This window comes from Phoca vitulina, unplaced genomic scaffold, assembly GCF_004348235.1.
Source record: "Phoca vitulina isolate PV1807 unplaced genomic scaffold, GSC_HSeal_1.0 scaffold14, whole genome shotgun sequence".
Classification (NCBI taxonomy): domain Eukaryota; kingdom Metazoa; phylum Chordata; class Mammalia; order Carnivora; family Phocidae; genus Phoca; species Phoca vitulina.
Window position 1 is genome coordinate 39,698,272 of NW_022589717.1, and position 144,179 is coordinate 39,842,450.

General features: G+C 39.3%; 2 protein-coding genes across 7 annotated transcripts; both read left to right on the forward strand.

The window, feature by feature from the left end:
* Positions 1-1,368: 1,368 nt before the first annotated feature.
* On the forward strand, positions 1,369-102,609 carry KLHL2 (kelch like family member 2). Of its 4 annotated transcripts, none has more exons than XM_032413140.1 (15): positions 1,369-1,438; positions 14,999-15,124; positions 25,039-25,145; positions 33,622-33,743; positions 55,034-55,196; positions 77,899-78,008; positions 82,493-82,609; positions 83,862-84,011; positions 89,078-89,195; positions 93,610-93,807; positions 94,446-94,547; positions 95,824-95,952; positions 96,756-96,896; positions 100,189-100,332; positions 101,483-102,609. In XM_032413140.1, exons 2-15 carry the CDS (start codon positions 15,087-15,089, stop codon positions 101,509-101,511), a joined length of 1,668 nt encoding a protein of 555 aa, XP_032269031.1. In that variant the 5' UTR covers positions 1,369-1,438; positions 14,999-15,086; the 3' UTR covers positions 101,512-102,609. The 4 variants fall into 4 exon arrangements, with proteins under 4 accessions (XP_032269031.1, XP_032269032.1, XP_032269034.1 ...); XM_032413141.1 differs by lacking the exon at positions 1,369-1,438 and adding an exon at positions 2,412-2,615; XM_032413143.1 differs by lacking the exons at positions 1,369-1,438; positions 14,999-15,124; positions 33,622-33,743 and having other exon boundaries at positions 25,056-25,145.
* A 4,106-nt stretch (positions 102,610-106,715) lies between these two features.
* On the forward strand, positions 106,716-120,577 carry MSMO1 (methylsterol monooxygenase 1). 3 transcript variants are annotated; one of them, XM_032413146.1, is made up of 6 exons: positions 106,716-106,867; positions 112,452-112,737; positions 115,559-115,707; positions 116,798-116,924; positions 118,628-118,782; positions 119,489-120,577. In XM_032413146.1, the coding sequence occupies exons 2-6, from the start codon at positions 112,483-112,485 to the stop codon at positions 119,682-119,684; spliced, it is 882 nt and encodes a 293-aa protein (XP_032269037.1). In that variant the 5' UTR covers positions 106,716-106,867; positions 112,452-112,482; the 3' UTR covers positions 119,685-120,577. The 3 variants fall into 3 exon arrangements, with proteins under 3 accessions (XP_032269037.1, XP_032269036.1, XP_032269038.1); XM_032413145.1 differs by having other exon boundaries at positions 106,720-106,843; positions 119,489-120,575; XM_032413147.1 differs by lacking the exon at positions 106,716-106,867 and adding an exon at positions 106,875-107,159.
* Positions 120,578-144,179: the final 23,602 nt, after the last annotated feature.

Below are 144,179 nucleotides of genomic sequence, written 5' to 3' on the forward strand. Positions count from 1 at the left end.
TTATTTGTTTCAGGGGTACAGGTCTGTGATTCATCAGTCTTACACAATTCACAGCGCTCACCATAGCACATACCCTCCCCAATGTCCATCACCCAGCCACCCCATCCCTCCCACCCACCTCCACTCCAGCAACCCTCAGTTTGTTTCCTGAGATTAAGAGTCTCTTATGGTTTGTCTACCTCTCTGGTTTCCAGTTCCGTGACTTTAAATAACATCTGTATGCTGACAAACTCCACAGTTATGTCCACTTCAGATATATTTATCTAGTTGTTTACACCTATCTTCACATGGATGTTTAATAGACACCTCAAACTTAATCATGTCCAGATCAGAGTTTACAAATATTTCCTTCCCCTGACCAAATCTATTTCTTTCTATCTCCCCAATCTCAGTAAATGTCAAGTCCATTCTCCCAAGAGCCCAGATCAAAACCCTGGGGATTATCTTTGACTCTATCTTTTTCTTATACTCATATCTAACCTATCAGTAATTCCCGTGTGCTTTATCTTCTAAATAGAATCAGAATCTGACCACTTCTCTCCATCACTCTGACTTTAGTCTAGGCCATCCTTATTTTTCATTCCAGCTAGGCTAATCTCCTTGTTTGCTCTCTTACTTCCCTACATATACCACTCATATAGCAACCAGTCATCTTTTGAAAAAAATAACTTTTTTTTAATTATGGGCCTTTTTTTTTTTTAAAGATTTTATTTATTTATTTGACAGAGAGAGACACAGCGAGAGAGGAAATACAAGCAGGTGGAATGGGAGAGGGAGAAGCAGGCTTCCCGCGGAGCAGGGAGCCCAATGGGGGGCTCGATCCCAGGACCCTGGGATCATGACCTGAGCCGAAGGCAGACGCTTAACGACTGAGCCACCCAAGCACCCCTATTATGGACCTTTAAAAACATACACATATACATAAATGATGACCATCCTCATGCACCCATCATTCAGCATCAAAAATTAGCATTTTGTCCATCTTTTTTCTACTATTCCCTACCCCCCCCCTTTTTTTTGGTGGAGTATTTTAAAACAAATACCAGCAAAGGTGTCCTTTTAATTATCAGATTAATCTGCTCACAACTTTACAGTTGTGTCTCTTCTTGGTAAAAGCCAAATCTTTAATGATGGCCTACAAGGCCTTTGTGACCTGTCAGTACTCCCCACACAACACCTCCTCGGACTGTCTCCTGTCCTCACTCTGCTTCAGCTACAGCAGAGGTTCTCAAACCTTAGCGCGCATCAGCATCATCTGGAAGCCTTGTTACAGGACAGACTCCTAGGCTCCACCCCCAGAGTTTCTGGTTCAGTAGATGTGAAGTGGGCCTCCTGAATTCGCATTTCTAACCAACTGCCAGATGCTACTGTTGTCCAGCGGGCATATTTGGACGATCACCTGCTACATTGTTCGCCTTCCTGTTCCTCAACAAGCCAGGCAAGATTTTGCATAGGAGTCTCTGCCTTACTCTTCCCTTGCCCTGAGCACTCTTTGCTTTCCTCAAGATTAATTTTATTCCATCTCTGTTTAAATGATATCATTTGAGGGGCCTTCTCTGGTTACTCCTAAAATAGCATCCCATTTCCTCACTCTGATTTTCTTCACAGCACGCATCCTTCGTTTGTTTCTTAGCCCGTCTAGATTGACAGCTCCATGATGGCTTTGCTCTCTTATCGTATCCCGTACCAAAACCTTGTCTAGTAGGTGCTCACTTCACTCGTCCAACGAATGGATCATACACTGGGAAGGGAGGCCCAGGTCCTTGCTTGGGACACTGGACAGGCAAATTCATTTCTTCTTGCCTCAGTTTCACCATTTGTGAAGGAAGTGGTTGGTTAATGCCTACCCTTCCCATCTCCCTGGGCACAGGCTCAAATCAAAAGAGAGCGATGTGAACACGCCCGCGAAGCAGAGCAGTAAGTGAATAGCGAGCGCCGATATGCTGTGTTTTCGGGTGCCCTTTCCCCGCACAGACAACACCCCCTCCCATTTTCTAGCTCCCCCCGCCCGGGTGACCCACAGCCCCAGCTGCGGGCGGCCGCCGCCCCCGTCCCGCCCCGCGGGCCCGCGTCTGGGCACGCCCGCCCCGCTCCCGGCTGGCGCCCGCCCGCCTCCACCACTAGCAGCAGCAACGGCAGCAGCAGTAGCAGCACCCTCCGCAGCGGCAGCACCCTCAGCAGCAGCAACAGCCGGAGCAGGAGGAAGGGGAGGCGCCGAGGGAGGGGTCCTCGGCCGCCGCGGGAGGCCGCATCGCCGTCCCGTCACGGCGTCGGCGCGGCCGGGGCCGAACCCGGAAGTCGCCGAGCCCGCGCGCCCGCCCGTCCCGCCGCCACCGCCACCGCCACCGCCACCGCCCCGCACTCCGGCGAGCGCGGGAGCCGCGCAGGCAGACGGAGCGCGCCCGGCCGAGCGGGCCATGGCCGCGGGGGCCGCCGCCGCAGGTGGTGGCGCGCGGTGAGGCGAGCGCGGCGCCCCCTCTGGGGCGGATGGAACGCGGCTCGGCGGGCGGGCAGTGCCGGCGTCCGCGGCTGGAATGGTGCTGGCGGCGGCGGTCGGTGCCTGCGTTCTGAAGCCCAAGAGGAGCCACAATGGAGACGCCGCCGCTACCTCCCGCGTGAGTGAGCCGGCGAGCGGGCGGGCTGTGCCGCTGCAGATAAGCGCGCCGCTGCGGCGCGTGTCGCCGGCCGCGGGTGCTGCTCGGGGACGGCCGCCGGGTGCCCGCCGGCGGAAGCCGCCGGGAGCCGCCGGGGAGCGGACGCCGGGGGGCCGCGGGAGGTGGGAGCTGCGGGACGTGACGAGGCGCGGTTCCCGCAGTCCTGAGGCGGACGCGGACGGAAACTCAGCCTGGCCAGGCAGTGACTTAAAACCCTGTCCAGGATTTCCAGGGAAGGGTCTCCCCGGTCCCAGGCGAATAGAAGATTCGGGATGGGGCTGGGCTTGGGGACTCTGCCCGTCCTGTGTACGCCTCCCTGGAATGCATGGGTTGCTGGTGCCCAGCTTGCCAACCCCTTTCTGAGGGATGGAGATGTGCTGCACGGGAGTCCGTTGAAAAAAAGGAAACTGGAAAGTACCAGACACCGGTGTCTAAATGAATTGATCTTAGGTTGCTTGCTTCTCTGGATTTCTAGCAAAATTAATATCTGAGGAGCTTTTACATCACTCTAAATGAGCCACGGCTCTTCGGGGCATGTGACCTCTTTTACCTGGCACTGCAGAAAATTGTATCCAGAAACCAGAGCATCTTCTGTTTCCTTGGTACCCTGGGCAAATTAGTAGTGTAGCGACCTGCCAGGCACAGGTGTCTTTTTCCTTGGTACCCAGATACATTCAAGATACCTGCAACGAAACTACTTTCCAGAAATAGTAACAGTTGAACAATTATTGTGGAAGATATCGAAGATTTGCATTATTCAGTACAATATTATTTTTTTGAAAGTATTTAGTAAAAGTGGACTATAAATCCCCAGGAGTTTTGAAAATTTCAGTTTTGGTTTGCCTTCCTTAGGTTAACCTTTGTGAAGGAACAAGAGCCCTTTGAATCTGACTTTTCAAACCAAAGCAGACCTCATTCTGAGAACGGTGTACCTTTTCATGAGATCTTATTCATGGAGTCTTAGCGTTTTTCACTTAGATTTGGCCAGTTTCACTCCATGGCAGTTGTACCGCACCAGCCTCTTGTGGATATGTGGCAGAATTCCAGCCAAAATATGGATATTTGGCTTGGGCTGAATAATTTTTTGATGTTGAGTCCTTTTAGGAGAGCTAATAGGATCCTAGAACTAGAATTTCTAAAAGTGCCTTACAGAATTTTTAGCTTGAGTGGAACAGGTCATGGGGATCTAAGGAGTAAGATTGATGAATTGACCCTCCTGGGCTGGTAGAAGCAGGGGCTCAGTTGCTTCCTGATCACTGTGGTTTTGAGGGCTTTGTTTTCTGGTCATGTTCTTCAGCAGCTTTGGGAAAGCTCCTGAACCCCTAGGAAACATGATGGTGGACTGTTAGCATCAGTAGCGTGAATACAGCACCAGCACATGGGTTCTGTCCAGGCTTAGAGTCAATTAAGGCAGGAAACGTTACCTGTGTATAGACAGCACATAATACATAGAATATACCGTGTCGGCATGTTATCTGTAGTAAATCTGCCCCCTTTATATCCCTTTTCTGCAGTCCCATTTTACTTTTGGAGCAGAGGGAACTACAGGAAAGAACGGGGGCTCTCAGAAATGCAGGTGAAAAAAGGGTGTGGACGATCTGGAGGGAGGGAGTAGAGGCATAGAAAATGATTTAAATAGACATAATTGAAAATGAAAATGAAATACGTGTGCATGCAAATATTGATAAACAAAATCTAGGACAGATCAATTAATCATAATTTTGGTATCTAGCACAATTCTTTGGTATTGAGACTCCATCAGTAATGCTGGAACAATGGCAGGCTGAGAGGTGATGGAAAGCTAGGAATACCAGCAGGGAAGAAAGAACTGTTAAAACTTCTTTTAATCATGGGTGGCTAAAGTTGGTGAGATTTCTTCATTGTTCACGTTCACTTAATAATAAATACAAATAGGGTTTATTTTCATTTGGTCTATGTAGGATTAACCCTCAGTTCAGAGTTTGTTAGAAATAGTTTTCCTTCTGACCCCTTGGCCTGTTTGCCTTCACTCCCATTAGCTTACTTTTCCCTTCCACACTAAATCAGGGGTGCTGTGTTTGAGAATTGCAAGGCAGTATCTTTTTGGGAAGGAGCTTTATTGGGCCTCACTGGGCTAGAGCTTGGTGGATGGAGGCAGTGGAAGTTATTGGGAGGGCTCAGTCTTTCATAAGGTTAGATTTTTAGCCTGAGCTTTAAGGCAAGGCAAGATGTTTGATGTGGGCTTAATATGCCTTGGGTGATGTGGTTGGAAGCAGGGATTCAGATCCTCTTTGGGCAAATGTCTGTTTGTTAATTCATTAATTCTGCAAATATTTGAATGCCTGTCTCTGCCTGGCACTGTGTAGGAGCTTATACTCGTGCTTCTTTTCTAACAGCCAGTTTCACGTTGTTTTCAAATCCCACCTTGCTGCCCTTTAGCCTGTTAGCATATTGTCTTGGAGGGGCAGAGGGTCCCGAATTCCTTTGGGATAGGCTTGTTGAAATTAGGTTTTGATCTCTTGTACTCTTTCCACTCTTTGCCTCCAAGTTCTCCTCATCCTTTTTGATTTTCGTATTGTCATTGGGCGTCATATCTCTGCTTATTGTTTTTGCATCCTATATGTGGCATTTAGATTCTCCTGCATTTTGGAGTCTGGGTGATAGGAAGATGATGGGACATTTGCCTCTGATAGAACCTGAAGGTGTGTGACTAAAAACTAGATGTAGGGTAGTAAAGGAAATTCAGGTGGTAAACTGAGATGTGCAGCCCTGACCTTAGGAACTTTTCACAGATTCTAGCTTTTATACTTATTTTTGCAAAGGATTTTCATTATTATTAAGTTGAGGGAACACCAAGGTATAGGATGGAGTGCATTCCTTTGACCACCCCTCACTGAAGAGTTTCTTAGCCCTCATTTTCTTACTGGCTCCTCTTTCACAAGTTGGCTTTCTCCTTACAAGCCTTACGTTTTTGTTTTTCCTTCACAAAACTAAGCAAACGTGCCTCAGATACAACCATATCTTGGACCAGTGTTTCCACGTCACTACCATATCTTGGCATCGGAGTTGTTCAGGCGTAGGCAGACCAAACCTCTTGTTGACCATGTTCTAGGGATTTAGACAGCAGAAGATGGGTTGAATTAGAACAGAGGTTTTCAGAATTTTGGGTTTCACTGACCTGTGAAGTTAAAAGAAAAAACTGAGGTCCAACACAGAATTGCTAAGTTTTTTGTTTTGCCTAGCAGAAAAAAAAATTGATAAAATAATTATCAACTCTCACCATCTTTTGGTAAGAGAAAGGACATTTTAGTGTCCCTTTCCAAATACAAAGAAGGACATTATCTCAGACTAAAGGATAGTCCTTAAATTGAATAAATTTAGTTTTATGAAAACTTACTACATTTTCCTTATTTTGTCACAGACCAGTAAAAAGTTCACGGAAGCCTGACATTTGTGATCCACTGGACCAGATGACCTTTAATATTTTCTACTTTTTAGATTCAATTACTGTGAATTTGGAACCTTGACAGAGGTTACCCCAATATTCATTGGTTTGTCTTTTATAGCACATTGAAATGTTTTCTTGTTTTTGTTTAACTAGACATGAATGTAAATTGGGCATCTGTCAGATCATAGGTGAATCTCCTCAGTGACAAAGATGTTTAAAATATTTAGGAGCAATAATGGCTGACAAGGTAATGTTGAGAGAAGACATGGATCAATGTGTGTTGAAGGAAGTGTTATATAAGGAAAATTCTGAGGTGTATTTGGGAACTTGAGAAGTGGATTCTGGAAATAGGTAACATTTCTGCAGTGGTCTAATTTTTCTGATGCTGGGAAATCGCTCGTCCCCATCCCATTAAATAGCCCCAAACCTTGTTTCTGATCTATATTTCCTAATGCGCACAGTAGACATTCAATAAATATTAGTAAGTGTGCTTTCATGAACGTTACTGTAAATTTACTCACCTGTGGCTGTTATGGAACTGCATCAGGAATGTTTATGAAAACAACTGAACTTCTTTTTTTTTTTTTTTTTTTTAAGATTTTATTTATTTATTTGAGACAGAGAGAATGAGAGAGAGAGAGAGAGCACATGAGAGGGGGAAGGGTCAGAGGGAGAAGCAGACTCCCCGCTGAGCAGGGAGCCCGATGCGGGACTCGATCCAGGGACTCCAGGATCATGACCTGAGCGGAAGGCAGTCGCTTAACCAACTGAGCCACCCAGGCGCCCAAAACAACTGAACTTCTTAAGATCAGATGGAAAATTCTTTCGAGGTGATACAGAGAATGAAAATTGCTTTTCAGATGCTCTTCCTTAGAATTCTTCCAAATTCCAAATGTATTTACTGTTTATAATAAGGGAGTTCAGGTTTTTCATTCATACTTACTGGGTGCTTACTATGACCAGGCTTTGGGGATATCTCAGAAAACAAAGTCCTTTTCCTCGAGGTTGAAACTGATAGTGAACAAATATATAATACAATTACTGTAGTGCATGGGTCAATATATTTTGTGTGTTAAGTGCTTTACTGTTTTACATTTCAGACTATTGGCCTTTGCTGAAGTATTTTTTTGACGAGTTCTTTTAACTGATCCTGCCTTGAAAAATAAGCTCTTGCTTTCCATGACACTACTTTTTCTTGGTTTCCTCCTGTAGTTTTTAGGTTGCTAAATGTGATTTACTTTATCTCATTTAATCTTGTCAACACCCTTAAGGTCTCTATTGTCTTTTTTCAGATGGTAAATTACTTTTCATAGGTTATCAAGTAGAGGAGAAGGTGGGACTCGATCACTTTTTTCCGGTTTTACAGGGCTTCTCTTCTGTTACTGTTGGCGGTGGCAGTTCCTCACGAATGCAGGTCTTGGCCAGTTCTTTTTAATCAACTATTAATCACTAAGTTGTGGCTCCATCTATATCTTAAGCCTGGGCTCTAGATCGGTGCTTCGGCCTTGAACTTTCAGCTTCTTACAGAACGTCTACTCTTATGTCTCAGATTCAACATGCCTAAAACTGAGTTCTCAAACTGACTTCCCTTTATAACATCTGCACTTATTCAGTGCAGTAATCATTCTTCTGGTCCCAGATACCCAAAGCCTTGGAATGGTCTCTGATTTCTCTCTCTCTCCTCATCTTCCACATCTTACCAGCTTCCAGGAACTGTAGAGTCCTGGTTTCAAGTGTCCATTCTGACCACTACCATTCTGATGAACAGATTTTATCCCTTGATACCTGCATTTTTTTCTCCTACCTTTTCTCCTATTAACCTCCATGTGTTCTTTCCTCACCTTTCAGTCCACCTACTGTTTTGACCCCAACAACATCTTAGAGTCACATCAAATGACTTACCAAACCAGTTATCTCAACCAGATGATCAGAACCCTCTCTCATTTTGGCCTAATCTTATAGTACGTTCAAAATTATTATTTGCTTTTGACCTCCTAAAGTCAGCTCTGCCTTATCACAAGGCAGGAGTCTCCAGCCTTTTCCTATCCCGTCCCCAGTTAAAACAACTTGGAATTCTTCCAAGGCCCATGTGGAACCCTGTCTTCCTTCACACAGTTTCCCTGTTTACCCCAATTCGTTCCAGCTGCTCTTTGCAATCCTACAGTGTCAGTATAACCCATCATCTTGCACTTGTGTCCTGACTTGTGCCATTCCCTAGTGGTTTCAGATGCGCCTCCCCAGTTAGATGCTAAGTGGAGGAGTTTCCTGCATCCAGCGTCCTGTGTATCCCTCACTCTGCTTAATGTTAGGGCATGCAGTCGGCACGTAGGCAGTGCTTACCTACTTGATTTATTAACAGCGGTGGTTGTCTGGACTATTGCTAACAATTTTTGATTGAATGTTGCAATTAAAAATGAGGAAGGCCAGTAAAATCCATAAAAATCTATCTCTATATTCAGGTTAGCTTCTAACCTCAGCATTTTTCTTCTTAACTCTGTATGTACTTTCATACAGTATTTAGTGCTTGTACAGCTCCCTGAGGCAAGTAGGTGAGGTGTTATTATCTTTGACTTTCCTATTGCATTTCATATTAGACATATTTGTGGAATAAGAAAACCTTATTTTATAAGTAAACAGTCTGAAGCCCAGAGAGGCCAAAGTGACTATACCCAAGGTCACTTGGTTAGTATTTGGCGTAGGCAGAACGACAATTCAGGTCTTCCAGCTGATTCTGGTCCTCTTCTAGTGCCTTTTCATTCAAGTGCTGGAAAATGTAGCTAGTCAACTGAATTGTCCAGTCAAATTGCAGCCCTCTCTTACTAGCCAAGTGCTGGTAATCCTAGGAGAAGTGGTGAAAGAAAGTCCAGAAATATGAGTTGATAAAAGACATGGAAGTGTTTGAAATGGATCATCAACCTCCTTCTCCCGATTTTAGCACATCATAGATATCCTGCTCTGACAGTGTTTTGTTAACCGTTTATAATGTATTCTTTAAAATAAGATTGATCTTGCATAAGACATACTTTTACCCTGGTCCCTTTCCTGGTAATAGTCACTGCCAGGGACAAAAAGTGCCTGATTGTGCTCTGTTTGTCATGTAGGTGGGAGGGAAAGAGGGAGAGAGAGCTGAGTTGAACTGAAGCAGAGCTTTTTACAGCTCTATTGTTCTACTATCAGAGAACAATTATATTCCAGCTTCCATCAACCTCTCCACTTCAGACGTCCCAGCCACCTCCTCCTGCCAGTGCTTCCCCACACTCTGAACATAAAGCCACACAACTAAATTCTAGGGGGAGAAGAGGGGACGTATGTGATCTCTCCCTCCGTCCTCCAGTAGGTTCAGTGTTCTGCTTTCTTTGCTAATCCATTTTAGTAAAATTGGGCCTTTCCAGCTTTTCCAGCTCAGAGAAATCTGAAACATAACTTTTGGCAATATATGTACTATACTGATGTATTCAGGGATATTACCTTTTATTCTGTCACCATGCAAAGTTATTACGATATCGTTGACTGTATTCCCTAGGCTGTACTTCTCATCGTCGTGACTTATTTTATAACTGGAAGTTTGTACCTCCTAATCCCCTTCACCTGTTTTGCCCACCCCCCAAACCTTCTCCTCTCTAGCAACCACTAGGTTGTTCTCTATATGTATGAGTCTGTGTCTCTTTTGTTGTTTGTTTGTTTAGATTCCACATGTAAGTGAAATCATGTGGTATTTGTCTTTGACCTTTTTCACTTACCATACTACTCTTTAGGTTCATCCATGTCGTTGCAAATGGCAAGATTTCAGTGGCAATATTATGATGTATGTTCTCTGACTAGATGGCAGGGTTTTTTTTCTTTGTTTTTTTGTGTTTGTCTCACAGATGCTTCCTATTCAGTTCCTAAAGGTCTTCATACTGAAGGTATAATCCAAATTCTTAAATGTCAGTAGGGTAGATGTTAACATTTTTTTTTAAGGTACATTTATTTGGTAATATGGCTGTATGTTTGTAAATTCTAGTTAGTCTGCTGGCTCTGTACCTAATAAATGTTTAAATTCCAAACACTTGAAGGGAATTTGCAGAGAAGGTCTCTTTGTCTTTAGCTAATTGCAAAAACTGAAACCACAACTCTGCCACAAACCAAAACATGTTTCCAGTGGAGAAAGCCCTCTATTTTTACAACCTGTGAGTACTGTAGTGGTTATTTGGGTGAGATGAAGGATGTGAGAGTATTTTGTTGGGAAACTGTAGAGTGACATAACAAATACTAGTTAAAATATTAGTTATGGTTGAATCTCTACTTGTGATATCTTGGCTTTGTGAATGGGAGCAATGTTAGTATGATAATCAGCTTCTGAATGCAAGTTTAGCTAGGAAGACAGCAGAGGAAGTAGGAGAGATGTTATAAGGTAATGGAGAAACTTTAGAGCAGTACAGCATGGATGGTGACTTTGAAAACAACAGCTGCTGACGTGAACTTGGCAGAAGTTTGTGAGTAATGGTGGGTGACTCATTGCAAGCAAGGGAGTCTTGCAGCTTTTGAGGTGAACAGGCAGAGGGGAGAGCAGAGATGGTGGCCACCCAGGGGCTAAGTATTTGTGTCCTGAATGTGAAAATGTCTGGTGCCCTGTTAAATTTTGCAGCTGCATCATTCACATGAATTATAGCATTGCTTCTACCAGAAAACCCTAAAAACATGAACAACCCATATTTTCTAAAGTGTTTGTTCTCAATCTGAGTTGATTGTCCCAGGGTGGGAGGTAAGTGGGTGGGACATATTACATCACCTTTTTTTTTTTTTTTTTAAATTTTAAATTATACAGACCTGCCTTTCACCCCTACTGTGGTGATGCTGTCACTCTGATATACCTAGTCCTATAAAAGGGGCTTGCCTGAATCTTCATGTGAAAAGGGATGGTTGTATGCAGTTTGAAAAAATTGCTTGGGTCATGCTGGTCCTGTCCCCCACCAATGGGAATCACTATTCCAGAGCAAATACTCTATATCTGAAGAAACTATACCTCATTTCTAAGATGGCCTCAGAACCAACCTCCACTTGATTATGGATCTTGAGTCTTTGAGGGAGACAGCCCTATTAGAGTCTTTATTTTCTTCTTCTCTGAGAATTCATTTACTGCCAGTAGTGTGTTTTGGGGCAGAGTTAGAGTTACCTAGTTACCTAGTCTGAGAAGCCTACTTTGCCTGCAGCTGGAAATTTGCAGAAGAGTCAGTCACTGAGAAAGGCTTCAGGATTACCTATTATAAAGTGTAGCCATGTATTGGGATCCAAACCCTTGGAAACCTCAACTACTTTAGAGTATGTTTTGATAACAATAGGCTATTGGACAATTTTAAGACTGGTTACAGAGTATAGAGTTGGGGAAAGATTTAAAAATGAAAGAACCTTGGAAAAGTATCTCCTCCGGATAATTTAAAGAAGACAGTTCTCAGAATAAGAAGCTTCTCTGGAAAAGGCTAACTCCCTGCTTTAGAAGGGAAGTAGGGAGAAGGTATAACTACACTTCACTGGTATAACTTAAGGGTAAACCTTCACCTCCCACTTACCTGCTTCCTAGTATATGTTCATTTTCTACATCTGTAGTTTTAGGCATGATGTGTCATTTTGTTACTCAGTTCTGCTTCTGAATGAGAGACTAACACAAAACCACATAGGAAGTGGAAAATTATGGAAAGGACTTTAGTGTTAAAATGTAGCCCTGTGCAGCAGGGTGCTGTATTTCTAAGTAGCTCTCAGTACAGAGAACACTTAAAAAAAATTCAATGTTATTTCTTACTTATTCCTTTAAGCCTTTGAATAAAGTCTTTTCTTTGTAGAGTTTTTGGAGTACATCAGGAAAAGCAGGAGCTGAAAATAGCTTTAAGAATGCCCCAATATAGATATTGATTATTGTATGGTAGCTGTCTTAAAGTTAATTCTCTAATGCAGGAAGTTTTAATTAATAATTTCTTAAGCAAATATAAACACTCTTGACTCTTATATAATGATATTCTTTCTAGGGCTGATTTGCTTTTGCTTCCATTCTGAGCATTGAAAAGCCTTCTAATAGTTTTGTCAATCCTCAATATTATATTTCCCCTTTGTTGTAAACTCTTAAGTTATTAAACTAGAAGCAGATGTAAATCTTAACTTCCTATACATGTCGACAGTAAGTGTTATATGGTCAGAAAGTTTGCATAGGTTGCATATATCTACATAATTTCATTTTTCCTACTATTTTCTTTATGAAAGGATGGTGGGAAATAGCATTATGAGAATATGTCTTATACTATAAAATGTTTCCCAGTCTCCTCGGCCAGATCTGAATGTTCTTTCATCTTTGGTTCCTAGACTTACTAGCTCTTTTTCTCAGGCCAGGTGTAACTCGTCCCTCTCTCCACATACACACACACACATACACACACACACACAGAGGCCACGGGTAGTAGAGTGCACCATCCTGTTCTCCCACTCCAGCTGTGGGCTCACCCACTAGAGGCAGTATCTTGTACTAATTTATTTGTAAGGCCCCTTTAAAAACTCTCAAGGGATGGGGAAACAGGACTTATATCCACATCTAGTATGCAAACCCTGGAAGAATCAGATGCCTCAACTCGTGTTGATTCCTGGGGCTCCGAGGAATGAGCAAGGATAGCATCTATGGTTGATTATGGAGGTTACATTAATGTTTGAGTGCCTGGGTTTCACTGCTTCATGTACCTTCTATGGAATCAATGATCTCCACATTTCTATCCAGCTAAAATTTTCTCTCCAGCTCTAGACTCTAATATGCCAATTTGATATCTTCACTTGGATGTCTGATGTCTTAAAAGCAACATGTACGAAGACGAAGCTCTTGATCTCCCTACCCCCAAACTGGTTCCACCTGTTTGTTTCCACCTGCAGCCTCCCCCATCTCAATTAATAGCGACTCTGTTCTTCCAGTTGCTCAAACCAAAAAAACTGGAATCGTTCCGATTTTCTTTGATGTGCCACATGCATTCTGTCAACAAATCTTGTTGGCACTACCTTTAAAATATACCCAGAGCCCAGTCGCTTCTCATCACTGCTCCTACCTCCACTGCTGCTGCCATGCTCGGAGCCCCTCTTACCCCCTACTGCATTACTCTCCTAAATAGCTAACCCTCCTTCATCTTTGCCCACGTTGACTGTTCTCAACCAGCAGCCAAAGTGATCCTTTGAAAACGTAAGTTGGATTGTGTCACTCTTCTGCAATGCCTCCCTATTGCCTTCAGGTTAAAAGCCTTCCAGCATCTACAGCCCTTCATGATCTGCCTTCCCCTCTGCCCCTCTGTCCCCCTGCCCCAGCCCTGGTCTCACAGTTCCCGGAATACACGAGGCTCGTACAGGCCTTTGCTCTAGCTCTTCATCCTTCTGGACATTCTCTTACTCCTAGTCCTGCTTCAAATCTCACTTCTCAGTTGGGCTATTGATGATCTGATGACTGTATTGACTAGTGCAAGTTGCATCACTCCATACTCTTGCTTCTTTTTACCCTGCCTTTTTTCTTCCATCCATTGCTCTTATTTTCTAATATGCTTCCTACTTCACTGGTTTGTTCTGTGTATTGTCTCTTCCCTCTCTCCTCTCTCCTCTGCTAGACTCCAAGCTCTGTGAGGATAGGAGTCTTTTTTTGTTCATTGTTCACATGTATTCCAAGGGCCTAGAACAGTGCTTGGTACATAGTTGTCACTCAAATAATATGTGCTGAATGAATTTGTGAGAGAGCATGTTTTAAAAATGAACGATCCTTTCAAAATGGGTCAGAAAAGGAAGAGGTGTGAAGAGAAATGCAGCAATAGATAATGATGTTTCCCTGTTCTTTGTGTGATATATATAAACAAGTATGATTTTTAGGCTTAATTTGGTATCCTGTTTTTTTTATTTAATAGCTTTATTGAGGCATAATTTACATGCCATAAAATTCAACTATTATAATTGTATAATTCAGTGATTTTTAGTACATTTCTGGAGTTGTTCAGCCATCTCCTCAAAAAGTTGCCTTGTGTGCATCAGCAGTTAATCCCCCCTCCCTGCCGTGGTACCTTGATTTTATTTGTTAATTTTTTTTGCCCCCAAGTCTCAAAAGAATAATTTATACGCCAGTACTAATATAGCCCACGCTCTTAAAAATTATGTTTAAATATGAAGTTAAGTATCATTGCTTAATGTAGGAAATGGTATTGAACACGAGTGAAAAGAATGAGCTCGAAGAGTCAGACTGGCTTCAGTCTCACCCAGCTCTGCTGTTTAGTTACCCAAATAATTTTTTTGCCTTCATCTTTTCATCTGTTAAATGGGGATAATAATAGTAATGAGTTCACAGAGTTGTTGTGAAGATTAAGCAAATAATGCAGGTAAATGACTTAGCACTGTGGCTGCTGTATAGCAAATACCCAATAAACTCTAGCTAACATGATTAATCTCTTGTTACAAGAGTAGGTCTGAAATATGTGGGGTAAATAACCTGGCAGGTGGAAAGCAAAATTCAAATCAGATTCTGAGTTTTTGAAGTTTGTATAAAATATGATCCTGTTCCTGTCTCGTAATATGTTTGTAAATAATATATGACTACAACAGATTGTTAAAAGCAGGTTAATTTCCAACACAGAGGATCATTTCTCATCATTTTTATTTTGAGTTGTCTGCCGAACCACTTTTACTGAATTTTCTTTGCTCATCTTTGACAGAGCTTTAACACCGTGGAGGTGATTACCCACTTTTTTTGTTAAAATCATAGTGACCATCAGAAAATGTTCTGAATTGTGTCTTAATCTTACATTGGGATATACTGTGAGACTTCCTCTAAACGAGTTTGGGAGATTCATTGTATCTCTTGTAGCCTGATAAACCTGAACTAAATTATCTGTAATAAGGTTTTTTCTGTTTTTTTGTTCTTTTCTTTTATGCACAGATGCACAAAGCAGGGTCATCAGAAGCCTCTCGATTCAAAAGATGATAATACTGAAAAACACTGCCCAGTGACAGTGAATCCTTGGCATATGAAGAAAGCTTTTAAAGTCATGAATGAATTAAGAAGGTATTGTTACATTAATATATGTGTAACCATGGGTCTCTTCCCTTTATTTTTCAGTTGTCTATACTGAATACAGACACTTATTGTCTTCATGCCTCATTGTTGCTTTGTGTGATACAGAGAACATTAAAAGCTTTTTCTGCAGGTTTTTTATCAGAAGCATGAATAGTATAAGACTGCTTTGTCTGATATGGTAGCCACTGGCCACATGTGGCTAGTCTGAATCGAGATGTTCTGTAAGTGGAAAATATATAATGGATTTCTAAGATTTAATACAAAAAAGAATGTAAAATGTTTTATTAATAAGTTTTTGGGTCACCTGGGTAGCTCAGATGGTTAAGTGTCTGCCTTCGGCTCAGGTCATAATCCCAGGGTCCTGGGATCGGGCCCCACGTCTGGTTCCTGGCTCGGCGGGGAGCCTGCTTCTCCCTCTCCCTCTGCCTCTGTGTGCGCTCTGTCTCACAAATAAATCAATAAAATCTTAAAAAAAAAAAAAAAGACAAAAAAAGAAAACTGTCAGAGAAAAATGTGACTCTGGTGGTGGTGGTGGTGGTGGTAGTGGTAGGAATTTTGAGGATTAGTGACATGTCCGTCGCTAAGGTAATTCTAGAGTATTTTGAGAGTCACTGATATGAAAGGAGTGACTTTAAAATTGATCAAGAGGCGCCTGGAGTGGCCCAGTCGGTTAAGTGTCTGACCCTTAATTTCGGCTCAGGTTATGATCTCAGGGCTGTGGGATCGAGCTCCGTTCCATGCTGGGTATGGAGCCTGCTTAAGATTCTCTCCCTCTTTCTCTGCCCCCTACCCCCAAATTGATTGAGCCACAAGTAATTTTTTTCTTAATTAAAAGACTAATGTATGTAGTAACAGTCTTGGTTTTCTTAGCTGTTTGTGAAAGACATATATATATATTTTTTACCCCATTGTTCTTTTTGTGAAAGTATATATATTTAAAAGCTTGGACTACAAAGAAGGGAATAACTTATACTTTCCTTCGATCTGTCTGTGCTATGTCTTCCTAAAAGCCCACGCTTTAAGTCCATCATTTGTTTCTTCTTAAAGATTCAGTAAATATTTATCTGTTGGGTGCTAGAGATACAGTGGTGAGCAAAAGCAGACATGTAGCTTATGGTTGAATGCAGGAAGCAGGCCTGAATCAGAGAATTACACACATAATTTACTGTAAATTTTAATGGCAGTAAGTGCTACAAAGGAGGGCTGCCTGGTGCTATGAAGGTGGATTACAGTGGTCAGGAAAGGCTTCCTTGGGAAGATAGAAATAATTGTGCTGAGATCTAAAGCAAAATAGAGGTAAAAGAAATGAAGCCAGGATGAGGGTGGGAGAGATTAGAGAACAGGATTCCAGACACAGGAAGTGGCAGTGCCCAAGTCTGGTGGTGGGAGGGAGCTGGCCTCATTGGAGGAACTGAGGCGCAGCTGGGGTGCAGATGGCCAGGGGGGTCATGACAAGGAAGAAGCCTGAGTGGTCAGGTGAGGCCCAGTATACTTATGGTCTTTATACATTTTGGTCTTTATCAGGAGTCGTCATGGGAGGAAGCCATTGGAGAGTTTTAAGCAGGCAGGGTTGTGACATGATCAGATTTTCATCTTGAAAAGAACGTATTTGCTGCCAGGTGGAAAGTGGATTGGAGAGAGACAAAAAAGTTAAATTGACTTTTACATATTTGACTTGCTTCCTGGTCCTGCTCTGATAGCATTTTTGTTTTTGTTTATTTTTTTGTTTATTTTTTTTATTTTTTTTTAAAGATTTTATTTATTTATTTGAGAGGGAGAGTGAGAGAGAGAAAGAGCACAAGAGGGGGGAGCGGGAGAGGGAGAAGCAGACTCCCTGCTGAGCAGGTAGCCCGATGCGGGACTCGATCCCGGGACTCCAGGATCATGACCTGAGCCGAAGGCAGTCGCTTAACCAACTGAGCCACCCAGGCGCCCTGTTTATTTATATTTAAAGATTTTGTTTATTTGAGAGAGAAAGTGTGCATGCACGCACATGCGCAAGTGGGAGTGGGGAGCAGTAGAGTGGGAGGAAGAGGGACAAGCAGACTCCCCGCTGAGCGCAGAGACAGACACAGGCCCGTCCCAGGACCCTGAGATCACGACCTGAGCCAAAATCAAGAGTCTGATGCTTAACTGACTATGCCACCCAGGCGTCCCTATTTTTTATTTTTATTTTTACTAATTATTTTTTCCCAAATTTTTATTTAAATTCTAGTTAACACATAGTGTAATGACAGCATTTTTAATAAGTGTGTTTTCATTTTAGTCTTTGGGCAGATATATAGGTGGGATAATCTAGCAGGTCTGGCTGTGCTGTTTTAGTTTTTTAATTCCATTTTAACAGTCGTTATGAGAAGGTAAACTGCAGTGGTTACTAAATAGACCTGCAAGAAAAGTAAGAAAAACAGGCTGGTCATCTTAAGACTAAGATTTTTAATGGCTTTTCTTTTTCTTTGAAAAGTCTAGAAAGACCGACTTTTTCTAGGTCTGTTCATATCTCCCCCCCCCCCACCCCACCTGTGGGGTGCAGTAGCTGTGGCCCTTCCACTGGTGTGAGTAGCTCCCTGGTGACCCAGGCATAACTCACTGCACGTCAGGGCAGGTGACACCTGCCCCTGAAGTGGATGACCCAGGTTTGGGGACAAACTCTTTGGCCTTGGGGCAGCTGTTTTACGGCTTTGAGGCTTAGCTATGAAATGAGGGGACTGGACAGGATGGAATGTAAGGTTTGTTGTTGCTTGGACATTCTCTGAGCCTGTGAGATTTTTTTTCCTGCTTGCCTGCACCTCGTCCTGGGATTATTTAGCGCTAGCCTTCATGTACCTATTTGTCCCATTTTGGGTGTGAGCTGTATGGCTGTGAAATAGTACCTCGTTCTTTGTGTCACACCATTTCAGGAGCTAATGTGTCACCAGGCTGGTAGTTGATGCTGATTTTCAGGACAAAGAATGACCTTTGAATAGCGGGAGGGTTTTGGCTGCCAGCTCTATGACCGTGTGATTGTTTTAATAAAGTCACTAGCAGGTAGTGTTTTAAAAAATAAACTCTCTTTGGGGTTCATCAGAACCCTTTTTTTGGTTTGTTTTTAATGTCATTCACTCTCTCTTACTCCTTATGGCCCACTGAGTAATTAAAAAAAAAAAAAATCTCTGAAGAGGCCTACTCCTTACAGCTGGAAATCTTATTTCCTGCCATTGCATCAGCTTCCTGCTGCCAGGAAGGGGTAGCTGAGAGTGGGTTTCCTGACTTCTGGGAAGGGAGATCTTCCTTGTTCTTACCACTCTGCTCTTGTGCCCTCACCTCTACCTGGTACAGTAACAACCGGACGGTAGGGACTGTGTTTATGAACCTTTGGCTGATGGAAGTGATTGATTTTTGGTTTTGTTTTCTTTTTTAGACAGGAGGCCCAGGTATAGCTCCATGTCCCAGCCCAATATGAGCTTGAATAACTTAAAATTACTTGGTTTAAAAACCCTGCAGTCACTTCTAAACAGTGTATTCAACAAGTATTTGTAAGCAGCTGGTTCTCCTTTGAAATCAGCTCGCCTGCCCAAGAGGCCGTGTGGGAGCCAGAAACAGTATCAGACTTGGCCCATTCCCAGCGAGCGTCTGGATTGCTGCAGGAGATGTCCAGAGAAGAGGATGAGGTGGTGGAAGATCGTGGGCCGAAGAGGATTTTCACAGGAGAAATCTACAGCGGCCCACAGAAGTGGTTTCTGCTGGGCCTGATGGCGAGCAGTAGGATTCATACAAAGGACAGGAGAGGAAAGGCAGTTCCTGGCCTGGATAATTGCATGAGCGAGGGAGCGGATAAACAGAACTTGTTGGATAAAGCGAATCAAGAGTTCATGCTGGGGAGTCAGTGCAGACAAGGCTAGGAAGCGGGAGAAGGACAGAATTGTGCAGGCTTAAAGGAAAGGGATGAATTTGGACTTAATCCTGTGGGCAGTGGGAATCAGGGAAAGTTTTTGAAAGGGGAGCAGCATTGTAAGATTAATGATGTTGGAGGAACAACCTGGCAGTGTGGTGTAAGGACAGGTCTTTTTAGCAACACATCTCTGGCAGGAAATGCAGCTCTTTCAATTTCCCTAGCATGAATTGGTGGGGGTAGGAGTTTTTCAGAACACTAACATTTTCAAAATCAAATCAATAGATCTTTACAGAGGGCTTATTATGTGCAACACACTGTATTGGGTCTGTGGAGGAGACAAGCAGACTAAATCTCAGACATGTTTTATTGAGAACATTATGTTGTGGGCTTTTTGAGATGACCAAAAAAAGGAATTGTCAAGAGGTAGCATTTTGCCTTCACAATAAATTTTAAACAGAAAAGCTTCAGTTTTGTAGGTCATGGGATAAGACTGTATTTGAGCTTTAAAAATTTCAATGACTATTAGTTGGGGCCAACCTGTTACTTCTTTAGAAGGAAGATTATTTTGATACTTAAGTTGTATTTAGGAGTTGAAAGTTTTAAGTAAGGATAAATCATATGAAGCAATTCAAATGCTCCCCTATACATCACATATAAGTCATAAATATTTATTGGTTCAGTTATAATAGCAGTTCTTATGTTTCGAAAGATAATTTAAACAAAAAAGCCTGAAGCTCTCTCTTAAAGGAGTGCTTATTGTATTTTTCCTCCAGGACTTTTAGACATTGTGGATCCAGGTCACTAGTAGGGTTAAATTATCTGTTGTGCATCTTTGAAAACTATGAGTTGTGGCTCTTTAGTTATTTGTATTCTGTTGCTTAAATGGCAAGTGAATTAAAGAAAAAAATTAAGTGAGTCTGTCTTTCTCTTCATAGCTGTTTTAAAAGAGATTTTAGGAAATTACATATGTGAATTTTTTGTATTGCTCTAATACCTGTATTTTTTTCTATGGTAAGACATTGTGAAGTTCTTTTGTTTTCATGTTGTACTAGAGTAGAATATAAAACATTCCTTGAAAGATAGAGCAGTTGGGAAGAGCCCCCAAATCAAATAGACTTGTTTATTTAGAAAGTTTAAGATATAGTTTGAAACTTCTAGTCTCAACTAACTGGTAATCTGCAGAGTTTCTTAAGCACATGTGATTGATCTCTTTTTAAGTGGTATTTATTGAGCATGGATAGAATCATTTAACATTTCAAAGAATATGAATAATGGATAGTAGTGAAGTAGTTTACTGACCCAGTTTGTTTCTTTTCCCTTTCTCCATGTTGTTGAATACCTACCACATGTGAGAGAGTGTTCTGTTTCAAAGCTCGCTTTCACTAGGCCGTCTTAAATCAGAAAATCAGAAGATCTTACTCTGGCTTTTTTCTTTAAATTATTATAGCTAAGAGTACTCATGATTTATTTCACCAATTTTAAAAAAAACCTTTTAATGAGGAAGTTTCCTTTGTATACATCCTACATTTTCTACCACATAGGCTTTTCATCTGCATGTTCAGAAACTCATCACTGTATTACTTTTCCCCTGAAATCCCTCACCTTCCTCATTTCTCTGTTCTCCCTCTCCCCACCAGCTTTCCTCCGTCCCTAATATCTTCTTTCACTTTATTTCTAATTATTCTTTCCATCTTCTCCTCTCAACTGTGGCCAAGTGTTCTTGCAGTCGTCAGATCTGAAGATCTTACCTTCCCTTCTCTGAGGTATTCGATGACATGCTTTCCCCCATGTCTTCCTGTGGCTCTGTTTTGTCATTTTTCACGTCATTGTGCTGTCTCGATTCTATTTGAAAAGAATAATATTCTCTATTCTGGGACCCTTTAGTAGTTTCAGGCAGTTTCTAAGTCACTGACTATAGTAGTTTTCCCTAACTTTCCAAATTGAATGTCATCACCACTTCCTGCTTCCTATTTGAAAATCTCCGCAGGTACAAATCTGTTGAGGGGGCTGTGCTATTTTTCAGGACTTTTACTATGATGGTGAATCTTACTAAACCCAACATCTAGGTTTTTCCCTGTGCTTACCTGCCAACAGAAATTCAAATTCATATCAAAATCAAACCATCATGGTTTTAAGAAGAAGAAGAAGGAAGACAGTGGTGACACTTGTCATGGAGTTCTGTTGCTCTTCGAGATTATTGACATTACAGCCAGATTGTATCTCCCTTGTCTGTTGAATGAAGTTGTCAGTTACAGGAGGTTTGGTTAAATATGACTTAAGTCAGCAGTCGGGAAGCCTTTCACCTTTAAACCAGCTCATCTCCCCACCCCACCTCCCTTCGTGCCGAGGACAGTACTCCATGATGCAGCCATGTCCGGAACAGCATCTCTGTGTCTGGCTCACCCTCTGGTTCCTGGCCAGTTTTTAATTTCCTTGGTTCCTTTCCTTCTTGCCTCGATTTCTGACCCCTTGTCTGATTTCGTTTTATGTCTTGCTATTGTTTCTTTTATTCTAACACCTGATGCTGTTCCAGAGATGACTTTGGGCACATTCCTGGGCTATAGTTTGTGGTTCGCCCATGGACTCTGGCTGACAGCTCATCTCACCAGCCTGGTGCTTCGGCTGTTCCTCTGATTCCACTCCATGTGGCAGGAGTGCCTCCAGGTTTTCCTGGCACCCGAGGGAGACAGATGGACAGATGCCATGTGATCGCCTCACCACCCCCACTTCCAGTAGAAAGTAAATTCTTGTTTTAGGTGACTGCCAATTATTTTTGACCTCAGAGCCAGATGGCCTATTTTACTTTGAGAAGATAGATACACAGCAGTGATAGGTTTTTCCAGTCTTGGGAATTGGTCACTTTATATCAGAAAACTAAAGGATGTCTTGGTATGTTCGGGCATGTTTCATTAATTTTCAAAACAGTATCTTTCCTGAGAAGGATCAGTTTGCATGATGTTGTTTCATTTAGGAGATGGAGTGCCTTTCATTTTTCTGGGCAATTTCAGTTTTACATAAGGCCTGTATAATTGCTCTTCTCCACATTTGAGCTTAGAGTCAGCTTCCTTTGCAAACCTCCTTAAGGTTGGGCTTGGCCTCACTTGTGTGTTCCTAAACACCTCATACCTGCCCCATCTTAAAAGTTATAGGTTTGATTTTTATAATTACCTGTTAGCTTGTCTGTTTCTCCCATTAGACTGTAAACTCCTTGCCGTTCATGGACATTATCTTGCTATTGTAAATGAGCATAGTGCATGCTTGCTTCGGCAGCACACACAGTAAATGAACATAGTGCTTGGCGCACAAGAACTCAGCTTAAGGTCAGTAGCTGAAGAAGACTCTTCTGACCGCTCGTCTGATTTAGTTCCTCCCATAGCACCTTTACAATGATGTTTTCCACTTTATCCTATAATCTTGGCATCGTCAGTCCTTTCTGCTAGACAACTTAAGGGCAGACATGACCTTGCAATGCTTTGTTGAATTTGATTTTTCTAAATATTCTTGGAGAGGTAGTGCTAAAAACCCACTAAAATTAGGCCTTTTATAAATTATATATAGAACTTTAAAAATTGTTTCTAGTATATAGTATGTCAACTAATAAATTGGTATTATTTGATTTATACATTTTATTTCCCGTTTTATTCAAGCTTTACCAAGTTTGAAACCACATGGCTTTAGGTGGTTTTGTGTAGTGGTTAAAAGGCTTTGGAGCCAGACTCCATGGGTTTGAATCCTGGCATTGCCCCTAGTGGGGACTTACGGCTGGTTGTTCATCTTTAACCTTGACTTCCCCAGCTGTACATTTTGGGAGTAAAAATCATAATAATACCTACCTCCTAAGGATTGTGGTGAGGTCAGAATGAGATAATACATGCAGGTATAGCTCTTGCATAGTATTCTCCTGAAAACACCACTGACTTTTCCCACCCTGGTTACTTGTGAACCCATGGAAGTCACAGACTTGCAGAGTCGTTTTATATTCTCCGAGCAGACAGTAGACTTTGTCAGTTTTCCACAGTGGAGGACTCGCAAATGGGTGACCTGAGGCCACCTTTGATGACTCTAATGTGCGACCTGCCTGATGTCTCATACAGCATCGTGAGCCATTATAGTGACGCCCATGAGCCATACTTCAGTCTAAAGGGCATAGCAGGCTCATCAGCAGTGAGGCCTGGAACACACTTATCACCAGTGCCGTGGGACTCCTTTTTCTTAGTTTCTCTTGGACCGGAGGGAAAGTAGATGCCAGTAGGGTCTCCAAAAACTTTTGGTATGATCTCCACAGAAACAAGTTTGTAAGCAGTGCGGAAAAGTGGAAAACGTCAAGGACTTGGTGAAGCTCATGTGAAAATGTTGCTTGTGAGCTCCTAGAAAATTACAGAAGCAGACAGGCCATCCTTGTAGGAAATACAATAGTGGAGGAGGGGGCCAAGTGTGACCTATGTGTGCTATACATGTAAATTCAGTGCTTGGGTATTTGAGGTGTGGAAAGGACTTTTGGGTTCACCACACCTGTTTCAGTTATTAATGACATGACGACCGGTAAGGTGGGTTTTAGAGTTGGAGCCCTCTTGCTTGTTCTGGAAGAAGCGTCAGCACCACTTTTTGCCAAAAAGATATTCTGTGACATTCTTACTTAGCTGGAGAGTCTCATCTAGCAGCTTGTGTAGAATGTAAGAAGTGTTCACCACATGGTTTTGAATGACTTAAAATGGATATTTCAGAATTGGAGGTATAATTATGTTTGCTGAATAATGGTTTGTTTTAAGGTAACAAAATGCTTTTTAATTTTGTATATGGTAATGTTTTTTAGCCTTGAGGAATGAGATAGTTTTCACTGGTAAAATGTTCTGATTAAGTTAAGCTTCAAGTGTCTTATATGCCTTTTAAATAGCAGGTGTAATTGAATATAATTTTACCTTTGCTTGATGACCAGCATCATTTTAAGTATCTTTTTTTTTTTGGTACTTTGACCCAATTTGGTTTTCTACATATGTTTTATTTTGTCTTCATCTTAATGTCAAACTGCCATCTGCCACTTCTGCTGATGTTGTTCTTAATTCAAACAACCTCCCCTTTTACAATCCACTGATGGTTTGCTTCTAGTAATTTACTTTAGGTTGAGAAATCAGTAATCAAATTGGGAAAGATTTGTCTGTTAAACAAAGGCAAGATTCTGAGTGAGGGCCCAATGCATGTCGGGCTTTTGTCATGACTGTTTTCTGTGTGCTTCATGTTTAGGAATTCTGTTTTAAAGGATCGCAGTTTTATTTATTTTTTAAAAAGCTTTATTTATTTATTTTAGAGAGAGAGCGCGCACGCATGAGCGGGAGGGGCAGAGGGAGAGGGAGAGAGAATCTGAAGCAGACTCTGTGTGAGCCAGAGCCCAAAGGTGGGGGATCGATCCCAGGACCCTGAGATCAGGACCTGAGTTGAAACCAAGAGTCAGCTGCTTAACTCACTGTGCTACCCAGGTGCCCCAAAGGATCGCAGTTTTATTTTATTTTTTTAAAGATTTTATTTATTTATTTGGCAGAGAGAGATACAGCAAGAGAGGGAACACAAGCAGGGGAGTGGGAGAGGGAGAAGTAGGCTTCCCACCGAGCAGGGAGCCCAATGCGGGGCTTGATCCCAGGACCCTGGGATCATGACCTGAGCCGAAGGCAGACGCTTAACGACTGAGCCACCCAGGCGCCCCAGGATTGCAGTGTTTTTTTTTTCTTAAATGTTTTATTTATTTATTCATGAAAGTCAGAGAGAGAGAGAGGCAGAGGCAGAGGGAGAAGCAGGCTCCCCGCCTAGCAGGGAGCCCGATGTGGGACTCGATCCCAGGACCCTGGGATCATGACCTGAGCCGAAGGCAGACGCTTAACAATCTGAGCCACCCAGGCGCCTCCCAGGATTGCAGTTTTAAAAGTTAGCCTCAACTTCAGAAGAGTGCGCTTTTACTATAATATATTTGCACAGGATGTTCAATACATTTATTATTGGTATCATTAAAATTTTGTTTCTCTCTCTGCTTTGTAAACAGTCAAAATTTGCTGTGTGATGTCACAATCGTGGCTGAAGACATGGAAATCTCTGCTCATAGAGTGGTGCTGGCTGCCTGTAGTCCTTACTTTCATGCCATGTTTACAGGTATGAAATGTCTTAGTTATGGGTGTTTTTTAAATGTATACAGATCTGGGCTTTTCTCTCCATACTTTCTTTTCTTACTAACATTTTACTGTTACAAAATTCAGTATCGTAATGGAAGTAAATGCTCTTGCTTTGTTTCAAATTCCTCTTCCTCATTGTTTTTCATTTTTGTAATCATGTTGTGTGTATGTGTACATTCACATACTCACAATTTTATGCTCAATTTTCCCCCTTTATATTTATGTTTACATATATTGGCTCAGTTTACTTTCCTGCTATTTATAACAACTTTTGGCACTTCATTATTTTGGCAAAAGAAAAGTGCTTTTACTGTTTCCATTTTTTCAAATGATTTTCACATATGCTTCACTTATTCTTTACCATGAATAAAGAGATGTTTATTTAGTGTCCTTTGACTTGGTTACATAAAAAAAATAGGGTGGACACTTAGGTAACTGTAAAAAAATATATAGAATGATTTCAGTACTTCCGGAAAAAAGTAATTTGCCTGCAACACTTGAAGTCCTTAACCTCATTCTTTTTTTTTTTTAAATTTTATTTGTTTGAGAGCGAGAGAGAGAGAGCATGAGCAGGGGGAGGGGCAGAGAGAGAGGGAGGGAGAAGTAGACTCCCTGCTGAGTGGGAGCCTGATGCAGGGTTCAATCCCAGGACCCAGAGATCATGACCTGAGCTGAAGTCAGAAACGTAACTGACTGAGCCACCCAGGTGCCCTCTTAACCTCATTCTTAAAAAAAATAAAATAAAATAAATTTAAACGTATTACTGTACAAAGAAATGAAGTTACTATCTGTTCCAACAGTGAGCTTATAATCTTAAGAGTATTGGTAGGGCAAACAAAATACTTATAAAAACAAATGTGGTTATACTAAAAAGCACAAATACAAAGCTATCCATGCTTTAGAAATCATGAAGTATTTCTTGTGCTTAACATTTTGCTTAGATACTTCAAGGAATACAGACCAATGTAAGTGTGCTTCCCACCCCGTAATGATATGCACACTTTAAATAATGCAGTAGTGTGTGGAAGATCTGGGTGCCCAGAGCAGTGATGCTGATGGTAAGGGCTGTGATGGGCAGCACTGAGAGAAGGGGATCTGACATTTCCTGAAACCTGATAGGTTTAAAGGACTCACACAGATGAAGATGAGTGCAGAAGGCCATGTGAAGAGGATGGGCTTAGTGTTTTAGGAGTAGAGAGGAGTCTAGAGCCCCTCACTATTTAGTCTGTTGCAGCCTTGCTGTTCCTGAACAGAGTTAAATAATCAAGAATGTAGGAAGGATAGCAGAGGGGCAGTGAGCCAAGTTGGGAGGGTGCCTTTCTTTAGCTGAGGCTGGTTTGAAAAGTCAATTCTGATGAAGTGAGACTAGTCAAATTTTTATGTCCTAGGGTTCATTTCAGTCTCGTGGTTCACATCTTACTTATTTCTCCTGGACAGTTTTCTCAACAGAGTCTCTAGGCTTGTGAGAGGAGGGTTCTAGCTGGAATGTGTTGGCCTAGTTTAGGAATTCCCTGTAGAGTGCTGTCCCCTGTAAGTGGCATTCTCTCCCATGACACTGCTGTTGCTACTTCCTTATTGGAAACTATGGGAAACTCATGTCATCAATTTATGCTTCTGTTTCCCCATCTGGAGAAAGGGGATGATCATATTACCCACTTCCTAGGATTTTTGTAAAAATTAAATGAGATCATATATGTGAATTTCTTAGCAGTTTTCTTACTTGGCACAGAGAAAATACGTAATTAATTTTGGCCGTAATTATGGTTATGACTATTTTAATTGAAGAATAGCAGACATACAATGTTAGTTTCAGGTGTACAACAGAGTGATTCAGCATCCCTGTATGTTATGCTGTGCTCACCACAACACTAGCTGCCAGCCACCACCATACAACAGTATTACAATACCACTGATTATTTTCCCTGTGCTGTACCTTTCATCCCCAGAACTTACTCATTCACTAACTAGAAGCCTGTGTCCCCAACTCCCATTCACCTGTTTTGCCTGTCCTGCTACCCTTTCCCCTCTGGTAACCACAAGTTTGTTCTCTATATTTATGGGTCTGTTTCTGCTTGTTTGTTTGTTTTGTGTTTTTGATTCCATATATAAGTAAAATCATGTGGTATATATTTTTCTCTGTCTGACTTATTTCATTAGCATGATACCTTCTAGGTCCATCCATGGTGGCTCAAATGCTAAGATCTCATTCTTTTTTTTACAGCTGAGTAGTATTCTATCACATATATATGTACCAAATCTTCTTTTTTCCATTCATCTATTGATGGCCATTTGGGTTGCTTTCATGTCTTGGCTATTGTAAATAATGCTGCAATAAACAGGAGTTGTATGTATTTTTTCAAATTAATTTTTTTGGTTTTGTTTTTGGTAAATCCAAAATATATAAAGAATTTATAGAACTCAACACCAAAAAACCAAATAATTCAATTAAAAAATGGACATGCTTACTAGGCTTGACTTATGGTGAAGTGATAGTGACAGCAATAGATGCTGTTCACCTTTCTGGCGATCTTTGTACATTTTCTACTTTTGAATCCACTGAATAGTACATCATTTGTCAGAGATTAGGTAAGGAACATAAGGAGATTTGGTCTAGGTGGTTTAGTGTACATACATTTATTTACTTTTTGCTAGAATATGACTCCATTATTTCTTTTCCTGTTTTTTTTTTGATCTGAAGCCCTGTTAAATTTTATTATAAAAAATATGGTGAGGCCAACCAGTAGACCTTTGCATGCTTCCATTGCATCATACATTATGTATATTTATTTTCCCCTGCTTCGTGGGTAATCAGAAGTGTTTGCAATGGCACAGGGCATTACCTACTCTTCTTTTGTTTTCCTGTGACTCCCCTATTAGGAAATATGCAGATGTCCTTTTTTGGCCCTTGTTTTTAATCTCCCATAAATTGTAGGGAAATTTTCATTCAAATTATATCACCTAAAAAAGAATTCTGTTACTCATTGTAATTCCAAGTATTTGGGTAGAGAAGGGAAGTGAAAAGTAATTCTGTGATGTATTCACAGGTTTTTACTCTGTGAAGTATGGGCCTATTTAGAGCAAGGCCAGGTGGTTTAACTGTTACTTGAGAAAGCATATATCAGATTGGGCTCTTGTGTTTTTAAATTACTTGTTACAAATGTGGCATTTAAAATGCTATTTCTCTTACAGATACATTTGAGGCTTATTTAGTGCCACAGTCTAAAGCATATGACATCTAGTGGGAAATATTGAATTTTTACTTTTACTCCTTTGTATTGTGCTTTTTGATGATTTCTTTTGTCATATTGAACGTGATTCAGTAAGTTAGAATATGAAAAGGTGGATTATCATGTGTACGATTAAGAAGTGGTATTTTTAAAAAGTTGTTTGCATGGTTATATTTGTCTAAGATTCATGCTTTCTTTCATCAAGGAATATTTATTGAGCATCTTCTGTGTGCTAGGCATTATCCTAGGTTTGAGAACTTTAGAGATGAACAAGACAGATAAGTCCCTGCTCTCATGATTCTCCTTGGAAGAGGGGGAAAGGTGAGAGAGTAAATGCAAAGAAAAGATAATTTCTGATATCATTGACTGCTGTGAAGAAAATTAAATAGAGTGTTGTGCATAAAGAGCCTAAGTTAGGATGCCTTAGTCTGCACATGACAGAAACTCCACTTAAACTGGTTTATTAAATAGTAAGGAAGTGTGTTCTCTCATAACTGGGAGGTAGGCTGGACACCAGGCATGGTCAGATCTGCAGCCTGAGAATTTCATCAGGGATCCGCTTCCTTCTCTGCCCTGCTGTTTGCAGTAAAAATGTTATCCCAAGGTTGCTTCCCCTTGTGAATGGAAGATGCCTATCAGAGTGGACTCAACATCTCAAGGAAGGAGAGGGAGGGCGTGCTTTTTCTTTTTTTCTCCCTTTTAGGGTCTAGTAGACCTTTTCCAGAAGTTACTCAAACTAGACCAAAACTGGCAGGGGAATGTGGCTACAACGTTTGCCTCAGATTAGTGGTAGGATTGGGGAATTATGTGCCATGACCATCATAGAGAATGGCTGGCAGGGGCATCCGGGTCAGCTTGCCAGAATGAAAATACCTGTGTATCAGTAGCTTCTTTGTAACCCAGGACTAATGACAAACAAAGGGGCAATAATGATTAGATTACAAATGAACCTGAAGAGTAATGGAATAAAATTTATTTACTACATGTAGTTATAAATTTGCCATTCACTTTTTAGCATTTCAGCATAGTAAAAGATTCTGTATTATACTTTTATGTTTTTCTTAGATATTTTTATATGCTAAACAATAATTGAAATTAGAATCATAGGATTTTTGCATTGAAATGGATCTTAGGGTTTGCTCTCTTAACCTGTTCACTTTTTAGAACTTTAGAGTGCATAAATAAAGTCATCAGTTTGTGCTAGGTTTCAGGAGCCTTGATTAAAGGTCTTTTAGATGGAAATGTTTCTATCCACAAATATGTCTGTAAACTTTTACAATTTGGAGATGGTGCAGTGTTCACTAGTGAGGTACTTAGCTTGGCCTGGAATGTATAGTGGATGTTCAGTGAATGTTGACTGAAATCCTTCATAGCTAGAAACCCATATTCAAGACTAATTCAAGTGTTAATTATGTTGAGTAAAGAGGCTACATTTTAGATTGGCATGTGTATCACTTTTTATTCTTCTAGTCATTCATTTATCCAACCAGAATTTATTGGGTATCTATAATAGGTCAGGCGTTGTGGGATACGGAGATAAGATGAGAAAGACATCTTGCCCTCAGGGAGCTCAAGGATCCAGGTAGGGGGAACTAAGTATTATTAGGACAGAGTGGATTTGCAGGAGGTACCCAAGTGTACCCAGGGTGAGAGCCTAACCTGGCTTTGGGCCACCAATAGGTAAGCCTACCTGGAGAGGGTCCAGCTGACTCTTGAAGAATGGGGATTAGCCTGGGGAATGAGAGCATGGGGAGACAAAGAGGACAAAGCTCAACAAAGGCATCAAAGCAAGAAGTTATTCGCTGCATGTGGAAAACTACAGGAAGTTTCTTCTGGATATATATATTTTTTATTAACATATAATGTATTATTTGTTTCAGGGGTACAGGTCTGTGATTCATCAGTCTTACACAGTTCACAGCGTTCACCATTGCACACACCCTCCCCAGCTTCCATCACCCAGCTACCCCATCCCTCCCACCCACCTGCACTCCAGCAACCCTCAGTTTGTTTCCTGAGATTAAGAGTCTCTTATGGTTTGTCTCCCTCTCTGGTTTCATCTTGTTTCATTTTTCCCTCCCTTCCCCTATGATCCTCTGTCTTGTTTCTCAGATTTCTCATATCAGCGATATCATATGATACTTATTTTGCTTAGGATAATACCCTCTCGTTCCATCCACATTGTTGCAAATGGCAAGATTTCTTTTTTTTTTTTTTTTTTGATGGCTGCGTAATATTCTTCTGGATATATTTTAAGGCTAGAAGTAGGAGAGAGAGGAGGCTGGATAGTGAAGCAGGGACTGAATATGGAAGGAGCTCACATGCCTGAACTAGGAGCAGCTGGAGGCTTTTGACTACCATGGTCAGATCTGTGGAGTCGTCCCGGGGGCAAGGAAAGAATTAGGAGGTTGCTGTGCTGGTGTTGGCAAGATGTAGTAGGACCCTGGTGACATAGTGGTGGAAGGGATGGAGAGGAGAGGGGGCATCGATTTGAGATCTCTCTGAGGTTCATTCTGAAGGTTTTAGTGAATGATGGGATGGGTGGGTAAGGAAGAGGGGAGAGTCAAAAGTGCTTCTCAGGATTTTAGTGGTGATATCTGTGCGGATATCCTCATAGAGCTTCACAGGTCTACATGATCAAGATACAGAAGCAAAACACCCTAATCTGGAGAGAGACTTTGTGAAGTTAAAAATGATATGAATAAACTCTGTACAGTATCATTGAATATTTTTTAAAAAGGCATTATCAAAAATAAATCTCACAAAACCATAGTGCCTAAAGATTTCCTCTATAAACAACAAAGGGCAGTAACTCAGGTAATGTGTAACAACTAGAATTAGATCTAAATAGCTTTTACAACTCTCTTTATTTTTATTTTTTTTAATATTTTTTTTAAAAAGATTTTATTTATTTATTTGTGTGTGAGAGAGAGAGAGAGAGCACAAGCAGGGGGAACTGCAGGCAGAGGGAGAGGCAGGCTTCCTGCCGAGCAAGGAGCCCAATGTGGGGGACCCTGGGATCATGATCTGAGCTGAAGGCAGATGCTTAACCGACTGAGCCACCGAGGCATCCCTACAACTCTCTTTGGTATATGTTTTAATTCTTAGTATTTACTGGAATTTGTAAACTATTAATGCAATCTGTGGCAAGCTGTTTGTTACTGTTTTTGTAGATTAACATGAAACATAAGGATTAAAAACATTTTTAAAGCAACACATGATAGAGATTGAATTTGTTGAAAGCAGATACAGTTTTCTGGGGAAAGAAAATTCATATTAAAAAAGACGCATATGGAATATAAGAATTAGCAAAGTATGTCTTATAGCAATACCTTAAAAACTAGAATATTAAAAACTGCTTGGCAAAGGACTAATTTTTCACACAAATATGTAAATTAAAGTCAGACTTGTTTTTGTCTAAGCTAGGTCATGCCTAAGTCCTGAGAGCTGAATTCACTCCTTGAGAACTAAGTACATGGCTTTATACTTGTGTGGCCTCAGGCCCTGCAGGGCTTTACACATCACCGGAGCCCTATAGGTGAATTAGATGTGGCCTTTGTCCAAAGTCCAAGTCTACATTCCAAAGTGTCTTCACTTCAGACACAAAAGAACTTTGAGATGATACAAATCCTATCTGTCTACAAGATCCGAGAGAGTAGGATAGAGGAATGTGCCTTTATATAATATTTCTGTATTTCTCAACCTTTCCTTTTTCCTCCCTTTTTTTAGAGGGGAAAAAACATGCTGAGGCAACAGACACATAACCCAGTCCCTTGTCCCCTTGTCTTCCTGCTGTATAGGCATACATACCTCTTTCTCATTAACTATCTCCCTTCTCTTGTAACACCGGTGGATGCCCCCCGTCCCCCCCGCACCCCTCCCTGGGAGGTGGCAGGATACTTTTGAGATATTTTAGCTCTTAGGAGAACAGCTTCTTTCTGAGATCTTGTCAGAAATAATCTCCAGGGAAGCATGCAGTTAAATGTACATCACTATTATTATTTCTCTTCTCCCAGGGTTTGTGTTTACAAAGGAATTTTGTGTAATTATGGATTCCCATAGGCTTTTCTGATAGCTTATGGTCGCTGACAGTGTACCATGGCTAAAAAAGAAATGAACTTTCAAGAAATCCTGAGGCTGTTATGTTGTTTTTCTAACAGATACTGGATTAAGGTGAAGGATTAATGGTTTTGATGCTGCTTCTTTTGTCTTTGAAACCCAATGGATCCAAACCCTTGTGCTAGGTGTCTCATAGTACTCAACATAATTTTTAGACTGCCTTCATCATTTTAAATTGAAGTTTTCTTTCTCTACCATTAGATAATTTATGTTTCCCTATGTCTTGGGTCATTTTATGTTGTCCACACATATGAGCTCAAACCTGCTGCTTTCTCTCCCTAAGTTCCCTTCTCTTTTCTGCTTTCCTGTTTCTTTCCACAAGAGAGGACCTTATTTATGATCCTTGAATGTTTCACTAGTTCAGTGAGTAAAAGAGAGGTCTTATAGCACTTTTTAGCAGGCAGTGAGATAGAAGAATATCTGGCTTTAGTAAGAAAGGCTGGTATGGAAGTGACTTAGGTTTGTGGATGAAGTTACCACAGATGACAAAGAGGAGTAGAACTTGGACTAGAAGATCTCTGTAACAAACCCATGTCATTGACTAGCCCTTTTGTGATCTTTCTTTTGTCTTGCATTCCCTCAGCAGCTTCTGTAGTTTGTGTCCTAATTGTTTCCTGCATGAGGGTCGTGCTGTCCCCGAGAACAAAGCCTCTGTGTCCGGTGCAGGCCACTCATGCCCATGGCAGCCACTGCTGTGCTTATTGAATGAATGCTGCTAACCAAGTGGGTCCTTTTTAGCAAGTGCTCATTGCTATTAGTCAAAAGGGGTAACATTGTGACTCTTCTAGTCATGAGTAGAAATCCAAAAGGAAAACAAGCTGCCCACAAGCATGGACCAAAAAAAGCATGGACAGCATCAGATACTGAACCTAATAATGCCACGGGTATTATAGCTGGGCACGTGGCATGTTCACTGTTTTGATGTGGTAACGGAAGTACATTTTATGATTTGCTTAGGTAAGCTGCTAGGGGAGGTAATGGAATGTTTTAGGCCTGCAAAAAGTGGCTGGTTGTGTTGCCTACAAAATATAGTGAATGGCAAGAAAATGGTATTGGTATTTCCACAGCAGTGGCTTGCAGTAGTGTCACTTTTCCTCCTTTGTGTTTTAGGTGAGATGAGTGAGAGCCGAGCAAAGAGAGTTCGAATAAAAGAGGTAGACGGCTGGACTCTGAGGATGCTGATCGATTATGTTTACACTGCAGAAATTCAGGTTACGGAAGAAAATGTACAGGTGAGAGTAAACCCGTCATACCATTTGGCTCTTCGTACATGCCAGTTTTTTAAATCAAAATAGCATACCCACACTACAGGATACTTTTTGTACAAAGTAATGGAATTCATTGTTAAAACTGAATTTCTAAGGGACATTTGGAATGATTACATCTTTCTAATGATGTTTCTGATTTCAGTATCTTTTATAGTCTTGAAGTTCCAATCTTTCAGTTCTCTGAATGACACTTGTTTGTGAAAACGCTGTCATATTCATTTTTAACTACTGATTGATGCTGCCCACATTTCTCTGTTCCCTTGAGGTTAAAATCTACAAAGGATGTTTTTGACTATCAACAGTCTTTACTTCTTTTTCTATTACAGCATATTCTGTGATTCTAGAATTTAGCTAAAATTTGACATTGCATTTTCTTTCTTTAAAGAACAAATGTTTTATATATATATGATGTAAATGAATAATACAGATGTATGTAGTGTAGAAGGTGAAAGTGCCTCTTTTAAACTGCCCTTCCTTTCTCACTCACCCCAACCCACACACATTGATCTATTCTCCTGCCCCAGAGGGTAGCTTCTGCTATCTGCTTGGTGTGAATCGTTTCAGACCATTTTCTATGCAATTACATATACCCATGCACTCACACCCATGCACAGTTTTCCTGATATAAGTATATTTTCACTATGCCTGTTATTCTGAAACTTGCTTTTTTCACTGTACAAAGTATCTTGAAGTTCTTCACACGTCAGTATATGTGGGCCCAGCTCCTTTTTTTGAATGGCATCCCATATGTTAATCAGCATATATGATTTTTCCACCTTTATAAAAGTACTGCAGTGAATGGACATTTTTATATTTATATCCAAAACTTCATGGAATAAATTTCTCAAATGTAATTGGTGGATCAGTGGGTGCATGCATGTTTTAATTTTTGATAGTTATGCCAAATTGCCAACTGAAAGTTTATTTATACTCCTTGTTCCAACAGGTAAACTGTGTTTTGAGGACAACAAAAAGAATTAGGACTAACTTCTTAAGAAATAATTTCTGAATTCTACTTGCTCAGATAGGAAAGTGTGGGCTCAATCTTTTGTCCCTTATAATTAGTTGAAATATAATACAAACTTTTTGAGTTTGGAGACTGAAATCTTTGGACATTAACTTGTTAAGACATGCTGTTATTAAATCTGAAATATTGGCAGTGGTGAAGCCTTCGGGTGATCTTTCCCAGGTGGCCTCATTTGCCTTTGCTTGGAAATCCAGTTCATGAGGTAAGGCATTTGAAACAACCTTGGTTGTTTGGATATTAAAGTCGTGTATAAAGGTGTGAATCAACTGCTATGCGAACTTTTTTTTTTAACCTGGAGGAAAGTGTTTGGTTCATGTCATGAAGTAACAGTACCAACAATCTGATTTTTTCTGTACGGTTATGCTAGTTGCTGGATTTAGGGACATCATTTTCAACAAGATTTTATCTTGGTTTTCTTTTTGCTCCTTTTTAAAAATTCATTTGAGTTCATGGGCCTCATTGTGCCCTGTATCTGACCTTCAGCCAATGAATTGCTGTCATAAAATGTGACATGGGGGAAATTTGCAAAAGATGATTTAGGCCTAATAGACTGTGTGAATTCAGCCCTCAGTGCTGTTTGTAGTAGTTCTTGCGGTGGAGACATTGGCCTATGAGGAACTGGGAGAACGCCTCTCTTCTTTCTTTTAATAACTATCACTTTCCAGTCCTGAAATATTAGTCATCACAGCCTTTCAGAAAACCTCTTGCCATGTTGATTTGCCTTTTTTGTATATGTTCAGCTCCTACAGGAGTACATTCAAAGAGTTGTATTTGGCAGACTTACTAAATGCTTAATATTCATGTAGTTTTTATTTTTGGGGGGGTGGGGGAAGAGAGCTTAGCCTCATTTATATTCCATTGAAAAATACTTATTTTAGAAAAGGCAGTTTGGAAATAAAATTGATTAAAATAAGTTGCCTTTTCCGTAACAAGTATTTTTCAGTGAAATACAAAATTAGGGTTTACCTATCAAGATATGCCAAACTGCTCTCTCCTCTGTCTTGTTTATTTTTGTCTGTGTACACTTTGTTATATCTTTCTTATAAGCACTGGTCACCTAGGGAAGGGAGTGGTATGGTGGAGGTATGTGGTGTTCTTGTTAAAGTTAAGCTAAAATTTTAAATGGCCCCAACTGGGAGCCTGCTCTGAGTATATATATTTTGAGAGAATTGACAGTGGGAGTAGACCTTTCTGTAGTTCAAAAGTTTGTTGTTATAGGTATATTTTCTTATTAGACCTAGAATCAAGTCTCTGGTCAGGTAACCTCTCTTTTAATAAGTTTCTGTTTTAGTAATAAATAATAAAATACGATTTTAGGATAGCAGATATCTTAGTGTTTTACTTTGGGATTACATGTTTTGATGTAGAATCATGGTGCCATAGAATGTTGAGGTCCAGCTGTCTTAGTCAGTTGGTGCCTGAACAGGACCATAACCCTGGTTTCCCTGATTCCTAGTTTAGGGCCTGTTCTGTGATACTATATAGTCTCCTATTACACAAATTAAAAAATATATATATCACAACTGTTTGAGGTGAAGGTTGAACTTTGAGTCAGAATGAGGGATTGAATCAATTTGAAGCATTAACTCCAAAAAAAGAATAATTATTATTGTGTCATATAAGTAATAGCACTTTAATTTCTTGGCTCTTCAGGGTTTCCCTGATTTTTTTTTTTTTTTTTTTTTTGATGTTGCTGTTTTTTTGTTTAGGTTTTTAAATTTTGGTCTTGAATTTAGGTATTTGCTTTTATTTATGGCAAGGTTGGGGAATAATTTGAGCCAAATGAATTTGTTTGTGTATTTTTTTTAAAGGAGAAATAAAAGGAGAATATATATCTTACCACGATCATGCTTTTAATTGAACTTTGTTGTTGTTGCTATTGAGTAATTTAAATTTAACTTGTTTCTAGAGTTTCCAGTGAAATTTTATAAACATTATGTATCTGGGAACAGAGAAAATAAAGTCAAAGGCTATTATAAAGTAGTTTTTTAAATTTGAGGACATCATGGCGCGCCTGGGTGGCTTTTTCGCTTAAGCATCTGACTCTTGGTTTCAGCTCAGATCATCATCTCAGGGTTGTGAGATTGAGGTTGTGAGATTGAGATTGAGATCGGGCTCCTAAGGTTCTCTCCCCCTCTTTCTCCCCTCTGCCACTTGCTCGAGCTCTCTTAAAAACACATACACACAAACACAAACACAAAAACTGTTTAAATTTGGGGACATCATGGATTCCTTTGAGAATGATGAAAAACTATGGACCCTTTCCCAAGTAAAGTGCACATAGCCATTTATGCACAGAGTTTTGCATACACTTTTAGGTAATTCATGTACTTTGTCTCTCCCTGCCTCACTCTCCCACTGTTAAGAATACTTAGCTTTATATGTGTGTGTTTGTATGAAGGTTTATTTTCAGTTATGTACTAGGCATTTTACATATATCTCATTTGATATTCATCACCTTATTAGATAGGTATTAACTCCATTTTGCAATTAAGGAAGCTCAAGAAGGCTAAGTAATTTGTTCAGTATCACATAGCAGCTGTTAAGTTGCCATTAACTAGTGTTGCTTAAAAAGAGAGTTTATAAATTTGAAAATAAATATTTTTTTCATTATCTAAAAATTATTGGAGGTTTAACTCTTCTTCATTTGATGTGTTGATCAACATTTTTGGAGAATCCTAAAGCAACTTGAATTTTTCAGAACATTTACTTCATTGCTAAATTTGTGGTTTTGTTACATACATTTTGACTTCTCAGCTTTTGTGTATTTGTTTTGGCTTGCTAAAAGTAGCTAAGAGTTTTCACTTGATGTAAGTGTGAAAAACAAAGGTAAGTATCTTAATAGACAGTGCCAGTGTAAGTAAATACTCTTATTTCCAAATTAATATTATATGAGTGTTCATCTACAAGTTCTGTCTACATTAGAACTTTTCTCATTTCAGAAGAATTTAAGAAGCATCTGATAATTGTGAGTGGATATATTTTAAACAGTTCAGAAAACTTAGATGTTGCATAAATTGAAATTATTTGGGATAGAAAATCTCATCTTTTTGGAAAAGGAACAGAATTTAAGTGAAATTTTTCAAGAGACAGTTAAAATTAATTTTTGGCAATAAACACACCACAGTATTTTATACAATCTCAGTACAGTAGAAAATTCAACATAGTGTGTCCATTTTGTTGGTGGTGTAGGGCAGGTTATTTTTGTTTGTTTCAGACCAGAAGTGCTAACAGTATATTGTATAACTTTTTACCAGTGAGGTGTTCCTAAAAAAAAGGCATCAGAGGGAAAGAGCATCCACAGTAGGAGACCTGTTGACATGGTTGACCACTTAATCAACAAAAGGCTATTAAAGTGGAGAAACCATCAAAAAAGAATACATGTATACCCCAAATATTTTATTTTAACTTACAACATGCAACTGTAAAATTGTATGACAATTTTTTGTTGTAAAACTAGTGTGGTTAGCTGCTCGGAGAGCCATATGCTTTTTTGCACATAGGGCATCATAATGATGGAGCAACTCTAATTTTCTAGTTTTTAAAAAAGTGCAGCAAGAACTGAGACACTTGAAAACAAATCTCAGTGCAAAGTCATCTTTGAGTTACACAATTTCTCTTTCCTTCCCCCATGTGTAATTTGAGAGCTTTTTTTTTTTTTGCAGTAACACATTGATCAAATCATTCTAAAGCAATCAACTTAGTTTTCATAGAAATAGCTCTCTTTTTACACTTATATCTCATTGGATTATATATGTTTATTTAAATTATATAATTTCAGTAGCAAGTGTCATAAACAGATTTGGGAGTGAAACCAAGATGTATGAGTTGATAAAATGCAACTCAGCTGGAGGGGCAGAAGTGTGCAAGCATATTAGAGAGTACAGAGAACTTGGGAGAATTGGTTAGTCAGGTGAGCAGGTGAAGCAGTGGCTGGTAAACCAGTGCTTTTGCTGTGTGTATTTCTGCATTGTGTAGATAAACACTGAAATGAGATTCCCATTAGATGGATATTTATTTTAAAATGGATATTGAAAACACCCTATCATTTAAGCAGACTGATGGAGTATCTGCTAAGTCTTCAGTCCTGTGCTTGGTCCTGATGCTACCAAAAATGAACAAGGAACAAAGCATAGTAAATAGAGGATAGCTGTTGGCTGTGCTATTGAAATACCACGTGACTTTGTCCAAAGTTCTTACCTTCTCTGAGCTTTATTTTCTTGTCTGAAATGGGATAAATTCTGTTCTTTCATATATAGGAGCTTGTGAAACATCACTCATTAGATAACTGGTTTATGTACAGGTGAGACATGCTGGGACCTCACTAAAAGCATAGTTGGGATTGAGGCTTGGGCCAGAAATGAATGGGGCCAAGAATAGGGGCACGAATCTGGGAGAGCAAGCACTCAGTAAGTATTTTTTAATTTATTTTTAATTGTAATTAATTTATTTTTTTAAAGATTTTATTTATTTGACAGAGAGAGAGAGAGCACAAGCGGGGGGAGTGGGAGAGGTAGAGGGAGAAGCAGGCTCCCTGCTGAGCAGGGAGCCCGATGTGGGGCTCGATCCCAGGACCCTGGGATCATGACCTGAGTTGAAGGCAGAGGCTTAACCAACTGAGCTACCCAGTCGCCCCTATAAGTATTTTTTAAAATTGAGGGCGGCATGTAATCCGAATGAAAGTGCTCCAGGACGAGTGACGGGTTCAGGTCTGAATGAGGTGCTCCAGGAGGCATGGCAGCAGGAGGTCTTGTGGTGGTGGTGGTGGTGGTGGTACCTGCTGCTAGGCTGCTGACAGTGTCTTTGATCCAGGAAGAGCTGCCCTGAGTGAACGGTGAGTCAAGTCTACAGCCCCAAGCTCACTTGTTGGGAAAGAGACTTGGTAAACGCTAGGCAGTTGTAATACCATAGCTGTGTAAAGTTGGGACTGTGGATGGCAAATCCAGGATCTGAGGCCATGCTCAGTTGGGCAGGGCTTTAGGGCTCACAACGTGGCTTGGTAAGCATGAGGATGCTTTGGGAAGCAGACCACATTTAAGGCAGCAAGATTAATGACAGACTAGAAACACTGGTTGGGCTCCTAATAAACTTCACAGTCTTGGTCAGGATTAGTTTAAGACTGAATTGGACTGAACTTGAAGATCTAAGGCTTTTAACATCGTCAGCTAGATGAGGATAGATCAGGTAAGGATTAATAACTATTTCACTGCTTCTTTATACATGGCTTGCTCTTTCCCTTTCTTATTTCTAAAGGTATTGAGTTTTCCCATTTTTCCAATGCCGGTGTTGATCCTTATGAATTCCAGTTTTCAGTGGTAATTCATTAAGATTTTGTGGAGCATCTATTTTATGCCAGGCAGTGTTCCAGCTATTGGTGATGCAGTATCAGTAAGACAGACAAGGCCCTTGTCCTAAGAGCCTTTATAGCCTGTTACTTTACAGGGTAATAGGTGTTTCTAGTGACTGGATAGATGTGTACGTTATCCAATGCACATCATTCCCAGGACCTAGGTCTCTAAGTGATAGACTTCTAATCAGAGGATTGTTTGGTGAGCATGAAATCATAGAGAAGGGAGGTTACTTCAAATGGATTAAGGAGGGCCCTAATGGACTATCATTCTACTATAAAACACATCTCTAGTGATCAGGAAATTGATCAAGCGCCGTCAGATCCAATGCCTCTCTCCTCTGCATGGAATCCAGAAAAACTGACAAGTAATTTCTCTTTAGATGACCCATTTCTGAACATTTTATTATCTGGTAGTTGTCTTTTCTACCTCCAGGCCCTTGAGGCTGTAAGGAACTCTACCAGCCATAGTGGCTCATTGAGGCCTGGATTCTTAATTAGAGGGTAGGGCCCCGGAATTTTGAATTCTCATCTGTCTCCATATAGAGATTGAATAATAAGAACTATTTTGCACTTCTGTTAAGAATGATTTCTTCTTTTTTTTTTTTTTTTTTTAAAGATTTTATTTATTTATTTGACAGAGAGAGAGATAGCGAGAGCAGGAACACAAGCAGGGGGAATGGGAGAGGGAGAAGCAGGCTTCCCGCCGAGCGGGGAGCCCGATGCGGGACTCGATCCCAGGACCCTGGGATCATGACCTGAGCCGAAGGCAGACGCTTAACGACTGAGCCACCCAGGCGCCCCAAGAATGATTTCTTCTGACAGAGACTGTAACTATACACTTGGTTATGCTTTAACCTTAATTACAGTCACATTCCAGATCTGCCCTTTAGTTATCTTAATTGAATGACCATTTTCCATTCTCAGCCACACAATTAGAAGTTGCTCATGTACCAGAGGAGTTCAGTAGCAGGCTTATCTTAAGGGTGAGCAAAAACATCTACTGAGCAGTTTTGTAAATGTTTTTGGTTTAAATAAAATCATTTAAATCAAGCATATTTAAGTTACTGTTGAACAACTCAGAAAATAATAAGGAGCCCCCTTAGATTGGCTCTCTGCTAGAAAACCTTCATGGGCTAGTGGACTCTGGTTAATTATTGTATTAGAATTCAGAGCTCAAATCGTGATTTTAACCATTGATTTCAAGAATGGCCTTGAGTAAGACATTAGCTTTTCTGTTTTTTAGCTATTATAAATAAAAGCTGATAATGCTTTGACACCACACAGAAATGCTGTGATATATGAAATATGCCAGTTAAAGCTTATAAAAATATTAAAGTGCTCTGTAAATGTTGAGCAGAAATAAGAAATGGGCAGCAATAAAAAGTCTTGTGACCACGAGGAAGAAGAAGAACCCACTGAGATTGTTTGGGATCACTGGGTAAAAAAAAAAAAATGGCTCATGTAACCTTTCCCTCATTTTTTATAAATAAATCTTAATTTGCTGTAGATTTCTCTCCAGCCAACAGGATTTGTGTATTTGGGTTAGTGTGGAGACAGCACTCTGGGGTGATTGCAGTACCAATTTGTAACACCCTCTTCCATTGGTTCGACGGGCAGTGGTTCAAGAAAAAGTGCTATTTTTCCTAGCACAGGTTTTGGAAGCCTTATTGTTTTTCCATTTTCATGTTCTGTTTCTCTTATGAGACAGAAAGTAGTTCTTTGTGACTAAAAGAGCTTGGCAGATGATGTGCTTAAAACAGGTTAAAACTTTAAAAAAAAAAACGTAAAAATGTGTTGAGTCAAACTTTCAGGATTAGTGGTTATTTATGGGATAGTAGTGGGAAATCCTATCATGGAAGTGAATTTATCTGACATTCTAATACTCAGAAAACTGGTAAACTAGTATTTTATTGCTTTACCAGAATTGTGATAATTTTAGTTTATTATTATCCAGAGGCACAAAATGGTGGATTTCTTTTATATTAATAATTATTATAAATTTAAAAATTATTTACAATTGAGTTTTGGTGTTAATTGCATTTTATTGTATTTTAAGTCTGAACTTGGTAATCCTCATAATTTTAATCAAAATACTTGACCAGCTAGAATATCTGTTCTCCAGTCATTCCAGTTAAATTATGTTTTACTCTATATAAGTTAAAAGTACAGGATAAATGAAAACTTATTTAAAATTTAGTATGGAAGAAGCCATTGGAGGTCAGCTAGTTTGAGAAAAATCTAGAGAGTTTATCATAAGAACATGTTATAAAATTTAAATGGGCATCAAACTTGAAGTGGTTTTTTAAGCTAGGTATTAAAAAGCTAGGGTTTTTAAGCTAGGGATTAAAAAGCTAGGTATTCAAGAAATATTAATAACTAAGGTACTTGTGGCTTTACATTATTAAAATTTATAATTAAAAAAATATTTTATTTATTTATTCCAGAGAGCGAGAGAGCCAGAGAAAGAAAGAACATGCAGGGGGAGGAGCAGAGGGAGAGGGACAAGCAGACTCTGCGCTAAGCACAGAGCCCGATGCAGAGCTCGATCTTAGGACCTTGAGATCATGACTTGAACTGAAACCAAGAGTCAGATACGTAACTGACTGAGCCACCTAGATGCTCCTAAAATATATAATCTTTGAAGGTGTCCACCGTTGAGTCATTTTGTGATTGATATTTTAATTAGCTTCATGTGGTATATAAGAAGAATTTTATCTTGATGAGCAAAAAATGGCTCCTTCCTGATTGTGATCTAGCATCTTATAGCAGTGTCGTAATTTGAGCAGGGAAAAGTTAGATATACATCAGAGTCCTTATTAGGTGGATTTTTTTCTTCATGTTTGACCTATGCCTCATATTGTTTACGTTTGGACCTATGTGGGGCAAAGCACATCTGTGACAGGCTTGCTGCCAGTGTTCAGGATCCCGCTCTCCAAACCAGTTTAGGTGGTGAGAGCCTAGAGTTGTTGAATTATCTGTGGTTCTGGCATATTTAGTTTGAAATAAGCCAAAGGTTTTATAAATCCTAGCATTATTGACCCACAACTTTAAATAATATTATTACCTTTTGTATTTCAACGTCATAATTCCATTGTCAGGTTAGTAAAATTAATGTGCTTCTCATCATCTAGTTTAAGTATACATGTGTCTTTCCCCAGGTTATATGATTCATTTTTTGTGAAAATAGAATGTAGCATATCACTAACATTTCTTCAAAAGCTGTTGTTTTAAATTAACTTTACGAATACTAGTATAGAAATTTGGTTATGTAAATACATTTGATATATTTTCATTTATTTTCTTATTTGGGGTTCTGTCAGGTATGATTTTTATTTTTCATTTTAAAAATTTATTTCATAATTTATAAATGCCTTCCACTGACTTGTGGTGCATCTTAGTGTGGGCCTAAAGCATTCATTTTTTTTTCCTTAGTGGGCTATTGTTTACATGTTCAGTTTGCTAAGTTTTAACAAATGAATATACCCATTAACCCACACCCAAATCAGGATATTGAGCATTTATAACCTCAGGCCTCTTCCTAATAAATCCCTCACCTCTGACTCCAGGCAACCACTGATAGGATTTCTGTTAGAACAGATTAGTTTTGCCTGATATTGAACTTTATATAAATAGAATCATAGAGAATGTATTCTTTTGAGGCTGACTTTGGCATAACAGAGCATTTGTGAGATTTATCTGTGTTGCTGCATGTTCCAGTGGTTAGTTGCTTTTTATAAATGCTGAGTATTCTGTTGTATGGGTTTATTGCAGTTTAGCATGATGATGGACATGTATTTAAAGTTTTGGGCTGTTATGAATAAGACTTAAGGCACTTTGATAAAGGACATTGAGAAACACATATTCTGTAATTAAGCTCTAGTTGGGGTCAGGGAGAGGCTAATAAGTAAGATGGATAAAGTTATTTAATTGCCTATTAAAAGGGATTTGTTGTTGTTGGTTTTTTTTTTTTTTTTTGCTTGACATGTGCTTTCTTATGTATTTTCTCACTTCTCATTCTCCAGCAATAATTTGATCTTGATCTTATCTTATAATCTCCATTTCATGTCAAGCCTAGGCTTTGACAAACAGGGTTGGGAGATGATATATGAATATTGATTACAGACAGGGTTGGAAGGAGAGAATATATAAACATACGACAGAAAAAGAGTTGTTTGTCCAAGAAGTATATGATGTATGTGAGTGTTGGTATGTGTGTGTGCATGCATGAATGGGTGTCCATGTGTTTTGATTTAGCGTTATATTATTTGTGAAAACAAAAAAAATCTTTAAAAAATATTAGCGGTCTCTTTGGTCTTGAAAAAACTCCACTGAAATAAACTTCATAATTGGTGGGGGTAGGGAGGCTCTGAATAATATAAATCAGTTTAGAAAGAAGATGAAAAAAGGAGCAGGCATAGACAAAAAGGCAAGAGGGAGAGAGTAAGACTGGAAAGACCAAGAAGGAGGAGAGGAAGAAGAGGGAGTTGTGTGTGATAAAGCAATACAGTGCCCTGGGGAGCGAAGACAGTGAAGATAACTTATTTTGACAGTTATATTTGGCATTTTATTTGGCAGTTACCATCCACAGTTGTGAATATATCCATGCAGCACCTTTGAAAAGCCAGAAGCATCATTAGTCCCTGTACTAAGACTCGTATCTTACCTTTGTTGATAATCTTGGCCCTTTAAACTTGCTTGCTTTGATTTCAATTTTTAAAAAAATATTTTTGGGGCCTGCTGACAGTTCTTGTTGGTCCCTGTTTTCTTCGTTAGGCAGTGGATTGGTGCCTCAGTCTCACCACCCTAAACTAACGAGTTTAAATTCTGTGTTGAAGGTGGATGTGGAGTCAGTGATAGTCTGTTAGTCTGTTCTTTATTCATGAAATTCTGAGGTTGTGGAAAGGAAGAATCCTGGAGAATACAGAGGAGATACAGGGGAAATTTTGATCTATATAATGAGTAAAATGCATGATCAGTTAGTAAAGCGACTAGTAGTCATTTTTTTTGATTTGAGGTGATTTTAGAGAGGAAGGACTAAAGGAGAAGAAATTTAAGTGGATTAATGCCCATAAAAGACAGCAGAAATAGAATAAAAAATACTCATTTAGGAAGAAGGGGCTGCCTACCTTCCATGTTCCAGTCACTTTGCTAAGTACTGATCTCATTTAGTTTTGTTTTTTTTTTTTTAGCTGTCACAGGAGAATGTGCATCCTTTTTTTTTATTGTTATGTTAATCCCCATACATGATCTCATTTAGTTTTTACAACATCCTGGACAGAGAGTTGTTTTTTACAACTTAGAAAATTGCAGCTCAGGGAGGTTAAGTGATTTTCTTGGGTCACACAGTTATTGTGGAGCATGTCCAGCATTCAAGACCAGAGTTCTCTTGAGCCTGTGGTATGGTTTCCGTTCTCCATTCTTTTCATACTAACTCCATTCTGCCCCTGAGGCTTTATTGGAACTCAGCCACAGGTTGGGGCTTAAAATCTATAGCTCTCAAGTCCTCCAGTGCTTCCGGACTTTAGACTTTGAGATATGAAGACCACTTTGAAGGGCAGGAGTGCTGGGATGATGGAAATTACATATGCCCCTACTAAATGTAAGCACTACCTGTTAGAATTCAAGCTCTAGGATGGCTGGTATATTTGTCCATTTTGTTCACTGCCGTATCCCTAGAACCTTAGACTAGTGATTGGACCCTAGACTAAATACTCAATAAATATTTGTTAGGTGAATAATGGGGGAATGCCCATAGGATAGGCCTGTTTGATGAATAGGCCCTGTTTGATGGATAGAAGCAGAGCCAGGCAGGAGGTCCTGGGAGAACAGGAGGAAGGGAGTCTGGGAACAAGCACTCTGCGTTTTCTGGGCTGGGACCCCGGGGGCAGGATTTCAGCCTCTGGGAGAACTGGTCCATGCACAGTAAAGTCGGGCCAAGTTACTGATGCCCACTAGGGAAGGATCCTAGTTAGAGGCAGGTGGCCTGGAGCTTGGTCTAGGAAACAAAGCATCAAAGTGTCCAAGGTCGCATTAGCACTGACATGAAGTTGACCAGGTTGAGCTGCTTCTAGTTAGAGCTGAGAGATGTTCTGATTAGAGACAGGATTGGATCCAGATCCAGTGCTCCTAGCTATAGAGCTGACAGATGCGAGGGCAGGGAGCCAAGCTGTTGTTAAAAAGACCCATGCACCGCTTTCTTTACTTATGTCCATTATGTGTTAGAAAAACTAAATCGTGTGGAAATGTTCAGTTATGTGTTTTTTCTGTCTCTGTCAACATTGTTGTACTAACAAAGTTCCATGAGATCAAAGGAACTTGATGTCTGTTAAGTTTTTCTAATATAATCATAGGTTAGAGCTAGCTGTGTATCCATCTCATTTTATAATATTATATGTTATTGCAAATATTTTAGAAATATTAGTTTTTTAAAACCATTATTAGTCTCCATTGTCATTGAATATAATATTTTATCATGTGGGTTTAACATAATTCACCTAATTGTTGCCATATTGCTAAATCTGTAGTTGTTTCTGGTTTTTTCCCTATTCTTATAAATAATGCTAAAGTAAAATTCATGGTTGTAGCCTGTTCTAGTTTTTGAACTGTTTTCTCAGGGTAAATTTTTGGGAACATACTTCCATCATCAAAGCCTTTAAACTTTTATAATTTTTGGTAGCTCTTGATGAATATTGCCTATTTCTTTTCTAAGAGAGTTAACTAGTTTACAGTGAGGGCAAAAATGTGATAGGGGCCAAGGCTTACTATCCCTTGGCCTGAATATATGTGGTTGAAAATATCAATAGTCAGGCGCCTGGGTGGCTCAGTCGGTTAAACGTCTGCCTTCCACTCAGGTCATGATCCCAGGGTCTTGGGATGGAGGCCCGCATCCGGCTCCCTGCTTAGCGGGGGGCTTGCTTCTCTCTCTCGCATTCCCCCTGCTCATGCTCTCTCTCTATCTCACTCTCTCTCTCAAATAAATAAATAAATCTTAAAAAAAGAGAATATCAATAATCATAAAATGCTGTATCATTATTTTAATTCATATTAATAGGCAGTGGGATATCAAATATATTTCCCATTTTTGTATGCGGTGTTTGTTCTTTTCGAATTGTCCCTGATTATATCTTTTACTTTGGGAATATTTGATCAAAAAAGAAAGCAACCTTACGCTTATTGTAAATGATCTGGCATAGAAGATCATCTTGTGAAGGAGAAAGGAAATCCTGGCATTCTGTTGTTATGGGATTGAATGTTCGATTCAATCCAAGAAGAAACCTTGAATTAGAGCTAATGTGCTCCTTTGCCAGGTGCCAGGCACTGTGTTGAATGGTAGACCAACTTATTTTTTTTCAACAACTCTATATGGTAGGTGCTATGTTTGTTATACATTTGAGCCACTGTTGAAGAAGTGAGAGATTTTAGAGAAAACTTAGGTTAAAAAGAATGGAAAAAGCAGCTGTAGAAAGGATAGTAGAGGAGGGGTGGTTTTCAGCCTGTGGGAAAGCCACATTGCCCACATATATCCTCTTTCTGTACTACTTTTGCCTTTCTGCCTCATTTATTATACCATTGGAAATGACCTCAATTACAGATGTATTCTGCTTAAGAGTCAGCCTCTCTTAAAAGTTTAAATATCAAAATTAAAGGTATTTGTCCTGGAAGGTGATACGTTATTTATTTATTTATTTTTTTAAAGATTTTATCCATTTATTTGACAGAGAGACACAGCTAGAGAGGGAACACAAGCAGGGGGAGTGGGAGAGGGAGAAGCAGGCTCCCCGCAGAGCAGGGAGCCCGATGTGGGGCTCGATCCCAGGACCCTGGGATCATGACCTGAGCCGAAGGCAGATGCTTAACGACTGAGCCACCCAGACGCCCCAAGGTGATGCGTTATTAACCATTAGTATGAATTAATAATAAGATGGCTTTCCTTTTGACTCTGCTGGCAGTAGCTACCCTGAGGGATGGAGCTTGGGACAGGGGGTGTTGGGAGGAGGGGGGTGAGGTAAATCTATTTAGAGGATGAAACACTTAGCAGTCAGGAAAGGCAGATCTGTGTGGGAAATCATAGCTGGGTGCACAGAGCAGAGGCCAGCTCCTGGTGGTTGAGATTTAGGGTTTTGAGATGTGGAAGTGTGAGTGAGGTGGCAGGATGCCATGGTCAAACACTTCCTATTTCAAAACTCTGCACCCAGCCAGGCCTACATCCCACAAAGAGGAAGGAAACTTTCTTTCTCCTTCTTTCCTGAACCCAGTGCCCCATGAGGCCGCAGCAGTCAAGTGGTATATTCATTGATACTGTGATTTATAACTATTTTTAATACTGTTTTATGACTAAATGAGCATCAAGAAGCCAGTTGAAAAAATAAACTTGTGGAACATGATTTATTTATAATCTGGAGACTAAGTGCAGATTTTAGAAGATGTATAGTACTGAAAGTTATAGGTTATATTTCATAATGAGATTTTTTTGGTCCAACAGCGTATAGCTTCTTCAAGTTTGGGAATAATTTCTTCTCTCTCTTCATGCCCTTTGAACAGCTGTTTCTCTGTTTGTTTTTAGGTCATTCCTGGCACACAAGGCCCTTGCTCTTTATTTTTAAAGGATTTATTTATTTATTTGAGTGAGAGAGAGCACGCTTGCGCTAGAGTGGGGGGAGGGGCAGTGAGAGAGGGAGAAGGAATCTCAGGCAGACTCACTGCTGAGTGCAGAGCCTCATGTGGGGCTTGATCCCATGACCCTGAGATCGACCTAGGCTGAAGTCAAGAGTCGGACGCCTAACTGACTGAGCCACCCAAGTGCCCCCTTGCTTTTAAACAGACAGGTGCTTCTGATATGAATATAAAATGGCTGGGAAATTAATAAAAACCTTTTTAATAGTACACTCATTGTAAAGTTAATAGTGGCTGAGCTGTTTCATGTTTGCATGTTTTCATAGACATCTGGAAATCTTGTGTATGGAACAGTCAGACCCCTTGGTAGTCTTTTCTAATAAACACACTGCTAATGGCTCAGGATTTAAAAGACTACATAAATTATTTCCCCTTATGGAGTAAATGCCCAAGCTGAAAATAAATTGCAGATCCTAATAGCCAAGCAGAAGGAGTGTACTTGTCTAAGCGAAACATCTTATGTGTAATTTGGCTTGTCAAACAAAGTGAAGTAGGATGAAAGCATCTTCCTTTAAAATGTGCAGCTGGTGTAAGAGTGTCACACGGGTGCTAATTGTTTGTCTCGGGTGTCTTCCATGTCTAGTGTTCCACTTGTCTTCTCTAATCAGTGGTAGCTTTCTCCCTGCTTCTTTGTTCATTGCAGAAAACGTCTCCACAGTGTAAAATGTTTAGGCTTTTATTGTCTCCGTATTTTGGAAATCAGCACATCTAGGTGAAAATAAATTTTTCCTATTTACCAAAATGATTGATTTGAAGTTGTTTATTTAATTAGCTGGTCATGTTCTTTTACTTCGTGTTTTTCCCGGCACTTAAAGATAATGCTTTTCACATGAACAAGAAGAATAATGTGTAGAGCCTATGTAACATTCTACAGAACACTGGTTGGATGATCATAGGTCTTTGAGACTCACGGTACTCAGAGGACAGGCCAAACTGAAGCCATGTCTGGTGAGTGGTGGGTGATAATCACCAAATAAATAGCTGCCTTTACCATTGCTACCTTGGTTAGAATTCTGGAGATCCAGAAGTGCATTCTTTTACTTGCTTTCCACCAGGACCATCTGAGGAGGCTTATGAAATGTGTCTCAGAACTATCTGCTTGGGAATAAAGAGGGGAAGCATTTAGCTATCATCTTTCTTTGGACCATTCTTCATAGGTCAGGGCTGGCCCCACAAGCGTTTCCCTGTGCTTCCAGATGGTGCAGCTGTGAGTCCCCAGTGCATTTCCTGGCTGGGACACCAGAGAGAGGTATGGTAGGAGGTGGGGGGAGGGGGGAGGCTCTGTTAAGTTACATTTTCATGGAGGTGATCAAAGTCTACTTGGACCTGGTTGCTGCAGTGGTGGCTTGAGCAAGAGGTAGGGCTCAGAAGATTTGTAGTAGGACACAAGTGTCCCATATAGACACATTCTAGAAATAGAATTTGTATTTCTGGGTCAAAGGACATCCAAAATTGTATCTCTTTTAAAATACAAATACCCAGGAGAGTACATTCAGATTGATTCATTTATTTTGCATCTAGATATTCTTCTAGTACCTGAGGCTATAATGGGGGTAAAACAGATAAGACCTCACAGGCCCAGAGCATATATTCTTCTGTGGGGAGAGAGACAGTAAACATGGGAGCAGATACATAAAATCATTTCTGACAATGGTAAGTGTTACAAAGCAGATGAAGCTGGTGTGATGCTGTTTGTGGTGACCTGAAAGGGACTGAGAGATCATGGTGAGAACACCAGGGTCTGAGTGGAGAAGCTCAGGGTTGATAGAATAGAACTAAAGGGGAATGTGGAAGAGGCTGCTGGAAGGAGAAGGGAGGGCTGGACCCCAAGACACACTGCCAGCTGTATATTTTTCCTTAGGCCTCAGCATAATCAAGCGGGGCGCCTGGGTGGCTCAGTCGTTAAGCGTCTGCCTTCAGCTCAGGTCATGGTCTCAGGGTCCTGGGATCAAGCCCCACATTGGGCTCCCTGCTCCGAGGGAAGCCTGCTTCTCCCTCTCCCACTCCCCCCTGCTTGTGTTCCCTCTCTCGCTGTGTCTCTCTCTATCAAATAAATAAAAATCTTTAAAAAAAAACCAACATAATCGAGAGAGATATTTCAGTTTTTGGAGTGTGGCCCTCCCTCAGTGTATATACTGTATGGGAATTAATCACTTTTCAATTCTTAGACTATATCATTAACATTTGTATTATATAACAAACATAATTGCTTTTTCTTTGATGTTTTGGAATACACTTTAGATCTTAGAGTGCCTTTGGGTTATTTTCATCAATCTCAGCGTTAATGTGGAAAATGGAGCAAATGGAAATTTTCCATTAGGTCATAATGCTATGTGGCTGGAGGTTTATTGTGTCAATATAATTCCACTTCATATAAGAAGCAGCACTGTTCAACTGCACCTTTGCTCTAGGGAGCTCAGAAAAATTAGTTTTTAAGGCATAAATTTATTCTTCAGACCTTTTAATTACAATGCCCAAGATATTTTTGTGACCTAAATAGCAAATTAAGAAACCACCTCTTTACATTGCTAGGTGTTTCCCGCATTTGTTACTAATAGCAGAGTTTATCTACTCTGTAGAAAATATGCCATGGGATTGCGATAGCCCCAGATTAAAGCACATCCTTCCTTTTCGGTGATAGGCAAAAGCCATAAGAATCAGAATGAGATCACATATTGAAAGATTAGAATACTAAATGTGATCTCCCATATCAGAGGTTTCTAAAGTTTAGTAATTTGTGTGTCACCTTCATGATTTTGCTATATTCTATACTGCTGGCACTATTAAATATATTAAATATGTTAAAATATATTAAATATGTTGACTCAATTTTTGCTTAAATAAATGTACTTAGAAAAAAGTTTATATTATTGAAATAAATAGAGGGTAACTTTAAAAACCTACTCCTAACTAATGACATAAGAATGTTTATCTGGGTGCCATCTAAAAGCATTATACTCACTCTGGTTATTGCTGCTCTCATAGTAGACTCGACCTGTCCCATACCAAGTGTGTGACCTTGGGCAAGTTACCCAACTTCTCCAAGCCTCTGTGTTCACTTGTGTATAATGGGGATAAAGATATTATTGCCTGCCAAGTACTTAGCACAGTGCTGATGTAGTAATTGCTCATTAAGTGGAAGCAATTACAAGAATGTATTGTTGAAGTGATTGTTTTCTTTATTACTCTTGCTGAAAAGAGAAGTATTGGAGATTTAGAAATTGGACAAACACTTCCATTCTGCACCTATAGAGAGGGCTCAAGGTAGTGGAAGGAACTGTAGACCAAAGAGTTGGCAAATTTGATTATATTCTTAGCTTTCCACTGACCAGCTGTACCACTTGGTCCAGTCTTTTGGCCTCTTCTAGGATTTAGTTTCTTTATCAGATGAATTAGAAGGTTTGATTTGATTTGATCCCAAGGCATCCAGCTCATCGGCTGTCAGCCGTTTGAGTGGTTCTGATTGTGGGATATGGTTCATCTGAAATTAGGAGCACTTTTTATTTTGTTTTGTTTTTGCTGGCTATCTAATAGACAAAGTAATCTAGAAAGTTGGTGTGCCCCTGGCTGCTTTCCTGTTTTCATCATGAGCAACTGATGGTCACCATGGGTCATGTTAGTAAGCCTGGGCCAATTATTCATTGTTTTTGAAGTTGTATGTGATTAATAATTAACGAGCTATTGAAATTTAGTCCTAGTAAAGTTACATCATAAAACTGAGGCATTTTTAAAGGATTTACTGACAGAAGGATATTATGAATAAACTTGTTTTATACATTTGACTAACACTTAAGGTATATTTAATATATATTGTTTGCCAGGCACGGGACCACTTGACTCATCGTTGCCATTAATTAAAAATTATATTTGAAAAAAAAATTATATTTGAATTTCCAGCTACATGGCCTACAATTGAAATAACTTTTCTGTCCCTCGTGTATATATTCTACAGTTTTATGAATTTCATTCTCCTAATAAGGTAGATCTGGGCTTGGTAGTGATGAAGTTGATGGTAAGGAAGCAAAATAAAAATTTTAAAAGCCTGCTGTAGCTACTTTTTTAGATGAATGTGTATATAAGTGAGGGCGTACATGTGTATGTTAGCATAGTATGCATCAGTTACTAATTTTTTTCACTTAAGAATATATCTTAGAAACTGTCCCATTCATATAGCTTCCTCATTGTTTTGAATGACTGCAGAGCATTCCATTGAGTGGAGGGGATATAAGTGTTTTATCAGTCTCTTTGCAATGGACATTTAGGCTTTTTCCTAACTTCTGCTGTTATTCACAGTAGTGCTCCAATGAATGTCTTGTGCATGTGAGATTTTGTGCATTTGTTAGTGTATCTGTGGGTTAAATTGCTGGGTCGGAGGATATGTGCATTTGTAATTTTGACTGAAATTGGCAAATTGGTTTTCAACAACGTTGAGTCAGTATACACTCCTACCAATAGTGCATGAGTGAGCCCGTTTCTGCTCAACAGCTTTTTCCCCCCAAGGCTCCTGTCTTTCTATATTACCACCAGTTTGAATACTACTTCTAACGCTGTATTGTCTGTGGGAAAATGCTAACTAGATGGGTGATTGTTAGTATTTGTGCAAATTTCACAGAGATTAAATCTTACACTGAAGACCACTTTCTTAACTGTATGTGTTTGCTGAATTAAATGGCAGCACTGTTAAGCATCTTGAAATGTACTTTATGTTGCTTCAGAGCACAATTATACCAGTGTAGAAAAACCTCCAATTTGCAAATTATCAACAACTAAAGGTTTCCATGGAGATCATTCTCATAACATAATGAAACACACTATACATATTAGACAGAAGGTTTGGCTATAAACAGCATTATTTGCATTTTGTTTTTCATATATTCAGAAGGAAAAGGCCACTAGATACTGTTTCGATTTTTTTAGAGAAAACTAGTATTAGTTGGTGAAGTTGCACTAAAAACACATGAAATTATTCTTTCAGTCCTTAATTCTGGCCATTTTATTGTGTACATGTGGGTTAACTACATATGCAGCCTCTAGATTGGGAGGTAAAACTTCTGTGGTTCATTTAAACAAGTAGACTAGTTTGTGTTACAGAAAGACATGAACACACTTTCTTGTCCACATTTAGGATTTATTACATTGGTAGAGAAAACTTATAAAAGATATCCTAAACTACTGTTTCTTTTCTCTTTTTCTCTTTGGTCTACAGCTTGGCATATATGAGAGTCAATTCCTGAAGGGACTTAGGTTTTATTTATTTTTTATGCTAATATGATCTTTTCTAAAATTGACCATTGTTCTAATAGTTGAGGTTTATTTTTTTCTTTTGGCTTTTATAAAAGAGCAGCAGATGTTCAAGAACTTCTTTTTTTAATGAAGCTTTCCTCTTTAATTTGACTTTCAAATGTGGTACTTAACATAGCTTCACACTAATTCGCTTAAAAGGAAAAAAATGTTTCCATTATTGACCTATTTGAAAAGCAGTTGTGGTATTGGATATAGTGTTTATAGTGAAGATACTGGTGAGATCCCATAGAAAAACTCATAATTAATACAAAATCTCTTGGAATTATTCAAATACAAATACAAATTAAAAAGTTAATATTAAGTAATTATCTTTTGTGTTTTCCTTTTTAGCACATATATTACATTTTAGAGAAATTATCTGATTGTACTGAGACTGTTGAATTTAAAATTGTTCTGTCCCCTAAGGAAAGTAGTTTGTTGTGTTATTCAGACAGTGGAAGAGCAAAATGAGGCTTTGTTGTGGTATGTATTACTTTGGGCTCCTGCCTTCCCCACAAATCACTGAAGGTCATGACTGCTTGAATTGAGGGGAAAAAAACCATTTTGACTGAACCATAGCACCCCCTAGCATCCTAATAATTTATGTTTTTAAAAGTCAAAGGTACATTTTGTTTATGCTTATAAAAAAGAATGATTAATTTAATATCTGATATCTCTTATATTTTTATGACCAAGAAGGGATCTTTGAAAGATTTTATAGAAATTATGGGGAATGTGGGGCATCGCCCTTTTTGCAAATAATTGTTCCATTACTTTCCATGGAGTATTCCATGGGTCCATGGAGTATTTGGGGCTGGATGCAGATCATAAGTTATAGCTGCATGTGTTGTGATCTGTATAGGAGTGGTAAATAGTGTTCCTCCGTCCACCTGCCTAACCGGACTTACTTGTGTGTTGCAGGTACTTCTCCCAGCAGCTGGTCTGTTACAGTTACAGGATGTGAAGAAGACCTGCTGTGAATTTTTGGAGTCTCAGCTTCACCCTGTCAACTGCTTAGGAATTCGGGCTTTTGCTGATATGCATGCATGCACAGACCTCCTGAACAAAGCCAACACCTATGCAGGCAAGTGGAATAGACTTCGGTTGAGTTTGAGACAGAGGAATCTGGAACTCTTGAGTTCTGATGGGATTCTATAGTGATTTTTGGAAAGTTGTGTCATGTTTCTGGATCGGGACTTTATAATAATACATTTAAAATCTTACGATGTATTACTGCAGAATTGAACCATGTTTATAAAATTCTGAACTTAAAAAAAAACTCTATAAATTGGTATTGGGCCTGAAGAATAGAATAGATAGTTTTATGCAAGTATTGAATCCCTATGTCTTTTTCTTCCAAATTTTCAAATTTACATACATATGAGAAAATATTTGCATATGAATTAAGTCATTTAATCTCTGTGGCTTTGTATCCCCTTTTCTTGAACCTAGCAGAACAATTTTCTGGCTTAAAAATTTTCAAAGGTGTTGAAGTCTAGTTGCCTTTGGGCAGAGTGGAGAAGTAGATCCGAAATATAGGCCTCTTTCTCCTTAGACACTAGTTCTCAGGACCTTCTGGCACCCTCCTCCTGTGGCAGAGGACAGCCCGTTGCTGTTGTCAAGGAAGCCATCACTTTGGTTGCTGTATAGGACCCTCTGATCCCCTGTGTCTCCAGTTGAGGAGAAGAAACAAGAGTTTCTTGTTATTGTGTTGGATGTAGCTAAAGTACACAAAAGTAACCTATAATTTATTTTGCTCTGAATTTATAAGCATTTTAAAAAATCCATATTAAAGGTGATTCTTAGAAAGTTTCTAATTTTTTTAACCGTCTTTGGGAAGATAAGCCTGGTGGGAGTTATAACCCACCATCTCTGTCCTGTATTTGTGAGATCCAATAAGAACAGTTACTATAGAACCTTCCATGACCCTGCCCCTTAATATGCTTGAGAACCCCAACTTCCTCCAACCTTCAAATGCAAGAGCCCCTTGTCTAAACTCTGCTCCACGGTGCTTACTCTGATGAGTAAGGGACACTGTGGCACATTGACCCGGATAAGGGGTGTGTGTGTATGTGTGTGTGTACATGTGCACGCACAAAGCACTGGAGAGGAATAATGCTAGCATCCCTATTGTATTTATCAAAGAAATAATGGTAAGTGGTTAGTTGGAGAAAAAACCTGCAGTGCTGCAGTGAAACATAATATGTCCAGTAAATTTGAATTTTATAGATTTCTTTGGGGTGACCTGATTAGTCAGACTACCCTTTATAAAATTCTTTCAGTGGGAAGATGGGATCTGAATTTCAGAAAGTTAATTTACAGATGAACTTTTAGCACACAACCCTTCTGTAAGTTGGGGAATGCCTATAATATGTAATGATATTCATGTAATCCTTCTGAGTGGGATGAGACATTTTAAGAAAAACCAAAGACAAATTTGGATTCACTGATGTGTTCCAGTGTTCTTCAGCTGTTCTTCAGCTAAGTAGAAAATTTTCCGTCTAAATTTGTAAGAGCCATTAACTCTAGACATAATGTGCCTGTTGTAAGTGATTTATATTGGGAGAATGAAGGAGGCTTGTATATTTTTTGATAATTTTTTGTGCATGAAACAGTCACTGTTAAACATATCTTTCTTGGGCAGCTAGTTGTCTCATATGACTTGATACACGTTATTGACTTTTAAGAGATAGGGAAAGGGACTTGAGGACAGAATGAATAAAGCAGGACTCATGCAAAAGATGTCCACACATAATTCACATGATGTACTGGAACTCTTAGTTCTGTTCCTGTCAGAACCAACTCATGTACTGTGTGCTTAGGAGATTTTTATTAGATTTAATTATTTCTTTCTCTTATTTAAAATCTTAAATTTAGTGTGGTATACTATAAAATACGAACAGTTATCCACCAGAATTTGAACACCTCTATGTCTTACTTTGTAGAGTCCTTCTTCATAATTATGCAAAGAACTTTTTGTGGACAGTTTAATGTCATTTTCAGCAAAATTATAAAGAAAAATTAATTCTTAACTTTTTAAAAGATTTATTTATTTTAAAGAGAGAAAGTGCAGGAAGGAGGAGAGGGAGGGAAGCAGGCTCCCCACTGAGCTCGGAGCCCAACTTGGGGCTCAGTCCCATGACCCATGAGATCATGACCTGAGCTAAAAACCAAGAGTTGGATGCTCAACAGACTGAGCCAGCCACCCAGGCGCCCCTAATGCTTAATTTTTAATGCACTGTGTTTTATTTTATTTTATTTATTTATTTATTTATTTATTTATTTATTTATTTATTTTTAAGATTTTATTTATTTATTTGACAGAGAGAAACACAGCGAGAGAGGGAACACAAGCAGGGGGAGTGGGAGAGGGAGAAGCAGGCTCCCCGCTGAGCAGAGAGCCCGATGTGGGGCTCGATCCCAGAACCCTGGGATCATGACCTGAGCCGAAGGCAGACGCTTAACGACTGAGCCACCCAGGCGCCCCTATTTTATTTATTTTTTAAAAAAAGATTATTTATTTTAGAGAGAGAGAGTGGGGAAGGACAGAAGGAGAGGGAGAATTAGAATCTCAAGCAGACTCTGTGCTGAGTGTCAAGCCCAACTGAGGGCTCCATCTCACGACCCTGAGATCATGACCTGAGCCAAAACCAAGAGTCAGACGTTTAACTGACTGAGCCACCTAGGAGCCCCTAATGCACTATATCTTAAATCATAGTCTAGTGTTAAAGGATATACTGCTTTTATACCATGCTTTTGAATCTTATATTTGCTTGAGTTTATAAGTAACATTTTATAACATCTTTTATTATGAAAAATTATAGCACATGTGAAAATAGAATAGTACTATTTATCAAACGTTAGGAGTTGTCAATTCATGAAAAATCTTGTTTCAACTCTATACCCCTGTTGTTAACTATCCCCCTCTTGTTATTATTTTTTATATGTAAACTTTTTAATGAAATCCAATATATATATATATACATATATATGTATATGTATATAGAAAAGTACACAGTGGCAAGTCTACATCTTGATGAATTTTTACATCCTCTTGTATTATTTGAAGCAATTCTGTCATCATTTCGTATCTATTTCATTCTTACAATTTTAAAGAAATAAAATCGCAGTGACCAACTTCATATAATGAAACTATTTCCATATACTTTGGCATATTAATAACAAACTTTCTAAAGTAAATAATTCAGAATAATACTAAAAAACAGTTGTTCTTCCTAGTGAAAATACCTGATTGTTGTTTATATCTTACACAAATAGGAGGTGGGGAGGTAAGGAGTTCACACGGGAAGATAATGGTCTTTTTTTTCTGCCGTGAACAAATAATTGTTTAGTCCTTCCTTTCTTTCTTTTTGCAATTCAAGCACTTTATGCATCCAGAAAATCTACCCAAACTCCTAAATTACTTTCAAATTCAAATCATGGAGCATGTGGAAAGGTCTGGGAGAGTGAAGGGGGACAGTGGCAATTAAGAAAGTTAATACCTTCCTTTTTCATTTTTCTGTCCTAGACAGTGGGCCTGTGACAGGCCTTTCTAGGCAAGAAAGAAAGAGAGAAAGGAAGGAATACAGAGCAATAGAAGGGTTCATACATACATGCTTACAGACATGGAAAGAAGAGGGGAGGAGAGAGGGGGGCTGACAGAGAGAAAGCATGGGAAAGGAAAGAAGGCTTGTTTAACCTCAGGTTACTTTCTGATCCCAAGCATGCTGGAGCACTCCTGTCCTTTGAAAACTCACCAGAGATTCTGGACATAAGATCTGCCTCATTCCTTTCTCTTGCAGAGTGGAAATGAGTTCTCTGGTATGTATTATAATTGAATTAAATTATACAGGTATAATGAAAGAATTAAGGTGCTCCGTGGAAATCTCTTCTATGAACTCATGCTTATTTTTCATAATATCACATTTTTAAAGAAAGTAAAAATGTGAGAAACCAGTGGGCGGGGTAGAAAGCCTGAGCAGGGAGGGTGTAAATCCTTGCTGCTTATCCTGCTGCACTCTCGTGGCTTTGGCCATGTGGTGCTGGCAGTCACAGCCTGTCACGCTGGCCCACGCGGCTTCACCAGGGCCTGTAGTGACATGTTCTTCAAATCGTAGACAGCTGACGGCGACCAGACCAGCCAGGTTAAATGATCTGCGTGTTGAGGCATGGTGTTCTGGACTGTAATCAGCCTTTGTGATGCTCTTGAATGATTATTTTCTTAGCTAAAGAGCTAGATGAAATTATTTTTGCTGCATGCCTAAAAAAGAAAATTTTCACACCTAATTTCAGGTTGTAGAGACTTGTTTGGATAATGCTAACTTGTGGATGCTTTTACTGCCCGTGTGTTTTGAGCGGTGTCCATATTTTAACAGTTTTCCAAATCATGAATACCTTTGTTTTTAGCATTTTCTCCAGGATAAAAATATGGAGGAGATAAAAACCGAACTTACTAGTTTCAAGGCATTTTAATAGTCCCAAACTGTTTTGGAAGTTAGGTTTTAATTTTAACTTGAAATACGAATTTTGTTTAGCCTCTGTATTGACAAACAAAAGTTGCCAGTTGTGGAATTGTAAGAATTTCAAACAAATTTAAGGGAAACAACAGTTTTAGATTCTTAATCATTCCTTCATTTCACCACTCCCTACACTAAAAGTTTGAGAAGCTACTTACTATCAGTTCTTAGTGATCTTTGGGGAGATTTGCAGTATCATTTTCAAGCCAGTGTTCCAGCTGAAATTCTGGGATTGGTGAACACTCAGCGTTCCCCAGTACCAGGAAAACCTGAAAAGAAGTCTTCTGCAGTCCCTGACATACTTTCAATTTCTTTCTCGTCCTCCTCTTGCTCTTAACCCTGTTGTCTGTTTACATCCTGGCATGTACTGCCCTACTTTTAGCCTTTCCACCATGCTTGCAAAATGACCACACTTTTTATATGCCCAGCTGTTTTCATGTGTGTCCCCTCTCCCTTTGTCTTAAATGAAACTTTGCTTTCCCTCTAAACCTGAGAACTGGGGGCAAACTTCTTTAGAGGACCACCCCCCGCCCCGACTCGCCGGGAAGGTGGGTAAAGGGGTACGACTTCAGCCTGTTGCTCTGTCCCTGTCACTGTCCTCTGTTCTGAACCGCTGACTGGCGGCCTGCAGCATTCTCTGCAGCCTGTTCTCTCTCCAGACCTCCACGTCTGCTTCTGTCTTTGACACCTAGGTTGTCTCCTCCCTCTCTACTTCCTGTCTTTTGCCATCAGCGATCTCAGGATCTATACTTTTGGCTTCGTTGAGATTCCCTGTTCCTAGTTGCTTGTGGCTACCATCTTTCCTCCATAAACCCACCTGCCACCTTAGACCTCAATTCCAGGGCATGTTGAACCTTGTTTGTATTTTGAACGCCTTGTTGGTAATTGAAACAGCTTTGTGCTGACTATATTCCTGCCTCCTCATGCTCTTATATTTCTTCATAAATCTGCTCTCTAATGCCACTTACCTGGCAATCTCTTGGCCCTTTAGCCAATGGTCAGTCATTTCAAAGCTACCTTCTTTATGTGCCTGCCTTTACCCAGGCTGCTGTGGGTGGTAAAGAGGCTCAGTGCGATTTAACCCCTGCTTGCAAGGAGTTTCTAGGCCAGTAATATTCCACTTATGCCCAAATTCACTGTGTCTTGATTATGCCTTATTCTCTGTAAAAGCAGTTCCTATAACATTTTTTTTTTTTTTTTTGCAATTAGTTTGCTTCAATCATTTGCCCACCATTCTATAATTTAGGCTAGGAATCACTGCTTAGGGTAAACATCTTTTAAAATAAGCCCATGATTTTGAAAGCTGCCCTTTTGAAAGAAACTTGCGTTGAGAGAGTGGTTTTAATAGTAGCATTACTAGCCTTGACTATGTGATATGCATACTAAAGACTAGTTGCTGATTATCTAAGGGTCTTTGCAATGTTAATTTACTGATACGGAAGATTCTTCCTTTGGAGAACCATGAAAGCATTTGATGTACAGTGCTTCTTGATGAATTCATGCCGACTTAATTGATGCTTCTTACACGAATTAATCATTTTTATATTTTTACATTCATTATGGTCCTCATTTGTGTCCTAGTAAGCGACATGCAATCTCTCTGCTCTGCTTTGGATTGACAGTTTTTCTCATTCAGATGAGTTAGCTGTTTCTGGGTTTCACCAAAGCTGTATGTGTTAATGGAGCTGCTGGAGATATATATGTAATTTTTTTTTTCCTAGAGACTAATAGTATTCAGAATGAAAGAATCACAGAGTATGAGCACTTGTAGGGACCTTAGCGGTTATCTAGTCTAACATTTATTTTATTAATTAGGATAATGAAGACCAGGGAGATTTTTATTTTTCCAAAAACACTTTGTCTCTCAGGGGTAAGCTGTTTGTGGGTCTAAAATATGTTATTATCCATGCACTTACCCTCATTTCTCAGATGGAATTCTGCACTAGGTGGAATATAGAGGAATTATAGGAATTCTTCATGGCACTTAATTTTGATCAAAAAGGTGTTTGGTGTTGGGAAATCAAACATAAAGCATACTTTGTAACTTATCACTGGGTGCAAAACTGAACAAGCAAAACTTTAGACTTTTATTATTGATTTCATTGGGCTTAATTTAGGATGAGGGACCAGAGCTAATGATCCTAATAGACATGGTGTGACAAATCCTTAAGGATTATCTTTCATTTCTTGATAATCTTATTGTAGGTGCAGAAGGGAAGCAAACAGAAAAGTTCAGCTGTCTTAGAGAGTGAAGAGAGCCCTTATATATATGGAAGAATATGTATATATATCATATATGCACAATAGATGTGTTTAATGTGTATTGCACATTCATGATACAGTCTGTACTAGTGGGAATTATGCCCTCCTGCAGTTGTGGGATTTGTCTAGAGAAAAGGAACTGATTATTAAATGTCAGCATAACTAGGTTGGCTTTATTCAGCAGCAGTGATAAACTAGTAAGGGCAAGTTACCGAAGTCACAGTGAAAGCTCTCAGAGTAATTTGTCAACATGTGAGTGAAAGGATTAGAAACAATAGTTGAGGTTGGTAAGGGCGAACCATGGTAATGAAGATAGAGAGAGGGTGACTGAAGCCAGACTGGGGATATGGAAACTAACCCTGGATATGAGTAAAGGAAACAGACCAAACTCTGACATGATCTGCCCTTTAGCATAACTTTTTAAGTAAGTATTTTGTGGGTGCATTTTACTGTGTGCGTATTTATTCCGGTGTGCAGTAGCTGTTAATTTGTACTGTACCTTACTGAGGTGCAGTAAGCTGAATAAGAATTCATTCAATGAAAAGGAAGAATTTCTTATCTTGGCTTTGTGACAGGTATTAGGCTTGTATTAGTAAAACCAATCCAAAGATGTTAGGGTTTTAGCTGATAGTGTATTCAATAACGATACTGTAACTGTGTCTAGAAAGATGTAAGGTGATTATCTCATTCTGTTGTTCCTGGGTCAGACAGTTACCTATGAAACTGAGTTCATTTTCAGGTTACATGTTTTGAGACAGACTGACAAATGGAAGCCCTGAATTTGGAGCCAGGATTATGGTGAAGACCCCAAGTGATATTATACAAGGAATGCTCAAAAGACTTAGGAGTTTATAGACCCTGAGAAGAAAATTTAGGAGAAAATAATGCTCTGACTGAGCCACCCGGGCATTCCGAGTGTGTGACTCTTGATCTCGGGGTTGTGGTTTGAGACCCACGTTGGGTGTAGAGATTACTTAAAAAAACAAAAACTTAAAAAAAAAAGTTTAGAGGGGCGTCTGGGTGGCTTAGTCGTCAAGCGTCTGCCTTCGGCTCAGGTCATGATCCCAGGGTCCTGGGATTGAGCCCCGTATCGGGCTCCCTGCTCGGTGGGAAGCCTGCTTCTCCCTCTCCCCCTCACCCTGCTTGTGTTTCCTCTCTCGCTGTGTCTCTCTCTGTCAAATAAGTAAATAAAATCTTTAAAAAAAAAAGTTTAGAAAGAAGTATTATAGAATCCAAACTGGGAGAGAGTATCCTTAGGGTTAAACACTGTACAGGGGTTGAGAAGTTTTAATCTCAAGAAAAGGACTTCCAAAGAACAAATTCAGGGGAAGGGTGGGCCAGAGGCTATGTTACAACAGATGAAGATGTGAGTGTGTAGTGCATCAAAATTCAGAGGCTTCTGTATTAAGATCTGCCCTAAAGAAGTTTGGTATAAATGCCAGCAACGTAGGGCAGTGGCCCAAGATAGGAAGCGTAAACCATTGTTTTTTTTCTTACTTAGGACAGCATTTGTCCACTGAAGTCAAGAAGATGAAATGCATTGATTATCTATAGCAACACTTTTCTTTCTCATTGGAGAAGGAAACTATTTGGACCTAGTTTGGAATATTTTGTTGTTTTTTCTTTTTAAAAAAATCTTAACCATTAATATTTTCATATGAATAAAACATTTGTTTTTATATTTATTATTTTAAAAAAATTTTTTAAATTTTATTATGCTATGTCACCATACAGTACATCATTAGCTTTTGATGTAGTGTTCCATGATTCAGTGTTTTCGTATAACACCCAGTGCTCCATGCAATACGTGACCTCCTTAATACCCATCACTGGGCTAACGCATCCCCCCACCCCACCCCCCAAAACCCTCCGTTTGTTTCTCGGAGTCCATAGTCCCTCATGGTTCGTCTCCTCCTCCGATTTACCCCGCTTCATTTTTCCCTTCCTTCTCCTAATGTCCTCCATGCTATTCCTTATGTTCCACAAATAAGTGAAACCATATGATAATTGACTTTCTCTGCTTGACTTATTTTACTTAGCATAATCTCCTCCAGTCCCATCCATGTTGATGTAAAAGTTGGGTATTCATCCTTTCTGATGGCTGAGTAATATTCCTTTGTATATATGGACCACATCTTCTTTATCCATTCGTCTGTTGAAGGGCATCTTGGCTCCTTCCACAGTTTGGCTATTGTGGACATTGCTGCTATGAACATTGGGGTGCATATGGCCCTTCTTTTCACTACATCTGTGACTTTGGGGTAAATACCCAATAGTGCAATTGCTGGGTCATAGGATAGCTCTATTTTTAATTTTTTGAGGAATCTCCACACTGTTTTCCAAAGTAGCTGTACCAACTTGCATTCCCACCAACAGTGTAAGAGGGTTCCCCTTTCTCCACAACCTCTCCAACATTTGTTGTTTCTTGCCTTGTCAATTATTGCCGTTGTAACTGGTGTAAGGTGGTATCTCAATGTGGTTTTGATTTGAATTTCCCTGATGGCTAATGATGATACACATTTTTTCATGTGTCTGTTAGCCATTTATATGTCTTCTTTTGAGAAGTGTCTGTTCATGTCTTCTGCCCATTTTTTGACTTGATTATTTGTTTTTTGGGTGCTGAGTTTGAGAAGTTCTTTGTAGATCTTTGAAATCAGCGCTTTGTCTGTAGTGTCATTTGCAAATATCTTCTCCCATTCTGTGGGTTGCCTCTTTGTTTTGTTGACTGTTTCCTTTGCTGTGCAGGAGCTTTTTATCTTGATGAAGTCCCAAAAGTTCATTTTCACATTTGTTTCCCTTGCCTTTGGAGACGTGTCTTGAAAGAAGTTGCTGTGGCTGATGTCGAAGAGGTTACTGCCTATGTTCTGTCTCACATTGAGGTCTTTCATCCATTTTTAGTTTATCTTTGTGTATGGTGTTAGAGAATGGTCGAGTTTCATTCTTCCGCATGTGGCTGTCCAATTTTCCCAGCACCATTTATTGAAGAGACTTTTTTCTACTGCATGTTTTTTCCTGCTTTGTCGAAGATTATTTGACCATAGAATTGAGGGTCCGTATCTGGGCTCCCTATTCGGTTTCATTGGTCTATATGTCTGTTTTTGTGCCAGTACCATGCTATCTTGGTGATCACGGCTTTGTAATATGGCTTGAAATCACTCAGCGTGATGCCTCCAGCTTTGTTTTCCTTTTTCAACATTTCCTTGGCAATTTGGGGTCTTTTCTGATTCCATACAAATTTTAGGATAGTTTGTTCCAGCACTTTGAAAAGTGTCATTGGAACTTTGATTGGGATGGTGTTGAAGGTATAAATTGCTCTGGGTAGCATAGACATTTTAACAATGTTTTTTCTTCCAATCCATGAACATGAAATGTTTTTCCATCTTTTTGTGTCTTTAGTTTCTTTCATGAGTGTTCTGTAGTTCCTAGAGTATAGATCGTTTACCTCTTTGGTTAGGTTTATTCCGAGGTATCTTATGGTTTTGGGTGCTATTGTAAATGGAATCGTTTCTCTAATTTCTCTTCCTACAGTTGCATTGTTAGTGTATAAGAAAGCAACTGATTTCTGTGCATTGATTTTGTATCCTGCCCCATTACTGAATTGCTGTATGAGTTCTAGTAATTTGGGGGTGGAGTCTTTTGGGTTTTCCACATAAAGTATCATGTCTTCTGCGAAGAGAGAGAGTTTGACTTCTTCTTTGCCAATGTGAATACTTTTATTTTTTTTTGTTGTCTGATTGCTGTTGCTAGGACTTCTAGTACTATGTTGAACAGTAGTGGCGAGAGTGGGCATCCTTGTCGTGTTCCTGATCTTAAGGGAAAGGCTCTCATCTTTTCCCCATTGAGGATGATATTCGCTGTGGGTTTTTCATAGATGGATTTTATGAACTTGAGGAATGTTCCCTCTATCCCTATACTCTGAAGAGTTTTAATCAGGAAAGGATGCTGTATTTTGTCAAATGCTTTTTCTGCATCAATTGGGAGGACCATATGGTTCTTCTCTCTCCTCTTATTAATGTGTTCTATCACATTGATTGATTTGCAAATGTTGAATCACCCTTGCATCCCGGGGATAAATCCCACTTGGTCGTGGTGGATGATCCTTTTAATGTATTGTTGGATCCTATTAGCTAGGATTTTGTTAAGGATTTTGGAATCCATATTCATCAGGGATATCGGTCTGAAATTCTCCCTTTTGATGGGATCTTTGCCTGGTTTGGGGATTAAGGTAATGCTGGCCTCATAGAATGAATCTGGAAGCTTTCCTTCTGTTTCTATTTTTTGAAACAGCTTCAGGAAAATAGGTATTATTTCTTCTTTGAATGTTTGGTAGAATTCCCCAGGGAATCCATCAGGCCCTGGACTCTTGTTTTGGGGGAGGTTTTTGATCACTGATTCAATCTTGTTACTGGTTATTGGCCTATTCAGGTTGTCGATTTCTTCCTGTTTCAGTCTTGGCAGTTTATAAGTTTCCAGGAAGACATCCATTTCTTCCACGTTGCTTAATTTATTGGCATGTAGTTGTTAATAATAATTTCTAATAATTGTTTCTATTTCCTTGGTGTTAGTCATGATCTCTCCCCTTTCATAATTTTATTAATTTGTGTCCTTTCTCTTTTCTTTTGGGTAAGTCTGGCCAGTGGCTTATCAATCTTATTAATTCTTTCAAAGAACCAGCTTCTAGTTTCTTTGATCTGATCTACTGTGTTTCTGGTTTCTAATTCATTGATCTCTGCTCTAATCTTAATTATTTCTCTTCTAATGCGTGGCTTAGGCATCATTTGTTGCTTTTTCTCCAGTTCTTTAAGGTGTAATGTTTGTTGGTGAATTCGGGATTTTTCTGTTTTTTTGAGTGAGGCTTGGATGGCTATGAATTTCCCCCTGAGGACTGCCTTTGCAGTATCCCATAGGATCTGGACTGATGTGTTTTCGTTCTCATTGGTTTCCATGAATTATTTAAGTTCTTCTTTGATTTCTTGGTTGACCCAAACATTCTTGAGCAGAGTGGTCTTTAGCTTCCAAGTGTTTGAATTTCTTCCAATTTTTTTCTTGTGATTGAGTTCCAGTTTTAAAACATTATGGTCTGAGACTATGCAGGGAATAATCTCAAATCTTTTGGTATCAGTTGAGACCTGATTTGTGACCCAGTATGTGGTCTATTCTGGAGAAAGTTCCTTGTGCGCTTGAGAAGAATGAGTATTCTTTGTTTTAGGGTGGAATGTTCTGTATATATCTATGAGGTCCATCTGGTCCAGTGTGTCATTCAAAGCTCTTGTTTCTTTGTTGATTTTCTGCTTAGATGATCTATTGCTGAGAGTGGAGTATTGAGGTCTCCTACAATTAACATATTGTTATCAATAGGACTCTTTATTTTGGTTAACAGTTAGCTTATGTAGATGGCTGCTTCCATGTTGGGGGCGTAGATATTTACAACTGTTAGATCTTCTTGTTGGATAGACCCTTTAAGAATGATACAGTGGGGAGCCTGGGTGGCTCAGTTGTTAAGTGTCTGCCTTCGGCTCAGGTCATGATCCCAGGGTCCTGGGATTGAGCCCCGCATCAAGTTCCCTGCTCGGCAGGAAGCCTGCTTCTCCCTCTCCTTCTCCCCCTGCTTGTGTTCCCTCTCTCGCTCTCTGTCAAATAAATAAATAAAATCTTAAAAAAAAAAGAATGATGCAGTGTCCTTCTGTGTCTCTAACTACAGTCTTTAGCTTAAAATCTACTTTGTCTGATATAAGAATGCCTCCCCAACTTCCTCTTGAGGTCCGTTGGCATGAAAGATTAATCTCATCCCTTCACTTTCAGTCTGGATGTAGCTTTAGGTTTAAAATGAGTCTCTTGTAGACTGCATATGGATGGGTCCTGTCTTTTTATCCAATCTGCAACTCTGTGCCGTTTTATGGGAGCATTTAGGCCGTTCACGTTGAGAGTGATTATTGAAAGATATGAATTTATTGTCATCATGTTGCCTGTGAAGTGTTTGTTTCTGTAGATTGTCTCTGTCAGTTTCTGTTATATATCACTCTTGGGGTCTTTCTCCTTTCACAGAACCCCCCTTAATATTTCTTGCAGGGCCGGCTTAGTGGTCACATATTCTTTCAGTTTCTGCCCGTCTTGGAAGCTCTCATCTCTCCATCTATTCTAAATGACAGCCTTGCCGGATAAAGTATTCTTGGCTGCATGTTCTTCTCGTTTAGTACCCTGAATATGTCTTGCCAGCCCTTTCTGGCTTGCCAGGTCTCTGTGGATAGGTCTGACATTATTCTGATGTTCCTCCCTCTGTAGGTAAGGAATCTCTTCCCCCTAACTGCCCTTAAGATGGTTTCCTTGGTTCTAAGATTTGCGAGTTTTACTATTACATGCCGGGGCATTGGCCCCTTTTCCTTGATCTTGGGAGGGGTCCTTTCTGCCTCTAGGACATGAATGTTTGTTTCATTCCCCAGATTAGGGAAGTTCTCAGCTATGATTTGCTCAAATATATCTTCTAGTCCTCTCTTTCTCTCCACCCCCTCGGGGATCCCAATAATTCTGACATTGGAACGTTTCATGGCATCACTTATTTTTCTAATTCTGTTTTCATGGATTTTGAGCTGTTTCTCCCAGGCCTCCTCCTTTTCCTTTTTTTCTATCCATTGGTCTTCTAGAACACTAATTCGTTCTTCTGCCTTGTTTACCCTAGCTATTAAGAGTATCTAGATTAGATTGGATCTCACTGATAGCATTTTTAAGTTCTGCCAGTTTAGCTTTCATTTCTGCCCTTAGAGACTCTTATGTTGCCATTAATCGATTTCTCCATTCTAGCTATGGTCTTCGTAACTGTTACCCTGAAGTCCATTTCTGACATCCTGGTTATATCTGTATTCATTTGTAAATCTGTGGCAGAAGTCACAGTCTCTGAGTCTTTCCTATTTTGGGGATTCCTCCTCCTAGTCATTCTGTTGAGGGGTGGTTTTGGGAGTGTACAGAGTCCAAATTATTGACCACAACCCAAGCAAGATGCACCTGTTTTATAGGGACCTTAGGGTTGTTGGCCTCTTGTTCTCCCAGCCTGTCTTCTGGGGGAGGAGCCTGCTGCACTGTTACTCCGGCAACCCTGTTTGGGCAGAGTTGCCCTGCCCCCTGTGGGGGTGGGTGGGCTCAGTGAAAAGTGTTTTTTGGGGGCTTTTGTTCTCTGGCGGCTTTCCCTGGTGGCTTTCTGTGTCTCTTCCGAGAATCAGAGCTGAAAAGACCGTTTCCAACCCTCTGCCTCAGAGCAGAGAGATCACAGTCTGTTCTTCAGTGAGCTCTCCAGGCCACACTATCTCCGTTTCTGTCTGTGCTGCTTAAAACTGCAGCGTCCTGGGTTGTGTGCCTCTTAGCAGCACTCCCAGTCCTTGCCTCCAGGCTGGGGCATGTCTCTGCCCTTTGTGCTTCTAAAACTGCCAGCCGCCCCCAGTTCGCACCCGCTCTGGGTTTCTGTCAGGGGGGCTGCCCTAAAGTCCTTTCCCCGCCGCTACCGGTCTGCGAGTCTGTGTCCGGTCCCCAGTGCGGGAGGCTATCACTCATCGGTGGTGTAGGATCCTGACGGCTCATCTCCCTCCCCCTTCCGTTTATCCTTCGATATCTTCCCATGGAACCTCTTTGTACCTTGAATCCAACCACCTGCGATATTCTGTTTGTAGAGATCCAGATCTATCTTCTTACATCTCAGGTTGATTTCGTGGGTGTTCAGAGTGGTCTGGTACATATCCAGCTCAATTCTGGGGACCGGTTGAAATAGGGTCCCCTACTCCTCCACCATCTTTTCCCTTCCTCTAAAAACATTTGTTTTTAATCATGGTGGCATAAGACATTCCTCATTTTTGCCCTCCCACCCCCAACAACAAGTATTCTGTATCCATGCACGAACAAAGTGGCTTTGTGGGACCTATGGGATGCAGCAGCATACACCAAGGGATCCGGTGGGAGTCTTGCCTACTTGTGCATTGCATACTAGGCAGACAGACCCCTGTCTTGGTTGTAGACTCTGAAGTGACCCATGAACCCATTCTAGCTCCTCTTGACCACAGTCAGGGAGCCACTGGAGAACATTGACCTAGACAGTCACCTGTGGACAAGAGGAGAGCCTTTAAAGAAGTCCAGGTTTCCAGAGCGGAAGATCCAGCACTTATCAGAGAAAAAAAGAAGTCTGTATACATTAGAGTGGGTTGGAACAGTTTGACTTTACCCATATCACCTCCTCCCAAGGTGTACAGCACAGGGCCAGGAGAGATCTTCCTCAGGCTGCAATTCTTATGTGCAGAAAAGGGAGAGTGTATGAGCACTGAGGGACACAGTTCTACTACCTGCGTGGTGGACTCTCATCAAAAAGCCTGCCCACTAGCTGCTGGGAAAGCCTCCCTCTCAGATCCTCTCAACAGACCCATATGCACCCCACCCCCTGTATGCTATGCCCCCCACCCCCACTGTGTGGCAAGTTTCCTGTTTGTGCTTTTGTAGGAAGAGGCAAGAGTGAGCTTTGGAAGGTGACAAATAAGCACATGCAGCAGGCCCAAATCTGTGGGCCAGGGAGAGACCACAAACTTCAGCTATAGCATCACCTTTGAGAAAACAAAAGAGAGGCTGTGAGCACTCAGTTTGGTGTGTTGCAGGATGAAGACAAGCATACAAGCTTAAGATTTCTTCCACAAAAGGGAATAAGAAGCTTAGAGCAGATGTGTCCATAGAAGGTCCAAGAAATCCTCAGAATCTCCAGCAGGGCTGAAGGCAGGTATTACTCCCCTGAAGATAGCAAAGACTAGAGGAGATGACTGCTACTTCAGAGACAGAGACAGAAGCACACAACTCCAACAAACATGGAAAATCAAGGTAACATGACACCACCAAAAGATCACGGTAATCTTCCCATAACCAAACCCAGAAACTTTGAGATCTGTTATTTTCCTGATAACGAATTCAAATTAGCTGTTTTAAGAAAACTCAGTGAGCTTCATGAAAACACCAGTAATTCAGTGATTTCAGGAAAACAATACATGAATAAAATGAGAAGTTTAACAAAGGGAAATCATAAAAAAAAGAACCAAACAAATTTTGGAGCTGAAGAATTCAATGAATGAAATGAAAAATGCAGTGGAGAAGGTCACACAGAAGAAAGAATCAGGAAGTTAAAACTATCCAGTCTGAGGAGAACAAGGAAAAAAAATGAAAAGGAGTGAAGAAAAGCTGCATGATCTATCAAATTCCATTAGAAGGACCAAATGGTGAATTATTGGAGTTCTAGAAGAAGAAAGGGAGAAGGGGATAGAATGTTTATTTAAAGAAATAAGGGCTGGGGTGCCTGGGTGGCTCAGTCCGCTAAGCGCCTGCCTTTGGCTCAGGTCGTGATCTCAGGGTCCCAGGATTGAGCCCTGCATTAGGCTCCCTGCTCAGCGGGGAGTCTGCTTCTCCCTCAGCCCCTCCCCCTGCTTGTGCTCTCTCTCTCTCTCTCAAATAAATAAAATCTTTAAAAAAAAAAAAAAAAAGGAAAGAAGGGCTGAGAACTACCTAAATCTGGGTGAAGATTTGGATATCTAAGTTCATGAAGCTTTTATAGGTCACCAAACAAAATCAACTTAAAGAAATTTTCTGTATGACACATTATACTAAAACAGTCAAAAATCAAAGACAAAGAGATAATCTTAAAAGGAACAAGAAAAAAAAAAAAGCTTGTAACTTATAAGGGAGCTCCCATAAGGCTATCAGGGGGATTTCTCAGCAGAAATCTTACAGGCTAGGAAAGAGTGGGATTCAAGGTGCTGAGAGGAAAAAAAAAACAAAACTGCCAGCCAAGAATACATTATTTAGCGAAGTTGTCTTTCAGAAATGGAAAGATACTTTCCCAGACAAAAAAGCTAAGGGAATTCATCATCACTAGACCTGCCTTAGAAATGCTGAAAAAAATGAAGTGAAAAGACTTGTTAATTATTAGTAACATGAAAACATATGGAAATATGCAAGACGTTGGTAAAGGCAAGTGTACAGTTGTATTAAGAATACTCTAGGGGTGCCTGAGTGGCTCAGTTGGTTAAGCATCTGACTCTTGGTTTGGGCTCAAGTCATGATCGCAAGGTCATGAGATTAAGCCCCATGTTGGGCTCCACGATCAGTGGGGAGTTTGCTTCCTCCTCCTCCTCCCTTTCCCTCTGCCCCTCCCCTGCTCATACACATATGCTTGCGTGCTCTTTCTCGCTCAAATAAATAAACAGAATAGAATAGAATACTCTAATAATGTAATATGGTGTTGTGTTAACTCTAGCATAAGATTAAATGACAAGAATATTAAAAATAACTATAGCTACAATAATTTGTTAGTGAATGCACAATATAAAAAGAGGTAAATTTTGACATCAAAAACCATAGAAAGGAACAAAGGAAATATAAAACAGCCAGAAAACAATAAGATGGAATTAGTAAGGTCTTATTAATAAATACTCTAAATGTAAATGGATTGAATTCTCCAATCAAAAGGCACACAGTGGCGGGATGGATTAAAAAAACAAGATCCTACTATATGATGCCCGCCAGAGACTCACTTTAGCTTTAAGGACTCAGAGTGAAGGGATGGAAAAAGATATTCCATGCAAGGGGAAACCAGAAGAGAGCAAGTGTAGCTATATTGATACCATACAAAATGGATGTTGAACCAAAAATGGTAAGTAGAGACAGAGAAGGTAATTACATAGTGACAAAAGGTTCAATTCATCAAGATGTAAAAATTAAAAATACATATGACCCAACATTGAAGTATCTAAGTATATTAAGAAATACTAACAGACCAGGAATAATAAAATAATAGTAGGAGACTTCAGTATCCATTTTCAACAATGGATAGATCATTTAGACAGAATATCAATGAGGAAACATTGGACTTGAGCCATACTTTAGACCAAACAGACCTAACAGACATATAGAACATCCAACAACAGCAGAATACACATTCTTCTCAAGCACACACAGAATGTTCTCCAGGAGAGATCATATGATAAGTCACAACACAAGTCTTAGCAAATTTAAGATTAAAATCATACTGGCTGTCTTTTCTGAGCACAGTGGTATGAAGCTAGAAATCAATAACAAGAGGAAACTAGGAAAATTGACAAATGTGAGGAAATTAAACAACATGCTGAACCACCAGTCCACCAGTGGGTCAAAGAAGAAATGAAAAGGGAAATAAAATATCTTGAAGCAAACAGAAACACACCACACCAAAATCTATGGGATGTTGCAAAAGCAATTTTAAGAGGAAAGTTTACAGTGATAAAGGCCTGTTACGAAAAAAGATACAAATAAGCAACCTAATTTTACACCTCAAGTCACTAGAAAAAGAACAAACTAAACCCAATGTTAGCAGAAGAAAGGAAATGACAAAAGTCAGAGTAGAAATAAATGAAATAGAGACCAGAAAAACAATAGAAAAGGTCAAAAAACTAAGAACTGGTTTTTTTGCAAAGGTAAAATTGAGAAACCTTTAGCTAGACTAAAAAACAGAGACTCAAGTAAATAAAACCAGAAATGAAAAAGGAGACATTACAGCTTATACCACAGAAATAGAAAGTATCATAAGAGACTAGTAAGCACAATATAACCAGAAGAAATGGATAAATTTCTAGAAACATGCAGTCTGCCAACACTGAATCATGAAGAAATAGAAAATCTGAACAGACCAATAGCAACTAAGGAGATTGAATCAGTAATCTAAAAGCTCCCCAAAAGAAAGCTCCAGGACCAAATGGCTTCATTGATGAATTCTATCAAACATTGAAAGAATTAACACTAATCCTCCAACTCTTCCAAAACATAGAAGAGGAGGGAATATTCCCAAACTCATTTTACAAGGCTAGGGTTAAAACTCTGATACCAAAGCCAGACAAGGACATTACAAGAAAAGAAAATTATAGTCCAATATAGCTGATGAATGTAGATGCAAAAATTCTTATCCAAATATTAGCAAACTGGATTCAGCAGTCCATAGAAGAATAATATACCATGATCAAGTGGGATTTATCCATAGGATTCAAGGATAGTTCAACATCTGTAAATCATTAAATGAAGTACAGTGCATGAATAGAAAGAAAGATAAATATTATGTGATCATCTCAGATGCTGAAAAAACATTTGTCAAAATATGGCATCCTTCTATGAGACAAACTCTCAACAAATTAGGTATACAAGGAACATACGTTAATATATTAAACCTTAATATAGTAAAGGTCATATATGACAAACTCATAGCTAACTTCATACTCAGCAGTGAAAAACTGAAAAGGTTTCTTTAAGATCAGGAACAAGACAAGGATGCCCACTCTCACCACTACTGTTCAACATATTATGGAAATCCTAGCTGAGCAATCAGGCAAGAGAAAGAAATAAAAGGCATTCAATTGGAAAGGGAGCAGTAAAATTGTCTTCGCAGATGATATGATTTCATATATATAGAAAATCCTAAGATTCTACCAAAAAAACCTTAGAACTAATCAATAAATTCAGTAAACTTGCAGGATACAAAATTAACATGCAAACTTGAGTTTCTATGCACTAACAATGAAATATCTGAAAAACAAAACAATCCCATTTATAATAGCATCAAAAACAATAACATACTTAGGAATAAATTTAACCAAGAAGGTAAACAATCTCTACATTGAAAACTACAAGACTTAGATGAAAGAAACTGAAAAAGATACAAATAAATGGAACAATATCCTGCATTCATGAATCAGAAGAATTAATATTGTTAAAATGCCCATACCGCCCAAATCCGTCTATAGATTCAGTATAATCCCTATCAAGATTCCAAGGGTATTGTTCAAATAGAAAAAAAATACTAAAAATTTTATGGAATCACGAATAGCCAAAGCAATCCTAAGAAGGAACAAAAATGAAGGCATTGCATTTCCTGATTTCAAACTATATTGTAAAACTATAATAACCAAAAGAGGTGGTACTGGCATAAAAATTGACACATAGACCAATGGAACAGAATTGAAAGCCCATAAATAATATGGTCAGTTAATCTCATGACAAAGGAGACAAGAATATACATTGGGGAAAAGATAGTGTCTTCAATAAATGGTGCTGGGAAAACTGGACAGTTACACGCAAAAGAGTGAAACTGGACCATTACATTATACCATACACAAAAGTAAACTCATAATGGATTCAAGACCTAAATGTAGGGCGCCTGGGTGGCTCAGTTGGTTAAGCGACTGCCTTCGGCTCAGGTCATGATCCTGGAGTCCCTGGATCGAGTCCCGCATCGGGCTCCCTGCTCGGCAGGGAGCCTGCTTCTCCCTCTGACCCTCCCCCATCTCATGTGCTCTCTCTCTCTCATTCTCTCTGTCTCAAATAAATAAATAAAATCTTTAAAAAAAAAAAAAAAAAAGACCTAAATGTAAGGCCTGAAACCATTAAACTCCTAAAAGAAAACATAAGTAATATTCTCTTTGACATCAGCTTTCACGTTTTTCTGGATATGTCCCCTTAGGCAAGGGAAACAAAAGCAAAAGTGAACTACTGGAACTACATCCAACTAAAAATTTTTACACAGTGAGAGAAACCATAAAACAAAAAAATGAAAAGGCAACCTATTGAATGGGAGAAGATATTGACAGATTATCCTATAAGGGGTTAATATCCAAAATATATAAGGAACTCATATAGTTCAACACCAAAAAAGCCCAAATAATCCGATTAAGAAATGGACAGAGGACCTGAATAGGCATTTTTCCAAAGAAGACATACAGGCAGCCAAGAGACACAGGAAAAGATGCTCAACATTGCTAATCAGGGGAATGCAAATCAAAACCACAGTGAAATATCTCACACCAGTCACAATGGCTAGTATCAAAAAGACAAGAAATAAAAGACAAGTGTTAGCAAGGACGTGGAGAAAAGGTTTCTTGGGTGCACCATTGGTGGGAATGTAAGTTGGTGCACCCAATATGGAAAACAGTATGGAGGTTTCTCAAAAAGTTGAAGATAGAAGTATCATATGATCCAGTAATTTTACTGCTGAGTATTTCCCTAAAAGAAACCCAAACCTCTAATTTGAAAAGGTATATACACCCTTACATTTACTGTGGCATTATTTACAATAGTCAAGATATGGAAGCAGCCCAAATATCTATTGATAGATGAATGGGTAAAGAACAAGTAGTGTATGTGTACAGTGAATGTTAGCCATAGAAAAGAATGAAATCTTGCCATTCACAACAACATGGTGGACCTTTCTCAGAGAAAGACAAATACCATATGATTTCACTTATATAGAGAATCTAAAAAACGAAACAAACACAGAAACCTGGAAAGTCTCTTAAATACAGAGAACAAACTGGTAGTTGTTGAGGCGGGGGAGGGGGAAGGGTGAAATAGTTGTAGGGGATTAAGAGGTACAAACTTGCATTTACAAAATAAATAAGTTGCAGGGGTGAAAAGTACAGATAAGGAATATATCAATAATATGATAACTGTATGATGACAGATGGTAACTATACTTACCTTGGTGTGCACTGCATAATGGATGCAATTGTTGAGTCACTGTTATACACCTGAAACTAATATTAACAGTGTCAACTATACTTCAATAAAAAAATAAGAAATAGAAAAATATATTCCAACAGAAAAAAAATTGTGTCAGCTGGATTTTTGTAAATCCAAATCATTTTATAATGATCCTAGAACTGCTTATCATTTTTAAAGTCATTTTGTGATGAATCTTTTGTAAAGTGAATAGTTATGGGGTTTATGTAAATGCAGATTTTGAAGTGTTTCTGAAAAGATGGAAGCCAACTAATCGTTTCTGTGGTATGTTGAAACACATTTGAAATGAATCTTTATTTCATCTTAGAAAGCCTTTTTTAAAAAATTACTATTAGAATATGATTACTTGTGAAGACCTAGAAAATACCTAGGTTGCCTGGCAAATTTTTACTTTAGAACTTAAGGATAACAATACAGTAAGAGCTAAGTTATTAAATCCTTACTCTCTACCATACACAGTTCTAGGTGCTTTATAAACTTTTAATTTGTTTAATCCTCACAGTGGTCTTATTAGGTAAGGTATTCTTATTATTCCCATTTTATAGATGAGGAAACCAAGGCTTTAGAGAAATGATATAATTCGCCCAAGGTTTTACAAGCTAGCATATGACAGCTGGGATTTAACTCTCTGTGTCTGACTCCAAAGCCCAAACACCACATTTCCTTGTGAACTCACACTTTATAAATGAGAGCTGGATTTGCAGGAAAGGTTATTTTGTAAATGATTAATTTTTAAAGTTGTAAAGTCATTGATTATATGAACAGTTCCTCCCCCCCCCCCCCTTTGGAGGAGTGGGTATATTTGTGAAATCAAAGAAAGGTTTTCTTAGTATTTCAAGAATTACTAGTTTTACCAGTTTCTGGAAAGGGGTTGAGGGTATATAATAGTATGCTTTGGTCCCAGATAAACTGCCACAGAATTCAGAGCTATCTATATTATAAATCAATTGTTTTTTTTTTAAATGATGGTCATATGTTCAGACTGACCAGCATTTAAAATTTGTTTAAAGTTTTCAAATAAAGCAGGTTTCCCTCCTTATTCCATTATGTTTTGGAGTCCTCTAGTGTTTTACATAATACATTCAAGTGTGTGAATATATTAATACCATGTACTTCATCTGATTTATGTAATCAAAAGGTTTTACGGATTTAAATATTGATAGTCTTATTAGCATATAAGGAATACATGGTTAATGAAATACCACCGTGTGAAGCAGAAGAGATTCAGTTGAGTATATAAGGCAGTTTTCCTACCTGTGCCTCTACTTTGTTACTCAAGTGAGAGCACTTCCCCAGTTGAGATTGTTTGGGTTTTGTTAGCTCTTGCCTTGAGGAAATGCAGTTGTTTTTCTCATTATTAGGTTAGATTAAGAAAAACCTCTTCCTTTTGAAGCAGTTTGAAGCTGGATAATGGAATGTTGGTGTTAATGGATTTTATTTTTAACCTCCAAACAGAGCAGCATTTTGCAGATGTTGTACTTAGTGAAGAATTTCTCAATCTCGGCATTGAACAAGTGTGCAGCTTAATCTCAAGTGACAAACTTACCATCTCCTCAGAAGAGAAGGTAATTAAATTGTTCTTTTCTGGTATATTGTGATGTAGTACTTTTCCTTTCTTTATTTCACTTTGTTTCATAACTTTGTAATTCTATATGTGGAGTGACAGCCAGTGATCTTTGGTCTGGAAGCTATTAGAAACTCAACTAGTTAACTTGTTGATTGTGCAAATTACTGTTTCTTCACTCCATAGGAAGTTCCCTAAATTGCTAGACATTAGAGTTTTGTACTTCACCCCCACAGTAAGAACTGGCACACGTTAAACTGTTTGAAACTAGTCCTTTGGTGCTGGGTTTCTTCCCAAAGCTAGATGCCTATAAAAATTGTGGTCTAAATGCAGTATTTCTCAAACCAAAGTAATTTTACTATCCTGTGAGTTGGAAGAAGTTACCAGGGATAACAGAGTAGTAGCTTGTTCTAGACTGAACATTCTTTTTTTTCTTTTAAGATTTTATTTATTTGAGAGAGAGAGAGTGAGCATGAGAGCAGGGGGGAGGGGCAGAGAGAGATGGATAAGCAGACTCGCTGCTGAGCAGGGAGCCCGACGTGGGACTCGATCCCAGGACCCTGGGACCATGACCTGAGCTGAAGGCAGACGCTTAAGCGACTGAGCCGTCCAGGCGCCCTAGACTGAACATTCTTGACCATACTCTTCCTTTAAATTGATCTCCTGCCACTCATACCCCACCCCTACCCTTCTCTTCCCTTCCAGAGAGCAGCTTCCCTTCTCCCTTCCAGAGAGCAGCTGCTTTGTCTGGCTGTAGCCTCCCTCTCCACATTTTGAGTTGCCTTTGTCAGCCAGCTGCACCTTTTTTTTTTTTTTTTTTTTATGATTTATTTATTTATTTGAGAGAGAGGGAGAGAAAATCTCAAGCAGATTCTGTGCTGAGGATGAAGCCTGACGTGGGGCTTAATCTCACAACCCTGAGATCACGACCTGAGCTGAAATCAGGAGTCGTCCGCTTAACTGATTGAGCCACCTAGGCGCCCCCCCACTTTCTCTTCTCTTAGTGGGTTTTATTCTTTGGGTCGGTGTTGTATTCTTTGGGAATCAGGACACAAAAGCTTGTGAACACACTGAGTTTGGAGAAACTGAAACATTTTTTCCTTTGTGTGCTTTGCATTTAAAGTTGTATGAAATTTAGCTTTATTCTCCAAAGATATCCATCCTGCCTGGGCATAAAAAGGCACATTTACTATTATATTTACCATATGAAAAAAGTATGTGAGAAGTGGTTGTTAGATGTATAATCTTAGCACTTCAGAAATATAAAGAAGAGGAAGACATTACTAGTCATATTAAGAGACACGTATTGGGTGCCTGCTGAGTACCAGACACTCCCATAGCGTCACAGATACGGAAATATTAACAAAACAGCAATCTTTACTCCACAGACTAGAGGAACAACAAGTGGGCTAAATTAGTGATTATGGAGTGCTGTAGAGGGTACTTAGGAGCATTTTGTCATTCCTGGGATGGGCATGGCAGTTCAGCTTGTCTCACATGTAGGATCCAAGTTCTAAAAATGAGTATGAGTTTGCTGGGGAAGTCTGGATGGGTGGGAATGGGAAGGGCATTCCAGGTAGAGGTAGAATATGTAAATGTAAAAAAAAGGCGTGAAAGAATAATGGCATTACGTTGGTTCTGTATGGTTGGAGTTTAGAATATGTTTGGCAGAGTGGTAGGAGATAAGATGGGAAGATGACATAAAATATCTTCTCAGCCATATTAAAGAACCTTGACTTCATCCTAGTGATGAGGAGCCTTTAAAGGGTTTTAAGTGGTAGGAGAATGTCATGATAATACCTATGTAATAGAAATATCACGAAAGCTGTTCTGATTTTCTACTGCTGCATAACAAGCCCCCCCAAAGTTTAGTGATACAAAACAATAACCATTTTATTATACTCAAAATTCTGTGGGCAGAATTCATTCAGGGCATATTGGGACAGCTTATCTCTGCTCTGTAGTGTCTGGGGCTTCTGCTGGCTTGGCTTGAATGTCTGGAGATACCAGCATGATACCAGATGAGCCATACCGGAGCTTCAGTCCGTCTGCACATGGTATCTTATGTCTCCAGAATATCCACAGTGGCTCCTTCATTCACTTCTCTGGCTCCTGGGCTGGAGTTTGGTTGGTATCTCCTTCCACCTCTGTCCTCTTCCCCCTGGCCCTTCCCTGCCCTCCCTCTTTGTGGCTAGTTTAGGTTCCTCATAGCATGGTGATCTCAAGTAATCAGACTTCTTGCATGACATCTGTCTTCCCCCAAATGAGCATTTCAAGAGACCTGAGTGAAAACTGAAAGGCTTCTTTTTTTTCTTTTAAGATTTTATTTATTTATTTGACAGAGAGAGACACAGCGAGAGAGGGAACACAAGCAGGGGGAGTGGGAGAGGGAGAAGCAGGCTTCCCACCGAGCAGGGAGCCTGATGCAGGGCTCGATCCCAGGACCCTGGGATCACGACCTGAGCCAAAGGCAGACACTCAACAACTGAGCCACCCAGGCGCCCCAAAAGGCTTCTTATCACCTGGCTTTCAGAAGTCACGCAACACTGCTTCTGCTGCTGTTTTTTGGGGGGGGGGGTGGTTACACAGGGCCAACTTAGATTCCCTATGGCAGGTTTACTATATAAAGTATGGATACTCAGAGATGTGGTTTATTAGGGGACCATTTTGGAGGCCAGCTGTCACAGTGGTGGTGTGCTGAATGAACCAAAAGTGGGGTGAGGGTCAGATAGGAGGATGTTGAAGTCATACCATTGAGCAATAGGATCTGATGTAGGATGGTTGAAACAGGTGGAGAAGAGAGAACAGAGGAGCAGAGGTGAGAAATAGTAGATAGAATTGACAGGATTCTTTTTATTTCTGGCACCCAACACATAGAGGTACTTGGTAGGTACCTGAATTAAAGAGGCATGTTAATTATAATGTAGATTATTTTTAGTTTCTTGCTCTATTCCTGCATCAGCAGAAGTTTTGTTTCCAATAATCCACTTACCTATCATCAAGCATTTTCTACAAGCCTTTAAGAATTACTGGGTCATCAGCCTGGAAGGAAATTATATAGCCAAATACGGTCTTCCTATTAGCTTATTAGCTTTTTCATAGGTATATGTTATTAAGTTGTAATGCCCTTATTTCGTTTTTTAAGAAAATTCAAAAATACTAGATTTTAATATATTCCATTGTGAGAAAAGAGAGTTCATCTATTCTGCAGACCCTTGATTTAGAAGTGTACAGTTAACATTTATTCATAAACCTAAAGAAAAAGCCAAAAATAGTTGTTTATAAGGGCATGCGATTTTCATTCCACAATATCAATTTGCTTTATTATTTTGGGTGCTTTATTCCAAAGAGACTTGAGATTTAAATCTAGGTAAGTTAGAACCAAATTCAAATTAGGAAGGTTATCAACAGGGAATTAGATTATGTTTCATCAGATTATCACAGCTACCACTTAAGTTCAAGAAGATTAGATAATGTATTTGGTGAAATGCTTAGTAAATACCAAAAGAAAAATACTTAATACATAAAAGTACTGAAGGTACTTACTAAATTAAAAGTAGAACTACCATATGATCCAGCAATTCCACTTCTGGTTATATCCAAAGGAAATGAAAACAGAATCTTGAAGAGACATCTGCACTCCATGTGCATTGGTTTATTGCAGTATTATTCACAAGAGCCAAAATATAGAAACAACCTAGTGTCCATCAGTGGATGAATGGATAAAGAAGATATCACACACACACACACACACACACACACACACACACACACACACACACTGGAATATTATTCAACCACGAGAAAGGAGGAAATACTGCCATTTGTGACAACATGTGTGGACCTTGAGGGCATTATGCTAAGTGAAATAAGTCAGAAAAAAACAAATGCTGTATAATATCACTTATATATGGAATCTAAATAAACTGAACTCATAGAAACAAAGTACAGTGGTGGTTACATGGGGTTGGGGATGGGAGAAATGAGGAGATGTTGGTGAAAGGGTACAAACTTCTGCTTATAAGATGAGTAAGTCCTGGGGAATGTATAGTATGGTGATTATAGTTAACAAACTGTATTATATATTTGAAAGTGGCTAAGAGAGTAGATCTTAAATGTTCTTACCACAAAAAAGAAGTGGTAATTATGTGACATGATGAAGGTATTAGCTAAAACTATGATGTCATCATTTTGCAGTGTATAAATATATCAATGAACATCTTAAACTTATACAATGTTATCTGTCAATTATATTTCAGTGAAGCTGGAAAAAAATAAAGTACTTACAAATACCAAATTAAAAGAAAGAGACTGAATAGCTTTTTAAGTACAGCACAGGTCAGGATTTTGAAAAATTTGAGCTATGTATTAAACTTGGATGTCTTAGCAAGAACAGTGAATAAAATGTAATCTCTTCATACTTCATTCAGATGCCGTGGTACATAACTCATTCCTAATTTTTCTTTTCCCCATATATTCTGCAAGGTATTTGAAGCAGTAATAGCTTGGGTAAACCATGACAAGGATGTAAGGCAAGAATTTATGGCTCGGCTGATGGAACACGTGCGGTTACCTTTGCTTCCTCGGGAATATTTAGTTCAGGTAAAAGCATATGCAAAACACATGAATACACACAGCACTTCGTCACTGGTAGCACTTTGTCACTGGGCTGACAGCATGTAGATGCCTGTTACACGGTGGTAAGACCTGCAGAATACAGATCCACGGGGCACAGGACAGAGGACAGTAAAGGTACCTGCAGTCCTTGGCAGCTACTCCTTCTTCGACCACTCCCCATTCTTAGAAATTTGCTTCCCCCTATTTTTGATGTGGGCAAGCAAATGCTAGAGCTTATCCAGGCAGGATTTGTGGTCATTTACAAGTAAATAAATGCACCTGTGCCTCTGTGTACCTGCTCTGCATCTTCTTTGCTTTTCTTTTGATAGCTTCTGATTGCCCTGCAGAAATGGAATTTTGACATTTGACCCAAATACTATTTAATTCTGCTTCACAGTTTTACAGTGGCATGCCTTTGGTTTCTAATCTGAGGAAAACCGGGGTATTTGAAATAAATAGAAATAAATGGATTTTAGCAGTCTATGAACAATTTTGAATTTATTTTTTTATTATTAGCATCCTACTAGGAACATTTCAACATTTTTATAATTGAAACCATTTAAGGAAACATTCTTTATTAAGAGATTCAATCTGAGCATTTTAGGATTTCTTGAAGCCTCATTATTTGTTGTGATCGCGTAATCATTGGCACTCCACTGTTAAGAAAATGAACAGAAAAATCTGTCCTGCATTTGAGGTCAGGAATAGCAGGGACAAGATTTATTTGTGGTGTAGGCATGTTGGTATAGGTATTTTGAATCCCTTTTTTGGATATTTTATTTGCCTTTTTGTGTTTGAAAAGTGTCTTTAATTTATTAGTATCGCCTACTCCACCTGAAGAACTCATTATCTAAATTTTTTTCTTACTCTTTGGCTTGACATTTAAAGATAAGAAATAGGTGAATATACCCAGGAAAAAAAAAAAAGAGAGAGATAGGTGAATATAGTATTATCTAAAGATTATTTTATAGCTGATGTTGAGGTATATAATTTTGATTGCAGTTCTTCTCTTTATTACTTACATATGTTTTTCTCTGCAGACCAGATACTTGAGAATTTTTTTGGCTTCATTTATTTTTCTCTTAGTGATATTCATAAACTTTCCTTTTGAAGGAAAAGCCTGAACCAGAGAGGATAGTTATTACTTTTTTTCCTCTTCTTTACTTCTGTTTCTTTGCCAGTTTTATCATGAAATAAGTTGTCCCCGTCATGGAGTATGTCTTATTTCTTCTTACAGAGGGTCGAAGAGGAAGCATTGGTCAAGAATAGCAGTGCTTGCAAAGATTACCTCATTGAAGCTATGAAGTATCATTTGCTGCCAACAGAACAGCGTATATTAATGAAGAGTGTTCGGACCCGACTGAGGACACCCATGAACCTTCCCAAAGTAGGATCTATTGTTCACACTTGTTATTACTTCATCTGAAAGGCCCATAGTGAGACTGTTAATATTTTTACTCACCTGAATTTCCATGTGCCTGAGAATTCATTGTAGTGTATATAATTCAACTTCTCTTTTGGGTTTGTGTGTGGAGGGTGGGGATTGTTTGGTTCATTTAATCTTTATAAACCACATGATGTCACTGTTCTGGAACAGAAAGCAACTGATTTTTGTCCCTTCAGAGTTTTATTAGCTTTAGTTATAGTAGAAAGGAAAATCAGAGTAGGTAGAAAGATTTGTCTGTAAGCTATGTGTTTAGGTAATAACTGAAAACCGAGCAGTTTCACAGAATTACATATTAGAGTTAAGGCTGATAAACAGCTTGTTCGGTTCATTTCCTTCATCTTCCCTGTTGTACACTGTCTGACAGTTCATTCATGCATCGTCTGTAGCCATTTCAGTATAGGTCTCCCCTCTGTTGTCCCAGATCACCAGTGTTCACATTTCCCTTGTGTGAGAGTTCATATTCTACCTTTATCTTTTTAGTTGAGCCATTTATGTTTTACTGATTTAATTTTCCTTACAGAATAACCCCGCATTTCTGTCTCTGCAATTTCTTTTGCCTTTTTCCATCTTCACGGTACTAGAAAACCAGCCCTTTATGCATCATTTTGTGTATGGTCTAATCAGAATGATCCATAATATAATGCTTTTATTTATGTATTTATTTTTAGCTCTTGTATGTGTGTGGGGCAATGATGGATTAAGAAATAAGAATTAATCTGTTACCCATTGTTTTCTTACGTCATCTTTAGTTACCATTCTGTCCTTTCCATTAAATTATGTCTTTTAAATTCTTTCACTTAATGCTTTTACTTAGTGGTTTTTCAAGTTTTATTTTTGGAATGTACATTTTTAATTTCTTCAAATCTATATTGGTATTGTTTTTCTGTTCTGCCCAGTGTTAATACCAGTTCTCAATTTAGAACCAACTGTGTATTTTGCGAGTATGCTATTTACTCCTTTTTCTAGATCAGTAGTAAATATTTTAATTTAGAATGGACCTCAGCACTCTTCCTGGTGACACCTTGCTAGAAATACCCACTCACTGACATAGTCCATTTGTAGAAAATTTCAGTCCATAGGATTATGTTTATTATCTAAGCCAAAAATAAGTAATTTGGCCTGTAACATCCAGTGAGAGTCAGGATCAAATAGATTCAAATTTGGCATGGCTTTTTTTTTTTTTTAACATCCCTTTGCGTGTTACTCATCATTTTGTCGTCTCCTAGAGGTTCGGATGCTTTTCTCAAAATATTCTAAATTTTTACTCAGAATTATTATCACGTAGAAGGTATTTACAAGGCATTCACTTCCTACCCTGTTTTGAAAATTGGTATTTGCCGTTTTTAAATTTTCTGATCTCTCCTCAGTTCTCCAAGATTTTTCAAAAATAATTGTAAGTGGCTCAGTAAGTACATTAGCTAGTTCCCTTAACACTTTAGTATGCATGCCATCCGGGTCTGCTGATTTTATAAATGTTTACATTTTCCAAATACCCTTTTACCTGCTTTTATAAATAGCCATCTTTATAAGTCTACATCACTTCATATTTGTCCATATTATTTGGTGTCAGTTTTTGTTCTTAAAAAAAAAAAAAAGATTTATAAAGTGTTCATAGTCTTAGCCCATTTAAATTACCATTTCTTTTTATGCTAGTTTTTTTCAGCATCCTTCTAAGTAGTTTATTTTATCTTTAACACTTTTTTAAACATTCCATATTTGTAAAAGTTCTCTTTTTGTGTATTCCTTCTTCTGGCATCTTTAGTTTTGCTGTCTTTAATATGCTGCTATGACCTTTAGAGTGAAAACTCTTTTCCAATTTCTGGAATAAACATGTCACTTTTGGAAACTTTCTGGAGTTCTTGGTAAAGTCCTATCAAGTATTTTATCTTCTCTTTTGTAGAGTTGTGATCCTCTGTTCAGTTATGTTGTTTGTCGGCTTTTCTGATTGTGGCTTTGGAGTGGCCCTTCCAACTCTATGTATACTTCTGGATTTCTCAATTTTTTGGCTTTTATTTTGTGGTGGGCATGCTATCCAAGAAGGTTCTCATTCATTCTGCTGTCTCGGGTGGCTAGGGAGGAAGAGCAGCAGACTTGGCAGATGGCAGGGAGCTCCACTGTTGCTTTGACTTTGCATTCGCATGATCCCTTTTCAGAATTTGTTTATCTACACATATTTTTGAAAAGATGCTTGTATCGGATGCTCTTTCAGCAACACTGTCATTTTAGAATGGTTATATTCAACATTAATTCTGAGTAGGTAGGTAAGAATGAAGCAAAGATTAATTTCTCATGCTTACGTATTTCAAAATAATGATTTATCATAGTAATAAGTCAAATCAGACAAAATGTGGTCGTAGTGCTAAGGAAACTTGTGTAATATTTAGTAATATTTCTACCATGACAGTGACTTAGTACTTTTTATATTAGGCTCTGATTCTGTGGACTCATACAGATTAGCATGAATGATTCTTTTTATATCTCAGACATTAGTTTTGCATCTTCAATAAACAATATTGGGATTGTGTTAGGCACTTTTGGATTTGGACATCGTAATGAGAAACTATGTTTGCTGCTGTACTTTGTTGCTTTTTCACTTTGGAATCTGTATTTTTATAAGCATTATCATATTATTTCTGTGTATGTATTTTTCTCTATTCAGGATATCTTTTGAAATTTCCAATTGGAAAATTAATGAAACTTGATTTTTCAGGAGGCATTTTGTAACTAATATTTAATAGGTGAAGAAAATGAAAAAACAAAGTTTAATCTACATTTTAGGATGGTCACTTGAATATGTTTAACTCCCTACTCCTTGCCTTCCTTAAATATTATGTCACATTTAACTTTTCCATACAAAAAAATGTTCCCAGTTTTCTATTCCTTTACATTAGCATAATTAGTTTGGTGTTTCTCCAATGAGATCAGATGCCTTTTACAAATAACTAGGGTGTCAGAGTCATGATCAGCTCTTTTGATGGTGAGCAGCACAGTGGTTTTTCATGCAGTCTCTTGATCTCATACAAATATCCCTGCTCTCTTGTGTTCCCATTATCCATTCTTTGTTCCTGTTCTGTGATTCATGGAGTCACGAATCCTCAACTCATTCTACTGTTCTTGGCTGAGTGCAGGACAGATAATACTGCTGCTCTCTGTATTCAGTAGTGTACTCTCCCTTCCATCCGCACTGTGACGTGTAGAAGGGAGCTACTGCACGGAAAACACGAGGTTCAAAGCTTGAGAATCACGAAATCTAGTAAATCAGTATTGTTTCTCAAGGACTTTTTGAAAAGCATTCCCTTCAGAGATTTGTTCTTCAAGTGACCTTCAGAGATGTTAACCAAGCCTCTTTTAACTACTGCCTAACTGCGAGGCAGTGTTTAGAAGTTTAAATGCTGATCGATCTTACATAAATAGCTGGATATGAGATTGATCTTTCTGTCTGTTCTACCTCTGTGATTTTACAACCTTGCCTTTCTTCTCCCCCCACCCACTTTTTTCCCCTTGGGTAAAAGCGGGGAGAATATTGCAGATTTTCTTAATTCTTCCTTTTACTTATTTGCATCAGCATTAGAAGAATGACACATCTGAAAAAAAATCATATAATCGGTCTATGCTCAGTCTTCTTTTTTAAGACCTTTAAAATTTCTTCTATTCTCCAGTTAATACATTGCTAAAAGAGGCTTCTTTTTGGAAACTTGGGATTTACTCTGATTCAGGAATCCTGTTTTCTCTGTACCCATATTTCTGTAGTTCTAAGTACAGGTAGGTCATTACTTCATTAAGGTTACAAACCTCCCCTTTTTGTGTGTATGAGTCATTCCATCTTCTTTTGTTTTGATTTTTTATTTCCTTTGAACATCTGTTTTCTCCTATCATCACATCATCTTTCCCCCCGGGTCCTTGCCATTCTTTAAAGTTTTCCATGTGTGATATCATTAACTTTTATGTTCTTCCGATTTGATGGCTGTGTTTTCAGTGTTGCCAAAGAGTGCCCCTTTGTACTCAGTAAAAAACAAACCCAGTGACAGCTAAATTCCATCTGTCTCTCAAGGTTCCACCCCCTCCAGGAAACTTTCACTGAATTATGGCAACATTCCATTTTTTGATCAGCATTAGTGATTAATGTCTATACTAATCATACACCTTTTTGGTCATACATAATTGTATATTGTTCTTGAATTACTTCATGGGTCTTGTCTCCTTAGTGAGATCTATAAGCTCTTGGGAGGTAGAGACCATGTCTTATATTTCTTATGTGTATGACACCCAGCACAGTTCTGGACAAATACAGATGATAGGCACTTAGTAAATAGTTGGATTGAGTTGAATTGAAGAAATTGGTAGACCTTGTTTATTCTTAGCACTAGCCTATTGTACCTTCATTCATTAGGATTTCTAGTATCTCCATTATCTGTCCTTTAGGTTGGTTTATTTGTGTGGCATCAAGGGAGGTCTCTACTTGAGATCTAGGAATGTGTGCTCTCTTGTGAACTCCAATTCAACTACTCCCCCTTTTTCAATAGTTTTTTTTTTTTTTTTACCCCTTTTTTCATGTTTCTTTTAATACCTTACTGCCCTTTTCATTTCACCTACCCACTAACATAAATTTCACTTCTGTCTGTTCTCCTGGATTGTGGAGACCTAATCCCTGGTCGTTACGAAGCCAGGGTCTAGTTTATAGCAAGCCCTCTGACCTCTTGCAGCCTTGCCAGTGCTACTGCCTGCTGTTTTTGGCTTTAATACTGCTTTTGCTTGAAGGATCAGAAACATATTCTAGTTTCTGAAATCCTTATTTTTGACTAAATGTGCTAGATAATAGAACTGTAGTTCTAACATGTGCCCCCTCTGTTGATGTTTATTAAGTGTTGATTAGGTGGTTGTTTTTCCCCAGCTCACCCTACCATCTTCATCCTAACACTCTCCTCATCAGTGTCTTTGTAAGACATTTTAAATCCCTCCATATGCAATAGTTGTTTATTCAAGTGCTTACATTTCTGCCCTTCCAGTTGATGGTGGTAGTTGGGGGCCAGGCACCAAAGGCTATCCGAAGTGTGGAATGCTATGACTTTAAAGAAGAGCGATGGCACCAAGTAGCAGAATTACCTTCCAGGAGATGTAGGGCAGGTAAGCATGATGCATTCTGGTCATTTCTGTGCTGCTGGGTCATTGGGAGCTTCCCTCTCAGGTCTTATTTTATTAATTAGAAGAATCTTTATTAGAAAAGCTTTGATTAAAATAGATGTGTCATTAATGCCCCAAGATATTGTTGCAGATAGCCACTCAGTCTTCACCTTTACATACCTTTCTGATTCTCCAGTATAAGGTGGCATAGCTAGCAATTTGCTGGATATTTTCCTGGTTACCTTTACTGAAGTATTGAGAAATGATTCTTTAGGTTGGGACCCTTTGTTCTAAGATATTCCTGACTTTGCTATAATCCACAGTTAGTTGCCTTCTTCCAGGCATGCATTTTATAAACATTTGTTGAAATAGACCTTATTTAGCCAAAACTGCAAGCAGAAAGGCAGTTGTAAACCCTAAGCGTCCTTCCTGGGACTCAAACTTGGGTCCATAATTCATAGCTCCCATAGCAAAATAGAAGGTAGTACTTTAGCAGTATATCTTGGTGATGGTTACATATCAGCATAGTTACCTCATTCTTTAAGAGCTGTTTAATATTTGGGGGTGGGGGTCCTGGATGTAGTATAGTTTTGTTAATTTTTAATTGAACATTAAAATTGTTTTTAATCTTATGTTATAAACAGTGCTACAGTGAATCCCTTACACATACCTCATTATGTACATGTGCCAATATATTTTAGTGGGGTAAAACTCTAGAAATTAATTCCTGATTCAAAGGGTATCCTAAGAGGAAACACCAATTATTACTACCACTAATAGTGAAATACGAAGGTGCCCATTTCCCTACATTCCCAACAACATCTTGTGATTAAATGTTTTGAGTTTTGCCACTCTGGTAGATGGAAAATGTTATCTCATCTTACCTTGTACTGCTTTTATTATGAGGAAAGTTCGTCTTTCTGAGTTGTCAGTTCATGATTTTTGCCATTTTTTTATTATTTCATTGGCTTGACAGATATATGGTAAGGAAAGTATCATTTTTGTCTGTCATATGTGGTGTGAATATTTGTATTAATCTTTTCTTTTTTGATTTTACTTGTATTATTTTCACCATATAAAATTTTTGCCATTTTATGAAGTCCTGTACATCAGTTTGCCTTTGGATTTAAGGATTTGTTTATTGTGTAGAAAAGCCTTATTCAAAACTATTTGTGTGTGTGTGTGTGTGTGTACATATATATGTTTTTTATTTAAGTTAAAAAATTATTTATTTTTAAACTTTTTATGTTGAGATAATTTTACACTTAGAGAAGAGTTGCAAAATACTACAGTGTTCTGATATATTCATTCCTTAATATTAATATCTTACACAGCTATGATACAATTTTCAAAACTATGAAATTAGCACTAGTACATTACTATTAACTAAACTACAGACTTCATATTTTATGAGTTTTTTCATTAGTGTCCTTATTCTGTTTCAGATCCCATATTGCATTTAATTGTCATATTTTCTTAGTCTCTTCTGATCTGTGATAGCTCCATAGTCTTTCCTTATCTTTCATGCCCTTGATTCTTTGGTCAGCTGTTCTGAAGAATGTCTCTCAGTTTGATGTTTTCTCATGATTAGATGGAGGTTATCATGATTATCTCTGGTGACATTAACCTCAGTCACTTGGTGAAGGTGGTGTCTGCTAGGTTTCTCCCCTAAAACAAAATTATATTTTTAAAATATGAATTTTTCTAGTATTTGCAGAGTTTTAATTTTTATATTCATATCAAAACATCTAGACTTTATTTTGATATAAGAAGTAAGATGTGGAATTTGTTTTTTTTAATGGTAGCCAGTTGTCCAAAGATTTTTTATTGGCTGATCCAACTGTTTCCATTCATTTGAAATGCTGCCTTTATCATATACTAAGTTTCTACATTTATTTGGTTTTATTCTAAATATTCTGTTCTGTTCCATTGACTCATCTTGTCTATTTATGCATCAAAACAGAGCAGTTATCATTATAATTACTGTGCTTTATAATTTGTTTTAAGATATGATGGGACTAGGGGCGCCTGGGTGGCTCAGTCGGTTAAGCGGCTGCCTTCGGCTCAGGTCATGATCCCAGGGTCCTGGGATCGAGCCCCGCATCGGGCTCCCTGCTCGGCGGGAAGCCTGCTTCTCCCTCTCCCACTCCCCCTACTTGTGTTCCCTCTCTCCTGTCTCTCTCTCTCTCTCTGTCAGATAAATAAATAAAATCTTTAAAAAAAAAAAAAAAAAAGATATGATGGGACTAGTTACATGACTGGTGATAGGACTTGTATCTTCTTTCTTCAGTAGGTTTTTAACATTTTCTTCATATGGTTTTGTACGTTTCTTGGCAAGTTTATTCTTAGGTATTTTATCTTTATTGTTACTCTTGGAGTCTTCCCTGATAGTTATAACTGGTTTCTTACTTCGTATCTGATTCCTGATTCAGTTTCCTTTTTATTGCACCATAACTCATTAGACTGGGTGCATTCCGAAATGTACTGTTCATGCATGAATTTTACCTTCATTGTGCCCTCGTGAAAGCACAATGTGCCTCCCCATCCACTTCAGACTAGAGTGGATGCCCTTAAACTGTGGAATTCTGGCCACATTACTCAAACTTCTGGGCGCTTCCCTGTAACTTTAGGGAGTATCAGTTCTTTTAGTTCACCCCCTCTGCACCCAGAGTGTTTGGACTCATACATTGTTTTCTTCCTTGTCACCTGAAATACTCTAGCACTTGGTAAGCATACTGCATATCTCTGAGAGATGATAGATTTTTGTTTTGTTTGTAGAAAAAAGAAAATGAACATTGCAGTGGTCCAAATTCCCATAAGGAACTTTTCCCAGTGCTCCTCATCATTTGGGATATAGGGCATTTTCATGCTGAAATGTACTGCCTGCTGTGTTCACTACTCATTGGCTGCCCAGGCCTTCCCAGGAGACATACCACATTTTCTTTATCGAGAGCACTCAGGAAATCCAGGGGTTACTCTTCATCCTTCATTAGTTCTCTGCCTACTTAAATTGTCTGTTGCCCACAGCTCTCCTCAAATACTTGAGATTTACCAGAAAGTAGCTTGAGTATTCATTTCCTCATTGAACCAGGGACTGAGAAGTCATTCCTTTCCCTGACAGAGAGCTGCCAACACAGGCAGTTTCATTTGAACTGTAAAGAGTCTTCATGCCATAGGAAGGACTGCACATCCATACATATTTTGGGAGCTGGGGGATAAAGCACCAGAGGGTAAGACTGTCGGGGGTCATGGTATATGCCTTGCCTGATGACATCATATGAAGCATTGAGCTGGTCAACACTTAGGACTGGTGTGATTCCTGATCTCCCAACTGGATTCAGAGACCTGTGAGGCACAGTGCCTGCCCCCAGGCTGAGCAGTGACATAAGCACTATAGAATTGAAGAACAGTAGAACTTTGAACAGTGTAAAGTGATGATAATGCAGACTGTGCAAGATTTACTAACCTCAAATGCACTATCTAGGTGTGATTCGCTCTGGGGGGTTCCGGAGCTAGAGGTAATCCCTTCAGGCTAAAGTGGTTGGAGAGAATGTAGAACTTTCACTGTGACTTGAAACTTAAAGAAAGCAGAGTGGATGGTGAGAGGGGCTTCTCAGGTCAGGACAACTGCAGGAAAAAGCTTAGAAAAGTGAAAAGGTGGTTAAACCCAGAGGCTAGCAATTTGGCTTCTCCATCCAGGGATTCCCTAACCTCTCATTAGCCCAGGGTCAGCAAACTTCTTAAAGGACCAGAGAGTACGTATTTTAGGAGTTGTGGGTTATATGGTCTCTGTCACAACTCAAGTGCCCCTACAGTGTGAAAGCAGTCACAGACCTACATAAATGAGTGGGTGGGGCTGTGTTCCAGTGAGACTTTATTTATGGGTGCAGAAATTTGAATTTCGCTTAATTTTTTCTGCGTCACAAAATATTTTTTCTTTTGGTTGTTCTTCAACCATTAAAAAATGTAAAAACCATTCCTAGCTCATAGGTTCTACAAAAAATAATCACGACCCCTGATTTAGCTCACTAACATGATAAATCAGGAGTACGTTATGCAAATTGAGTATAAACATACAGAGTAGAAGATCCAAAATTTGAAAGCTGTGGGAGCTGCATACAGGTTTAAGTAGTTGGCAAATATTGCCACAGTATTTAAATCTATAAATAAATATTTGAAAAAGCCAAGAGTCAAAATAATACCTCAGCCCACACCATTGCATTTTTTAATAATCTTAGAAAGGAGGACAATTCAGTGGTTAGATATTCTTGCTAATGAATAGAGTTCTATTTAGCCAGTGTTCTCCTAAGAGCAGTTCATATTCGGACAACAGCTGTGGACTTACTGGAATGCAGCCTTTAGATAGTGTGGTAGTCTGGTTGCATATTCATCATTAACTGCCGGATTTCTGCTGCAGGGATGGTCTACATGGCTGGGCTCGTTTTTGCTGTCGGTGGCTTTAATGGCTCCTTGAGAGTCCGCACTGTAGATTCCTATGACCCCGTGAAAGATCAGTGGACCAGCGTTGCAAACATGCGGGACCGCAGAAGCACTTTGGGGGCCGCTGTATTGAATGGATTGTTATATGCCGTGGGAGGCTTTGATGGCAGCACAGGTAACTTCCTTTTGGTCTTTTCTACGTTGCATGAGAATTAACATAGCAGTCAAGTTTAGGGAATAAACTGTGGCAAAATTAGGAGACATTTGAGTGTTTTACAGGTATTATAAAGGTAAGTTTAAAATCTCCCATCAAGAGTTCTTATAAGGGGCGCCTGGGTGGCTCAGTAGGTTCAGCGTCTGCCTTGGGCTCAGGTCATGATCCCAGGGTCCTGGGATCAAGTCCCGCATTGGGCTCCCTGCTTGGCAGGGAGCCTGCTTCTCCCTCTCCCTCTGTGTGCTCACTCTCTCTCCCTCTCTCAAATAAATAAATAAATCTTTTTTTAAAAAAAGTTCTTTTAAATAATGGAAGAGTACTAAGTATATAAATTTTCTTCTTTATGCATATCACCATCAGTCCTCTTATCACATTTAAAAAGCTAAGAAATGTCAGTAGCTTGGGTAGGAGCCCTGGGGAAAAGAGGCTAGTCCTAGGTATCATGTAATTGATAGGTTTACATTCCAGCATTTTCCTCTTTTAATTTAGTCCAATTTAACATAACCTGAAGTACTCTTCCCTAATAATATATATAAAGGAACAGTCACCTCACTTCTTTTTTTAGAGGAGGAAGTGAAGAGCATTGTGCTTTATTGCAGGTTTATCATCCGTGGAAGCATATAATATAAAGTCTAACGAGTGGTTTCACGTGGCTCCGATGAACACGAGGAGGAGCAGCGTAGGGGTCGGCGTTGTCGGAGGTGGGTGCTGACAGTCGTCTCGGGTGAACCTTTCCAGGCACGATGGCTTCTTGATTGCTCCGAGGGATTCTTCCAAATAACCTAAACACCAGTTTTCTAAATGGGCAAGCAAACGATCATTTAAACAAGGAAAGGAAAAGCCATTGTCAACTTGTATTATTTTTTAAAAATGAGCTTGTGTATGTAAACTAAGTTGTGGACGCCCTCGTTCTCCCCCTCCTCCTTCTCTCCCTCTGTCCTCTTCTTCACCCCTTTCTTTTCTCTCTCTCTCTGTGTTTGTAACCTATATAAAACTGTTAACTGATCTTAATTCAGTTGTTTAGGGAACAAATCAGATGACATATGTGCAAAATTTTACTTCTGGAGAGAGGCTGTTTCACATTTAAGAGGATGGGTTGCCACAATTATTTATTTATATCCTACCTCGTCCACCAAAAGAGCTTAAGAAAGGCTATAACTATTATTTTTTGGTGTGATTTTTTTTTTTTTTTAAGCTGCTTGGGCAGATTTGTGGGTTCTCACTCTCTCCCTACTATTGGTATAATTCTTTGTACTAACTTCTTTGAAAAACAACCTTATTGCGATATAATTCACATACCATACAATTCACCCATTTAAAGTGTACAATTCAATGTGCACACATCACCACAATTCATTTTAGAACATTTTTATTCCCCCAAGAAGCAGCCCCACTCCCCTTAGCTGTCACCCCCATCTCCCCAGACCTCAGTAGCCACTAATCTACTTTGTCCTATATAAATTTCCCATTTTTGGACATTTCATATTAATGAAATAATACAGTATGTGATCTTTTGTGACTGGCTTCTTTGATTGAAAATAATGTTTTCTGGGTTCATCTGTGTTGTAGCATTTACTAGTACCTCATTTCTTTTTATCACCAAATAATATTCCACTGTATACTGGTACTAATTCTTGATTTAACTTTTTTTCCCATTTTACTAAGATTACCAGGATATTTAATTCTGTTTCCCATGATGTTGTTCACTTACCAAATAATATTATCCAAAGATGCAATGAGTGTACTTTGTTTTATTATTCAGATTTATTAATGAAAATGTTAAATTAATATCATCAAATATACCCTGCAGATCTTCATAATGTGGTTTGGTAACTTCTTCGATCACCATTAGGCAAGATCTTTATAGTTTATAAAAATTGGTAATAAAAGGGAAACTGCTACTCTGGAGGAAAATACTTTATGCCTTGAAAAAATAGCTTTTTATGAATTTGGCTTTTTTTGTGATTCCATGTTTAGGTTTGCTCTATGCTGTAGGGGGGTATGATGGAGCTTCACGTCAATGTCTTAGCACAGTAGAATGCTATAATGCTACAACAAATGAATGGACCTATATAGCAGAAATGAGCACCAGACGGAGTGGAGCCGGTATGTAGGAAACTCATTTAGATTAAAGCACAAAAATGAGGGGCGCCTGGGTGGCTCAGTCGTTAAGCGTCTGCTTTCAGCTCAGGTCATGATCCCAGGGTTCTGGGATCGAGCCCGGCATTGGGCTCCCTGCTCCATGGGAAGCCTGCTTCTCCCTCTCCCACTCCCCCTGCTTGTGTTCCCTCTCTCGCTGTCTCTCTCTCTGTCAAATAAATAAATAAAATCTTTAAAAAAAAACCCAAACACAAAAATGATGGAAAAGAATTAATAAACAAGTGAAATGATTCATTGGCTTCTCTTTATATTACCAGAAAACATATATACTGATTTTAATGATATTGTTAAATGTCTTTTGAATTAATTATCTATAATTAAAGATCACTTTGTAAAATTCCTAAGTGCTATATTAAAGGCTTCTTGTATCACTTAATTATTTATATTTTTTGGCATTCTTTGAATTTTTGTTCTTAGTTCTTATCAAACTTCATAATCAAGTCTCTTCATATCCATTTCTTAGTTTTGTGCTTTAATACTGGTTTGCTTTTACCGTGAAAGTTGTTTTCAGAAGGATTATGTTAAATGACTTTCCTCTCTGTGTTTCATCCTCATACTATTTATTTTATTTGACATGCCTTTCTTAGAATAATAGTTCTTATTGAGATTCTCATTTGTCAAATCAATTCATTTCCATTTCTTGTGTGCTTTAATATTGACTTACTTTTATAAGTCATTTGAATAAACCCTAGTATGTTACAAATTTGTCACTTTTACTCTACTGTAGTTTGGTTCTTTGTGTTTTATAGGTGTTGGCGTGTTAAACAACTTACTGTATGCTGTTGGGGGTCATGATGGTCCTTTAGTACGAAAAAGTGTTGAAGTGTATGATCCTACCACCAATACATGGAGACAGGTTGCAGATATGAACATGTGCAGAAGAAATGCAGGTATCTGTCTAGCTTACGATTTTGGAATTTATATTGATTTGTATTCAGAGTTTTACTAGTATTGCCGTATATTTTCATTCTTCTTTTACTGATTTGGGTTTTCTAATAGATGAGCTCTTTAAAAACAAACTTATGTAGTAATCCTATATAGTGAATGCCTAGCATAGTGGCTACTTTTTGGTGATAATGTAGACTAAATTAGAGGAAGAGCCCTCTATATTTGATGCTTAAATTCATCCATTCTTACCACAGATATTTTTGAGTGCGTACCATGTATCATGTACTGGAGATCCCAGTCCTCAGGGAATTTAGTCTGGTTGAGTAAATATTTATACCAGGTTAAAAGCTCGTTGTTTATCTTGAAGCTTGAAGAAGCTAACCCTAATTTAATATAGTTCATGATTTCTAAAGTTGGAAAAGCTAAAACAACATGTCAACAATAAGTAATTTTTTTAAAGATTTATTTATTTGAGAGAGAGCGAGCTAACATGAGCAGGGGGAGGGGCAGAGGGAGAGGAAGAGAAATCCTCAAGCAGACTCCCTGCTGAGCATGGAGTCCGACATAGGGCTTGATCCCAGAACACTGAGATCATGACCTGAGCCAAAATCAAGAGTCGGACACTTAATCGACTGAGCCACCCAGGTGCCCTACAACAGCAAGTAATTTTAAGAAAGCTGAGGTCTTCACGATTAGGGAACTAACTACTTAAAAAGAAGACCTATGGAAGGGAAATAGAAATGGAAAATAGATTCAGGATAGCTAAATAGTCTTTTCAGGAAATGCGAGTCATCTTTTAAAAGCCATGATCTTCATGCCATTTCCCATAGTCCAAAATAAGTTCCTCTTGATTCTCAAACTCACTGTACACCACTGGATGATTTTGCAAGATGCACCCTCCATCCCCCCCAAAATGCTCTTCTTAATTTCTCTTTATTTTTTAAAAATTTCTAATTAAGTGATGTGATTGTGAGGGGAAACTAAGTATGTGGGACTGCAAGGATCTTTCCCTTCATCCAATCAATTGTATTTGGTGAGGTACTAAAAATCTCTTGGCTATAGATAGTCAAGAACCATGGTAAGACCCACAAATCTGGGCCCTAAATAGAATAAGTGCTTGACCCTAATACATATTAGATTAGAAAAGCCACAGTAATATGTGCATGTGCCTTGCTGGATTGGGAAATTTATTTGCATTTTGAGCTTTCATTATTTTCCTAAACACTGGAATAGTCTGATTTTTTTCCCCTCTACCTATATTTTATTGTTTTCAAATCAAAATTAGCTCATTTCTTCTAGCTAGAAGAATAAGGCAGTAATTTGTATATGTAGAACTATCATCTTGCTCTTGCTTTTTAAGCAGTTGAACTACATTAAAATGATATGAGTTTGCTTCTTGTCAAGAGATTAGAATAATAACACAACTGAATTTGAGAATATCCATTCCATTTGCACAGAAGATACTAATGCTGGGGTGCTTGGGTGGCTCGGCTAAGCATCTGCCTTTGGCACAGGTCATGATCTCAGGGTCCTGGGGTCAAGCCCCACATTGAGCCCCACACTGGGCTGTCTGCTCAGTAGGGAGCCTGCTTCTCCCTCTCCCTCTGCCACTCCCCTTGCTTGTGCTCTCTTGCTTTCTCTCAAATAAATAAATAAAAATCTTTAAAAAAAAGATACTATTGATAGTGCATTTTTAAATGTTGTATAGAGATTTGGACTCATTACTTTGTTATGTTAAAAATCTACAAGCATCTGTTAATTATGTTAGCAAAATCATCTACAAAACTACAGAAACCAGTGTGTGGGCAGCATCCTTCTGGATGTTTTGATGCTCTCTGGTACCAGTTAGCTCTGAACCTTGTTTAAAATTATAAAAAATGTGCTTTTAAAGTATATATTAAAGTAAAGAGATTTTACAAGTTTACTTTTTAACTCAATTTTTAAAAAAAATTTACATTTAGAAAACAGTTGCATAAGTATGCAAAGAAGTATGCAAGAGGGATCCTTGTTCATTGCAACATCATTGATAAGAGCAAAAAAACTGAAAATAACTTAATATCTATCAGCAAAAGACAATTACATTATGGTATTATAGATGAATACTATGCAGCCATTAAACATTATGTATATCTATATTTATTAACTTAGGGAAATGTCCAAGGTATGTTGTTTGGGAGTGGGTAATAAAGTAGTGTGTGTAGTATAAGCAACTTTAAGGTTAAAAAAAGAAGTATCTGAGTATATATGCATAGATAAGAGTCAGCAAGAGTAGCGATCAGAATTTCTTTTTTTTTTTTTTTAAAGATTTTGTTTATTTATTTGACAGAGAGAGATACACAGCGAGAGAGAGAACACAAGCGGGGGGAGTGGGAGAGGGAGAAAGCAGGCTTCCCGCAGAGCAGGGAGCCCGATGCGGGGCTCGATCCCAGGACTCTGGGATCATGACCTGAGCCGAAGGCAGACGCTTAACGACTGAGCCACCCAGGCGCCACCGCGATCAGAATTTCAATGGTCATTATTCTAATTAGTACAGAATTAGAGGTGATCTTTTTTTTTTTTTTTTAAGATTTTATTTATTTATTTGACAGAGAGAGACACAGCGAGAGAGGGAACACAAGCAGGGGGAGTAGGAGAGGGAGAAGCAGGCTCTCCGCTGGGCAGGGAGCTGGATGCGGGGCTCGATCCCAGGACCCTAGGACCATGACCTGAGCTGAAGGCAGACGCTTAACAACTGAGCCACCCAGGCACCCCTGATCTTTTTTTATATATACTTTTCTAGATATTTTGAATTTTTGCAAAAAATGAGTTATTCTAGTAATAATGAAATAAATAATGCTTTTCTTTTCTTTTACAGGAGATAAAATAGTTAACCATTCAGTATCATTTCAGAATTTAGAATCATTTTTACCTTCTACCAATATATATTTTTTATTTAGGATTTCCTAAGAAGCTGACTTCGGGAGAGTTAACTAAACTTTTTGACCTTTACTTTTTTTTTTTTTTTAACAAAGTAAGAATTAAAATGGTTTCTGATCTATAAAGTAAGGTTATTATGAAGATTAATTGAAACAATGCCCATATAAAACAACTACTACACAAATGGAACGAGGAGCTTGGAAGTGGTATTAGACTGTCAAATATAAAGGGAATTGTTTTCATGTTCACCATCTTCTCTTCTTGCCCCTTTTCAAGGAAATAAGTGTCTCTGGATCACCTCACCAAATACATATAGGGATATTTATATTTACCCAAATTTTTAAAATAATTGTTTTCTCTCTGCATATTTTTTTAAAGGAGTTTGTGCAGTTAATGGTCTGTTATATGTAGTTGGCGGGGATGATGGTTCCTGTAACTTGGCATCTGTAGAATATTATAATCCAACAACTGATAAATGGACAGTTGTGTCATCTTGTATGAGCACAGGGAGAAGTTACGCAGGTAATAATTGTCTAATTTTCTTACGGTCTTCTATTAAATGAAAAAATTATGTCATGATTTTTATATTAATGTTCTAGGGAGAATTTTCTCAAAGTAATTTCTTATTCTCAAAATAATTAATATTGGATGTATATATTTTAAAATAAAGCACTGGTATTGTTTTGTCATTCTACAGTCATTTGAATTCAAAATCCCAAACCTTTCTGGTGCAGAATCGTATAATAAAACTTAATATGGCTAAAATCTGTATGGAGTAGAGTGGAGTTTACTATGTGGCAAGGCTTTCATTACTCAGATATCCAAAACATAGGACTACTACAACATCTCCCCTGGCAGGGTGCCATGTGACAGTACTATAGTGAGACTGTGGAGTAATTTTTCTTAAGCATAGCACTGGGTGAATGATAAAATACCATTTTGGGTCCATTCTCTTAGTAAGAGAAAGAGTAATAATCTTTAATGACTATAATGATGAGTCTTTAAAGTTGTATGTTGCATATTATTCTGATGATAGATACATATGTATATTGCTTTAAATTCTAATATTCATTCTAATATTGACCCAGGAGTGGAGATTAAAGAGTTTATACTAATTAGCCATCACTGTTATTTATGTATCATCCAAAACAACACCTAATAGAAGAACTATATACAGTAGGCTCCAAGAATAACATGGCACAAAATTAGGTGAAATTTTTTAATAGCTTTTTATTGAGATATAACTGACAATAGAATAGTGTATATTTAAAGTGTACAGTTTTATTAGTTTTGACATATGTATATACCCATGAACCCATCATCACAATCAAGATAATGAAAATATCCATCACCCCCAAAAGTTTCTTGTGTCCCTTTGAGTATTAGGTGAATTTTGGTATTTCCTAAGTAAAATTATTTTCTCTTAATTATAACCATAAAGAGCAAAAGAGTAGTTCTGGATTAAGTAGTCTCATGTAGTTCTGGTCCATAACTGAGTAGAGATTTCACTGTCATTTAGATTAAAATGATAGTAGTATTCAAGTTGAAGAAAGAGATCTTGAAACACCATGATTCGTTCAGTCCCTATTGTTTCAGTAATAAAGAATTCACTCTTTTCTCAGACGTACAGAATGCTGCCTGTGACTTCTGTTTTATTTCTTTCTTTGCTCAGGGGTCACAGTTATTGATAAACCATTATGAGCCAGAAGGACATTTTTGGCATATTTATACATGAGAAGCAGGCTTCACCAAGTATTTCTGAAGCGACTCAGAGTCTAGCACTTCTCCACTTGTGGCTGCTCTTTAAGTCTCAGCAGAAGATCAGATCGGCTGCCTTAATAGGCCTCAGATACTGAAGATTATTTTTGGTAGAAGCACTGCATAGGCTTTTTCTGCAATGAGCAGCAGCTGACTGAATTTTAATAAGAAACCGGGACTACAGTACTTATTCTGTAGTCTTTAGACAACAGTTGCTTTCTTAAAGACTAGTTCTTACCAACCTCAAATGACTATGGATTATTTTGTGAAGGACGATAAAGTAATGTGTTCTTGTAAAATTAAATTTTATCTTTATTCCTTCTCCTGAAAATCTGTATACACAGGAACTGAAAATCTTTGAACAGGTATTAAAATCTGTGTAAGTATACAAAGTAGCTGAGGAATAAAACTGTTTGCTTTTATAAAATATCTTTGATTACATGAGTATAATAAATTGTGTGCATATAAATGTGTGTCTATATGCTTTCCTTTAAATATGTTTGAAAAGATGTTTGAAACTTGATTATACTATTTATAATTGGCACAGTACTTTGAATTATGCCAGTACTACATTGTAAAACAGAGTTGTATTTTTTGATATTTAACAATGCTTAACACTTTAAAATGCCACTTCTGAGGAATGAACATGGTGTAACACACTTAAATATGTGTGATGCCAAACTTTTTTAAATAAAATATAAATTATGCTTATTTATTATTTTCTTTAGTTTAATCTTGGTCATGTTTTGGTGTGTATTTTTTATTTTTTTCTTAAAGTAACACTTTGGCATGAACATTACTACAGGTTTTTGATGAATATAATGAATGTATGGAATTCAACTGAATTTGCATGGTCTTAAGAATTTTTTCTGTGTGTATAAATTTAGCTGCTATTAACAGAAGAGAGAATTTTCTGTGAGTAGCCATGTGTGTTGATCAAATACAGTTTTTCTGAGATCTTCAATTAATCTCACTTTAAAATGACCAAAACATGTCTTTCTTGAATATCTTTGAATAAAAGTTTGTATATTATTTGTTTCACATTGTCCTTGATTTTTATCTATTTAGTTTCATATTAAAAAGTTGCCTGTTTTGTTTTTCTGTTCTTTTTTAAAATTTGCATTTTCTAACTTCACAAATCAGTATTTTTAACTTGTTGCCAAAGGAACCTAAAAGGCAAGTCTGTTATAAGTAACTGAAGTCGTTGAAAATTGTGATCAAAGAAAAAGTTATCTCAACCATCAGAGAAAAATCTCCCAAGTATTGGTGAAATTTCAAGTTTTTATATTCCTCTGTCTCTAATACGAGCCCAAGATGACAATAAAACAAATAGCAAAGGACCAAAAATTAAGTCAAAGAAAAAATACCTACTCCAGAGCAACTGAGAAATAAATTGTGGTTTTGATACTAAATCAAAGGAATTGAGGGGATGGGAGTAGAGGAGTGGGATGGACAGCTTAGGTTGTGGACCCTGAGAGGGTGCAGAGGGGGGAGGGATGAGAAGGAGAAAGTGTGATGGGATATGGTGGCTATGCCTCAGAAGAGGAGTTAACTCATGAACAGAAGTTTAGCCAGAACAATCGATAATCAAGAGCAAGAATTATACCTATGATAAAATTTCCATTTAGTTTAACAGAGTACTGAAATTTAAACATAAAACCATACTTAATACTTACTTGAACTTTTAATTATAAATGGAAATATAAGGAATTTAATCAGAAAAAGAAAAAGCCTCTGCTTACCTTATGAAAGAATGAATTTCTGGGGCGCCTGGGTGGCCCAGTCGTTAAGCGGCTGCCTTTGGCTCAGGTCATGATTTCAGGGTCCTGGGATCAAGCCCCGCATCGGGCTCCCCGCATCGGGCTCCCTGCTCCGCAGGAAGCCTGCTTCTCCCTCTCCCACTCCCCCTGCTTGTGTTCCCTCTCTCACTGTCTCTCTCTCTGTCAAATAAATAAATAAAATCTTTAAAAAAAAAAAAAAGAATGAATTTATGCTTCAGTGTGACTCCAAGCACATCCACTGTCAACAAACATGTTGAGGATCTAATGAACTTGGAGCACTATTAGCTGTTTTGGTGGCATCAAGGAAAATGTGTCATTATCTTTCCTGATCATTTCCAAACACTAATATTCTATGAAACCTCTGTGAATTATCAATTAAAGATTTATCAAAAAAATTTTTAAGCTTTTCTTGAAATGCAATCTATTAAGGTTATAAAGTCTTAGATACTTAGCATGTCAAGTACCTCTTTGTCTTTACTTCCTTCAGAGCTTTAATAGCTAGACTATAAACTAGTTTGCCAAGGTTTGTCAGTAGGTAGATTCATAACTATGTTTTCAGAAGCTTTGGATATACCCTGGTCCCCCATACCCCTCTGTCTTTCCAGTTTGGAACGCCCCACCTTTAAAAAAGGCATATAGAAGTAGTCCTGGCTTGTTCTATTATTGTATGATAAATAGAGATCAGAAGTTGAGGCAGAGAGGCATTTTAGAAATCCTGCCAAGGAAACAGCACCAGGTTTGAGTAGCGTTCAAGGCTAGATTTGGGTACCTGCATTGTGAAGCAACTCTGCTGCCTGCTTTGCTTGGATCTGTGCCTTGTTGGCCAAAAGCAATGGTGGCTATGGTTAAGGTGGATGATGTGTATACTGCTAGGAGACTTTGACTTCCCTTCCTTTTCCTTGTGGACTCTGGCATATGATTCCTGGTTTTTATTCTCCCTTATAGCATGGGGACCTGGGTATTTATAATCTCAGCTGCTGATGGGTTATGAAATTTCTTCTTTAATAGATACAAGGACAGCATAATATTACACCGTGATGTGCTAAACAAGCCTGCCCTTTGTTTCAGTTTGATCTTGAGCAAATTGCCTCCTTCTGACTTGTATGGCAGTCAGTGCCTCATTTTGGAGAAGAGGTTACATGGGAGAGTGGAATCACACTTTGAATCAAGACTCTGGGGTTCCAACCTGGCTTCATGTCTCCAAGGAAAAAAGCAGTGTGTGTACTGGAAAATCTATGGGCATAAGAATTAGAAGGCTCTGAATTTGCATCCCCCCCCCATTAGCTGCTAGCTGTGACTTTAAACATGTTACTTAACCCCTGACCCTTATCTTTCTGCTCTAAAATAACAACAGTAGTGCCTGCATCACAAGATTATTGTGGAATTTGAAAGAAATGATGTATGTGAATATGCCTGGAATACAGAGGACCCTCAATAAATTACCACTTTTGTTACTGTTCTCTGAACCCCCCCCCCCCATTTCTTTATTGTAGGGAAATAAGTGAGTTGAGCTGCCATATCTGTATTTCCTTTCAGCTCTAAATATCCAAGACTTAAAATAGTAATTTGACCCCTCCAATACATACACCTGCTCTGATTTAGAAAATATATCTACTGTGGTAGGACTCCCAAGTCTGAAATGAAAACCAACATTTACTGAGCACTTGCTGTATTCCAGGTACTATGCAAATGGCCTTACATAAATACTATTTACCATCCTAACAAACTTTTTTACAGAGGTACTAGATAAAACTTTGAGGTTAGCACACTGCTAATTGACAAAGCCTGGTAAATCTGACCCCGTAGTGCATGTTCTTCACAGTACTGGAGAAGGTGCAGCAGGTTTGGGCAGATGGAAAAGCGGACTGCAGATGCAGTCACACGCACAACCTCAGCCAGTAAGGGGGGGAGCTCTGGAGCTGGTGAGGGGCTCATCCTGCATCAACCAGTCACTGGACTCAGGCTGCCCCCTGGAGGGGGGGTGTGCCAGTGGGGAGAGGTGGCTCTCTTTGCCAACACTCAGTAGCTGAATGCCTGCTTCAGTCCTGAAGAAGGGGACCTGAGTGGTGCACCGCAGCATCCACTCCGGGACACCATTCACCTTCCTTCACAGGCCTCCTCTAAAGATAGGGCTCTGACCACCCAAAGGGCAGATCCCATTTCTTTTCATTTGATTTGACCTCACTGTCATGATACTTTACAGAGATGTCCTTGTCAGACATGGGACAGTTAGACGAGAGACATCCCTCAAGAGGGAACTGCCTCGAGCAGCTGACACCTGAATTGACAGGTGATGGGTGGCGGGGGAGACGGCTGATTATTTCAGGCAGAAAAACCAGTTTGAGCATAGCCCTGAGAGAACAGCATCCTGTTTCCTGAAACTACTGAATAGAAAGTGCCTTCGACTAGACCAAATGGTGCCTTCGTGCGAACTTTTAGAAGGCACTCTTAGGTTTAAATTCGTATATTATTACACCATCTGTACACGCTACCCTTATTCCCTTGTACACAAGTATTTTAGTGTTGAGAGATGGCTGAGATGAGGCCAGGGCAGTAGACAAGTTGCAAGTGTGCCAAATCCTCTGTGCCCCTCCACCCCCGGGCTTCTGGAGCTCCCTGTTTCCCTGTGGACTACACCACCTGGGCGTTCTCGCCGCCCACGCACTACTGGCCAGGTCAAGGCCTTAACCCCCCTCAGGGGAGCAGCCATCTGCCATCTGTTATGTCAAATCATTTTCTAAACTTTTCCTAGCTTCGATTTTCTCATCTGCAAAATGGGGATAATGATAACTAACTCTCTAGATGATCGCAGGAAATATACTGCAATGGAAATTCCCCATCTTCCATATATATAGTTTATTAAAGGATACTGGGGCTGGGGAAGCAAGGCCGGAGAAAGATCTAAATCCCAGGTACACCAGAGAAAGGCGGAGCTATCTGTAAACACAAAACAGTCAAACTGCATTTATACTATTCTCTTCCCAGGTTTTGGCGAAGCGAATGCTACACAAATCACATCTTAAAGTCGCGGGGAGGACGGCCTGGTACCCTCTTACCGGGACAGCGCTGGCGCGGCAGGAACCACGAAGGAACCCAGGTTGCCAAGGCAACTCCTTGCGGCGGCCCACACGTAGTGGCCGTCCGAGCCCGCCCCCTCACGCCGTCACGCGTCCTCGCGCTTCCCCGCCTCTAGGCGCGCTGCGCCGCTGGCTACTGGCTAGACGTCTCGGTCTCACTATCCTCACTCCATCCGCGGAGCCAATGGCTGAGATGGCCAGGGATTCGTTCACGCGAGTCACACGATGCCAGCAACCTCAAGGACCAATCACAGCGCTGAGAAGGCGGGTTGTGAGCCCTCACAAGCCAATAAGGGCAAAAAGAAGACGGCCCTGCGCTTTTGGCTCCACCCCCGACGCTGAGAGGCAGGTTCCGAGGCTGCAGCACCTGGCCGAACCTGGGTGACGGTGGCCCGCAGTTCCCGCGCGGTCGTCCAGGTGAGGGGGCTGGAAGAGACTCGGGTAGGTCAGGAAGCGGGAGTGGCTGGCTCCGGCCAGCTGCTCCGTGGTGTTGAGGGGAGCGGGGTCCGGCGTGGATGCGCGCTCGGGGCCCCAGTGCCGGATGTGAGGACCGCGGGCAAGGGGAACAGGTGAAAGCGGTATGAAATCTGAAATGATGGAATTGGGCTGGGGCATATTTCTTGCCCTCTAAGAGTTTTATAGTCATCGAAGACGGGAGATATTAGGAGATAGTTAACAGCACAGGGTGAAGGAGTGATGACAGTTTTACAAAAACGGAAGCACTACCGGGGAGGTAAGATCTGCTGTGTTTGTGCAGTGGACGTGGTGTGGTTGGGAAGAGCGTCTGAGAGGAGGTTACTGAAGGATGAGTAGGAGTTGGGTGTTACCGGCAAAGGATGAATGCTGTGTCCGTTACACCTGAAATATAAGAATATGGCGAGGTGGGAGATGCGAGAGATGGAGAGTGGAGGCGGCCTGGCAGGGCCGGTTTTGCATCGCTGAGGGCCTTGGTCTTTGTCTTTCAGGGAGGCACACCCTTGAAATTTGTTTAAAGAAGGGGGTTAACTCCCCTGTTTAGATAATATCCTGGCATTGTATCGCTTCAGGAGGGCAAGCTTAGAGATTGGGCAACTCCAGCAAATGAGGAAACTTCTGCAGTCCAGGCTCAACTAAGGTATAGGGCCAAAGGACAGACACTGGCTGACCCTCCTCGGACAGCTAAACTTCACGGTTTCTCAGAGAATCCACGGGTAACTAATTTTTTTCTGAGGATAGAGCAGGCTTTCAGTCAATCAGGTTGCACAAGGATGAGAAAAGGAAAAGAAAATTCACTCTTTATTTCTCCTCCCCCTCCTCCTTAATTCCTAGTTTTTGTTTTGGTTCATTTGGCAAAGGTGTATCCACTTTCTTTTCTTGTGTTGGGAGAGTAAACTCCTGAATGTTAATTAAACCAAGTATTTCTAAATTGAGCGGGAGTTTGAAGGCTTAGGCAGCAGAGACAGGAGAGACTTAGAACACTCCTTCAGAAATGACTAAATAGGTGATGGTGCAATTCACCAAATTAGAGGTTAAAGAAGGTAGAGTATTTGGGCAGGGTTGCAGGGAGCAGTTGCTGAACTTTTGGACATGTTGAGTTTGATGGGCTTCTGAACTGTCTGATTGGAGATGGCCGGTAGAGTTTTAGATAATCAGAACCTGGAGTTTAGGAGAGAGGGCTAGGGCTAGAAAGGTTGTGGATATCTGTATTTTTAAAACAGGAAATAGGGGCGCCTGGGTAGCTCGGTCAATAAGCGTCTGCCTTCGGCTCAGGTCATGATCCCAGGGTCCTGGGATCGAGCCCCGCATCGGGCTCCCTACTCGGCGGGAAGCCTGCTTCTCCCTCTCCCACTCCCCTGCTTGTGTTCCCTCTCTCGGTGTGTCTCTGTCAAATAAATAAATAAAATCTAAAACAAAATAAAAATAAAACAGGAAATAGTTACTATCACTCTGGGTACTCTGAAATAGTTAGAAAGGAGTAAGGAAAGCATTCTTGGGAAACTAGCCTCAATTCTCAGGTCTTCCTTTCTCAAAAGCTGTAGCACAAAAATACTAAATCAGAAAGTGCTGTCTTTCTGGCCTCCTGGTTGAGTCTTTGGATCTGTTGTGCCCTCTACTCAAAACATTCCCTGTTCCTCCCACCCACCCAACCCTACTTTACACTTTTTTAATCAGGTCACCTCCCCCTTAGCTCCAGGTCTCAGTTTAGATGGCATCTTTCTTTAAGAACTCTTTCCTGGTCCTCTGTGTTCTAGCACTCTATACTTCCAACCCGTTATTGTTCTTATCACATAATTTTATGACAGTCTGGTTATTGCTTTGTATTCCTCTTTAGAGTTTGTATTTTGAAGTCAGGGGTGAGGACAGCAGCTAGCACGGTAGCTGCACATAGTAGCGCAAATTAAATCAGAGTGAATACATGTGAATCCCAAGAACCAAGGAAGGAGAGTATTTTAAGGAGAGAAGTAGCAAATCTTCAGATTGGTCAAATAAAATCAAAGAATGTTTGTCGGATTTGGCAGCTAGGAGATCCTTAGTGATTATATTAGTAAGAGTAAATTCAGTGCAGTGGTGAGCACAGAAAGCAGATTGTAAAAGCTGGAGAGTAAATGGGAAATGTGAAAATGAAGACAGCCTGTATAGAATAATCTTTAAGGAGCCTTGGGAAAGCTGTAGGAATTATTCCCTTTTTACTATAATATTTACTGTGTGCTTTATTATTTCTGATTACAGTAGAGCATAAGGGATGAGTGCATAGGCTCCCCCACTTAGTATTTTTGTAACTTGGGTTACAAAAGTTGTTTACTCTTTCTAAACCTCAGTTTTTCGATTATAAAATAGAGATGATAAAATTACCTACTTCATGAAGGTATGGTAAGGATTAAAGTCTTTAATATAGAGAGAGCATACAGAACTCTTAAAACACAGTTCCTGGCATATAAGAAGTGCCCCAAATTCTTAGCTTCTTGTAGCTACTATGTGTAAGGTCCTATGTTAAGTACTTAACATTAGGTCTTGGACCCATTAGAACTATTGTTTTTCTTTTTTCAGCTTTATCGAGGTATAATTGACAGGTAAAATTGTAAGATATTTAAAGTGCTCATTGTGGTGATTTAATATATATATACCTTGTGAAAAGATCCCCACCATCTAGTTACTATTGTTATTCTGTGCATTTTGCAGATGATAAAACTGAGGCTCAGAGAGGTTATATAACTTGCTCAAGGTCACACAGCTAGTAAGTGGTGTTCATTCAACATTGCCAAATTTGGTAATGACCTCATGAAAAATGAGGATTGGAATGACTGTTTTACCTTGCAAGTTAGAAGACTGAAGATACCTTGGTGTTAGCGGGAGCTAGATTGTAAGTAGATGAGTGAGTTGTATGGGTAAGAGGAAAGCAGAGGGAGACTTTTTGTTGATTTCTCCCTAGAGAAAGAAGCTGGTTCAAAGAAAAAGAAGAGGGACAGTGGCTTGGGGAAGAGGAGATACAGGTTAGGAAAACTTTGCACTAGAAATGAAGACTTGAGTATGTTTTTAAACTTGAGGGGATGGACTTAGTGAAGAGGGAAGAACGAAAGATGAGAAAGAGTAAGTGACAGGTTCTCAGGTAAAATAAGAACAGAAGACTGGTCACTCTCAGAGAGGGGGAGCGAGAAAAGAGGAATTTTGAGGTTGGGATGGCCCAGGATGTAACTGTAGCTTCCATAGTATAAGTCATTGAGAATGAGTAGGACAAAAAAATAAGGCTGCAGAGTGAATTCAGAGACCTGAGGAAGCTGGCTAAGTAAGCTTCCCAGACCCTCCATGAGGAACTGGTCAGAGGTCAGTATGGGAAGTGGGGCATTTTAAGCACTATTAAGAATGCTTCTGAGGCATTTTGTTTTTAAAGTAGTGTATCATAATTAATAAATTAGGAACAACAGTGAACATTTTTAGGAAAATGACACTCTTTATAAACTTTTATTTTTTGATTTGGTGACGTATTATGCTTATTTGTTGTATAGATAAAGCATACTCATGAGAAAATTATAATTGTAAGAAGGTATAAAATGGAAAGAAATTTTTCTCCTCTCCTCCATTACTGCTGCCCCCCCACCCCGGCTGTGCACATATGAAAATGAGAGCATCTATTACCTCTTGATCTCTTTTCCCTAAAGGTCATCACTCTCAGTTGTTCCCTGGATATCCTTCCATACATTTTGTGTGTGACTCTGTGTGTGTGTGTCTGTGTCCGCCTGTCCATAGGCATGAAAGTGCACAATATATAACCTTTTCACAAAAACAAAAGGGGGGGTGCTCCTGTTATGTGCATTATTCTACAACTTGCTGTTTCACTTAACATTGTATCTTGGACATCTTTCTTTGTGGAACATAGAGATTTTCCTGTTCTTTTAAGTGGCTGTATAATTGTCTATGGAAGGACTTAGGGTTTATTTAACTCCTTTCTTGTTGATGGACTTATTGTTTTTCTTTTTTCTTTGTTTTTGCTGCTATAAGCAATGCTTCTTTCAGTCTTAGTGTGCCTGAGTGAGAAAATTGCTGGGTCAAAGGGTATATTTATTTTGAATTGTGACAAATATTGTGAATTTTTCTTCAAAGGCCTACTAATCCCTTCATCAACAATGTATAATGGTGTCTGTTTCCCCAAATTGTTACCCTTACCAGTACTCTGTCCTGAACACTGACACTTTTAAAGATTTTTGTTTTAGGGTGTATTTCTTTATTTGAGTCAAATGAACTTCTTATTTGTTTAGTGAACATTTGTATTTATTTTTCCGTGAACCCCTTGGGAATGGCCTTTGTCGTTTTTCTATTGGGTTTTTAGTCTTTTTCTTTTCAGCCTTTTGTCATAAGTGTTGGAAATATTTTTTCCAGTTTGTCATTTGATCTTTGAGTTTATTTATAATTGTCTATTTATCCCCCAATTAGAAGTATTTAATTTTTATGTAGTCTTACTTGGCAGACTTTTTCTTTATAGGGTTTTTGGTGTTTTTTTGTGATTTTTTGTTTGTTTCTGTTTTTTTGGTTTTAAATGACGCTCGAACGCCACTATTGGTAATTGAAATTACAAATTTTTCCATGGAGACCACATTGAAAAGTCTCTTTAAAGGTAGTTTGAAATTCTTTGTCCACTGTTGTTTAGATCCTGCTCTTGAAAGTTAACGTGTGGCTTTTATTTTTTATTTTTAAAAGATTTTATTTATTTATTTGACAGAGAGCACAAGCAGGGGGAGCGGCAGCACAGGGAGAGGGAGAAGCAGACTCCCCGCTGATCAGGGAGCCCAATGCAGGACTCCATCCCAGGACCCTGAGATCATGACCTGAGCTGAAGGCAGATGGTTAACCAAAGGCAGACGCTTAACTGACTGAGCCACCCAGGCGCCCCTGTTTATTTATTTGAGAGAGAGAGCGCGCATGCCCTCACCCAAGCCCTCACCCTCATAAGGGAGGGGGAGTAGCAGGGAGAGAGGGGCAGGGAGGGGGAAAGAATCTCAAGTGGACTCTGCCCTGCGGAATGGAGGCCGAGCAAGATCTCATGACCCTGAGATCATGACCTAAGCAGAAACTAAGAGTCCTTTAACTGATTGAGCCACCCAGGTGCCCCAACATGTGGCTGGCTGGCTGGCTGGCTGGCTTATTTATTTATTTATTTAAATTCAGTTAATTAACATAATGCATTATTTGTTTCAGGGGTACAGGTCTGGGATTCATCAGTCTTATGTAATACTTAGTGTTCATTACAACACCTACACTCCCCAATGTCCATTACCCAGTTACCCCATCCCTCCACCCCCTCCCTCCAGCAACCCGCACTTTGTTTCCTAAGATTAAGAGTCTCTTAAATCAATGTCTGCAAATGGACATGGTGATGATACCCAGTAGACTTTTTTTTTTAATCACATGTTTAGGATCTGAGAATTGGTACTTTAGTATTTGTGGTTTTTAAAATTATCAGAAGTTGAATTTTAAAAATTATTTTCTGGGAATTTCATTGTTTGGCTTACTTGGTTTGCTTGCTTGCTTATGTATTTATTTATTTTTACAGAATTCTAAGGCTTTCAGCAGAGATTTGAGAAATGGCAACAAATGAAAGTATCGGCATCTTTAGTTCAGCATCCTTGGCTGTGGAGTATGTAGATTCACTTTTACCTGAGAACCCTCTACAAGAACCATTTAAGAATGCTTGGAACTATATGCTGAATAATTACACAAAGTTCCAGATTGCAACATGGGGATCCTTGATAGTTCATGAGGTCCTTTATTTCTTGTTCTGTTTACCTGGATTTTTGTTTCAATTTATACCTTACATGAAAAAGTTCAAAATTCAAAAGGTGAGTGTGATGGACTTACAGTCAAATGTTATTATTCATGTTGAATATTTTAAAAGTAAATGTAACTTTGTTTTAAGAGAACCTAGATCAGGACTATCCAATAGATAGAGAAAGAAGGAACATATGTAATTTTACGTTTTCTGATAGAATACATAAAAAGGTATAAAGAAATAGGGACATTAGTTTTAATATTATATTTTATTTAACACAGTAAATTGAAATTATTATTTCAATAAGTAATCAGAATTTAGAAGTACTTAATGGGATGTTTTATGTTCATATTCTCACAATCAGTCTTTGAAATTGGGTGTTTTACATTAATTTTAGCCCATCTAAGTTTAGACTAGCCATATTTAAAGTGTTCTGTAGCCACATATTTCTAGTTCCTGCCACATTGGATAACCCTAGATCATTATTGATAATGTTTCAAAAATAATTTGTTAAATTGTGCTTTCAGTAGGTGTGACATTTATCTAATTTGGGTTTATAATCTTTAAACTAGCTGGAAAGAGAAGTTACAGGGATTTGTAGATACTTTGCAGTTCACTCCAACCCTTGATGTCTCAGCCACTAAGTGTATGTTTAATATGGTAAGATCTTGATCAGGGCTATTAAAGTTTTGTTTTTTCCTTAAATATATGATGTTGGTTCTGCAGGATTCATGTCATCCCAAATGAGGAAGTCATGATGCTCCCAGATTCTAGGTATTTGCTTCAATGCACTAAGTTCCTTGAGATTCCCACCGTGCGTGACAAAGTGTTGAGGTAGACACAGTGCCTCTTCTTAGTTGTAGTCATGGGGAAAATAGCTCTACCACTGTGAAGACTAGAGCTTGACAGGGTGCCCGGAACAGAATCTGGACTAGCTTATCAGAGATGATTTATCAGCACTTGGCAAAGCCATGGTAGTGTCTAATATTTGCTGTTTACTTTTCTAAAAAGTCATGCCAAACTAAAACTCGGGGGCACATGGTCTATGTAGAAAGTGGACATCTTGAGAGCGTTCACCGTGGAGACTAATTTGTACTCACCAAGTACACATCAGGTGGCAGTCACCATGCACATTCTCTCCCATCAGTCTCTTAGCCCTGTTGCCTCTCCCAGTGAGTCTCACTTTAGGTGCTCACTCAGGTGTTGTTGTTGATCCTTTCTGGGGATAGTGCATGGGGTCAGGCCACTAGACTCTAAGCCAAAGGAGGGAGGAGCAAAAGGAAAAGGGGGAGGAAATAAAAAGGGACATGTCCAAAGGGGAGTATTCTGTTACCCTAAATTAAGGACAGAACTTCCAAAATGCTTTTTATAACAGGGCCTGCTTTGAAAGGCAGAATTCAGTTTGGATGTGTAAGTTCTCATGCATGTTTGGGGTGATTCTGGCTACAGTGTGTCACCCCTGTATTTGTTGATAGGGCTGATTCCTGGTGTGTCTGGCCAGGCCGGAGTATCCTTGTCCTCCTCCTCCCCTCTGCCCTTGACTCACTGGTCAGAGGTGGTAAATTTTCCAGAGAGAGGAAGGCCTTTTTCAGTCATGGCTTTATGCATGATTTTAAAATAAACTGTGGCAAAAGACAGTACAAGTAGTTGTCTAGTTGGTTACGGGTAGTTTTTTAAAGATTTTATTTATTTATCTGACAGAGCGAGAGAGCACAAGCAGGGGGAACAGTAGAGGGAGAGGGAGAAGCAGACTCCCTGCCAAGCAGGGAGCCCGATGTGGGGCTCGATCCCAGGACCCTGGGATCATGACCGAACCGAAGGCAGACGCTTAACCATCTGAGCCACCCAGGTGCCCTATAAACAGAAATTGAAAGGCTGGGTAGTGTGGCTTCACATTGCCTTGTCTTCCTTTGAGTTTCACAACTGTTAAAAATCCCTACTTTGAGCTTTTTTTTTTTTAAGATATTATTTATTTGTCAGAGAGAGAACATGAGCAGGGATAGGGGCAGAGGGAAGGGGAGAAGCAGACTCCTCACTGAGCAAGGAGTTGGACATGGGACTCGATCCCAGGACCCCAGGATCATGACCCCAGCCAAAGGCAGATGCTTAACCGACTGAGCCACGCAGGCAATCCTAACTGCAGCCCTTTAAATTGAATAAACTTAGGGTTTTTTTATATGGCTTGCTAAGCAAGTCGATATCCTGATGAGGTTTTTTTGAACATTTACTACATTGATATTACTTTTCTCGCTTTGGCTTTCATCTTTGAACATCGTTATCTGCGGGGCAGTAGCTCTCCATTCTTTGGGAACCACTGGACCCATTTCTGAAGTTCTTCCAGCTCAGCGAATTTATAATTCTGTCATCACATGTGAACAAAACTATGCTTATTTCTGGGAACAAGCACCGCTGAATGGCTGGCAGCATCGATTTCCCTTTGTAATAGAGGCTTCCGGTGCAGCCTGCAGGACTGCCGCGACAACTGGGAGAACCACCTGTGATCTTAGCCTAACACATTTCTGCTCTGAGAGTCCTGGCTGACAGAAGGGAATGATCTGTGGGCTGCAGAGACTGGACAGTTACTCTGTAGTGTTTCTTTGGTTTGTTTGAGATCATTAGCCTGGGCTTGTGTATTAACAGTTTCTTTACCTATTTAAACTAGTGATCACAGTTGTCAAGAAATTAGAAGGGGAGGAGGCTGTGATTCCTGGGCCTCAGTTACTGTCACATAGTCACTGTAATATAGAATTCACATCATAAGATTAATTAAATAATGTAGAATTACGATCACCTAGAAACATTACAGAAACGGTTAGGAATTCACTCTTAAGTATCAAGTCAAACTACTGATAGCAGAGGCTAATAGTAAATATTGTGATTTTTCTCCATAGGATAAACCAGAAACATGGGAAAACCAATGGAAATGTTTTAAAGTACTTCTCTTTAATCACTTTTGTATCCAGCTTCCTTTGATCTGTGGAACTTATTATTTTACAGAGTATTTTAATATACCTTATGATTGGGAAAGAATGCCAAGATGGTATGTAGATAAAGATTTGATTTTGATACTCAGTCATGGTTTATCGTCCAGTTAAAATACCCTTCATGTTTATCTTCTTCTTCATGTTTGTTCTAAACTTGAGAAGTAAATAAAATATAGAAAAGTAAGCCATAGTAGAAACTTAAAACGTTTCCATTTTTCTGTCTTCCTGTGTTTTAATGTAATATTTTATTGGAAAGTGACTTATGTATTTATTTATTTATTTTGGAAAGTGATTTCTTACATCAGAAGTTTCGGTAGCATCCTTTATATTATTTTATACAGATACACCCGCTTATACCAAGAAAAACTATATTACATTTTAAGTCTGAAATGAATAAAAAGAAAAGAGTAATTGTGAAGTTTATAAAAGTTGTGTCCATATAGACACAAATATATATTACCTGAGCACTAGTAGTTGTGTTCAAATAATATTTGTATTCAAGTATCTGCTCTTGACATAATCTGAATACAGATATACCAATATATAGGTGTATACTTTTTCTTTGTAATATATGTAATATAAAAGTTTTTGTGTATGTGTTTATTTGTATATAAAATGTTTTGCCCATTGCACTTATGTCCCTCTCTTTGGTGGAAAGAAGTGATGATTTTTACTATTGATAATCTCAGTTCAAGTCCCTCATCAGTCCTCATCAATATTACTCTTTTCCTAGAAGTTTTGGATTTTGTTTCTTAACTTTGATTTTATACATGTGAAATTTTTTTCAGTTTTTTTTTTTCTTTAAGTAGGCTCCATGCCCAACATTCAGCTTGAACTCATGACCCTGCAGTCAAGAGTTGCATGTTCTACTTACTGAGCCAGCCAGGCGCCCATGTACATGGCAGTTTTTAAAAAATGAACTAGAATTGGGATCGTGGCCAATCTCTTTAACCCTGCTGCAGGAGGCATTATAGAGCCACCTTGTACGTAGGAGTTGTGAGAGCTTGTTGCTATGTATCCAGGTTGGTCAAGCTGGTTAGTGGGTATTTGGTTTCATGTAATTCTCCAAACAGTGATCCCAAGTAAAAGTTTAGGTTGTTGAAGCAAAAGTTATTTTATACTCATTACAGTGTTTTCATCCTGAAGGTATCTGCTTTTGGCAAGATGCTTTGGCTGTGCAGTGATTGAGGATACCTGGCACTATTTCCTGCATAGGCTCTTACATCACAAAAGAATATATAAATATATTCATAAAGTTCATCATGAGTTTCAGGTATGTTAGAATTATTTTTAACACATTTTTTTCTATTAGAGGCAAAATGCTTTTTTAAAATCTTCTGAGGTTTTAAAAAAATTGTCAGTGATGTTTTTATTTCTTTCTCTTTGGCATGAACATGTTAAGAACATCACACACACACACACACACACACACAGCCAGTTCTATAAATTTGTTAAGAACATCACACACACACACACACACACACACACACAGCCAGTTCTATAAATTTTCAAGAAAAGTGTTACATGAAATAGTTCAGTCTCTCATTTGGGGCCAGACCACTATCCTGTCACAGTTGGTACTTGGCAGATTAATAGAGACCATAGTGATGTTAAGGTCATTTAAATTGGACCCCAAAACAATGAACCTTTCATCTTTAAATTTCTAAAACAATTACCGACTTGTTTGATGAACACATTTCCACCTCATTCTGACCCCCACAAAAACCGGTTTTATCAGAACTGCTTTGAATATACCTTTGTCAAACTGGTTTTGTCGATATGTTCTGCATTGGCCCTGATTACATGGTATGCTAAATCAAGTATCCCTTTCTAAGAAGCAGAACAAATTCAGAAGCATAAACCAAAATTAGAATTTAAGTCAATTGTTTAATGCCTTTATCTTTTTTTTATAGTTAATATTTTTATTGATGTTTGCTTGTTGAACCCAGTGAGTCATTCTTTTGACAAATTTTCCGGCGTCAGGAAGACAATTTGAATTTACAGTGTCAAATAAAGAATAATAGACAGATCATGAGCACTTTGAGGTATATAGGTTGGGCTCTGACTATTGCTCAAGATTAGGGAAACTCTGTGGGACTGTCTGTTCCAGAATTTCATTGATTCTTGCCCCTGGGGATGTGGGAATCTGGGAAGGGTTTGGCACATGTTTTCATACCCCTCCCATGTTCATCACCATAAAGAGGAGCACCCACTTAGCTCATCTTCTTTTTACTGGAAACCTTTGAAAGAAAATACAAGAATTCATATGTATCTGGGAAACAAAGGTTGCCAAATACATGTTCAGATTGTTAGACTATATTTGGAAGACTGAATAATTTTTTAATGCCTTTATCTTAAACCATCAAAGGCAGTTACTAAGATTCTATTAAGGACATCCCTAGACCTTTTGATGTTTGGTAGGGACAAAAAGATGTTTTTATTAAGAATTACTGTTATTTGTTATATATCTGTGGTTAGATATACTGTCATTACCTATAGAAACAATCTAATTTTATAAAACTGTATGCATAAATTAGAATATATGTATTTGTCACGGTTCTCCAGAGAAACAAAATCAGTAGGAGATACATACATACACACACACACACACACACAGATTTATTTTAAGGAACTGGCTCGTGATTGTGGGGCTTGGCAAGTCTGAATTGCGTAGGACAGACCAAGGACTGGAAATTCAAGCAGGGTTTCTCTATTGCAGTCGTGAGAATTCTTTCTTCCTCGTGAAACCTCAGTCTTTGCTTTTAAGGCCTTCAACTGGTTGGATAAAGCCCACTTGCATTATGGAGGGTAATCTCCCTTACTCAGAGTCTACTGATTAGTAGTCACATCTACAAAATACCTTCCTAGCCGTACGGTGTTTGACCAACCAAACAGTTGGGCACTGTAGCTTAGCTAAGCTGACACATAAAATTAACAGTCACAATATATTAAGGAATTCGTATTTATTTATTTTAGGCTCCATTTGGAATGGAAGCTGAATATGCACATCCCTTGGAAACTCTGATTCTTGGAACTGGATTTTTCATTGGAATCATGCTATTATGTGACCATGTCATTCTCCTTTGGGCATGGGTGACTATTCGTTTGATAGAAACTATTGATGTCCATAGGTGAGTTATGGTTTCTATTCAGGTGTAAGGTATCAAAATATAAAATATCTTTGTTTTCATGGTCATAAGATCATCTTTATTTCTAAGCAGACTAATAGGACAGATTAAATTGTAAAGGATGTCTCCTTCCTTCATTCTTTCCTTCCACTGTTGTCTTCTCCCTCCTGCCCTCTCAGCTTCCTGAGGAAGGGAGGGGCTGGGTGATTCAGAGCTGTACAGTTGTGGCTATCAGATTCTAGATTTGTTGTTGGAAATAAAGGAGGATACTCTAAAAGAATTGCTACATAGTGATTCTCAGGTTTAACCTTCTTAGTGCTTGATACTCATTTCATTTTACTTTTCCTAAAGGACATAGACTGTTACGGGCATTACAAACTGTGGTGAGAAAGCTCCTCTAAAGAAAAATAATTCTTGAAAATCTGTGTCTAAAGATTCATTACTATAACCCCCACTTTCATCCCCTGTTGTGTAATAATTAAATTCCATAGATCTTTCGAGGCTTTTATTTTAATTTCTTAAAATGGTTTCTAGAATATGTACCATTTTTCTGTGAGTTTTTGTCTTGTGTAAACCTGTCAGAAACAAAGTGACTTAGGTAAAGTGGAATATTATTTGAATTAGTTAACAGGCATATTACTATCAGTGAAAATGTCAGTTATTTAAAATGTATTTATTTCCTTAAGAATCTTTATCATTTTTATTTCAGTGGTTATGACATTCCTCTCAACCCTTTAAATCTGATCCCTTTCTATGCTGGTTCTCGGCATCATGATTTCCACCACATGAACTTCATCGGAAACTATGCTTCAACGTTTACATGGTGGGATAGAATTTTCGGAACAGACTCTCAATTTACTGCCTACAATGAAAAGATGAAGAAGATTGAGAAAAAGACTGAGTAAATATCTAAACCTTCCTGAACGTACACACTTTCCTGAATTGAAGCGAGTAGCTAACATTGCTTCTGCGGAGCAGAAATAAACAAGTGTCGTGGCTGCTAAGTGATACAAAGAACATTAACAACCTTTAATTATCTTCCTAGTGGGAACTTTTTCTACTTTACATAAAAGTTCTGTATGTGTAGAAATAAGTATATATTTAAGTACGATTTTCATAAGCAAGTTGTAAAGGCCATGTTGCTAACCTTACAGAAAGGTTTTAAGTAATGTAAGAAGTATTAATTTCTGTCTTTCCCCCAGTAATACCATAGGCCTGAAGTTGAAATTGGTCTTTAAAATCTTTTAAATATATAGTGGCCATTTCAGAAACTCTTAGTAGGGTGTTGGCCTCATGTTGAACTTTAAACATTTTTTAGAATTTGCCTAAACATCAAAGTATCATGGGTTGAACCATACCAACTGACAGTGAGTGAGGCTGCCGAATCAGGAATGGCCAGTACCAAGAACTTAACTCTTGTCCTGAGCCGACCGGTTTGGGGTGATTCTCTTTTTTTGAGAAGTCTTTTGTGATTGCACTGTACTACTGGTATCTATAAATTAAGGCATTTCTGAATTGTTGTAAGTGGAATATTTTAGTCTAAAGGTTTTCGGGTTACTTGAATTTTTTAAAAAATTGAGCTTTATTTCTGCTATTTACCCTTTCATTTTTGTATTTCAAGTTTTCATTATACTTAAAACTGTATCTTGAAACGTGAACTGACTTGCTGTATTTGCACTTTGAACTATTGAAATAAATGTGATTTTTTTGTCTGATGATCCAGTTTCCAATTTTGAACATCAGTTTTATTTTATTCTTATAAGGAAAAAGTACAGAAATCATTAAATTAAGTTTTGTAATAAAAGGAATAATTCTACTTTTTTTAAGTGCTTCATTTGCTGAACTTCTTGGGCAGTTTCAACATGTATTTATCAGGCTATGATTGTGGGGAGTTCCATTGACCTAGTATTGAGACAGCTCTTCTCTGGTTAGAAGATGCATGCTTTCTGTACAGAGGGGAGAATAGAGTTAAACTTTTTTTTTTTTTTAAGATTTTATTTATTTATTTGACAGAGAGAGAGAGAGATAGAGCAGGAACACAAGCAGGGGGAGTGGGAGAGGGAGAAGCAGGCTTCCCGCCGAGCAGGGAGCCCGATGCGGGACTCAATCCCAGGACTCTGGGATCATGACCTGAGCCAAAAGCAGACGCTTAACGACTGAGCCACCCAGGCGCCCCTAGAGTTAAACTTTTTAAGGCTGATTTAAATCTGGTATCTAGATTCTAACTCAAACAGTTGGTAATGCTAACTTAGTATATGATAGTACCAAATTGTTATTTATAATATGGAGCCATTTTCTGTTAAGTTTCTTTTCCTTCTTTTGAAAACACACAGTAAAGAGATTCAAATAAGGATTCAGAAAGTTAAACAGAATATTCTGCTAGACCATGTTTTCTAACTTGTACCTAGTCCCTATGACCCTTTCCATTTGCCCTTTCTGTCCCTTTCCCTACTAATATGTTAGCTCTTCATTCTCAAACCGATTTGGGGGCTGTGCTTAAAATCGTGCTGTTCAATTATAAGGTAATCTATAGGAAGTTTTATTCTCTACCTTTTGTTCTCTAATATTCATGGAATGCATAGGCACCTAATTAGTTAAAGGTGACTCTCAGTACTTGGGGGGAGGGTGACCTCTACTGTTGGAAATGGTACTAAACAACTTGGTATGCCTAATTCATTCTTCACACTAGTTAACTTACTGTATACTCTGAATTCTGATAGAGCTTTATTTTTTTAAATATTTATTTGAGCGAGAGAGTGTGCGGGCTAGCAAGGGGAGGGGTCAGGAGAGAAGCAGACTCCCTGCTGAGCATGTAGCCTGATGTGGGGCTCAATCTCAGGACCCTGAGATCATGACCTGCACTGAAATCAAGTTGGATGTTTGAGCCACCCAGGCTCCCCACTCCCATGAGCTTTTTTTTTTTTTTTGATGTAGTGTTCCATGATTTATTGTTTGCGTATAACACCCAGTGCTCCATGCAGAATGTGCCATCTTTAATATCCATCACCAGGCTAACCCATCCTCCCACCCCCCTCCCCTCTAGAACCCTCATTTTGTTTTTCAGAGTCCATCATCTCTCATGGTTTGGCTCCCGCTCCGATTTCCCCCCCTTCATTCTTCCCCTCCTGCTGTCTTCTTCTTCTTTTTTTAACATATAATGTATTATTTGTTTCAGAGGTACAGATCTGTGATTCAACAGTCTTGCACAATTCACAGCGCTCACCATAGCACATACCCTCCCCAGTGTCCATCACCCAGCCACCCCATCCCTCCCACGCCCCTCCACTCCAGCAACCCTGTTTGTTTCCTGAGATTAAGAATTCCTCATATCAGTGAGGTCATATGATACATGTCTTTCTCTGACTGACTTATTTCGCTCAGCATAACACCCTCCAGTTCCATCCACGTCGTTGCAAATGGCAAGATTTTATTCCTTTTGATGGCTGCATAATATTCCATTGTATATATATACCACATCTTTATCCATTCATCTGTCGATTTTTTTTTTGAAAGGTCAGAATTTTTTTTATTATTATATTAATCACCATACATTACATCATTAGTTTTTGATGTAGTGTTCCATGATTCATTATTTGCGTATAACACCCAGTGCTCCATGCAGAATGTGCCCTCTTTAATACCCATCACCAGGCTAACCCATCCTCCCACCCCCCTCCCCTCTAGAACCCTCTTTGTTTTTCAGAGTCCATCATCTCTCATGGTTCATCTCCCCCTCCGATTCCCCCCCTCATTCTTCCCCTCCTGCTATCTTCTTTTTTTTTTTTAACATATAATGTATTATTTGTTTCAGAGGTACAGATCTGTGATTCAACAGTCTTGCACAATTCACAGCGCTCACCATAGCACATACCCTCCCCAATGTCTATCACCCAGCCACCCCATCCCTCCCACCCCCCACCACTCTAGCAACCCTGTTTGTTTCCTGAGATTAAGCATTTCTCATATCAGTGAGGTCATATGATACATGTCTTTCTCTGATTGACTTATTCCGCTCAGCATAACACTCTCCAGTTCTATCCACATTGTTGCAAATGGCAAGATTTCATTCCTTTTGATGGCTGCATAATATTCCATTGTATATATATACCACATCTTTATCCATTCATCTGTCGATGGACATTTTGGCTCTTTCCACAGTTTGGCTATTGTGGACATTGCTGCTATAAACATCGGGGTGCACGTACCCCTTCAGATCCCTACATTTGTATCTTTGGGGTAAATACCCAGTAGTGCAATTGCTGGGTTGTAGGGCAGCTCTATTTTCAACTTTTTGAAGAACCTCCATACTGTTTTCCAGAGTGGCTGCACCAGCTTGCATTCCCACCAACAGTGTAGGAGGGTTCCCCTTTCTCCGCATCCCCGCCAACATCTGTCATTTCCTGACTTGTTAATTTTAGCTATTCTGACTGGTGTGAGGTGGTATCTCATTGAGGTTTTGATTTGGATTTCCCTGATGCCGAGTGATGTGGAGCACTTTTTCATGTGTCTGTTGGCCATTTGGATGTCTTCTTGGGAAAAATGTCTGTTCATGTCTTCTGCCCATTTCTTGATTGGATCATTTGTTCATTTGTTGAGTTTAAGAAGTTCTTTATAGATTTTGGATACTAGCCCTTTATCTGATATGTCATTTGCAAATATCTTCTCCCATTCTGTCGGTTGTCTTTTGGTTTTGTTAACTGTTTCCTTTGCTGTGCAAAATCTTTTTATCTTGATGAAGTCCCAATAGTTCATTTTGCTATTGGGAAAGCCTTTGCTAAGGGAAGCCCTTGCTTCCCTTGCCTTTGGCAATGTTTCTAGGAAGAAGTTGCTGTGGCTGAGGTTGAAGAGGTTGCTGCCTGTGTTCTCCTTTAGGATTTTGATGGACTCCTGTCTCACATTTAGGTCTTTCAACCATTTTGAGTCTATTTTTGTGTGTGGGTGTAAGGAAATGGTCCAGTTTCATTTTTCTGCATGTGGCTGTCCAATTTTCCCAACACCATTTGTTGAAGAGACTGTCTTTTTTCCATTGGACATTCTTTTTTTTTTTCCATTGGACATTCTTTCCTGCTCTGTCGAAGATTAGTTGACCCTAGAGCTGAGGGTCCATTTCTGGGCTCTCTATTCTGTTCCATTGATCTATGTGTCTGTTTTTGTGCCAGTACCATACTGTCTTGATGATGACAGCTTTGTAATAGAGCTTGAAGTCCGGATTGTGATGCCACCAGCTTTGCTTTTCTTTTTCAACATTCCTCTGGCTATTCAGGGTCTTTTCTGATTCCATACAAATTTTAGGATTATTTGTTCCATTTCTTTGAAAAAAGTGGATGGTATTTTGATTGGGATTGTATTGAATGTGTAGATTGCTCTAGGTAGCATTGACATCTTCACATTATTTGTTCTTCCAATCCATGAGCATGGAACATTTTTCCATTTCTTTTTGTCTTCCTCAATTTCTTTCATGAGTATTTTATAGTTTTCTGAGTACAGATTCTTTGCCTCTTTGGTTAGATTTATTCCTAGGTATCTTATGGTTTTGGGTGCGATTGTAAATGGGATCGACTCCTTAATTTCTCTTTCTTCTGTCTTGTTGTTGGTTTATAGAAATGCCACTGATTTCTGTGCATTGATTTTATATCCTGCCACTTTACTGAATTCCTATATGAGTTCTAGCAGGTTTGGGGTGGAGTCTTTTGCGTTTTCCACATAAAATATCATATCATCTGCAAAGAGTGAGAGTTTGACTTCTTTGCAGATTCGGATGCCTTTTATTTCTTTTTGTTGTCTGATTGTTGTGGCTGGGACTTCTAGTACTGTGTTGAACAGCAGTGGTGATAGTGCACATCCCTGCCATGTTCCTGACCTTAGGGGAAAAGGTCTCAGTTTTTCCCCATTGAGAATGATATTCACTGTGGGTTTTCATAGATGGCTTTTATGATATTGAGGTATGGACCCTCTATCCCTACACTCTGAAGAGTTGTTTTTTTTTTTTTAATTTATTTATTTGACAGAGAGAGAGAGAGCGAGAGAGGGAACACAAGCCAGGGGAGTGGGAGAGGGAGAAGCAGGCTTCCCGCGGAGCAGGGAGCCCGATGCGGGCCTCGATCCCAGGACCCCGGGATCATGACCTGAGCCGAAGGCAGACGCTTAACGACTGAGCCACCCAGGCGCCCCACTCTGAAGAGTTTTGATCAAGAAAGGATGCTGTACTTTGTCAAATGCTTTTTCTGCATCTATTGAGAGGATCATATGGTTCTTGTTCGTTCTTTTATTAATGTATTGTATCACGTTGATTGATTTGCGGATGTTGAACCAACCTTGCAGCCCAGGGATAAATCGCCCTTGGTCGTGGTGAACAATCCTTTTAACGTACTGTTTCCCATGAGCTTTTAATGCATAATCTCATTTAAGTCTCTGAGGCAAATGCCATTTTCTCCATTTATATGTGAGGGATTTGATATATGAGAGGTTAAGTTACTCAAGATCACAGGGCGAGCCTTTTGACATCAGAAGCCATGCTTGCAGCTACTATATTCACTACACTGGAGACTTGCATCTTCTAGAAAAATCTCACAGGATAGGTTTCCAAATTTTTCTCTCATTATGTACAGTTGTCTGCAAGAAATTCTAAATCAGTAGCTACCCAGAAAGTAAGGTTCATATACAACACTTTAGTGCAAATTTTAATATGATTTACTGGCCAACCTCTTTTAAAATTACCTGGATTAAGCTTCTATCTCTTTTCTATTTGTACTTGTCAAAAATAACACATGGAGACTGGACTACAAATACAACACATAGCTCTGATTCTACTCTAGAAAATTGTAAAATGCTCTCTTTCTTGGATTATCTATGGGACTTTACTGAAGCTTAAGGTTAACATTGTAGCCAAAATGAATAGCAGAATATGTTAGAGTTACATCTATAATGTCACAATTAACTAGTATTTTACTCTTCCGCATATTCTGGCTAAAGACATTTAGACCTTTAGAAAAGCCTGTGTTTGCAATATTTCATGAGACCTCCCCCTGTCCTGCAGCTCCCAGGTCTCCTGCTCTCACGTAAAGCCTCGGGCTATGAAATCCATTTTCAAGTCCCATATCCTCCCTTGCTGGAGAAAGACTCTAAACCATTCAGTAGCGGGTGGTCAGAGGTTGTATGTTCATCTCTGAGGATTTAGCTCCTAATCAATTCTTCCAAAAGATTATAATCTCTGCCAGTATTCTGAAGAGTGACGTGTCTCTGGTCACATGAATGGCAGGTGACTGTCAAATGCTGACATTCTTACCTAAAATCACTGGAGGACCATGTGAAATGTCTTTAGGATGTGTACTTAGCTGTCGAGTTCCACATGTCAAAAGGAAGGGGATGTGGGAGGCTAAAATCCAGTATCTGAAATTACCTTCAACCTACTAAGAAAATCACAGAACTCAGGGGACAGAGGCATGCTCACTGTGTACGGAAAGGAAAGGGCTGGTGGCAGAGAAGAAGGGCACAGGATAAGTAACCCCCGGAGCTGCTTGCTCACGGAGACTGAAACCAACACTGCAGGGACAGTAGCAGGAGAGACAAAGCCACAGGGGCCACGACAGCAGTGCTCACTTCCTGGAGAGCCTTTTCCCCTCCTATTCCTCGAAACCCATTTCCTTACCTATGCAATGAGGCTAATAGTAATTCATAGGAGTTTTGTGAGGATTTAGTAAGATGCTCCATGCGAAGTATGTGTTGCCGTGTGCAATAAATGTTAACTATTCTGTTAAAAATTCCCTACCTTCCCTATTCTTAAGGACCCGGCTCAAGGCTCACCGAACCACCCCCACCTTCTTATTCCTAGAAGGTCTTATTCCTGCTTCAGGTGACCGCAATCTCTCATGGCTCTCCCCACTCCGGGTTCTGCAGCACTCGTCTCTATCACTGCTTGCACATGCTACTATGTATTGCTACCTCTTTTTAGCCAAAGATACCTATTTTGCACCATGTGCTTCCCTTCTTCTGTGCCGTTGCTCATGCTAATCTCTCAGCCTGAAACAGAGGCTCAGTGAGGGGCATTCATATGGTCAAAGACATGCAGGTCATGAGTGGCTAAGCTGCCTGCAGAGCTGGGATTTTCCTCTTCTCTGTATTTTCCCCTGTATCCTTTGTACATCTGACATGATGCCTCCTATGGGATAGTTTGAGAAACGTCTACCGATTAAAAAAAGGGGAGGGCCTGTAACAGCATCTTAATGTAGGATTTAGCGATTGAGCTGCTATTGTAACAATCAATTCAGAAAGTCTTAAGTAATAACAGCAAATGGTGGTGAGAGCAGAGGGCAAAGAGGGGTTCTTGAAGTACCTGCCGGAGGTGGAACCCTGCATTGGGACTGCCTGGGTCAGCTGAGGTCTGGCTGCACTTTCATGCTTTGGCAGCTTAGAGTCCGACTTCATTGATGTAGATTGCTATGGAGTATGCAGCTTGATATATTCGGAGGGCATGCATGTCTGTTGAACTTGACAAAAGACAGTGTCCGCCTAATAAAGAACATCTAAAATTTTGTTTAGCCTTCTGGCAGATTTGAGTGAAACTTCTTGTATTCCAAGAAGATTCAGTGAGCTTTCTTTTGCTATAAAATCATTCATCTGCTAGGAATAGAAGAAGGAGAGAGTAAGAAGTAAGAACAAGGTCACTGCTCAGGAGTAGCCATCTGAACGACTTTGCTCTTACACTCCCGTGTCAAGGGAACACGATCTGTAGTTGGGAAAGGAAGCAAGATTGCCCTGCTAAGAGAGAACTGAATCCCAGGAGAGAGGAGGAAATAGTTCATCAAGTGCCTAGTAGCTTTAAAGATTTGATTTATTTATTTGACACAGAGAGAGCGAGAACAAGTAGGTAGAGCAGCAGGCAGAGGGAGAGGGAGAAGCAGACTCCCCGCTGAGCAGGGAGCCCGATGTGATGCAGGGCTCGATCCCAGGACTCTGGGATCACGACCTGAGCCGAAGGCAGACGTTGAACCAACTGAACCACCCAGGCGCCCCTGCCTAGTAGTTTTAAATGCACTTTGAAATTTTCAAGTTCCTGAGGAGGGAAAGAATTTGCAAATGTGATTGTGAAATCATTTTAGATGATCAGGCAGCAAGTGAGTCATTTCAGACTTTGTCTTTTTCTGTAGGTTGGGTTCGGTTTCTTCAGAGAAGAGTGTTCCAGTCTCTGTCTGGGGAAGAATATACCCTGATTCCCAGATTCATTCTTAGGAGCCCCGGGTCAGTAGTGCCCTTTCACAGAATCCCTCTGTTCTTGGCCTCGTGCCCACCTCATCCAAGGCCTCCTTAGTATCTGGAGATACCTGAGCCTCTTCTGCTCAATTTCTACTCCTTTTCTCCCAAAGAATAAACCTACTGTCTTGGGTCTCAGGTTAGACATCACCTGAACATTGTCTAACCTCTCCTCTCAGGTCAGACCTAGGTACTTCTCTGTTGACTGTTGACTTCTCCTATCATGGAACTTAGCACACTGGATGCAAAGGGCAATGTGCTGGTCTGTATCTCCCAATAGACTTAAACTCAGGGATTGTCATAGTGGTTATCTTATCCAGAGTCGCCTTCCTAGTTCCTACACAGAGTCTGGGTGTTCCTAGGAATGCTAGTTAAAATATAACTATTTTGGACTGAAGCCAGCCCAAAGCTTTTGGACAAAAAGTCTTCTAAAAAATGATTTCATTGTAATTATTATTAAGTGGATGAATATTTAATCAATCATTATTGACCCATATCAGGAATACCTGTAGGCATATAAACTTTTCAAGAAAGTGAAAACACTTGACAGTGACCTGATAGATTGAGACAGAGAGACAGAACAGCAGTGTTTCAAACCAGTAAAATGCATTCTGCGAGACCAGTATTACCTGGATACCAAAACTAGACAATAACATCACAACGAAGAAAAACTACAGAGTAATATCCCTTATGAATGTAGATGTGGAAATCCATAAGAAAATACTAGCAAACCAAATCCAGTATGATATAAAGAAGGATTATTTATACATTATCAGATGGCATTTGTCTCAGAAATGTAAAGTTAGTTTTGTTGTTGTTATGTTTTTATTATATAAATTTCCGGTGTACAGTTTTATGATTCAACATCTGTTGAATACCCTACATAGTGATCCCCACCACAAGTCTGGTTACCACCCATCACCATACAGTTAACCCCCTTCACCCATTTCACCCACTCCCTGACTCCCTTCCCCTCTTGGTAACCACTAGTCTGTTCTTTGTAAGTTTGTTTTTGATTTATTTTGTTTGTTCATTTGTTTTCCTTTTTAAATTCCACATATAAGTGAAATCATATGGTATTTGTTATTCTCTGTCTGATATATTTCACTTAGCATAATACCCTCAAGTCCATCCATATTATTGCAAATGGCAAGAATTCTCTCTCTCTCTCTCTTTTTTTTTTTTTTTTTTTTGGTGTGGCTGAGTTATGTTATATTCCACTGTATAATTTTACCATGTCTTCTTTATCCATTCAGCTATTGATGGACACTTAGGTTGTTTCTATGTCTTAGCTACTGTAAATAGTGCTGCAATGAATGTAGAAGCACAAATATCCTTCTCAATTAATGTTTTCATAGTCTTCAGATAAATATCCAGAATTGGACTAGCTGGGTCATATGGTAGTTCTAGTCTTAATTTTTTTGAAGGATCTCCATACTGTTTGCCATAGTGGCTGCACCAATTTACAACGGTGTCTGAAGGTTCCCTTTTCTCCACATCCTCTCCAACACTTGTTATTTCTTATCTTTTTGATAACAGTCATTCTAACAGGTGTTAGGAGATATCTCACTGTGGTTTTGGTTTGCATTTCCCTGACTAGTGATGTTGAACATCTTTTCATGTGTCTGTTGGCCATATGTATGTCTTCCTTGGGGAGATGTCCAAGGTCCTCTGCCCACTTTTTAAATACTTTTGTTGTTGTTGTTGTTGAGTTTCTTATATATTTTGTATATTAACCCCTTATAGGATATAAGGTTTAAAAATATCTTCTCCCATTCAGTAGGTTGTCCTTTTGTTTTGATAATGGGTTTTCCTTTGCTGTGCAGAAGCTTTTTAGTTTGCTGTAGTCCCATTTGCTTATTTTTGCATTTGTTTCCCTTGACTCTGGAGTCAGATCCACAAAGTCATTGCTAAGACTGATGTCAAGGAGTTTACTGCCTATGTTTTCTTCTAGGAATTTTATGGTTTCAGGTCTTTAATCTATTTTTTTATTTTAATTTCTTAAGTCTTTAATTTTTATGTCTGGTATAAAATAGTGATCTAGTTTCATTCTTTTGCATGTGGCTGTCCAGTTTTCCAATTGCCATTAGTGAAAAGACTGTCCTTTCTCTGATGGATGTTCTTGGCTCCTTTGTCATATATTAATTGTCCATATATGTGTGGGTTTATTTCTGGGCTCTCAATTTTGTTCCATTGAACCTTGTGTCTCTTTTTATATCAGTATCACACTGTTTTGATTACTACAGCTTTGTAGTATAGTTTGAAATCAGGGAGATTGATGCCTCTAGCTTTGTTATTCTTTCTCAAGATTGCTTTGGCTATTCAGGATCTTTTGTAGTTCCATACAAATTTTAGAATTTGTTCTAGTTCTGTGAAGGATACCGTTGAAATTTTGATAGGTATTGCATTGAATCTGTAGATTGACCTAGGTAATATGGACATTTTAACAATATCAATTCTTCTAATCCACGAGCACAGAATATCTTCCCATTTATTTGCATCTTTTTCAGTTTCTTTCATCAGTGTCTTATAATTTTCAGGGTACAGGTCTTTCATAGTTGAGTATTATGTTAGCTATAGGATTTTAATATATGACCTTTATTATGTTGAGGTATATTCCCTCTACACCCACTTTGTTGCAAGTTTTCATCATGAATGGATGTTGACTTTGTCAAATGCTTTATCTGCATCTATTAATTATATTGTTTTATCTTTTACTTTGTTAATGTGATGTCTTATGTTGATTGATTTGCAGATGTTGAACCATCCTTGCATCCCTGGAATAAATCCCACCTGATTGTGGTATATAATCCTTTTAATGTATGGTTGAGTTCAGTGTGCTAATATTCTGTTGAGGATTTTCTCATGTATATTCATCAGATATATTGGCCTGTAATTTTCTTTTTTTGTTGCATTCTTGTTTGGTTTTGGTATCAGGGTAATGCTGGCCATGTAAAATGGGTTTGTAAGCTTTTTCTTCTCTTTAATTTTTTTGGAAGAGTTTGAGAAAGATAGGTATTAACTATTCTTTATATGTTTGGTAGAATTCAATGGTGAAGCAACTTTTTTCTGGATATGCCTCCCCAGGCAAGGGAAACAAAGGCAAACACAAGCAAATGGGACTGCAGCAAACTAAAAAGCTTTCGCACAGCAAAGGAAATCATCAACAAAATGAAAAGGTAACCTAATGAATGGGAGAAGATATTCTCAAATGATATATCCAACGAGGGGTTAACATTAAAATCATATAGAGAACTCCTACAACTCAACACCAAAAAACCAAATAGTCCAATTAAAAAATGAGCAGAGGAACTGAATAGACATTTTTTTTTAATTTAAAGATTTAATTTATTTATTGACAGAGAGAGACAGCCAGAGAGGGAACACAAGCAGGGGGAGTGGGAGGGGGAGAAGCAGGCTTCCCGTCGAGCAGAGATCCTGACGCGGGGCTCAATCCCAGGACCCCGGGATCACGACCTGAGCTGAAGGCAGACACTTAATGACTGAGCCACCCAGGCACTGCCTGAATAGAAATCTTTCCAAAGAAGACATACAGATGGCCAACAGGCACATGGAAGGATGCTCAGCATCACTAACCATCAGGGAACTGCAAATCAAAACCACAATGAAATACCACCTCACATACGTCAGAATGGCTGTTATTACAAAAAAAGAGGGGTGCCTGGGTGGCTCAGTCAGTTAAGCATCCTACTCTTGATTTCAGCTCAGGTCATGATCTCAGGGTCCTGGGATCAAGCCTTGTGTCAGGATCCATGCTTAGTGGGGAGTCTGTTTGAAGATTTCTCTCCCTCTCCCTCTGCCCCTCCCCCTGCTCATGCTCTCTCTCTCTCTCTAAAATAGATAAATAATTCTTTAAAAAAAGGAAAAGAGGGGTGCCTGGGTGGCTCAGTCATTGTGTATCTGCCTTCGGCTCAGGTCATGATCCCAGGGTCCTGGGATCGAGCCCCGCATCAGGCTCCCTGCTCCGTGGGAAGCCTGCTTCTCCCTCTCCCACTCCCCCTGCTTGTGTTCCCTCTCTCGCTGTGTCTCTCTGTCAAATAAATAAATAAAATCTTAAAAAAAAAAAGAAAAAGAAATAACAAGTGTTGGAGGATGTGGAGAAAAGGGAACCGTCATGCACTGGTGTAGCCACTATGGAAAGCGGTATAAAATTCCTCAATAAGTTAAAAACAGAACTACCATACAATCCAGCAATTTTACTTCTAGGTATTTATCTGAAGAAAATGAAAACACTAATTCAAAATGACATATTCAAGCTTATGTTTATAGCAGCTTATGTTATTTACAATAGCTAAGATATAGAAACCACCTAAGTATCCATCAATAGATGAATGGATAAAGAGGATGTGGTATATATATATTTACATGGGCAACGGAATATTAGTCAGCCATAAAAAGAATGAAATCTTGTCATTTGCAACAACATGGATGGACCTTGAGGGTATAATGCTAAGTAAAATAAGTCAGACAGAGAAAGACAAATACTGCCTGATCTCACTCATTTGTGGAATCGGAAAAACAAACAAACCAGTTTGGATATAGATTCATAGAGAACACACTGGTGGTTGCCAGAGGCGGGGAAAGTGGGAGGAAAGATGAAATAGATGAAGGGGATTAAGAGGTACAATCTCCCAGTTGTAAAATAGATAAGACGAGGGATGTAAGATACAGCATAGAGTATAGTCAATAATATTGTAAAAACTTTTTATGGCAACAGATGGTAACTAGACCTGCTTTGGTGACCATTTCACAATGTATATAAATATTTAATCACTATGTTGTATACCTGATACTAATACAATATTGTATGTCAATAATTTTTAATAAAAAATCCCAGCATAGTATCTGAAGTCATCCAGAATAAAAGATAAATGAATGAACGAATGATCTAGAGAATTCCATGGGTGTCTTTCATTTCAGGGTTTTATGGAGCCCCAGAGTGTGTGCTAAGCAGGGTGATGATTGGGTTTGTGGGAAATCACCACATACTGAACCAGGTATTAACTTCTCTTCCTTCCCCTATTGAATCCATTTTTTTCTTTTTTTTAAAAGATTTATTTATTTATCTATTTATTTATTTATTTATTTGACACAGAGAGAGAAGAGAGAGAGCACAAGCAGGGGGAGCAGCAGAGGGAGAGGGAGAAGCAGGCTTCCCGCTGAGTAGGGAGCCCAATGCGGGACTCGATCCCAGGATCCCGGGGATCATGACCTAAGCCGAAGGCGGACGCTTAACGGACTGAGCCACCCAGGCACACTGAATTGATTTTTCTTGTCATCTAATGAGAGACATAGCTTTTCTAACAGATGAGAAGAATTAGGAAGGCCAAGATGCGCCAGCGCCCTCGAACACCAAGTCCTTTTCTCCCCATAAAACAGAGCACTAAACACAGCCCCTGGATGTCTGTCCAAGGATCCAACGTATTCAGCTGCTAAAGCCTTTGCGGTTTGTCGGACCAACTTACTGGAAGTACCGTCCAGGGGTTCGCAGACACACCCAGGGCTTTGTTAAATATTAAAAAAAATAATGCTTCTGTGTGATTCAGTCACCTTAAAAGTTGTTTAATTTGGTCACCTACCTAGACTCGAATCTCTTTTCTGTAATAGCCACGAGAAAAAGCTTCGAGCTGAGCCCACGAGGGAGCCAGTTCACCATCCCCGGGAGCTCCCTTGCCATCTGGCAATTCAATTTTGCTTGAAGGTGTGAGGCCCCAGGAAAGGGCAGAGGAGCTGTACCGACCTTAGTTTGGAGTCAGACTCTGGCTGTTTCCCTGGGATCTTGGGCAGGTTGCTGGAGTGTCTGTTCCCTTGTCTGTAAGATGGGAGTATTAATGCTTATCTTACAAGGGTTTAAGGATTAAACACATTTAGCTCAGGTCATGCAAAAACAAAAAACAAAAAATAAAAAACAAAAACCAGCAAATTGCCCAACACAAAATAGAAACAACAGCAACAAAAAGCTGAAAATTGAAGAAGACAACTGAAGTTTGATTTTCTGAATTAATTGACTAATATTTTTCAAATGATCTGTCAGGGAAATGGACAATTTGGAACCAATACTTATCCTTTTCTTTTCTTTTTTTTTAAAGATTTTATTTATTTGACAGAGAGAGACACAGCGAGAGAGGGAACAAAAGCAGGGGGAGTGGGAGAGGGAGAAGCAGGCTTCCACGGAGCAGGGAGCCAGATGTGGGGCTTGATCCCAGGACCCTGGGATTACGACCTGAGCTGAAGGCAGACATTTAACACTGAGCCACCCAGGTGCCCCTAATTATCCTTTTCATTGGAAGCTATTATTTCCCCCTATTTATACCAATGGATATACACAGATTTTACAAATATCTTTCTATAAAATACGGAAGGTAGATATATTCAATAAATTAAACTGACTTGATAGAAATACCAAGTGCACATTTAAACTTCAAATAGTTATTAGTTCACTCTAATTTAGCAGATTTATTAAGAACAAAAACTTTAAAATTTTGTTTTCAACTCAATTGGAAACTCTACATGAAAATTATTTTTATCAGGCATTTTATCAGTTTTTATTTTAGTCCAAATGAATCATGTTCTATTTTGCAGCATCTCTTACAACACCTCAAAAATGAAGTGATTTTCCTACTGTGAGGAATGCTATGCGGGATTGAAATAGTAAAATAATTCTGGAACTAGATAGTCCAGGTGGCTATTCCCCCAGACAATTTCGTTTACCAAAGCAAATGATCTTCTTGAGTCTCGTTCATTCTGTTCCAGTTTATTTTTACCATGTAGTCCACGGGTAGTCTATGGCCATCCCTTAGCTTACGTATCAGCAAGAATTTCTTTTTTTAAAGATTTTATTTATTTGAGAGCGAGAGCGAGAGAGAGAGCACGAGTGGTAGGGGGGAAGGGCAGAAGGAGAGGGAGAAGCAGGCTCCCCACTGAGCAGGGAGCCCCACACGGGGCTCGATCCCAGGATCCTGGGATCATGACCTGAGCCGAAGGCAGACGCTTAACTGGCTGAGCCACCCAGGCGTCCCTTAGCAAGAATTTCTTACATGAGACTCTGAGAACTGAGTAAAGAATGGTTTTCTAAAGTACTAATTCAGTGTAGTGAGGGCAAGTCACAAGATGGCAAAATACTCCGAGCTGTCACTATTCTGAGACTTCTACTCAAAAATACTCCCTTTTCCTATGGCAGCACGCCGGCTCTGCAGCTTTAATTGTTTACAGCCTGAAGAGTCCCAGACTGAGAACTTGGCAATGATTTCCATCCAATTCTGGCTGAGGGATGGGTGGAGAAAGTCTTCCAGAAACAAGGATCGAGCTAGAAAAAAGTCACAAGAAGATCTTGACCTTAACTTAGATCATGAACATTATTTAAAGGCACAGCTCTAGTCTATGAAGTCTATAAAGCCCGAAAACACAGATAATATTATTTTATTTTTATTACAGATTGAATATGTTTTGGATGACATAATGTGTCTTTACCTGTGCTTCTAGTCTTTATAGAGACCCTGTTGGGGATTTGACTTGTTCTAGGCTTTTAGATAAAAAAAATTGAGGTGTAACTTACCATAGTGCCCCATTTTCTTATCTCCAGTAATTAGCCTGAAAATAGGCACCTAACCCAAGTCTGCAGCTGATCCATGGAATTTTGGGATTTATGGGCATTGACCGAATGTACTGACCGCGTCTGCAGAAATCCCTGTGGAAGTCCTTCTCACTGGATAGAATGACGCGAACACAGAGGGGTGTGGCAAGAAAAGGACCCACAGGTGGATGGATAGCTAGATGGAGATTCCTGGTGCTGGAGGAGTCCTTGGAAGAAGTTGGGAAAGAGGCCAGCTCTGGTTTTTTTTTTTATGTCTTTTTTTTTTTTTTAAGAATTTATTTATGTGAGAGGAACAGATAGTGAGAAAGAGCACGAGGGAGTGGGAGAGAGAGAAGCAGGTGACCTGCTGAGCAGGGAGCCTGACCCGGGGCTCGATCCCAGGACCCCAGGATCATAACCTGAGCTGAAGGCAGACACTTAACCGACTGAGCCACCCAGGTGCCCCCCAACTCTATTTTGTGAATTAGTTTTCCTCCTTCCTCCCTCCCCACCTCCCTCTGCTCTTCCTTCCTATTTACTTATGCCATTTTGAATTCGGTTTATTTTAATTGCAACGAAGCAAGTCCTGACTAGTTCAGCTACTCAGGACTTCAGTCAGTAGAGTTCTATTCCAGGTTCCATGTGAACTGGCAGAAGTAGGCAGTGGTGATGGGTTCTTCCTCAGCTTAGGACAATATTTCCCTCAGATCTGCATACATCCATAACCACGAGCTGTTTCCTATAGTTATGCAAGCTGTTGCAGCTTAATGGATGTAGACTTTGAGCAAGTTATTTTTGGACGATGAGGCTCAATTTAAATGGTGGAGTATCAGATGTCAATGGAGAAGCATAGTTTGATCTCTTTAAGAATTTATGTATTCATCCAGTCAATAAATATTTGTTTAGTTTCACTTTTGTATCAAACTCTGCTAGGCCCTAGAAGACACTAGAACACACTAGAAGACATTAGAAAGCATGAGAGACATGATTCCTGCCTTCACAAAATTTATAGTATAAAGAGATTATGGTCAATTAAAGAAGTAATTATTAAAAAGTTCTGACAAGGGAGAGAGGCACAAGGAACTTTGGGATCACATAGCCATGGGACCTTCCTTGCCTGATGGAGGCTGTTAGGGAAGGTTCCTCCATAGGATGTCTAATCTGAGACCTGACTGACAACAAAAGTTACCCAGAAAGGGAGTGGGGACAGAAGGGGAAGAATAATCGAAGTAAACAACATGCACTAAGATCCGGTGGTCAGAGAGTGTGGAATATGCCACATACTGACAGAAGGGTGGAAGCAATGGGGGCGATGATGAGAGAAGATGGAGAATAACGCTAGCTCATGATGTGCTTTGGAGTTTGTTTCTGAAGCACTTTAGGCAAGGGAGCTTGCCCTGCTCTGAGGAGTGAGCAGGAGACAAGCCAAGGTGGAAGAACGGCCAGGGGGGCTTGTGGCTTATTTTCCATCAGAGCACCTGCGTGTGACTCATTTCTCACTTGCCCTCTATTTCCACTCCTACATAATCCCATCAGTTCAAGGGACCACTTGAGCCTTTCTCTACTTGGTGCTGTTGTTCCGGCCCCTGTTGGCTGTCCAGCCAAGCGTGGGTTGGTCATAGACATCCAGGGGCGGGTCACTGAAGTGGTAGATGGAATACCAGCCTGAACATGAAAGGAGATAAGAAACTACTCCCCAGCAAGAGGTAAAACTAGATTAAAGAGGGGACAGTGGTTGGGCTGTTGGGGTTTCTGCAAGTGTTAAATAAAGTTTAGGCAAAGTCAAGGAGCCAACATATGCATTTTCTGAGGCAAGGAACCAGACAGAATAAATAACACATTGAAACTTAAGAGAATCCTTAATGAAGCAATTTTGAGCAATGTGGCAGCTGAACCTACTTGTTTTACCCAACTAGGAAGGCTTAATGACTCAATGTGTTTGGTAACACTTCCTGTCACAAGTGGGTTCCTAAGCAGCTGGGGTGTGGTGTCTTCTGAATCTGTGAATTAATTAGATATTGGAATTTTTATTGTATATTGTTTTCAAAGTGTTAAAAATACTCAACAAGTCACTTCTTAACAGGTTGTGTTTTTCCCAAATTTCAATTCTGCTACATCCTAATTGAAATAAACTCTCCTATGCATGGTAATCGGTTCTAGCCAGAGAACACGTTTATCACTGGACAAGGCAGTCTTATATCTGTACACTGAGAGTGAGCTCTGAGCTCTTCTCGGCAGGGACTGTATGTTAATCCATTTACATTCTTCACTGACCACATCCCACCAAGTAACTACCAGGTACCTGGCATATAGTGGGTTCTAAATAAAAGTTTGTTGAATGAATAAATGAATGAATTGAAAGCCCATACCATGGAAATGATGCTATCTTTCTTCACCAGTCTGACTTCATCATTTCCTATTTATATAAACTTGTACTGATTATTTAACGTCTCTAAACTTTAGTCTTCTTATTTGTAAAATGTGGTACAAGGTGGAAGGTTAAAGCCAATAATTAGTATAGTGCTTAGTTCAGAGACTGTAGATACTGGGGCACCTGGGTGACTCAGGGGGTTAAGCGTCTGCCTTTGGCTAAAGTCATGATCCCAGGGTCCTAGGATGGAGCTCTGTGTCAGGCGCCCTGCTCAGCAGGGAGTCTGCTTCTTCCTCTTCCTCTGCCTCTCCCCCCACTCATGCTCTCTCCTCCCCCACTCTCAAATAAATAAATAAATTAATAAATTAAATCTTTTAAGAAAAGATTGTAGATATTAAGTCTATTAGGGATAATATTCTTCTTTTAGAGATAGATTGGTTATTTCCTTAAAATCTTTAAAGTTTAAAAGGCACAAAGGTCTTGTGGACATATATCTCATTGTTTTCAACAAATATTTATTAAATCTCTTTCGTAGGTTAGACTCTGGAGGTAGGAACCTACCCTCAGGTACTCATCTTCTATAGGGAAAAAAAAGCAACATAAGTAAAGAAACAGCATTTTTGAGATCAGTGTGTCGAAGGAAATGGACAAGAAGATATGACAGATAGTACCTGGGAGTGCCCACTGCACATGGAGATCCCAAGAGAGTGGCTCTCGAGGAGATGGACGAGGTAGGCAGGAGACAGAGTCTGTGGACTCTGAAAGTCACGGTAAGAAGGTGGGAATTTATTCCAAGTACATTGGAAAGCTCCTGGGACGTTTTAGCAGGAGAATGATATAATCTGATTTACATTTTGAAGATGGACCACAGTGTGAACAATAAATTCAGGGTGGGCAGGTATAGAAGCAGGGAAATCAGTTAGGAGGCAATAGCAATGGTTGACGTGAGAAAAGTTGGTGGCTGAGATTAGGGTAGTGGCAGTGGTGGTGGCAAGAGGGGTGGATGCCATATATATAGATATGATACAGCTATACATATATATCTATATATATGATAGAATTGATGGGAATTGCTGATGTGGAGCATGAGGAAAAAGGGAAGATCGAGGCCGTCAACTGTAATTTTATTGAACAAATAGAAAATGAGGTCATTTCTTTTTTTAAAAAATAAGATTTATTTATTGATTTGAGAGAGAGAGAGCAAGAGTGTGAGCGGGGCAGAGGGAGAGAGAGAGAGAATCCCAAGCTGACTCCACGCTCAATGTGGAGCCTGATGGGGGGGCTGGATCTCACAACCCCCCTGAGATCACAACCTGAGCCAAAACCAAGAGTTGGATGCCTAATGGACTGTACCACCCAGGCACCCTGAAAATGAGGCCATTTCTGAGATGAAACACACTAGGAGAAACACAGGGGGTTTGTGTGTGTGTGTGTGTGTGTGTGTGTGTTGGGAAGGGAAGTGGGGACCATACTTAGACAAGAGTATTAAAGATCCAAGTAGATATGATTATTGATTATAATGAAAGATTCGTGTACTGCTGTGTGCATTTGTGTAATGTTTAGAGTTACCACTGTAGATTCCTGAGCAACTCAATTTGATCCAGAATTAAAGACCTTATTTATTTACAAGATTTATTAATTTATAAGGTTTAAAAATGTATAAGATGGCCAACATCTTACAGCTGAAGAGAAAACCATCCACCCTTAGTGACATTTGTCTCATGAGAGCCTGGCACTTGATTTTCATTTTGGTAATTTCATTCCCAAACATGGGTATATGAGAGAAAATGCACTTTTGATTTTTTTCTATGTATTATATTAGTGGAAAAATTAGGGACTAAAAAACAATACCTTCCCTTAGCTACTAGGGCCTAGTATAATATTTTATAAGCAAGTTATTGTATTATCTTTTTTATTCCATTTTTGATACCTTTTTTTAAAATAGTAGAGTTTATCATTTTAATTTAAGTCTGATGAACACCACATTTTATAGTTGTTAAAGGCACAGAAATAATAATTTTTTCATAGACAGGAGGAAAACACAGAAAATCAATTCGTCCCTGGCTGAGGTAACGTGCTGAGACTTTAGATTTATAGTACATTTTCCTAAAGGAGAATCAGGTCAGGTCCAAAAAATTAAATGAAGGGGTAATTCTAAAATATATCTTTGAGTTAATAATATTTCTCTTTGATCTCGTGTATCGTTGCTTTTGAATTTATCCTCCATGAATTCAGGTGGCTTATCTGTAAAATGTGGATAATAAAATGAGGTCATTGAGAGAATCAAGTTGGAAAATGCAGGAGAAACACTTTGTAACCACTGAAATGCTTTATAAATGTTATGCTTTTTGTTTTTGTTATGCTACTGTGTGTCTTGCATAAGATATAGAGATTCCTCAGTTTGATTTAGGATTAATCATCCATAAGGAAGGTAAATTTCCCACACTTTTCACACTAAAGTAGATGAAGTTTATAAAGTTTCTAAGGCCCTTGAACAGAGATAGTACTGGATTTTCGACTGCCTTACTTTTGCTTTTTCTTCCCTTCTCTCTGTCTCTCTCTTTTTTTAAAGTAGACTCCACGTCCAGCATGAACCCAATGGGGAGCTCAAACTCATGACCCTGAGCTCAAGACCTGAGCTGAAATCAAGAGTCCAAGGCTTAACCAACTGAGCCACCCAGGTGACCCTCTTCCCCTGTTTTCTTATTCTTTCCCCTTCCTCTACTCCTCTTCTTCCTCTGCCTTTGCTTTCTTTTTCACTATTTCTCTCTCTCTCTCTCCACCCCATACTCCCCACTCTTCGCTTACACAAATCTGAGCTAAGTTCTCATCTGAACTCTATTCTTTTGACCACAGGATTTCCACTGAAAGACACAATCCATGAAGTCACTCTTGAGAAGGCAAACCTGGCCCCAAGACCTAGGCTCAGCCCCAATGGGACTCTGCTGCGTAGTGACCACTCCATACCTTCAGGCCCTTCATCTACCCGGTGGAATGATCCGCCCTTTCCCAAGCTACATATCTGAGGATGCAGGCCCCTGAAGGTAAATCGTGCAACCACGTGGGGAGCAAACCAAACCCCCTTCTTCATTAACTTGGACTGACTACACATACGGGTTACTTTTCAAAAAAAGGGCCAATACAAGTGCTGTGTTCAGGGTGTAGGAGGACCCTGATTTAAAACTTCAAGGCCTATAATCAGTCAACATTGAGGAGCATAACAGCAATAATTGTGTAATGGTACTATATAAAAACCATTGCTATTGTGAATATTGTTTGAGCATCTACTTGATGAATGTGCTGTATATTTTTTTTCTTCTTTTGCTAATAATAATATGACTGACCACTCATCCACCTACAGCCATCTGACCTAAGCTTCAGTGGAGTTGGGTTTGTTGTCATGCACAAAGCTTTCCTGAAATTAAGGACATAGTCCTGATCATGAGTAAGAGGTTTGTTTGTTTTGCTCTCTGTGTACATAATTAACCTCATTAGTTTTCACTTAATTAACATCTTGGTCAGTCCATCTAGTAGCAGAAAGGCTTCCAAAGTGTTGGACAGGAGATACTTTAACATACATGTATGGACACACAATATGTTTACATATGCTGATAATTCTGTAGTCTTGTGAAGAAGTGAGCAGCTTTCACTAAATAAGAGACTGTTTCACGCTGATGTCTTGTAAGTTGTATGAAACAAAGAGAGGTGAACTTCTTTCTTTTTTGGACACTTGAATTTTTTTTTTTAAAGATTTTATTTATTTGACAGAGAGAGAGGGAACACAAGCAGGGGGAGTGGGAGAGGGAGAAGCAGGCTTCCTGCTGATAAGGGAGCCCAATGCGGGGCTCAATCCCAGGACCCTGGGATCATGACCTGAGCCCAAGCAGATGCTTAACTACTGAGCCACCCAGGCGCCCCAAGGACACTTGAAATTTAAAAAGGTGCAAGAAATATTATGGATTGAAAAGTGACACAATAGATAAGTCATGGTTGTTGTTTATAATGAAAGATTCCAGTACTTGTTTGTACATCTCTGTAATACTTAACATTCCTGAGCACCATAAAGTTGTTAGCATCCTCCATCGTAAAGTTATTCTGCATTGTTTGTACTGGTAAACTTCCAGCAGCTGAAGGGAAAACCAGTCATTCTTTGGCAATGGAAATTGGCAATCTGATTTTCATTTCAGCAGTGTGGTTTCCAAAGGTAAGAACATAATAGAAAACCCAATTTTCTTTCCTGAATATTGTATTTGCAGTGTGGTAGAATTGAAATTATAATACAGACAATAATAATGGAGAGAGAAATAGAAACTACATTGAATAAGTACACAGATCAGATGAGAAAATTGGCAAATGACTTACGTTACATGCAAGCGACTCGGTAACTGTGGTTGCTGAGTGAAGAGAAGGCTGTGGTGGTTGGGTCACGCTGAGGAAGGGCTCCTGTAGGAGAAGGTGGGAATCCAAGAGCTTGTTGAGTAAGCAGAACATTGCAAACATGGGGAGGGGTCTGAGTGCCATAGTTAGGAAGGTGCTAGCAGATTTACTAATTCCTTCATTCACATGCAAACATACCGACCTATGATTGTGGTTCCACTGTGGTAGGCTGTGGAGACAAACACACAAGGAAGGCGGACTCTGTCTCTGAGGGGGAGGGAATGGATATGGGACTCTGGATCTTGGGAGCAGGGAGGTGATAACTGAAACCATGAGCATGTGAAGAGGGAGAAGAACACTAAGCTGAGTGCAGGGTCCTGAGTTAGCCCAGGAAAGGTCAATGAATGTTGAGTCTTATTAAATGTGTAGAACCTACAGAGTAGAAGCTGAGTGAAGGAGTGAATGAGATGTGAGGAAGTTGAGGTGTTTGGGTGCTAGCTGCGGAAAGTGAACTCAGGTCAGAATTTCAGTTTTTTTTCAAAAAGGATAGGAGAGCATGGTGCAAAGGGGAAATGCAAGGAGAGAAAGAGGACCCGTAAGAATAGGAGAGGGGGAATGCCTGGTGGAGGAGAAGAGGACGGCAATAGGGTTAGGGGATAGCGTTGGCCCTGGGAGGGGGGGGGGGGGGAAGACAGCTTAGGAGGTAAGGATGGTGTAGATAGAAATATGGTTGTAGTTTGGGGGATGGCGGTGCAGGAATTCAAAGTAATAGATTGGGAGATAAAACGATGTAGTGAAAGAAGCAGCAGGAGATACAGTAAGTTAAGATTTCCCAGGGCTCTCCAGTAAAATTCTCTGAAGAAGGTGTTAACTTTCAAAATAAAACTGCTAGTTGTTTCACCAGAAAAAGATGGGTGTATTTAGGAATAGCAGAGAATTTTAACCCAGGAGAGGCAAGCTAGGGCAAAGCACAGGTGAGTCTGGAGAACTAAACAGAGGAATGCATTTTTATAGCGAGGAGAGGGGAGGTGCTGGGAGAGGCCGTTATAAACGGAGAGTTCTTTGGACTAAACTGGGAGCTGGAAGTATAGTGGCTTTTCACTGGCTGAGTTGTAACTGTCTCTCATTGGCTGGGCTGTTGCCAGGGGCGGAGGAAACCTTCCTTCCTTCTGCTGGGATAGTAAGGTAGTATCTTCCGGCAAGGTCTGTCTTCCTGTTGGGGCTGCAATGGGGCAGGAGTGGTAGGGCTGAGAGCTCCCTCTGCTGGCCTCCTGACTCCATTCTGAGCAAGGTTTCCCTTTGGGGAAATTCCCTTTGGGGATCGCAGCTTTGGTTTTGATCCACTGAATGATGGACATGACAGGATGGTAGATAGTGTAATCAAGGTAAATGATGGAGAAGGTGGTTTTGGCAGCAAGATTTAAAACTCGGATTAACCAGTGATGGAGAAGAGTCATCTCCAGGGGAGGATGTTGCCATAGTCCAGGCAAAGAAATAACCAGTGAGTGCTTGGACCGCAGAATTAACTATGAAGATAAATCAGGAGGAATAATTTTAGAAGATCAGAATGTAAGAACAGCAAGATCGGTCAGCTGTCCGATACAGTTGTCACTAGCCGTAAGTGGCTATTGAGCATTTTAAATATGGCTAGTCTGAATTGCACGGATGGGCTATGATGTAAATCGCACAACTGATTTTGAAGACTTAGTATGGAAAAATATTTCGTTAATAGATCCCAAAGTGTTTGCAGGCTGAGATGATAATATTTGGGGTACATTGGGTTAGGCAAAATTTATTATTAAAATTAAT

Coding starts and splice junctions, on each gene's coding strand:
- MSMO1 (XM_032413146.1), top strand. CDS start 112,483: ATGGCAACAAATGAAAGTATCGGCATCTTTAGTTCAGCATCCTTGGCT. Junction 112,738..115,558: donor AAAAGTTCAAAATTCAAAAG/GTGAGTGTGATG, acceptor TTTTCTCCATAG/GATAAACCAGAAACATGGGA. Junction 115,708..116,797: donor TGGGAAAGAATGCCAAGATG/GTATGTAGATAA, acceptor TTCATCCTGAAG/GTATCTGCTTTTGGCAAGAT.
- KLHL2 (XM_032413141.1), top strand. CDS start 2,590: ATGGAGACGCCGCCGCTACCTCCCGC. Junction 33,744..55,033: donor TTACGGAAGAAAATGTACAG/GTGAGAGTAAAC, acceptor TGTGTGTTGCAG/GTACTTCTCCCAGCAGCTGG. Junction 82,610..83,861: donor CTCGGGAATATTTAGTTCAG/GTAAAAGCATAT, acceptor TTCTTCTTACAG/AGGGTCGAAGAGGAAGCATT.